Below are 141,487 nucleotides of genomic sequence, written 5' to 3' on the forward strand. Positions count from 1 at the left end.
AGCCTTGTGACGCTCGTCAAGATCTCCCGCCACCCCTCCACCTTGGGGTGTCTTGATGATTTTATGGACCTTAATTGGGGTGGGTCCCAAAGGGGAAATTACCCCCCGACCCCAACCACCTGTAATCCTTAGGGGACCTTCCTCACCCCCACTCATTTCCTAGGAGTCTGACCCAGGAGCCTGGGTGCACGTGTGGCTCATTCGAGTGAAGGGAAGAAGGATGCGTACTCCTCTCCCACCCTGGATCCTGAAAGGAGTGAGGCCCAGGGACCTCCTTGCAGCTCCAACCTCCAATAACCAGGGGAGAGTGGGCTGCCTGTGGTCCTCAGGCCTGGGGGCCTCATGGAGCCGCTCCAGAGTTCCCCAAAGACCTGCCTACTGGCAGGGGAAGAAAAGCATGGCTGCCCACCCCCAGCTGGCCAAGGACCTGCCAAGCCTCCCGGTCCAGTGACAGCCAGAGAGCTCCTCGGCCCTCTGCCTGGACTCAGGCCCACCATGTTCCTACCACGTTTATTTAATTGAAACTGTTTCTACAATGCTTTATCTGTGCCAGGCACCATTCTAAGTGCTTTAAGATATTTATCCTCTTTATGAAGTAGGTACTATTATGTCCCCATTTTACAGATGAGGAAACTGAGGCACAGAGAAGGCAAGGGACCAGCCCACTTCCCCCCAGGCTTTTGCTGCTGACTTTTGGAGATTTAATTCTCGACCTTCTTAGGTGTGTCCTGCCTTCCACTCAGCAGGCTCCATCCAGCCCCTGGGTCTTTGCCCACAAGGCTTCCCTCTGCCCAGACACCAGTGAGGTGGACGCTGCCTGGGTAGAAGCTGGCATGCAGATGGTGGCAAGGTAGATAGCGAGGACAAGGGCCCTGGGACCGGCCATGCCTGGGATCTGCTGCAGGCAGCTGTGGGATCCGGGACAAGTGGCTTCATGTCTCTGCAGCCGCCCTTCTTCTGGGAAGTGGAGGTAAACCTTTATTCAAAAGACTGTCACAGGAATTGAACACGTGAACCTGTATAAAGTGCCAGACACAGTGTCCGGCATGCAACTGTTCATTAATTAGTGTAAGAGTCTGCTCTTTAGAGCCAGATGTGGTGACCCACACCTGTAATCCAGGCTACTCAGAAGGCTGAGGCAGGAGGATCCATTGAGGCCTGGAGTTGGAGACCAGCTTGGGCAACATACACAGACCCTGTCTCTAAAAAAATAAAACTAAATTAAGATTCTCTTCTTTTTCTCCCCAGCCTGTCCTCTTGCCCGTCAAAGCCCAGCTCCTTCCAGAAGCCTTTGCCCCCTTTCCAGTGCAAAGTCCCCAGTTACAGGTGTCCCCGGAGCACCTTCTGTCTGTTTCACTCAGCTTGGTACCTGGTCGTATCCACACTGGCCCCCGGCCCCTGGGAGCCCAGGCAGATGGGAGCCCAGGCCAGAGGAAGACAGAAGCTGTGCTGGGGTTAGAGCCAGGGTTCTGGGCTCAGTAGCTTTGTTAGACAGATATTTATTGAGCACCTACTGTGTGCCAGGCAGTGTGAAGGAGGTGGCCCCAGGAAGCCTCTGTCGGGTAGGAGAGCCCAATGAGTGAGCTGGCCACCCTGCCTCAGTGGCTGTGCAGGGTGGATGGGTCCAGCTGGTGCGTGTGGGACGGAGTGGCCTCTCTGCTGAGGTTGGAGGTGGGAGCAGGAGCTGGCAGCTAAAGGGTGGCGTGATGAGCCTGGGTGCATCACTGACATTGGGACAGAGGGTGAGACGAGTGTGGTCTTCAGGAAAGAGCCGGCCAGGGGGTGTGGTCCTCGTGGGGAGTCTGAGAGAACAGCATCGAGGGACAAGCCTGAAGGGTGGGATCCACGTCCTCGCTCACTCCACAGGTGCAGAGAGTTCCAGCAAGGTGACAGATGCTGACAAGGGTGAGCAAAAGAGATCCACCAGGGCCAGGTTCAGTGGTTCATGCCTATAATCCCAGCACTTTGGGAGGCCAAGGTGGGAGGATCGCTTGAGCCCAGGAGTTCAAGACCAGCCTAGGCGACAGGGTGAGACCTCATCTCAAAAAAAAGAAAAAAAAATTTCTTTTTTTTGAGATGGAGTCTCGCCCTGTCGCCCAGGCTGGAGTGCAGTGGCCGGATCTCAGCTCACTGCAAGCTCCGCCTCCTGGGTTTATGCCATTCTCCTGCCTCAGCCTCCTGAGTGTCTAGGAATACAGGTGCCCGCCACCTCGCCCGGCTAGTTTTTTGTATTTTTTAGTAGAGACAGGGTTTCGCCATGCTAGCCAGGATGGTATCCATCTCCTGACCTCGTGATCTGCCCATCTCGGCCTCCCAAAGTGCTGGGATTACAGGCTTGAGCCACCACGCCCGGCCAGAAAAAATTTTTTGAGGCAGAGTCTCGCTCTGTCACCAAGGCTGGAGTGCAGTAGCACGATCTCTGTTCACTGCAACCTCTGTCTCCTGGGTTCATGTGATTCTCCTGCCTTAGCCTTCCAAGTATATGGAATTATGAGTGTGTACCACCACACCTGGCTAATTTTTTGTATTTTTAGTAGAGACGGAGTTTCACCATATTGATCAGGCTGGTTTTGAACTCCTGACCTCAGGTGATTTGCCCACCTTGGCCTCCCTCCAGATTTTTAAAAAAATTAGCCAGGCATGGTGTCACATAGCTGTAATCCCAGCTACTAAAGAGGCTGAGGTGGGAGGATCACTTGAGTCCAGGAGGGAGAGGCTGCAGTGAGCCATGATCACACCACTGCACTCCAGTCTGGGCAACAGAATGAGACCCTGTCTCAAAAAAACAAGAGATCTGTCCTTTCAAATGATGTTCTGGTGGGAGATGGAGGGGAGCTAACATCAACTAACTGACCAAATAAACAAACAAGATCATTGCCGAGTGTGAAGAATGAATGAAGCCAGTGACCCCAGTGTAGGTGGGAAGACAAAGCTGGAAGCTGCAGTCAGGTGCTGGGACTTTCTCCTGAGGTGGTTGGGAGTGGGAACCAAGGAGGACTCTGAAGCAGGGGTGTGGCAAGACTGGGGGGGTTTTAGATGACACCTCTACTGCGTGGGGAACTGGAGTAGGCGGAAAGGCTGGGAGCTGAGGAAGCATCTGGACAAGATGTGGTGGCTGGGGTCAGGCTGGGTGAGGGTGGTGGTCGTGGGGACCCGGAGGAGGGTGGGTTTGAAAACTGTCTTAGAGGTCAAGGGACAGGAGTTGATGATGGTGAAGGCTGTGAAAGGTGAGGAAGAGGAAGAGATGAAGCCAAAATCCAGCTTTCTGGACAGGGCTTTGGAGTGACAGTGGTGCCATTTGCCTGTGTGGGGAGGTTGATGAGCTCAGCTTTGAGCCTGCCCAGTGTCCGGCGCCTGGGATGGTCTTAGCGGGAAGGCCCTGCAGCCACCGGTGGCCACAGCATCTGCAACCCCTCGGAGAGGTTGAGCCTGCCTTCGGGGCAGAACGGAGACACAACCTACAACCAGGGGTGCCAGCTGCCTGAGGGCCTCACCTGATTCTGCATTTCCCAAAGCAGGGCTCAGGACATCCTTCCCTCTTAGCATTCTTGACTCATCCCAGAGCATCTGCAGTGCCGAACATTCTAGAATCTTGAGGACTTTTCCTGCAGCTTTGAGAAGCTCCTCAACGCCGCTGCCCTTGCCTCACACATTGCTCCTGTTGTGATCCGCAGATCAAAGGCTCTGATTGCGAAGGGGAGAGTCCATTCCTCAGGGGAGGAACGGACCCCCAGTTGGCCCAGGTCCGTGTCCTCAGCTTTGGAAATCACCATCGCTGTTGTCTCCTGCATGTTAACTTCTCGTGAACGCCCCCACTCCTGGTCCTGTTGGAAGTGATGCTTGGGGTTAAGACTGTGGGGTCTTGAGCTGTGATCCCCACGGGCAGAGCTCTGGGTGGGGAAGTCCCTGGGGCTCCCTTCTTCTCTTTGAGGACCCTTCCCCTCAGGGAGGGGAGCCTATGTCTATTTTGTTCCTACCACTGGGGACTCAGCAGAGACCCAGCTGGGCTCTGTTGCTGGGCCTTGCAGACTGATGGAGAAAGGGGTGTGTGTGTGTGTGTGTGTGTGTGTGTGTGTGTGTGAGAGAGAGAGACAGAGAGAGAGCGAGAGAGAGAGAGAGAGAGAGAGGGAGAGAGAGAAGAGGGAGAGGGAGAGCGCCTGCCTGAAACCTAATTGTCCGCTGTCTAATCCGTCAGCCGGAGGACAGCTTGCCGGCCCCTCCCCGGCGGGCTGATAAATGCCGTCCAAGGCCCCCTGCGCCAAAGCTGCGTTAATTGGTATCAGGACGTGCCTGGACTCCGTCCACCAGGCCCCTGCCTTCATCCCCTTCTGCCACCTCCTCCTCCACCCCATTGGCCTCTAGTCCCTGGCAGGGTTCACCTGCCGCCCACTGCTGGGCGGTGCGGGGGAAGGTGCAGCAGCTGAGACCACAGCCCCAGGGGGATGGTGTGACACCAACAGCGACAGCTCTGTTTACGTGGGACCTACTGCGTGCCTAGCACGCAGAAGCCCTCTACCCACCCTGCCCCGTCCTCACGAAGCCCTTCTTCACCATCCACCCATGCAGGAGGCAGCACCCGAGCCCTCCACCCTCCTGGCCCCAGGCTGTGTGCTGTGCATACACGGGGACTGGGACAGACTTGGCCCAGCTTCCGCAGAGTGCTCCTTGATGACTGGCAGGAAGGGGCTCATTTCTAAATGGCCTGCTAGGGTTTAAGGGTGAGTGAGTGTTGACCCCTTGGCCATTTGGGGAAGTTCAGAGAAGTTTGGAAACCTGCCTAAGGTCACACAGCTAGAAAAGAAGGGAGAGCAAGCTGGCCTCTGAAACAACCACAACTGCTTTTCAATGCCAGCTGTGTCCAAATCACTTGAGGTGTTAGTTAGAAACCCATAGGTCCCCTCTGGAATACTGTTTTTGGGTCTGAGTGCCCCAGGGACCTGTGCGGGAATCACGTTCTCTCCAGGTGAGCAGGCCACTCAGGAACCCTGTTGAGTCTCCACTGATGGATAGTGGAAAATCAGGAAGGGGCTGAGTGGAGAGGGAACGGGATGACCATTCATTCATTCATTCATTCATTCATCCATCCAGCAACTGCCTTGTGCTGGGCTTTGCTCTGGATGCTGGCAGGACTGGCTACGTGATTTGCCAGGCCCTGTGTAAAAGGAAAATTCAGGGTGGTAAAATTACAAGTGTTGAGAATTTCAAGATGGTGACGACAGAACAGTCAGCCACGTATGGGGCCCTGGGTGACTATGGAAGTGGCTCTCCCACAGAGCCACCCCGCTGCTGGGGAGACCCTGCAGGGAGACAGCCAAGCCAATGTGCCTGAGAGCCCTGATCCTCATCTGGTCCCCATCCCCTAACTGGAATTCTGCAATTAACAAAAAGTCTGAAAAACCAAAGTCCTTTTGTTAAGATGGTGGTAAATTCATCTGGAGGTGAAACCTGACCTCAGTTGACAGGAAGTTATTTATAGTTTTATTTATTCCCCTTGATGTGAACATTTGTACATTTCACTGCAGAGCTATTAGCGTGTTTGATTATGGGGACTGCCCCAGCCCTGCTTAAGGTGTAACCTAATCTATACTATAGGCATCGTTTTACACTTCTACATGGAACAGCCTGAGTCCCTAACGCCTCTGGCTTAGGGGCTTAGGAGAAGGAATTTGGACCCACATAGGACCTATACCAATACCTTGTATGGAATCATCACTGTGTACCTTTTTTTTTTTTTTTCTGTATCATCCAAAAAATGCATGGGGCAGGGTGAGGGTCTGTCAGTGACCCCCCCATACCTGGTCTGCCTGCCCCTTGGGTGGTGGAGACCTGCTCTGTGCCAGCAAGGAGACCTCTGAGAGGGCAGCGGGGGTGTCTCTCTCAGGGTCCACTGGGATCTTTTATTTTGTATTAAGGAGATTGGGGGAGGTATGAGGCCAAGCAAGAGAGTAGCTTTCTTAAAAAGAGAAAAGAAGATGGCTTTATTGATTACAAATACACATATGTTCATTGCACAAAAATTAACATGAAAGGGGACAGTAACAATAACCTGAAATCCACCCTTTCCAAAGTACCTACTGATGTTGTTGTGGCTACCCTTCCAGATTTTTCTAGCTATATGACTGGTTTTTCGAAGATGGGCAGACAGTTCCCAGTGTTTTGCAACCTGCTTTGTTTCTCCTTTGAGGAACAATACATTGCAACCATCTTCCCACGTCTAGGTCGCCATTTCTCAGGAGGACCTGGAAGTCCATGGTAAACACATCCCATAACCAGCTCGAACGACCCGCCTTGCTGGACACTGATTCAGCTTTTTATTAATACGCAGTCCCCGAGGTGGCATCCTTGTGCACACACCCGCATATTTCCTTAGGTCAGGTCTATAGATGTGGAGCCCTGGGTCCTATGCAGCAGGTACGGCTGTCACCCCGAAGATCCCGCAGATCACTGACATCACATTCCCCATCCCGAGCCCCAGCAGTACCAGTGGGCCCCTCTCACCCAAACAGCCATTCTGTATCCTTAGGAAGAGGGGCCTATCCCAGCCAGGCAGGGGATCCTGCCAGAGCAGCCCCTCTGCAGCTGTGGGGGAGGCGGGGAGGCCAGCCAGAGTACCACGTGGACAGCGCAGTCATCAGGGACCCTTCCCTCCGCCTCCACTTGCTCCCAGCCCACAGTTCCCAGCCCCATGACAGCCCCTTGGCTGCCGCCCCCAGCTGGGCCTGAGCCACCTTGCCTGGCTCTCTAGCTGTCTCTTCTCAGATGGGGATACAGGCTGGACTGCAGGCCCCATCACACCCTAATCACTTGAGCTTTCTCCTGATTTGCATGTCCTTAAAGCGCCTTGATTAATACCCTTCCTCGGCTCTCCCTGCTCCAGCCATGAAGGCTCTGATTGCAAAGTGGCCTCAACTCCTTTAAAAATAAAATAAATCCTCCCTAATGCAACCAGAGCCCATGCTTCCCTGAACGTTACAAGATCCGGAGGCGTCTCCCAGGAGCCTCATCGGCTTGGAAACATTGGAAACTTCTGGAAGGAATCAGGTCATTTCTCTACCTGGCAGGCCAGAGGCCTTTCTCGGCACTGTTTATTGGCTGCTCACCCTTCAGGCTGAACCTGAAACATCATGGCGGTTGTTGGAAGTAGGCACCGTCTTCCGCCTTCCAGAAAATAAACTGAGCCTCGGAGAGGGCAGGCTGCTTGCTCAAGGTCACCCAGCCAGGCCGTTTTCAGCTCAGCTGGTGTTTGAATTCAGCACTGTCTGATGCCAGCCAGACCTTTAACTGCCACTCTTCACTGTCTTGTTAAAAGCAGCCTGGGCCTGGAGCTGGGGCTAGGGATGAGGATGAGGCTGGCAGAAGCAGACACATTTAATGAGGTGGTTGTGACATCCAGCCCTAGACATCCCTGAAGTTGATGAAGCTGGCCTCACCCTGAAGAAGAGCACCCAGGAGCCCCTCTGCTATTCCCCGGCTGCGTGATCTAGATATCCGGGCGTGGGGTGAGGCAGGGGTACTGGGTCCTGCTGTAACCGCTACAGGATATTTTCGGCATGATGCGAGGTACGGTGGCCGCACCCCACAGTGGTACCCCGCATTTCCAGCTCATGGCTCTCACCCTTAGATGCATTCCAGTCTGTGTCACCAGAGCCCAAAATGCAGGCTATGAATTCTGGTTGCTCTCCCCTGCTTGGAAACCCTCTGTGGGGAGTCTCCATGGGGCAGGATGGCTCCCAGGCTGGCAGGGCACAAGACTTAGTTAAGCTCTCTGCCCTCCCATCCTCCTCGCCTCCGAGCAGCTCCCTTCCCTGTCTGTCGCGGCTCTTCCTGCTTCTCATTAGGGCAGAGTTGCTGGGAGCTGCAAGGTTTAAAATGCTGTGAGTGTAGCACAGTGTTCACCTTTTATCTCCCCGGTTGAGCGGTTTCCCAAGTGCTGCTTCTGCCATCCCTCGCTCCAGGTTCCTCCTCCCCATCACTGGGTCTTCGGGGCCTGTTGCAAGGCCCCTGGAGTGGCCTGGACTCTCCTGTGAGTTCCTGTTGTCCCTGGCCATCTCTGAGCCTGCTGGGCTGACTTTCCAGCTGAGCCGAGTGTGGCTGTTCCTGGCAGGGACCTGCCAAGCCACTGGGCCTTGGAGCAGGTGTGCACCCACGGTCCACTGGCCAGAGCCTGGCACACCTTCGCTGGCCTCCAGAACACAGCGTGCTCAGGGACCATACTTCCTGGGGAGCTGTAACACACTGTTCCAGCTCCTCTGGGGACACCTCAGCAGGTGGGGCAGAGACAGCAGGAGGCACAGACAGCCTGGGAACACTCTCCCAGTGCCAGGCCTTTGGGACCCAAAGTGCAGGCATCTGGAACCATGCTCACCTGCCCCTGGGCCATCCACCCCCACTACTGTTGCTGCTGGCTCCTGGCAGGGGCTGCCTCTCCTCCCTGTTTTCTGGGCTCCCAGCTGGGCCTGCGTGCATGGGATCTGAAGGATTCTTGGGCACACTCCCAGAGACCTTTGCAATTTCCAGAGAAAATTGGGGGACTGATAACGACCATGCCAAGTTTTTATGACAAAAACAAAACGAAAACCACACACATTAAAACTCTCACCATCCAGGCAGATCATTTGAGTTCAAGAGTTTGAGACCAACCTGACCAATGTGGTGAAACCCTGTCTCTACTAAAAATACAAAAATTAGCCAGGTATGGTAGCGGGCGCCTGTAATCCCAGCTACTCAGGAGGCTGAGGCAGGAGAATCACCTGAACCCGAGAGGCAGAGGCTGCAGTGAGCCAAGACTGGGCCACTGCATTCCAGCCTGGGTGACAGAATGAGACCCTGTCTTGGAAAAAAAAAAAAAAAAACCTCACCATCACCAGGTACAGTGGCTCATGCCTATAAACCCAACACTTTGAGAGGCTGAGGGCAGGGAACCACTTGAGCCCAGGAGTTTGAGAACCACCAGGGTAACATAGTGAGACTCATGTTTACAAAAAATAAGATTAGTTGGGCATGAGGCACACGTCTATAGTCCCAGCTACTCAGGAGGCTGAAGTGGGAGGATCGCTTGAGCCCAGGAAGTCGAGGCTGCAGTAAGCAGTGATCACACCACTGAACTGTAGCCTGGTCAACAGAGCAAGACCCTGTCTCAAAAAAGGAAAGAAAAAAAAAAATCTCACCATCAACTGTCACATCATTTCATGAAATAAATTTCATTTTAAAGCCCAAAAAGTATGGAGAACATAATCTTAGAATAAAGGAACATCCTCTCCCAAAAAGCACATCTGGTGACCACCACACACCGTGTCGCATGCTGGAGGCCTGAGAAAGGCTTGCCACAGCCAAGCACCAGGCACTAAAGTCCTAATGGAGCACTTGGGATCATCTGTCCCAGGGTCACTGTAGCCATCCGTGCCTGGCAAACACTTTATACAAAACAATGAATTTTCACCCATGTCCAAACTGTGGTCTGTAGGGTCTGGGATCCTCCCTCAGGCCCCAGTATTAATGAATCTCCCAGGACGTGCATTAGGCTACAGACAACAGAAAACTCCACCAAGCATGGTTTAAACAAATGAAGTTTCTTTCTGTGTGTGCAACGTGTCGAGGGAGGTGGTCTGGGGCTGTAACAGCCTTGATACAAGAGTTCCCAAAGATCCAGGTATCCCTGGCTTCCTCGTGGCAGCCTTGGTGTCTGGCTATTGTCCTCACAGTCATAAGATGGCTGCTTCACCTCTAGCCATCACGTCCACATTCCAGGCAAGTATATTTTTCTTGGAATCTTTGCCTTTTTTTTTTTTTTTTTTTTTTTTTGAGACGGAGTCTTGCTCTGTAGCCCGGGCTGGACTGCAGTGGCCGGATCTCGGCTCACTGCAAGCTCCGCCTCCCGGGTTTATGCCATTCTCCTGCCTCAGCCTCCCGAGTAGCTGGGACTACAGGCGCCCGCCACCTCGCCCGGCTAGTTTTTTGTATTTTTAGTAGAGACGGGGTTTCACCGTGTTAGCCAGGATGGTCTCGATCTCCTGACCTCGTGATCCGCCCGTCTCGGCCTCCCAAGGAATCTTTGCCTTTTTAATTCAGGAAGGGAAACTATCCTTGGGATCATCTGCCTTCACCTCATTGGCCAGAGCTGGGTCACATGCCCACCACCAACTGCAAAGGAAGCTGGGAAATTGAATCTTTTAATTTTCTGCATTCTATGATAGAGGAAGGCCAGAGGAAAGGGGGTTGGAATGCATGTTTGAGAGATGGCACAGAGAGTTTACTGGAAAGTCTCAGCTGTGTTCTAACGGTGGCAACCTTCAGAGTCAGTAGCATCTCTCACCCACCCTAGCATCTCCCAGCTGTCCATCATGGGCTGATTCGTTTCATCCCATCCTCAAGTCTGTGTGTGGAATCATGGGCTCCCATGACTTACTGTGGTCCTCAGTGCTCAGTTCCTGAAGCAGGAATAGGGGGAGGCCAGTTCAGCCTCCAAGCCTGGGCTCCATCTCTCGGGACTAGGCCTGATTTCAGTGTTGCTTCCCACCTATTGTTGGGTTTCTAGATCCAAAAGCACCCGGTTTCGAAGTCTGTCTTCAAAGGAAGACCCCCAGATAGAGTCACCGGATAAAACAGAGGACACCCAATTAAATGTGAGTTTCAGATACACCGTGAATAAGTTTGTACTGTAAATGTTTGCATGGGACATACCGTACTTCAACTAAAATGTCACTGGCTGTTTATTAGAAATGCACATTTAATTGAGTGTCCTGTTTTGTTGTTGTTGTTGTTTGGTTTTTGGGGGTTTCTTTTTTTGGGGAGGACATAGTCTTGCTCTGTCGCCCAGGCTGGAGTGCAGTGGCGCGATTTCAGCTCACTGCAACATCCGCCTCCCAGGTTCAAGTGATTCTCCTGCCTCAGCCTCCTGAGTAGTTGGGATCACAGGCACACACCACCACACCCAGATAATTTTTGTATTTTTTGTAGAGACGGGGTTTCACCATGTTGGCCAGGTTGGGTTCTATCTCTTGACTTCGTGATCCGCCCTCCGTGGGCTCCCAAAGTGCTGGGATTACAGGCATGGAGCCACCGAGCCCGGCCTGGGTGTCCTGTATTTTTATTTCTTCAATCTGGCAACGCGGCCGTCCAAGTCTCAGCCTCAGAACGGAAACTGCTGAACTGAACCCCTGTGCAGAGAGTGCTGCTCTTAGGTTAGGCTGCACAACACTGGCGTTCTGACAGACCAAAGTGGTTACATATCAGCACTTACATACACTCCAGCCTCATCATTTTCACATAAAGAACAAATGAGCCTCCTGCCACAGCTTAGCCTTTTGGAGACAGAATGGGGTAAATGGCGGGAGGGTTGAATCCTCACTCCTTCTCTTCCCAGCTAGGAGACCTTGGGCCAGTCACTTGCCCTCTCTGAGCCTCACTTTTTTCTCACCTGTAAAGTGGGTGTGGTCACAGTGAGGACTCCTTGAGGCCTGCGTGTCCACAGCAGAACCGAGCCTGGCAAACAGCCAGCGTCATCACTGTCCCTGTGGCTTTCTGCAAACTCCAGCCTACCCTGCCTGTCTCCTGCAGGTGGCTATCTCTGGACAGGTGCAGGCTTCAGGGTGCATGTGGAGGGGAAGTGATGGTGGGGGTACCCCGTGTTTGCAGAGCTGGCTGGAGACCACGGCATTCCTATGGCCTACATGCCCCCACCCCCACACCCCTGCCCCAGCGCTGCTGAACCTCGACGTGTGTGTCTGAAGGTCTCCATCCGTGCCTCTTCAGAGGTTGCCCAGGAAGGATGTGCCCACCTTCCCCTTTGCTGGGTAGTTTGTGTAACATAGCCAGCAGGCACCTCGAGGTCTTGCTTCCACACCTCTCGCCCGCTGTCGGAGCTCCATGCGTTGAGCTTTAACGGGAGTGGAGCCACCTCTAGCAGGTACCTGGGCGTACCTGTTATCACCCATCTGTCAGCTGCCGCTAGACAGCAGAGGGAGCCCAGCAGAGGGGAGAGAGGGGGCACTCAGAGGGTTGTCTGTGCAAAGGTGGTTCTTGCAGAATCAGAGAAAGGTTGTCAGTTCCTACTCCTTCCGCCCAGAGCCCCCAGAGCGAGGATCCTGACCCTCCCTCTTTCTAGCTGATTGACCCTGGTTGAGTGCGCTCCTCACAGGTGAGGTTCAAGGAGGGGCGGGGCATCCTGCCTGGAGGTCTTCCAGATGGGGAATCCAGGCCCTAAAAAGGCATAATAACTCTGAGCTGTGTGTTCCCCCAGCAGAGAGTACTGAGCCAGAAGGGAAGGAGGGAGACTGAGGCACCTCGGAATCACTATAGGGGGTGTGGGGACTGCACTGAGGCCTGTGGGGAGGAAGGAGGGAGGACACAGCTGCTGCTGCCTCAAAGATGCCCCCCACACTAGGCTGCCTGAAAGCAGCCCCTGCAAACTGTGAACTCAGAAGAGCCTCTCTCTTCCTGGCCCCCTCCTCTCCTTCCTCTTATCCCCCCAACTTTGCAGCCTTCCCTGACTTCCTCTTTTCATTGGATAACAGACAGACACTCACCAGGGCCGGGTGTTCACGTGTGTTCATATGTGTCAGTGTGCACACGTATGTGTGCGCCCATGCATGTTTTTGTGTGGGTGTGTGCACGCGTGCGTGTGTGCATTGTGCGGTGTGCGTTGGGTGCACACGTGCATGCGTGTGCCTTGTGTTGTGTGCGTGTGTGTGTGCGTGTGTGTGTGTGTATGTGTGTGTGTGCGTGCGCGCGTGCCTGACCGCGGCGTGCGTGCCGGCGGGAGGAGGGGGCGCCGAGGCCGGGCAGGGGATTTAAAGCTGCTTTCGCGGCTGCCGGCGTGAGCGCTCCTGATAAACAGCCCGGAGCCGAGCCGCCGCGCAGCCGGGCGGGAGGCTGCGTATCAGAGCTCCTGGCAGGCTCGCAAAAAGCTGTCCCCGGCCCGCCGCCGCTCTATCAGCCCACGGAGGGAGGGCGGCGGGGGAGGGAGGGAAAAAGTATTTGCTTCAGCCCTTAATCACGGAATTTGAAATCCCAGCGAGTCGGTGCCATTTATTTTCAGAGGCTGTCAAGGCTGGTTTCAGCATTTAAAAGAAAGGAGGATAAAAAGCATTTGCATTTCTCCCCCACTCTCGCTGCGCGCTCGCCGGCGCTCCCCCTCCTTCTCTGCGCAGCTCGCGGGTCGGGCTTTGGCGGGGGAGGCCGGAGGCTTTTCAAGGCGCTGGGGGCTCCGGCCCGCCCGGTGAGGGCCTGCCCCCGCCAGGGTCAGGGGTGTCGGGCGATTCCAGGGTGGAGGCCCGAGTCTGGTCCAGCGGGTCTCTGGGTGGCAGAGGGAGGAAGGTTAAAGCGGGGCTGCTGGCTTGGGGAAGTTGGGGGCCGTCCGCGGGGCTCTCCTCGAGCTCCAAGCTTTCACCCCAGAAAAGACCCCAAATTTGCTCCAGCCCCAGGGGGCCCTACCTGCCCTTCCTGGCTTCCCCAGTGGAAATCTAAGATACTGGGGGCTTCCAGGGGAGCCAGGGCACCCCTAGGACAACCCCCTCCCCCTGCAGATGGGGAAACTGAGGCCTGGAAACAGAGAACAGTGGGGCCAAGGTCACATGATGGCGGAAGGAGGACAAGGAGAGGCTGACTGTGTAGCCAGCACGTGTTCCATGCCAAGCCTGCGCGGGGGGCCAAGGACCGGGGTCTCTGGACAGCGCTGCTTGCTCGGTCCCACGCTGGGCGACAGGGCCTTTGCAGTCAGGCCGACAGGGTTTGAACCCTTGCCACGGCACTTTCCAGATGGCCTTGGCCACTGTCCCCTCTCTGACCTTCAGATGGAGCCCATGGCACCTGCGGAGAGGGTGTGTGCTTCAAGGACTAAATCCACTTGTGTGTGGTTTGGCAAGAGGTGGGGGGAGGCGGCTCAGCCACCCGGACCTTTCCTGCCTCCACCCTCTGTTTAACCCCTTTCCCTGCCTTTTGTCTCTGTTGCTTTTGGGGGGTGATTAGCTCAGCGGCTAGAGGATTCTCTCCCAGAAGAGGCTCTGGAGTCGAGGCCCAGACCCTCAGGGCAAGATGGAATCTACTTGCCAGGGCACTCTCTGAGACTGTTTCCCAACTGGGAAAATGAGAAAACTCACTTATGGTCAGAGGCCCCTGAGTTAATGCCAGTGAATTCCTTGGCAGAGCATCAAGCACTTGGAGAAGCCCCACCCCCGGGTCATTGTGATGATTTTTGTTATTTATGTGCCCACCTGCCACACTCCGTAGATTCCAGGCCCCTCGAGGCCAGGACTGCACCGTTCATCTTGGAATTCGCTTGTTTCTGACTTAGGGGAGTCGCGCTGAGACACTGCTTAGCGCCCATGCCAGGGAGGAAGCAAGACAGCAGGAGCGAGGAAAGAACCCCAGGCTGTGATGAGGAAGCCTCCTACTTTTGCCTGAAGTGAGGTTGGTTTTTTTCGTTTTTTTTTTTTTTGTTTGTTTCACATGCCTTATTCATCTGTGTAACCTCAGCCTCTAGTGCAGCATCCTATGTTTTGGCTTCTATGATTATTTTTAATTGACACATAATAATTGTACATATTTATGGGGTGCGATATATTTCAGTACACGTATACAATATATAGTGATCGAATCAGGGTAATTAGCATATTGGAGTTTTTCTGTCGATATAGATACTTATAGAAACTTTTTTGTGTGTGAGATAGGGTCTTGCTCTCTTGCCTATGCTGGAGTGCAGTGGCATGATCGGAGCTCAAGCCATCCTCCCACCTCAGCCTCCCAAGCAGCGGGACTACAGGCACAGGCCACCAAACCTGGTAAATTTTTAATTTCTTCTAGATACAGAATCTCACTATGTTGTCCACGCTGGTCTCAAACTCCTGGGTGGAAGTGGTTCTTCCACCTTGGCCTCCCAAAGTGCTGGGATTACAGGTGGAAGCCCCTACGCTTGCCTAAAAATGCCAGTCAATATTATATGTCCTGTTTGGCAATTTATTGCACCTTGTTATTTTTCCTGGCTACATAGTATTCCGTTGTACACATACCTGTATGTGGTTATCCAGTCCCCAGAGGATGGGCACATAGGTTGTGTCTAGTTTTGTCCTCTGACCTCAGGACTGCAGAGAACAGGCTGACCTCATACAGCAGGCATCATTATTGGTGTCAGAGGGCCCCCTGCTCTGATAGTCACAGAGAGGCACAGGTGGCTGTGGGAAGCTCTGTCCCCTTTGATAGGGAAAGGCAGTTTAGGGCTCTGAAAAGCCAAGTCTGGAAGGGAAATGGTGTCAGGGAAACCAGCATAGAAGTCCCTATCTGGCCATCTTGGGGGAACTCAAAGCCTCGAGTCCACAGTGGGCACCTGACTCAGCAGGGAGGAGGGGTGGGAGGCCTGGAGGTCTGTGGCAAAGCAGGCAGGGCTTTCCTTCTTGATTCTTTATTTCTTTTCTCTCTTCCTTCCTTCCTTCCTTCTTTTCTTTCTTTCTTTCTTTTTTTTTTTTGAGACGGAGTCTCGCTCTGTCACCCAGGCTGGAGTGCAGTGGCCGGATCTCAGCTCACTGCAAGCTCCGCCTCCCGGGTTTACACCATTCTCCTGCCTCAGCCTCCCAAGTAACTGGGACTATAGGCGCCCGCCACCTCGCCTAGCTAGGTTTTTGTATTTTTTTTAGTAGAGACGGGGTTTCACCATATTAGCCAGGATGGTCTCGATCTCCTGACCTCGTGATCCGCCCATCTCGGCCTCCCAAAGTACTGGGATTACAGGCTTGAGCCACCACGCCTGGCCTCTTTCTTTCTCTTTCTTTCTTTCTTTCTTTCTTTCTTTTTCTTTCTTTCTTTTTCTTTCTTTCTTTCTTTCCTTTCTTTCTCTTTTTCTTTCTTTCTTTCTTTCTTTTTCTTTCTTTCTTTCTTTCTTTTCTTCCTTCCTTCCTTCCTTCTTCCTCCTCCTCCTCCTTCTTCTTCTTCTTTTCTTTCTTTCTTTCTCTTTCTTTCTTTCTCTCTCTCTCTTCCTTTATTTTTTTTTTTGAGACAGACTCTTGCTTTGTCACCCAGGCTGATGTGTAGTGGTGTGATCTCCGCTCACTTCACCCTTTACCTCCCAGGTTCAAGCCATTCTCCTGCCTCAGCCTCCCAAGTAGCTGGGACTACAGGTGTGCACCAACACAGCCAGATAATTTTTGTATTTTTAGTGGAGATGGGATTGCGCCATATTGGCCAGGCTGGTCTCAAACTTCTGGCCTCAAATGATCCACCCACCTCGGCTCCCAAAGTGCTGGGATGACAGACATGAGCCTCCGCACCTGGCCACCTTCATGATTCTGTTGTTTGTGCCTCAGAGGGAACATTCATAGTGTGGCTTATGAAGTCTAGCCAACCTCCATCGGTTCCAAGCTCCAGCACCTCAGAGGCTCCGTTTCCCAATCTGTAATAAGAGGACAGTAATGGCACCCACCTCACAGGGTGGCTGTGAGGGCTCCGTGAGAGAGTCCAGGCAAAATTTTTCAGCGAGTTTCCTGAAATCCTGTGAGGTCTCGGGGAAGGCTTGCTATCATTGTTATTGTTTCTAATAATGGCATTTTCAGAAATCTGAATGTAAGAAGACCTTCTCTGAATTGGGTGTCAAAACCAGAAAAAGTCTGTGGTGGGATGTGTGTGTGTGTGTGTATCCTTCTCACACCGTCCCCAGCACGTGGGCCCGGGTCCCTGCCTGGTACTCTTTCTCACTATCTGGGACCCCCTAGATTAAATCCGTCTCTCCAAGAATCACTGTCTTGCCCTCTCTGTCCTTCCGTGAACTGGGCGGCCTGGGAGGAGCAGAAGTGTCCCCCACCCCACCCTGTCCGCACCACCACTTCCCCATCCGGCCCCACCCCCAGCCTCCTTAATACAGGCCCACCTGGGGCCTCAGTGCCCAGTCCTCCCAGCGCCCGCCCCAGCTGCGCTTGAGTCCTGGATCTATCGTCACCCCTTGCTGTGGGAAGTGGCTTTAACCTCCCTGGGCCTCAGTTTCTTCATCTGTAAAATGAGGAGCATAATAAAAAGAACATAAGATTTTTCTGCCCCCCTGCCCAGCCCTGCTGAAACAAACAAGCAGACAAGAAATTCACAACAAGAAATTCACTTAGAGCCTGGGAGATTTAGCAGCAAAGGAGCGATCAGAGGGTCACAAGGTCCTGGGATGCACAAGGCTCCTTCTCTCCCTTTCCTCCAGGAGGAGTTGGATTTACTTATGTAAACCCCCGCCCTCCCTTGGCCCTGTGCACTCTGGGGAATGGGCTAGATTCGCAGGCAGGGTGGAGGCAGAGCTGAGCTGAAAGGTGGGGTGTGGGCTCCCCCAGAGCAAGCTCTTCCAGCACCCTGGTGGGGTGTGCAGCTGCATTGCTGGCTCAAGACGCCCCCACACCCAACTAAGATCTTTTTTTCGAGACGGAGCTTCTCCCAGGCTGGAGTGCAATGGCGCGATCTCAACTCATTGCAACCTCCGCCTCCCAGGTTCAAGCGATTCTCCTGCCTCAGCTTCCCACGTCGCTGGGATTACAGACATGCACCACCATGCCTGGCTAATTTTTGTATTTTTAGTAAAGACAGGGTTTTGCCATGTTGGCCAGGCTGGTCTCGAACTCCTGACCTCAGGTGATCCACCTGCCTCGGCCTCCCAAAGTGTTGGGATTACGGGCGTGAGCCACCACGCCTGGCCTCAACTCAGATCTTTAACTCCGCTACCATTTGTGAGTGTTCGGCGTGGGCTACATCCTAGGCCAAGCATTTTCTCACCCTGGCCTCAAGAAGAAGGTGGAACAGGGGTAAGACCTGAGAAGCGTGTAGACCTACAGGGTTTTCTCAGTCTGTCAGTCAGTCTTGTTTATGATCGATGAACAAGTCTCTCCCTCTTCCCCCTCTCAAAGCCTCAGTTTTCTTACCTATAAAATGGGGCTACATGAGGAGCCAACAAGCTAAGGGTGTGAAGCTGCTGGCACAAAGCCCCACACGTGGTAAGCCTTAACCAGTGCCAACCGGATGATAGATGGTGCCGTTGTGCCCAGCAATTCCTTTCCCTGAGCAGGTTATACCACCCTGTCCCCAGAACGTCCTTCCACGCCCTCTGAAGAGGCTTGGCCATGTGACTTACTCTGGCCAATGAAATGTGAGCAGAAGTGACCACACATCAGTGGCCAACAGAAGCTTTAAAAACTATACCTGTAGTCCTAGCTACTTGGGAAACTGAGGTGGGAGGATTGCCTGAGTTCAGGAGTTCGAGGCTGCAGTGAGCTGATTGTGCCACTGCACTCCAGCCTAGGTGACAAGAGTAAGATCCTGTCTCAAAAAAAAAAAAAAAAAAAAAGGCTGGGCACGGTGGCTCACACCTGTAATCCCAGCACTTTGGGAAGCCAAGGTGGGTGGATCACCTGAGGTCAGGAGTTGGACACCAGCCTGGCCAACATGATGAAACTCCGTCTCTACTAAAAATAGAAAAAAGGCCAAGCACAGTAGCTCACGCCTATAATCCCAGCACTTTGGGAGGCTGAGACGGGTGGATCACGAGGTCAGGAGATCGAGACCATCCTGGCTAACACGGTGAAACCCTGTCTCTACTAAAAATACAAAAAATTAGCCGGGCGTGGTGGTGGGCACCTGTAGTCCCAGCTACTTGGGAGGCTAAGGCAGGAAAATGGCGTGAACCCAGGAGGCAGAGCTTGCAGTGAGCTGAGATCACACCGCTGCACTCCGGCCTAAGCAACAGAGCAAGACTCTGTCTCAAAAAAAAAAAAAAAAAAAAAAAAAAAATTAGCTGGGCGTGGCGGCACGCACCTGTAATTCCAGCCACTCAGGAGGTTGAAGCAAGAGAATCACTTGAACCCAGGAGGTGGAGGTTGCAGTGAGCCGAGATCGTGCCATTGCACTCCAGCCTGGGCAACAAGAGTGAAACTCCGTCTCAAAAAAATAAATAAATAAATAAAAATGGCGAGTTGACCCAGACATGTTCAGAGGGAAGATGACATGGAGTCCCTGGGGAGAAATCAACTATCCATAAACCAATGTGGGAGGCTTGGAACAGATCCTTCCCTATGGCCCTCATAAGGAACCAACCTGCTGACACCTTCATCTTGGATTCCCAGCCTCCCAAACCGTGAAACAATGTGGTTCTGGTGTTTCAGACAACCAGGACTTTGTGACCACAGCCCTAGCAAGCGAATACATAACGCCGCATTTCACAGGACCCTACGGACAGGAGACGCGCCCTAACGGAATTAGCCTACTTGCAAGCAGAAATGAAAGGGAAAGAGAAAATCCAGAAATGTTGGATTTGCAGGATTGAAAAAGGCAACTATTCCTCATCTCCATCCAATGAAAAAGCAACTGAGTGCTCCAAGCGCTGAGTGCCCAAAGGTCCACAGCCCGTGGGAGGATCCAGACACTGTCACATGCAGGAGGCCACCTGTGCTGCAGGAGGCTGAGCTTGGATGCTGTGCCCCCAGCTGGGAGAAGGTTGGGGTGGGCCAGGGAAGCTGTGCTTGGGCAGAAACCACTTATCCCTGAGTTGGAAAAAGGTGCGATCCAGTTCTCCACTCCATCCTGCCGGTTCGTCACCCAGACAACCTAGAGTGAGCACCCAGGGCCATTTTTGGAAAATCCTGCTCTTTTGCATAATAAGTGGGCAAAACAGACACAGTCCCTGCCCCTCTGGCAGTTCATCGCTTCTGCAAGACTCAAGTGCCAAATGACATTTTAGAAAAAATTTCTGACATATTTGCGCTTGGAACACACATATGATCTTGGAGCAGATAAGAGTTTTAAATTTAACTTTGTCTGTCCCCAGAAATGTATTGTTCGAGAAGTCTAATTGTGAATTTTAAACTTACTTTCTTCTTCTTCCTCTTCTCCTCCTCCTCCTTCTTCCTCTTCCTCTTCCTCTATTTCTTCTTCCTCTTCTCCTCCTTCTCCTTCTCCTCCTCCTCCTCCTCCTCCTCCTTCTCCTTCTCCTTCTCCTTCTCCTCCTCCTACTCCTCTTTTTTTTTGAAACAGGGTCTTACTCTGTCGCCCAACGCTGGAATGCAGTGACGTGATCCCAGCTCACTGCAGCCTTGACCTCCTGGGCTCAAGCAATCCTCCTTCCTCAGCCTCCTGAGTAGCTGGGATCACAGGCACGTGCCACCATGCCCAGCTGATTATGAATATTAAACTTTCTGTAAAGACTCTTTAAAATGAGCACTCTACAAATAGTCGGTAAAGACTATTCTAGGCTTAAGAAAATAATGATAAAACTAAGAAACACTCTGTGTGATAGAGCCCAGTTAAGACTCAGTCTCAGGGTGAAGATTACACCAAGGGTGTGGCCATCACACCCTTTGTTGAAACCTCAGAAAAGCTTGCAGGCCCACAGTTCCGTCTAGAAAGCCATGGCTAGAAGGAAATTAGGTGTGTCTTTTTTTTTTTTTGAGACAGAGTTTCACTCTGTTGCCCAGGCTGGAGTGCAATGGTACGATCTCGGCTCACTGCAACCTCTGCCTCCCGGGTTCAAGCGATTCTCCTTCCTCAGCCTCCCGAGTAGCTGGGATTACAGGCATGCGCCATCATGCCCGGCTAATTTTGGATTTTTAGTAGAGACAGGGTTTCTCCATGTTGGTCAGGCTGGTCCTGAACTCCCGACCTCAAGTGATCCGTCTGCCTCGGCCTCCCAAAGTGCTGGGATTACAGGCGTGAGCCACTGTGCCTGGCCTTGGGTGTATCTTTGGCATAAAGAGCTGAGTGACAGCCATTGAGCAAAAGTTACAAAGTTGTGAAGAGGGTGGCCCTGTCCGCAGAGCTGTCAGCTGGATTAAAAGAGGCTGTGACCATCCATGACACAAAACCACCTCTGGGCGCCAACGAGAAAGCTGCTCAGCCCGCAGGGAGACCCTCTTCTCCAGGGACCTCATCCCGTGTGGCCAAGGAGGTTATAGAAAAGGAGGCCTCCCAGAGGACGGCCCAAGGGCAGGAGAACAGGGGGGTCGGGAGTAATTTCCAGAGAGCACCATGGGGCCTGGTTAAGGGGTTTCTTTCCCCCGGGGCAGGTGGCACTTGCCGAATCCACCCAGCAGGACTCAGAACTGATGAGGATCAACACTTGCTACTCCTCCACTCCTCTCCTGTCTTTTTTTAAAATTTGTTGTTGTTGTTTGTTTGTGTGTTTGTTTTGACACGGAGTCTCACTCTGTCGCCCAGGCTGGAGGGCAGTGGCACAATCTCGGCTCACTGCAGCCTCCGCCTCCTGGGTTCAATTGATTCTCCTGCCTCAGCCTCCTGAGTAGCTGGGATTACAGGCGCCCGCCATCACGCCCGGCTAATTTTTGTATTTTTAGTACAGACAGGGTTTCACCATGTTAGCCAGGCTGGTCTGGAGCTCCTGACCTCAGGTGATCAGCCCACCTCAGCCTCCCAAAGTACTGGGATTACAGGCGTGAGCCACCATGCTCCGCCCTTTTTAAATTTTTAAGACAGAGTTTTGCTCTGTTACCCAGGCTGGAATGCAGTGGTGTGAGATGGTTCATTGCAGCCTCAACCTCCCAGCTCAAGTGATCCTCCTGCTTCAGCCTCCTGAGTAGCTGGGACTGCAGGCATGCACCACTATACCTGGCTAATTTTTGTACTGTTTTTTTTTTTTTTTTTTTTTGAGACGGAGTCTCGCTCTGTCGCCCAGGCTGGAGTGCAGTGGCCGGATCTCAGCTCACTGCAAGCTCCGCCTCCCAGGTTCACGCCATTCTCCTGCCTCAGCCTCCTGAGTAGCTGGGACTACAGGCACCCACCCGCCACCTCGCCCGGCTAGTTTTTTGTATTTTTTTAGTAGAGATAGGGTTTCACCATGTTAGCCAGGATGGTCTCGATCTCCTGACCTCGTGATCTGCCCGTCTCGGCCTCCCAAACTGCTGGGATTACGGGCTTGAGCCACCGCATCCGGCCCTTTTTTGTACTGTTTTGTAGAGATGGGGTCTCACTGTGTTGCCCAGGCTAGTCTTAAACTCCTGGGCTCAAGCGACCCTCCCACCTTGGCCTCCCCAAATGCTGGGATTACAGGTGTGAGTCACCACACCACCTCCATTCTTCTCTTTTATTTTCTTTCTTAGTTTCTCCCTCCCTCCCTCCCTCCCTCCCTCCCTCCCTCCCTCCCTCCCTCCCTTCCTTCCTTCCTTCCTTCCTTCCTTCCTTCCTTCCTTCCTTCCTTCTCTCTCTCTCTCTCTCTTTCTTTCTTTGTTTCTTTCTTTCTTTCCTTTTCTCTCTCTCTTTCTTTCTTTCTTTTTTTCTTTGCTCTCACTGTATCACCCAGGCTGGAGTGCAGTGGCGTAATCTTGGCTCACTGCAGCCTCCACTTCCTGGGTTCAAGCAATTCTCATGCCTCAGCCTCCCAAGTAGCTGGGATTACAGGTGCATGGAACCATGCCTGGCTAATTTTTGTATTTTTAGTAGAAATGGGTTTCGCCATGTTGTCCAGGCTGGTCTTGAACTCCTGGCCTCAAGTGATCCGCCTGCCTCAGCCTCCCAAAGTGCTGGGATCACAGACGTGAGCCATCACACCTGGCCTTGTTCTTCTCCTTTCTAACGGAGAGCGTTTGTGGGTCATTCTGTTCCTATTCCACCATTGTATGCTGAGTGTGTGTATTAGTTTGCTGGGGCCACCTTAACGAGATACTGGGTGGCTTCAACAATAAAAATGTATTTCCTCACAGCTCTGGAGGCTGGAAGTCCAAGATCAAGGTGCCAGTGGGGTTGGTTTCTTCCCTGTCTCCCTGGCTCGCCTGTGTCCTCACGTGGCCTCCTCCCTGTGCACACCTGCCTGCTGTCTCAGTCTGTGAGTCCACATTTCCTTCATATAAGGACACTAGACACATTGGATTAAGGCCCATCCTGACGATTTCATTTTAACTGAATTACCACTTTACAGATCTTATCTCCAGCCAGGCGCAGAGGCTCACGCCTGTAACCCCAGCACTTTGCGAGGCTGAGGAAGGCAGATCTTTTGAGGTTAGAAGTCCGAGACCAGCCTGGCCAACATGGGGAAACCCCCTCTCTACTAAAAATACAAAAAAACACAGCTCACGTTAAAAAATTACAAAAAAATTTGAGGCTCATTTGAGGTCAGAAGTTCAAGACCAACCTGGTCAACATAGTGAAACCAAGTCTCTACTAAAATCCAAAAAAAAAAAAAAAAGGCCAAACTAAAAAACTCAGCATGCATCCCAACTACACGGGAGGCAGAGACACAAGAATTGCTCGAACCTGGGAAACAGAGGTTGCAGCGAGCAGCCGAGATCATACCACCGTGCTCTAGCCTGAGCGACAGAGTGAGGCTGCATCTCAAAAAAAAAAAAAAAAAAAAAAAAAAAAATCTTATCTCCAAATACGTTACTTTGTAAAGTACTGGAGGTGGGGGCTTCAACATCTGAATTTGGGTGGGGAGACAATTGAACCCATAACAGTGTGTGAGACCAGAAAATTCCTCCCGCCACCCCATTTACAGGTCTCTTATGGGGAGACACATTGACGGGGGACACTCGCTGGGTTGTGTTTCACTGGTGGCTGGGCTGGAGGGTCCACAAAGGCTCACGTCATGTGAGTGGCACCTCAGGGCTCTTCCACAGGCCCTTCTCTCCATGCAGCTCTCTTGGGCTTCCTCACAGCATGGCGGGTTTTTTCACCGTGGCTGGCTTCCAAGAGGAAGCACTTCAAGCTGGGTGAGAGCAGATGCCTCAAATCTCTGCAGCCTCAGCCTCGGAAATCACACAGCGTTGCTTCTGCTGCATCCTGTTGATGAAAGCCAATTCTGGAGTCAGCCCAGATCCAAGGGGAGGAGGAAAAGACTCCATGCCTTGCTGGGAGGAATGACTAAGAATCTGCAACCATCTCCAATCCACCACGCCCATGCAAGAGACGGGAGTGATACTTGCAACCAAGATGGTGAACAGCAGCAGATTGGTCACTGTTTCCAGTTATTCACCATCCTCCCAGTGAAAGGATTATCCATCCTGCCCCATTGCTACGTGACATGCAGAATGTCCGGTGCTAGGTACACTTCCCCTCCCCACCAAATCATGTTTGGTCACGTGACTTGCTTTAGCCAGTGAATCCAGAGCCCAAGTCGTATCAGGCCATTCAAAGGAGAAGCTTCAAGAGCCGTCACGTGAGTTAGCCAACCTGCCTGCACTTTTCCCTTTAAACAGAGCTGTGTTTTCTAGAGAGGGGCCTCAGACAAGCCTCCCTGTTCCACAGAATACAAATCCAATTGGTAAGACTTCTATCCATCTTAAGAAACCTTTATATTTTTAAATCTCTCCATTCTCAAATATTCAAAGCCCTTAAATTCATTGATTTTTCTAGAAGTAACACCTGGCAAGTTTGGTATCTCAAGGCACCACCCATTCCTTCTTAATCCACAAGAACTCCCTGAGGGTGAGGAACCTGGGAGGTCACCACAGCCTGCAAATTCGAGCCTGGATATAGTGAGTGTCTGGAGTGGACGGACTTTCTGCAGGTGTGTGCACATTGTCGGCCAAATCTCAGCCTCGAACTGTGTCCTGAGCTTAGGACTCCTCCTGGCTCTCTTCTGGGAACATTGTGGCTCAGAGAGGTTAAGTGAGTTGCCCAAGGTCACTCAGGTAGAAAGTGGCAGGGCCAAGACTAGACCCCAGGGCCATCTTGCTCCAAAGTTCTTAACCACTAGACTTTCTGGCTCTCACCCTGTACGTGGGTTGCAGATATTTGGTTTTGTTATTTTATTTTATTTTTATTTTTATTTTATTTTATTTTATTTATTTTATTTTATTTTATTTTATTTTATTTTATTTTATTTTATTTTGAGACAGGGTCTCTGTCTGTCATCTAGGCTGGAGTGCAACAGCACAATCATGGCTCACTACAGCCTCGACCTCCCTGGGCTCAGGTGATCCTCCCACCTCAGCCTCCTGAGTAGCTGGGACCATAGGTGCATGCTACCACATCTGGCTAATTTTTGTTTTTTTTTTTTTTTAGATGGAGTTTTGCTCTTGTTGCCCAGGCTGGAGTGCAATGGCATGATCTCTGCTCACTGAAGCCTTCACCTCTGGGGTTCAAGCTATTCTCCTCCCTCAGCCTCCCTAGTAGCTGGGATTACAGGCATGCACCACCATGCCCAGCTAATTTTGTATTTTTAGTAGATACAGGGTTTCTCCATATTGGTCAGGCTGGTCTCGAACTTCTGACCTTGGATGATCCTCCCTCCTCGGCATCCCAAAATGCTGGGATTACAGGCGTGAGCCGCCATGCCCAGCCATTTTTGCTTTTTTTTTTTTTTTTGTAGTAATGAGCTTTTGCCATCTTGCCTAGGCTGGTCTCAAACTGCTAGGCTTAATCGACCTGCCCACCTCAACCTCCCAAAGTGCTGGGATTACAGGCGTGAGCCATGGTGCTGGCCCTAGATATTTGTTAAGTGGACGAATAAACTATCCAATGGTTCCTTTGGAAACCTGAAAGGTTTTGGATGCAGTGACAGAGGTGCTCTAATCTCAAGGATTGGCTAAAAGTCATAGGAACTTGGGGCGGGGTAGGGTACACTGAACGGGGTCCACTGTCTCCCCAACTCTACCTCCTCTGCCCTCAGAGGAGAATCTGGTGTTTGTAATGCAGAATATGGAGAATGTGTACAAATGATAGCGACACTGACATTTACTGAGAGATAGCAATGCCCAGCCCCCAGCCTCAGAGCCCCCCTCCAATTTTACTCCTTTACATCTTCTCAGGGATGTGATGAGGTTAGAGACCATCATTATTCCCATTTCACTAGTGAGAAAACTGAGGCACACAGTAGGCTGAGTCCATGCCTCCCAAACTATCTGTGATGAAGGAACTTCGAGAAAAAATGTTGCAATCTGTCAGGAATTATATTTTTAAAATACACACAGTCACAATGGGATGTAGGCAGTGTCAAATTGCTATGAAAGTTGCTAAATGCTTATTCTCAGTTCTATACTTAGCATGTCGTGTCCACAAACAGTGTGTGGTCCAGCACCGGTCCTCGGACCACGCCTTGGGTAGCACGGGGTCAAGTCACAGCGTGTGACTGGCGGGGCCAGGATTTGGACCCAGAGTGTCTCACTCCAGAGCGTGGGCTCTGAACCACTCACCAGAGGGGCATGGATCATGAGGACGAGCGGGGAAGGGTCTGCCCACTGAGCAGATTACATAACAAATATCCGAGGGAGAAGGGGGAGAACGCAGGCTGGTGTCAGGACTGCCGGAGCCTCCGGCAGGCACAAAACAACAGCCTGTCTATGGAGAGAACCGGAGCAAGGGAACAGGCGCTGGTAAGAACTATTGCTGTGGGGTTTGAACTCGGCCCCTTTGAGGTTCTTTGGGAGTCACAAGGACATTCAGAAAGTTCGTTTAAATGACTTACGACTGCTGGATTATCAGGTCCCAGGAGGCAGAGACTGAGCTACGTGGAAGCCCAGCTTTTATTTGGGTTACACCGGCACTAGTATGGGCTTCCGTGCATCTCTCTCCACTCCCACATAAGTTATTTATGCTTATTTTATTACTTCTTTTTTTTTCTTGAGACGGAGTCTTGCTCTGTCACCCAGGCTGGAGTGCAGCGGCGTGATCTCGGCTCACTCCAACCTCCGCCTCCCGAGTTCAAACGATTCTCCTGCCTCAGCCTCCTGAGTAGCTGGGATTACAGGCTTGCACCAGCAGGCCTGGCTAATTTTTGTATTTTTAGTAGAGACAGGGTTTCACCATGTTGGCCAGGATGGTCTCGAACTCCTGACCTCATGATCTGCCCACCTTGGCCTCCCAAAGGACTGAGATTATAGGTGTGAGCCACCGAGCCTGGCCTTTTCTTTTTGAGATAAGATCTCACTCTGTCGCCCAGGCTGGAGGGCAATGGCACCATCTCGGCTCACTGCAGCCTCGACTTCCCAAGCTCAGGCAATCCTCCCACCTCAGCCTCTTGAGTAGCTGTGACTATAGGCATACACCACCCCCCCCCCCCTTTTTTTTTTTTTTTGAGACGGAGTCTCACTGTGTCACCCAGGCCGGAGTGCAGTGGCCGGATCTCAGCTCACTGCAAGCTCCGCCTCCCGGGTTTATGCCATTCTCCTGCCTCAGCCTCCCGAGTAGCTGGGACTACAGGCACCAGCCACCTCGCCCGGCTAGTTTTTTTGTATTTTTTTAGTAGAGATGGGGTTTCACCGTGTTAGCCAGGAGGGTCTCGATCTCCTGACCTCCTGATCCGCCCGTCTCGGCCTCCCAAAGTGCTGGGATTACAGGCTTGAGCCACCGCGCCCGGCCTTTTTTTTTTTTTGTATTTTTAGTAGAGACAAGTTCGCCTTGTTGCCCAGGTTGGTCTCAAACTCCTGGGCTCAAGTGATCCACCCACCTCAGTCTCTCAAAGTGTTGGAATTACAGATGTGAGCCAACGTGCCCAGTCCACTCCCAAAGAATTTAAAACACCACTAAATTAGTACCTCCTGAGGGTTCAGTGAATACTCCCGGGGTTAGTGAAGAATGAATACACAGATAAGGGATCCGCCATAAAGTCATCTTTTCATGTCCACTGTGTGCAAGGCTCGAAGCAAATGCCAGATACAGAGGGCCAGGAGGAGACCCAACCCCTTCTACTATCAAAGGGGGTCAGCCAAAGAGGGTCATCGATGAGGGATGGGATTAAGAGTGGCTGTATTAGTCTGGATGCGGTGGCTCATGTCTGTAATCCCAGCACTTTGGGAGGCCGAGGTGGATGGATTGCCTGAGGCCCGGGGTTCGAGACCAGCCTGGCCAACATGGCAAAACCCTGTCTCTAATACATAAAAAAAAAAAAAAAAGAGTGAGTGGTTATATTTTCTTCATCGGATTCATCTGTATTTTCTACAATATCTACAATAGGCATGCATTACTTATGTAATAAGGATGAGATTATTTTGGCAAAAATGCCACAGTTCCCACTTTAAGCTTGCCCCTAGTTCAGCTGGAGAAAAGACGGTTGGCCCATTGAGGGTAAGGATACCACAGACAAAAGTGCTCAATACATGTCTGGGTTACATGTCAGTCACGCACCAGGAGCGGAAAAGGAGGAAGAGGCCTTTCTGAGAAGGGTTTCTTTTCTTTGTCTCTTTCTCTATCTCCTGCCCCTGCCGGTGCCGCCGCCCCTAGTGTGGAAGCTCACTGTGGACAAGGTCAGTCTGCGTGGGGCTGTTCCCTCCACTGGGGCAGGGTCTGTGACAGCCACAATCGCCCCAGCATGGCTGGCAGGGTCAGCTCCTTCCTGGATGGCTGACGTCTCCTTCCAGCTCTCTGTTCAGTTTCCAAGGGGACCAGGGACAGAGAAAGGCAGGCAGCACAGCCCCCGGACCTGCAGAGCCACAGCAGAGAGGTGCTGCTTCACGTCCCCCTGGGCCTCGGTGGCCCTGGCCCTGCCACAGCCACGGCTGCCTCCTCCCTCCCACTTACTTCCGGTCACCTGGCTGGCGGGTCCCTGGGGGCAGAACACAGGGTCCCCAGCTTTGCTCTTCGCTCTCCTCCCAGCTCCTGCCTCTGTTTCTGGCTGCCTCAGCGGCTGCTCAAGGTCAAGGAACAAACAGATAAACCCTTTCTCTGGAGCCGGCTCGGAGAGGACGCCTCCAGCTAGAATCCAATTCTGAGTCAGGGCCAGGGCTCTCTCTTTCCTGCAAATGTGAAGACAGGAAGGAAATTTTTGCAGCCATAAAATCGGTAAAAATGTTTTGTAGGCAGAGAAGAGGCCAAGCCGTTGGCTTTGGTTTAAGGCACAAACAGCAAATGGGAACGGTCAGACCCAGGGAGGGAGGGCCTGGGGAGTAAACTCTAATATTCGGGCAGCCAGAGCAAGACTTTTGTTGCCCCAGGGCCAATCGGGTGTTGGACATGGCGTGGAGGACACGGACTTGGTCCCCGGCTCACAGGGATGGGATGATATGGGGGTCTGACCAGGCACTTGAAGACTCGGGACTCTTCTAGGCTGTTAGCCAGGACGGCCCAGGGGCTGGAGCCAGGACCATGGATTCAGAGATGCAGTGTGGACAGCAATGAATTTGATGGCTCTCATGTCTTAGAGGGATGAACCTGGAGCCCAGAGGAGTGGATATGGGCCAGCCTGGGAAGGTTCATTTAGGCTGTGGCGGGGATTTAGGACTTTATCCAGAAGGCAGCAGGAGGAATGACAATGGAGAGAGGGGGACGTGGCCCAGCTTATGTATTAGAAACACTCCTCTGACTGGCTGGGAGCGGTGGCTCACGCCTGTAATCCTAGCACTTGGGGAGGCCAAGGCGGGTGGATCACTTGAGGTCAGGAGTTCGAGACCAGCCTGACCAACATGGAGAAACCCCGTCTTTACTAAAAATACAAAAATTAGCTGGGTGTGGTGGTACATGCTTGTCATGCCAGCTACTCGGGAGTCTGAGGCAGGAGAGTCACTTGAACCCGGGAGGCGGAGGTTGCAGTGAGCCGAGATCGTGCCACTGTACTCCAGCCTGGGCAATAAGAGTGAAACTCCATCTCAAAAAAAATAAAAATAAAAAATAAAGAAAGACTCCTGTGACTGCACTGTGTGTGTGGCCTGGAGACAGGAAGGGCAGCAAGAAGGCGGCTGCCATACCAACCCATGTTGGTGACCAGGCAGGGCGAGGATGGTGGAGAGTCTAGGTGTGCTGTGGGCAGAATCGTTAGATCCTGGTGACTGGATATGGTGGGGCGTTGGGGAGAGAGGAAGGGGATAAGGCCGACACCCAGGAGCCCCAAGAGGAAGAAGAGGAGGAGGAGGTTTTGGGGGAGGTTTCATATTTTTTGTGTGTTTTTGTTTGTTGGTTTGTTTCTGTAGAGAGACAGATTCTCACTTTGTTCCCCAGGCTGGTCTCAGACTCCTGGCCTCAAGCAATCCTCCCACCTTAGCCTCCCAAAGTGCTGAGATTACAGGCGAGAGTTACCGTGCCTGGCCACCTGTATTTTTTATCTCTTGAATATTTGGGGGGCTCTGGCCAAGTCCGTGGGGCAAGACACCAAGAAGGATAAGGCACAGCCCTGCCCAAAGAAGCTGGAATCCACACATGGCAACAAAAAGCCTGCAGGGGTGGAACTGCAGGCTTTAACTATGAGCATATGGGGAATTCAAAAGATTGGGGAGCCTGGAGGGACGTGGGGGACAGGCCTATTTGGAAGGGCCAGTGGTAAACAGTCAGACAACAAGGACCTGACCTTCTGTACCTTCCACGTTCCCTTCTCACCTGGCCCTGCTCTGTGCCACGCAGGTGGTCCCAGCTCCACGGCCTGGCCCTGTGGCCCAGCTCCAGCCTCAGTAGCCTCTCCTGTGCTCTGGTGGGCCACTCGCTCTGAAGTGACTGCCAGAATGCGACTGGATGGTCCTCAAGAAGCCTCTTGCCTCCTGTCCTCTGTTGGGAATACCTTCCCTTCTTCTCCAGTCCAGGAGCCTCCGACTCATTCTCCTGCCTCAGCGTAGGTTTCTTCCTCCTAAAAGCCTTTCCTAGCCCGGAAACTGGGCTGGGCGCACCTCTCCTGTGCTGAAGAAATGTTCTTCGGATGGAAGGATGAAGGGATGAAAGGATGGAAAGATGGAAAGATGGAGTGTGGAGGGATGGGGGATGAGGAGATGGGGGATGGGGGATGGAAGGATGGAGGGATGGGGGATGGAGGGATGGAGAGATGGGGGATAGAGGGATGGAGGGATGGGGGATGGAAGGATGGAGGGATGGGGATGGGAGATGGAGGGATGGGGGATGAGGAGATGGGGGATGGGGGATGGAAGGATGGAGGGATGGGGATGGAGGGATGGAGAGATGGGGGATAGAGGGATGGAGGGATGGGGGATGGAAGGATGGAGGGATGGGGGATGGAAGGATGGAGGGATGGGGGATGGAAGGATGGAGGAATGGGGATGGGAGATGGAGGGATGGGAGGATAGGGGATGGAGGGATGGAGGGATGGGGATGGGAGATGGAGGGATGGGAGAATGGGGGATGGAGGGATGGAGGATAGAGGGATAGAGGGATGGGGATGGAGAGATGGAGGGGTGGAGGGATGGAGGAGGGGGGATGGGGGATAGAGGGATGGAATGAAGGGATGGGGATGGAGGGATGGGAGATGAAGGGATGGAGGGATGGGGTATGGAAGGATGGGGATGGAGGATGAGGGATGGGGGATGGGAGATGGAGAGATGGTGGATGGAGGGATGGGGATGGGAAGATGAAGGGATGGGGAATGGAGGGATGGGGAATGGGAGGATGGAGGGATGGGGGATAGAGAGATGGGGATGGGAGGATAGGAGACAGAGGGATGGAAGGATCGGGGTATGAAAGGATGGGGGATGGAGATGGAGGGATGGGGATAGGAATGGGGGTGGGGAATGGAGATGGAGGGATGGGGATAGGAATAGGGGGTGGGGAATGGAGATGGAGGGATGGGGATAGGAATAGGGGGTGAGGGATGGAGATGGAGGGATGGGGATAGGAATAGGGGGTGGGGGATGGAGATGGAGGGATGGGGATAGGAATAGGGGGTGAGGGATGGAGATGGAGGGATGGGGATAGGAATAGGGGGTGAGGGATGGAGATGGAGGGATGGGGATAGGAATAGGGGGTGAGGGATGGAGATGGAGGGATGGGGATAGGAATAGGGGGTGGGGGATGGAGATGGAGGGATGGGGATAGGAATAGGGGGTGGGGGATGGAGATGGAGGGATGGGGATAGGAATAGGGGGTGGGGGATGGAGATGGAGGGATGGGGATAGGAATAGGGGGTGGGGGATGGAGATGGAGGGATGGGGATAGGAATAGGGGGTGGGGGATGGAGGTGGAGGGATGGGGATAGGAATAGGGGGTGAGGGATGGGGGTGGAGGGATGGGGATAGGAATAGGGGGTGAGGGATGGGGGTGGAGGGATGGGGATAGGAATAGGGGGTGGGGGATGGAGATGGAGGGATGGGGATAGGAATAGGGTGGTGGGGGATGGGGATGGAGGGATGGGGATAGGAATAGGTGGTGGGGGATGGAGATGGAGGGATGGGGATGTATGGTGAATGGATGGATGGACAGGGGGATGACTGGAGACCTAGATAGGCAGATGATGGACGGAAAGGCAGACAGGCAGTTTGGGCAGGTGGAAGGGCAGGGGAGGAGTGAACTGGACAGAGGAAAGGGCAGGTGGTGGGTGGTGGAGGTGGAGGGTGGTGGAGGCGGTGGTTGGTGGAGCTGGAGATGGTGGGTGGAGGTGGTGGGTGGCAGTGGTGGGTGGTGGAGACAGTGGTTGGTGGAGGTAGAGATGGTGGGTGGAGGTAGTGGGTGGCAGTGGTGGGTGGTGGAGACGGTGGGTGGCGGAGGTGGAGGTGGCGGAGGTGGAGGTGGTGGGTGGCAGGGTGGATGAATGGAAAGGAGACAAGGTTGGCTCAGCAGGCTGAGGTTTGCCCTCTCTCTCCATCCCCCCAACATGGATGGGTGGAATGAGTAGGAATCTTTCTCTCCTGACTCCTCCTCAGACCCCTCAGCTTCCTCAGAGCACACCCTACACTGGATGGGACCTGCTGGGCACTGCAGCCAGAGATGTAACTGGCACCAGGAACCTCCCTCCATCTTGTCCCTGTCCCACAGCTCTTCACCCGTGGGTGTCTTTTTGCCGACTGGTCTGATTACTGGCGAGAATCTGGTGATTGGGGATGAAAGAAGTTCGGGTCTCCTCTACACGTCTGTTTTCTTCCTGCTTCCTTTCTTGCCTTCTGCCTCCTCCTCCTCCTCCCATGTCTTTCCAGCAAAGCACAGGATACCCAGATGGCTTGGGCCAGGCTGAAGGCACAGCCGTAGCCAGCAACCAGTCACCCGAGCCCTGTTGCCTTCGGCCCCTGCCGGCCCAGCCAGTGCGGGTCCCTGCTGCCTGGTGCCCACCCCGCCCGCCCGGCAGCTCCGATTTTCAGCTTGGGTTTGATCGGCTGCCAGGATCTCCCAAATGTCAGCTGCAACGTTAGCATCTTTAAGAGAGCGCCCGAGGCGATCTTTAAGCTGGGAGGCTGGGCCCCATGCTGATGAGAGGAGTCTGCTCCGAGCTGACAGCTCTGCCTCCTGCCTCCCAGGCCTTGGTTCTGGGAGACTGTGGCCCCCATTCTTCGGGCTGGACAGCAGCAAGACACTTTTTTGAACCTGGGTGAAGCAGGGCTTTGCCAGGTGAGATCAGTCCCTACAGCAGCCCCCACCAGGGAGCCCCAAGAAGGAGGGGAGGGGCCTAACCCAGAGAGGGGGTGGATACCTATTTGTTAACTGAATGGCTGCATGAACCTCCAAAGCTGCCTTAGAGGCGAGTGCTGGTGGCGCTTTCTGCCCTGCCATCACCTTCAGGGGGAGATACTCAGGGTGGGGACATGGGCAAAGGTGCCCAACTCTGGCTAGGGGCCTGGGCCAGTGTCCCAGATCTAGCATGTGGGAGCTGTGTGACCTTGGAGAAGTTGCCAGCCCTCTCTGAGCCTCAGCTTTCCCATCAGTGAAAATGTGGGCTAGGGGATCGAATGCCAGAATGCCAGCTGCGTAGAGTTGTTGGGGAATCCAGGGAGATGAAGAGATGGGAACACCTGCTACCTTGCAGACACATAGTAGGTACTCAAGGAAGTCAGTCCTTTCCTCTTCCCCTCTCCCTTCCCTCTTCCCTCTCCTCCCCCAGGGCTTTCTTTTTTTTTTTTTTTTTGAGATGGAGTCTCACTCTGTCACCCAGGCTGGAGTGCAGTGGCCGGATCTCAGCTCACTGCAAGCTCCGCCTCCCGGGTTTACACCATTCTCCTGCCTCAGCCTCCCGAGTAGCTGGGACTACAGGCGCCCGCCACCTCGCCTGGCTAGTTTTTTGTATTTTTTTTAGTAGAGACGGGGTTTCACCGTGTTAGCCAGGATGGTCTCGATCTCCTGACCTCGTGATCAGCCCGTCTTGGCCTCCCAAAGTGCTGGGATTACAGGCTTGAGCCACCGCGCGCGGCCTCCCCCAGGGCTTTCTATTCCCTGTCACTGAAGGGCTGAAGGGCTGTCACTGTCTGAAGCCTCCATGTTTTCCCTTCCAACCCTCAGAAGGACAAGGGCGATGATTCTTACTCTCTGTTGTCCGGGGCCACACAGCAGGTCGGAAGCAGATGTGGAAGCTGCCCAGTTCCAGACCAGCTTGTCCTGCTAGTGCCTGGTCCCAGGACTGGCTCAAGTGCCCATGGCATGCTCCCCTGTGCCCTGCTAATCGATGTCCCTTTGCAGGGTGGTGAGGCTCTGGAAGTGAGGTAGTGGCTTGTTCTTTTTCCACATTTTTGAGGCCTCTCTCGGGACTGAAATACCCAGGTGGAGAAGTGAGTGACTCGGGAAAGGAAGGAAGGCAAAGAACCCAGAGTCTAATTCCCACCCAAGTGGAGGTGAGGCGGGAAGGGGGGGGCGCTTGAACCTCTTACGTGGGAGTTGCAGCCTTGGTGGGACCTGTCAGAACTGGTGTGCTAAGCCAGGGGTGGGAGTCGGTGACTTCCACAGGGACAGCATCAGCAGCCAGCTCACAGAAGCATATGTTTCAGAACCAAAAGGTGTAGGAGCAAGGCTCAGAATAAAAATAAAATGAATGGATGGTGGGCGGGTGGTAGGTGGATGGATGGAAACGTGTGGATTGAGACTGGGTGAATGGGTGATGGTTGGCTGGATGGATGGATGATGGATGTGTGGGTGGATGGAGGGTGGATGGCTATATGAGTGGGTGGTGAGTGGATGAGTGTGTGGGTGAGTGCACAGATAGGTGGATGGATGGGTAGATGGATGGATGGATGAGTAGATGGATGGAGGATGGATGGATGGATGGATGGATGGATGGACGAGTGGAGGGTAGATGACTATATGGGTGGGTGGTGAGTAGACGAATGTGTGAATGGGTGGGTACATAGACAGATGGTTGAATGGATGGATGGTGGATGAATGATGGATGGGTGGGTGGTGTGCGTGGATGCATGTCTGGATGGATGGGTGCATAGATAGGTGAATGGATGGGTGGATGTGTGGATGGATGAGTGGATGGATGGATGGATAGATGGGTAAGTGGAGGGTGGATGACTATATGGGTGGGTGGTGAGTGGATGAATGTGTGGATGGGTGGGTATATGGATGGATGGATGAATGGATGGATGAGTAGATGGGTGGATGGATGGATAGGTGAGTGGATGGATGGGTGGATGAATGGATGAGTAGATGGATGGATGGATGGATGGGTAGGTGGGTGGGTATATGGATGGATGGATGGATGAGTGGAGGGCAGATGACTATATGGGTGGGTGGTGAGTGGATGAATGTGTGGATGGGTGGGTATATGGATGGATGGATGGATGGATGAGTGGAGGGTGGATGACTATATGGGTGGATGGTGAGTGGATGAATGTGTGCATGGGTGGGTATATGGATGGATGGATGAGTAGATGGGTGGATGGATGGATGGGTGAGTGGATAGATGGGTGGATGAATGGATGAGTAGATGGATGGATGGATGGATGGATGGATGGGTAGGTGGGTGGGTATATGGATGGATGGATGGATGGATGAGTGGAGGGTGGATGACTATATGGGTGGATGGTGAGTGGATGAATGTGTGCATGGGTGGGTATATGGATGGATGGATGAGTAGATGGGTGGATGGATGGATGGGTGAGTGGATAGATGGGTGGATGAATGGATGAGTAGATGGATGGATGGATGGATGGATGGGTAGGTGGGTGGGTATATGGATGGATGGATGGATGAGTGGAGGGCGGATGACTATATGGGTGGGTGGTGAGTGGATGAATGTGTGGATGGGTGGGTATATGGATGGGTGGATGGATGGATGAGTAGATGGGTGGATGGATGGATGGGTGAGTGGATGGATGGGTGGATGAATGGATGAGTAGATGGATGGATGGATGGATGGGTAGGTGGGTGGATGGATGGATGGGTGAGTGGATGGATGGGTGGATGAATGGATGAGTAGATGGATGGATGGATGGATGGATGGGTAGGTGGGTGGGTATATGGATGGATGGATGGATGGATGAGTGGAGGGCAGATGACTATATGGGTGGGTGGTGAGTGGATGAATGTGTGGATGGGTGGGTATATGGATGGATGGATGGATGGATGAGTGGAGGGTGGATGACTATATGGGTGGGTGGTGAGTGGATGAATGTGTGCATGGGTGGGTATATGGATGGATGGATGAGTAGATGGGTGGATGGATGGATGGGTGAGTGGATGGATGGGTGGATGAATGGATGAGTAGATGGATGGATGGATGGATGGGTAGGTGGGTGGATGGATGGATGGGTGAGTGGATGGATGGGTGGATGAATGGATGAGTAGATGGATGGATGGATGGATGGATGGGTAGGTGGGTGGGTATATGGATGGATGGATGGATGAGTGGAGGGCAGATGACTATATGGGTGGGTGGTGAGTGGATGAATGTGTGGATGGGTGGGTATATGGATGGGTGGATGGATGGATGAGTAGATGGATGGATGGATGGATGGGTGAGTGGATGGATGGGTGTATGAATGGATGAGTAGATGGGTAGGTAGGTGGATGGATGGATGGGTGGATGGATGGATAAGTAGAGGGTCAAAGACTATATGGGTGGGTGGTGAGTGGATGAATGTATGGATGAGTGGGTATATGGATGGGTGGATGGATGGATGAGTAGATGGATGGATGGATGGATGGATGGATGGATGGATGTTGGATGAGTGGAAGGATGTGTAGCTGGGAAGATGGATTGGTGAGTGGGGTCTTGGATAGTTTGGTGGGTGAGTGGATAGGTGAATGGATGGATGGATAGAAGGGTGGGTGGATGAATCGATCAGCAGATAGATCAGCGGATGAGTGGGTGGAGGGACAGATACATGGATGGGAGGACAGGTGGATGAATAAGTAGGTAGGTGGAGGTAGTACTGGCATACAGCAAAGAGCACACTGTTTGAGGCTCAGAATTCTATTCACAGCAAAATCCAACATGGAAAACGTCCACACTCCTGAATCTGGTCAAACCTGGCTGATACAAGTCGGGTTAAGAGACCATCTCTAAGGTCAAGGAAAAGTGGATTCTAATCCTAGTTCTCACACTTGGTTCTGTGGGATCTAAAGCAAGTCACCACGCCTCCCTAAGTCTTATTTTTTTCTATCTGAAAACAGATATAACAGCAGCATTCACCTTCTAAGATAGCCAGGAGGCCCCATGATAAAATGCATGTGGGTCTGGCATGGTGGCTCATGCCTATAATCCCAATACTTTGGGAAGCCATAGCAGGAGGATCACTTGAACCCAGGAGTTTGAGACCAGCCTGGGCAACGTAGGAAGACCCCAACTCTACAAAAAATTAAAAAAAAAAAAAAATCCCGGCTACTGGGGAGGCTGAGGTGGGAGGGTCGTGTAAACCTGGGAGGTTGAAGCTGCAGTGAGCCGTGATCGCACCACTGCACTCCAGCCTGGGTGACAGAGCCAGACCCTGTTTCAAAACAAAACAAAGCAAAAACCACACATGTGAGGCCCAGAGCAGGGCTTTGCGGGTGCTCAGGGAGGCAGCGTGGCTCTTGCTATCACCTCGATCCCTTGATCCAAACCACTCCTGCTTGTAAAAATGAGTGTCACTTGTCCAAAAGCCTGGGTGCACAAAGATTTCCCACATAGGGAAGCTTCCAGAGAGTCAAGAACCCTGAGGAACAGGCAGGCTCACAGCCATGGCTGCCACCTCCAGTGCAGTCATTCTGTGGCCTGAGGGCATCATGGGCCCAGGATGAGGGCATCATGGGCTCCTCATCCTGGATGCACCGATCACCAGCTGGGTGACCCTGGACCAGTGGCTTCACCTTTCTGAGTCTTGGTGTCCTCACCTGTGAAACACGGGCCTGAGAGTTACCGAGGAGCTATGCAGTTTGTCTCCGTATCACCATCTGGCTTGCTCCCACCCCCCACCCCTAACCCCCCACTCCCCTGACAGGGGCGAGGTCAGCACCCTCTGCAGTTGGAGCTTTGCATGTGGAAGCCTGGGGAGGTTCTGGGGCTGACATGGGTGCTGAGCTGGGATGAAAGCACAGAATGCCTGGGGGGAGCCCCTCTACCTCTCCTAGACTTTGCTCCCAACCAGTCCTGAGCTCCCCTGCTGGAGCCTCAAGGCAGACCTAGCTTTGCAGCCCTGTCTGCCCAAGGTCCCTCCTGCTGCGACTCCCTGCAGCCTGCATTTCATAGTCAGTAGTAGGGGTGGGGGGGGTCCTTGCTGTGGGCTGGGAGAAGTCACGGGGCCGTCCTCACAGTGGAGCCTTAAGAGATTGCCCCGCGGCCGGGTGCGGTGGCTCAAGCCTGTAATCCCAGCACTTTGGGAGGCCAAGACGGGCGGATCACGAGGTCAGGAGATCGAGACCATCCTGGCTAACGCGGTGAAACCCCGTCTCTACTAAAAAATACAAAAAACTAGCCGGGCGAGGTGGTGGGCGCCTGTAGTCCCAGCTACTCGGGAGGCTGAGGCAGGAGAATGGCGTAAACCTGGGAGGCGGAGCTTGCAGTGAGCTGAGATCCGGCCACTGCACTCCAGCCCGGGCGACAGAGCCAGACTCCGTCTCAAAAAAAAAAAAAAAAAAAAAAAAAAAAAAAGAGATTGCCCCTATGTGGATCACGAGGTTAGGAGATCGAAACCATCCTGGCTAACATGGTGAAACTCCCTCTCTACTAAAAAAATACAAAAAAATCAACCGGGCGCGGTGGCGGGCGCCTGTAGTCCCAGCTACTCGGGAGGCTGAGGCAGGAGAATGGCGTGAACCCGGGAGGCGGAGCTTGCAGTGAACCGAGATCCCGCCACTGCACTCCAGCCTGGGCGACAGAGCGAGACTCCGTCTCAGAAAAAAAAAAAAAAAAAAGAGATCGCCCCTATAGCCTCTGCCCCCCGGGGACCTCCGACGCTTCGCTGATGCAAGGGGCACCGACAGAGTCCATGGGAGGTTAGGCAGCCCCAGTGATGAGGTTGTTGGATCTGTGCCCCTCAGACCTGAGCTCAGGAGAGTTGCCCCTGCGGAGGGGTAGGATGGAGGCGCCCCAGAGGCAGCAACAACAGAAGGTCCCAGCTCCCTCCAGCCCTGGGCTACTTCCTTTCCTTCCCCAACGGCTGCAGACTCTGGTTAAAATGGCACCTCCGCCATCTGTCGTCCCTCCCCCACCCCGTGGGCATGGCTGTGACTGGGGGCTGGCTGGCCTCGTAAACAGGCGGCTGGCGGGTCCCCAGGGCCGGCGGGTGATAGGGCTTGTGCTGGCACCGAGACCCAGCCAAGGGCTGGAGCCGGAGGGGCCCCAGGGCGGTCGAGCTGGGGGCGGGCGGGGGTGGGGGCGGAGGTAGGCAGACAGGATACCGGGTAGCAGGAAGGTTTCCGTGCCTAAGGGGGCCTGGGTGGTGCCCCAGCTACCTGGCCGCTCCGAGACCTGTGGGACCCCTTCTCCTAACAGTGCCCACCCCATTCCCAGCATCTCCAGTCCCGGCCCTCTCACATTCGCCCCACCGCGCTTCTGCTGCGCTTAGAGAATCTTAAATCAACATTGGGGTGTGAGAAGCTCCGTGGAGCCCCCACCACCACTTCCCCGCCACTGCTGCGTACACCATGCCATGGGGATCCTTGCTTTACAACCAAGGAAACTGAGGCCAGAGTTCAGGGAGGTGGGAAGGCTGGGCATGGAGCAGAACTTTCCTCCACCTGGTTGCCAGCTAGTGGCGGTTGTGGGGTGAGGGGCTGTCCCAGGGGCCAAGCTCGGGGCCTTGACACTGTAAACAAGCTTCCCAGCCTCAGTTTCCCATCTGGGGAATGGCGGAATCAAGGCTGCTGCGGAGGCAGGAGGGCTGTCCTGTGAGCCAGAGAGCACCGGGGACCTGCCATTCTCTCACAGTCCCCTCACCTCTCCACGAGGGAGGACTCGTGGGAGCATCCCGGGAGGGGCTAGGGGTGGGCGCCAGGGAATCTGTCCAGGTCAGTTCCCTGACTACCCCTCCCCGGGGTCAGCGGCTTTTCCCTCCCCCAACCACTGTGCTGCCGGCCGCTCCCTCCTCTCTCCCGCCTTCTGACTGCCAGCTCCTCCCCGCAAAGCCCCCAGACCCCAGCTGCAGGGATTTTACAGCTTTGACCAGCAGCTCAGCCTCCGCCTGCTCCTCCTCCCTCCTCCCCCGCTTGCATCTCCCCCCTCCAGCCTCCTTCCCTCCTCCTCTCCATCTTTCCCCTCCATTCTCCTCCCTCCCTCCTCCCTCCTCCTCCCCCCTCTCTCCTCCCCTCCCTTCCTGCCTCCGCCCTCCCGCTCCCTCCCTCCCGCTCTCCGGGGGAAGAAAGGTCACCGTGCAGCTGATTACTCAGAGCTCAGTTGCTGTAGCAACCGGCGGGGGAAGTGGGACAGGCTGGCTTTGAGGACGCGCGAGGTCGGCCGCGGGCGGCTGGAGCCGGCGCGGGCCTCTGTGCGCCGCGAGAGGGAGGCCGCCTGCAGCCCGGCTGCTCGGCCGCCGCGGGCCCGGCTCCGGGGGTTCAGTTTTAATGAAGAATCCCTGCTCCCTTCTCGCGCCCCTCCCGACTTCTGCCCACCTCCCTGGGGCCTGGAAGGAGAGGGTCGCCCCTCCCCGCTTTGGCTGCTAAACTCTCTGGCTCTCCCCACCGCCGCTGCCTGGGTTCTGGTGGCTTCCTCCTTGCCTGTCGGAGCTCAAGGGACAAGCCCTTTCCCTGGCGCGTGCCCGGTGAAACCCTCGCACCCTTCCCCACCCCCACAAGCTTTTGGCATTGGCCTGGGAGACCCCAGGCATCTTCAGCCCAGCCAGGGACAAGGGTCCGCGGAGGGTCTGGAGCCCCTCGTGGGCCTGGTGCCCATGGTGTGCCCACCCCTGCCCTCCAGGAGCCCCTGGGCCCTGGGAAGGCAGCGCTCTGTTGAAGGAGGAAGCCAGACCCAGCTACAGACAGGGAGGGGCCCCGGCTGATGCAGAGAGGCCGGAACCGCATCCCAGGCCCCGGCACTCTGCTGGTTCCTTCTCCAAGGCCGGTGGAGAGAGGATCCTTGAAGCTTGGCAGTGACAGTCACAGGTTCTGGAGTAGGCTGGGCCTGGGTTCAAATCCCACACCCCAGTGGGACCCTCCTCTACTGCTGGTAGGAATGAGAAGTGGTTCGACCACTTTTGGAAAACATTTGGTACCTTTTTAAAAAGTTGAACACACACTTACCACAGATCTGACCATGGCACTCCTAGGCATTTATCTCCGAGAAATGAAATCTCTGCCGGGCGCGGTGGCTCACGCCCGTAATCCCAGCACTGTGGGAGGCTGAGGCGGGCGGATCACGAGGTCAGGAGATTGAGACCATCCTGGCTAACACCGTGGAACCCCGTCTCTACTAAAAATACAAAAAATTAACCGGGCATGGTGGTGGGCACCTGTAGTCCCAGCTACTCGGGAGGCTGAGGCAGGAGAATGGTGTGAACCCGGGAGGCGGAGCTTGCAGTGAACCGAGATAGTTCACTGCACTCCAGCCTGGGTGACAGGCTGGGCGTGGTGGCTCACAGCCGTAACCTCAGCACTTTGGGAGGCCAAGGCAGGCAAATCACCTGAGGTCAGGAGTTCAAGACCAAGAGACGCTGAGACCCCATCTCTACAAAAAATACAAAAATTAGCCAGGCATGGTGGCATGTGTCTGTAATCCCAGCTACTTGGGAGGCTGAGACAGGAGAATCGCTTGAACCCAGGAGGTGGAGGTTGCAGTGAGCCGAGATCACGCCACTGCACTCCAGCCTGCACAGCAAGGGCAAAACTCCGTCTCAATTAAAAAAAAAAAAAAAAAAAGAATTAGCCAGGCATGGTGCACACCTGCAGTTCCAGCTACTCAGGTGGCCGAGGTAAGCGGATTGCTTGAGCCAGGGAGGTCGAGGCTGCAGTGAGCCATAATTGCGCCTCAGCACTCCAGCCTGGGTGACAGAGCGAGACCATGTCAAAAAAAAAAAAAGAAAGAAAGAAAGAAAGAAAGAAAGAAAAAGAAAACAATGAAACTCACGTCCACACAAAGACTTGCACATGTTCACAGCAGCTTTATTTGTAAAAGGCGGAAACCGGAGACAACACAGTGTTGCTCCGTCCTGCAGGCAAAGGGAGCAACAGGTTGTGGCACATCCGTCCCATGGAAGGCGACTCAGCCACAGGAACAACTGTGCACACAGCACCACAGCATCATGACCGGGAGAGGAGCTGGCAGCCACCAACACACACGTGGGGGATTCTGTTGGTGTGAGGTCCCAGAAGATGCATGCGAGTTGGTAATGACAGAAAGCAGCTCTGTGGTAGCCTGCGGATGCTGGGGGCCAGGAAAGACTGAAAATTGTCACCAGGAAACTTTTCCTTCCTTCCTTCCTTCCTTCCTTCCTTCCTTCCTTCCTTCCTTCCTTCCTTCCTTCCCTCCCTCCCTCCCTCCTTCCTTCCTTCCTTCCTTTCTTCCCTCCCTACCTCCCTCCCTCCTTCCTTCCTTCCTTTCTTCCCTCCCTCCCTCCCTCCCTCCCTCCCTCCTTCCTTCCTTCCTTCCCTCCCTCCCTCCCTCCTTCCTTCCTTTCTTCCCTCCCTCCCTCCCTCCCTCCCTCCTTCCTTCCTTCCTTCCTTCCTCCCTTCTTTTCTTTCTTTCCTTCCTTCCTTCCTTCCTTCCTTCCTTCCTTCCTTCCTTCTTTCCTTTCGAGACAGGGTCTCACTGTCACCCATGCTGGAGTGCAGTGGTGCAGTCATAGCTCACTGTGCACCCTCCATCTCTTGGCTTCAGGTCTCATCCTCCCAAGTAGCTGGGATCACAGACACATGCCACCATGCTAATTTTTGTTTGTATGTGTGTGTGTATGTGTGTATGTATGTATGTATGTATTGTAGAGACAGGGTCTCCCTATGTTGTCCGGGCTGGTCTCAAACTCCTGGCCTCGGATGATCCTCCTGCCTTGGCCTCCCAAAGCACTGAGATGACAGGTGTGAGCCACTGTGCCCAGCCAGCATGAGGAAACTTTTGCAGGGACAGGGGGCATTGGGGTGGCGTGGGGGTGGATGTGTTCACCATCTTGATGGTAGTGATGGTTTTAGGGGTATGCTACACCTATGCCAAAGCTCATCAAGCTGTGCGATTGAAATATGTGCAGTTATCTGGTGTCCATTATGCCTCAATACATTGAAAAAGCAAATTGCTGCTCTACCACGTTGATGTTGGGTGGGTCACTTCATTTCTCACTCAAGACAATGGAGGAAGGATGGTACTAGCCTCCTGGGTTGGCTCTGAGAATTCAACTACACAGTTTTGGTACATTGTTCGGCTCCACCCTGGGCAAATCATGGGTGCCTGATCCAGGGCAGAGAACAGGACTGTAGGGCTGCAAGACAAAGCCGCTTCAGCTCGGCCTCCACCACTCCTTCATGGCCTCCCATCAGAAGGGGAGCCCCTGCTCCGTGCCAGGCCTGGCCACTCCCTGGGCAAATAAGGGGGGAACAAGCCCTAGCTCCATCCTCATGGGCTGGCTGGAGTGACAGAGACAAACAGTGACAATTACAATATAGGGAAGAGTGTTCCAGGCATGTGCAAAGGGCCTGAGGCTGGTGGGACTATGGCACATCCCCGAATCCACGGGAAGGGCCTTCGTGGCTGAAGTGGGGGCAGCGCACAGGGCACAGACTGGCCCTGCCATGCAACTTCTTGTGGGCCTTGCTCAGGGGTGAGCACGGAGCTTGTGAGGGTGCCAAACCCCTGAACGGGGCTTGGAGGAGGCTGTGGCGTTGGCTTTGCATTGGTAGAAATTCCAGTGTCCGTCTTCACTGCCACTTACTTCCGGTAAGCCTCAGATTCCCTGTCTGGCGAATGGGGGTAAGGACTCCCGATGAGATCTGACACAGAGCTCGGTGCCTGGAGGTCTGGGTTGTGTCCAACTCCCTTGTGTTGGTCATGTTGTGTTATAGTTTTCAGCCTGTGGGTGTAGCTTTCCCAACCCAACTGTGGGTTCCTGGGGGCAGTGCCTGCAGCCCCTCCTCTCTGAGCCCCTGCACTTGGCACAGAGGCACAGCCCAGAGACCCAAGAACTGTCTCAGGAGGTGAACCAAGTCCCCTGTGCAGCAGGAACGAAGCCCCTCCCTCCACAGGGTTCCCTGTTTGCTTGGAAGACAAAGAGATGACTTCTTCCAGAAGCGTTGAGACCTTCATAACCTCCACCCTCAGCTCCTGGCTGGGGCCTCTCTCAAGTTTAGAGCCAGTGTGGGCTATTTTCTTGGTTTTCTGAGCTGTAATTATGAACAGCTTTGACCAGCCAGTTTTCACCGTTTGCTCATTTGAGAATGAAGCCTCAGTCTGGCATCGTAGCTCTCACCTGTAACCTCAGCACTTTGGAAGGCCAAGGCAGGAAGATCACCTGAGGCCAAGAGTTCGAAACCAGCCTGACCAACATGGTGAAACCCTGTTTCTACTAAAAAAAAAAAAAAAAAATTAGCGAGGTGTGGTGGCACATGCCTGTAATCCCAGCTACTTGGGAGGCTGAGGCAGGAGAATTGCTTGAACCCTAGAGGCAGAGGTTGCAGTGAGCAGAGATCACGCCACCACACTCCAGCCTGGGCAGCAGAGCAAGACTCCGTCTCAAAAAAAAAAAAAAAAAAAAAAAAAGAGGGAGAGAGAGAATGAAGCCTTGAAGAGGAGGGGATTTTCTGAAGCCCCAGAACCAGCTACCCTTATCGCCTTACAGACAATCCCATTCCCCCACCAGAGCCAGCAAGGTGGGATGGGGTTGAACTAAGATTCCCACGGAGACTAAGCCAGGAGGGGCTTGGCGAGCTCCTACCCCATGCCGGAGAGGGGCAAGACTGGGCCAGGTGACACAGCAGGACCAGCCCAGAGCCCACCTTGGGGTCACATCCCAGCGGTCGTCTCACAGGGCTGGGCCAGGCTGCGGACACTCTGGATTCCTTTCCTGCAGCTGAGGCTCATACCAGCGCCTCCCAGATTTGTGCCAGGGGAGGAGGATAAAGCACTAGGTTGAGACCCGGCAGCATTTGCCAAGAAGGAGAGCTCTGGCCTTGGAGTGGCTGGGGGTCTCCACGACCCCCTTCCGAGCTCCCTTCACCAGCAGAGTGGCCATGCACCCTCCCCTCCCGCCAAAGCCACAGCCCCGACACCACTGAGCCTCTCAGACTCTCTCCAGTGACATGGCTGAACCGGCCCACCCACGTGGCCAGCCCCACGCCTGTGATTTCAGAGAGAAGCTTAACGGAGATCTCACCAAATTCCACCCCTCAGAGGCTGAGCCAAATGCCCATGCCCTGTGCCCACGGCCATCTCGCTGCCCCTCTCTGAATCTCCTCTTCTGAAGACTGCCTTGCCATCACACCAACCTGCCAGGCACTTTTGAGCGGCTGATTTCACAAATCTTAATTATTATTAAGATGTCCGTTTCACAGAATAACAACTGAAGCCGGAGAGTCTAGGTGGAGCGCCCAAAGCCAGCCAGATGGTGACCAGTGACTTGGGCAGCCAGAGGCCTGGGCTAGTGCCTGGATTCCCATCCCAGCTGCACTGTGACCCAGGGGCCTGGGGCAAGTCACCCACCCGCACAGCCTCGGTTTTCTCCTCTGTAAGGTGGGGGTGATAAGGGCACAGAATGAGCTTGAGCAGGTGCAGCTCTCAGTACAGGGCGTGGGGTTCTGTGGGCAGTACCCTCCAGGCGCCTCCTCCCTTGGTGGTGATGGATGGAGATCTTTCATGGAACTGTGTTGGGAACATATAGATGAGGAATTCCATTTGCTATGACAATGATGATTCAATGGCTTCCCGAGTCTGAGGAATGTAAGTCCTGCCCACGCAGGAGCTCGGTCTCCAGTGTGAGCTCAAGGGCCCCTCCGTCTCTGCCCTCCACATGCAGCGGGGAGGTCTGAGCAGGGCTTGTTTTTCAGCAATCCCCCAACCCTTCCCTGGAGGCTTCTCCGATATCCACAACTCCTTGCTGAGCACCTACTGTGTGCCAGGCATGGAGAGGCACCAGAGGAGAAGATGGACCCAGTGTGGTCAGGGCTATAATGGGGGCACCAGGGTCTATGGGAGGCTGGAAGCAGCTCCTGACCTCGCCTATCGTTAGGGGGAGGGAGCACAAAAGGCTTCTAGAAGAGCAGGTCTAACCTGAGACCCAAAACTTCAATAGGAGTCAGCCAGTCTGAGGGTGTGGGATGCTGTGGCAAGGGGCACACAGTGTGCACAAAGGCCTGGGGCAAGAAGAACAGGACTCATTAGAACAGGGCTTGCAGGCATGTTAGTTTCAATATCCCACGGGGTGGGAAGGGTCATGGGGAGCCATGGAAAGTTTTAGGCAGGAAGTGACATATTCAGAAGCACCTTCCGGAAAGACTGCTCTGGCTCTCCTTAGGAAGAAGGATTGCAGGGCAAAGCAGAAGCAGCGAGACCACCAAGGTGGCTGCTGCAGACGTCAGGGTGATAATGGGAGTCTGGACCAGGGTGGCAAAAGATGAGGAAAGGAAGTGGTTAAAAAGATGTAGGCCAGGAGGCCGGGCGCGGTGGCTCAAGCCTGTAATCCCAGCACTTTGGGAGGCCGAGACAGGCGGATCACGAGGTCAGGAGATCGAGACCATCCTCGCTAACCCGGTGAAACCCTGTCTCTACTAAAAAATACAAAAAACTAGCCGGGCGAGGTAGTGGCGCCTGTAGTCCCAGCTACTCGGGAGGCTGAGGCAGGAGAATGGTGTGAACCTGGGAGGCGGAGCTTGCAGTGAGCCGAGATCCCGCCACTGCACTCCAGCCTGGGCGACAGAGCGAGACTCCGTCTCAATAAAAAAAAAAAAAAAAAAAAAAAAAAAAAGTTGTAGGCCAGGCACAGTGGCTTACAACTGTAATCTCAGCACTTTGGGAGGCCACGACAAGAGGATTGCTTGAGCCCAGGAGTTCAAGACCAGCCTGGGCAACGTAGCAAAACCCTGTCTCTACAAAAAATACAAAAATTAGCCAGGTGTGGTGGTGTGGTCCTGTAGTCCCAGCTACCTGGGAGGCTGAGATGGGAGCAATGCTTGAGCCCAGGGGGTTGAGGCTGTAGGGACCTGTGGTGGTGCCACTGCACTCACTCCAGCCTGGGTGACAGAGTGAAACCCTGTCTGAAAAAAAAAAAAAAAAAAAGAAGGTATAGAGGGTAGATTTGACAGGACAAGGGGGTGAGGGCCAAAGAGAGCAGGCCATGGGCTGGATGGTGAGGCCATCTCTGAGTCAGCCCACAGAAGAGAAGTGGGTGGGGGGATTCTCCATGGCCCTGAGTCCCTACAGCTCTCCTGGGTGCCTCAGTTCAGTCCTGCCCCTAGAAGTGCCCTTCTTAGGCTGCACGGGGGAGCTGCGCTGGGTGGAAACCCACAGGTCTGTAGCAAGCAGAGGCCTCGTGGGTAGATAGCTGGCAGTCCTGGGCCAAGTCCCAGGACACGGGATCCTGCCTGCAGCCAGCAGGAAGCCTCGGCCTGGACTTCCCACTTCCCAGATGAGGCATCTCAAGCTCCGCAGAGGAGGAGGGCCTGGCCCCGGGCAGTGGGGGGGTGGGGGTTTCTCTCTCTGCCCCGCCTCCCCATTCTTGTTCCTTAGGTTTCCTCGTCTCTGAGACGGGCAGATGCAGATGGACAGACTCGGCCAGAGGGCCTGGCAGCTGAGCAAACACTGCATGGGGCCTTGATCAGTCACAGGAGAATGAGGGCGTGGGGGGTGGCAGAGGTCAGAGCCCACAGGCCCCAGGGGAGTCTGTAGACCAGAAGCGGAACAGCAGTCCTGGGGGCGCCCAGTCTATGGCTGGTTCCTCACCCCAACCCCCTGCCCTGCTCACCTCCCCTGCTCCTTGGTTCCAAGTGCTGAAAAGTGAAGCTCCCAAAATGTGGGGTCCGCCATGACTCCGTCCCCCCACGCCCAGTCATAATCAAGTCCTGCTGCCTCTGCCACCAAATCTGTCCCCCTCTCTCCCCCCAGCCACCCCCAAGTACAGCTGGACCATTTCTCCCAGGACGCCAGCCTCCCTGGGCCTCCTGCCTCCTTCTTCCCTCCCACCTCCTCAGGGCAGCCCCAGGGAAGCCTACGGACCCTTTAAAGATGCACCGGGCTTGCATCAGGCACCGGCCCCACCCGATGCTTCCCGGAGGTCATCTCCCAGCACTGACCCGCTCTTCCCCACAGCCCCAGGCCTCCTTCTATTTCCACAGATCCGCCCCTTCCTCTCCTCCAGTCTTGCCCTTGCTGCTCCTGCCACTTGGGTGTCCCCAGCTCTTCCTAGGGCTGCCCCTACCTTCAGATCTCAGCTTGGATGTCACCTCCCCCAGGGAGGCCTTGGCCCAGGCCACGTGCTCTGCCTTTCCCGCTTCATTGCAGGATTCCAAACACTTCTGAAACTTGAACTACTTGGGGCTTCCCTTTAGGAAGCTCCCTGAGGGCAGGCGCTGGCCTCACTAGCTCGACTGTGCACGATGTTGCTGGGTGCCTGAGTGAGGGAGCACATAAATTGTTGGCCTCTGCCTTAGGAATGGAGAAGGCGGGCCGGGCGCGGTGGCTCAAGCTTGTAATCCCAGCACTTTGGGAAGCCGAGACGGGCGGATCACGAGGTCAGGAGATCGAGACCATCCTGGCTAACACGGTGAAACCCCGTGTCTACTAAAAATACACAAAAAACTAGCCGGGCGAAGTGGCGGCGCCTATAGTCCCAGCTACTTGGGAGGCTGAGGCAGGAGAATGGCGTAAACCCAGGAAGCGGAGCTTGCAGTGAGCTGAGATCCGGCCACTGCACTCCAGCCTGGGCGACACAGCGAGACTCCGTCTCAAAAAAAAAAAAAAAAGGAATGGAGAAGGCTCTGATTTTGCAGCCAGTGAGTAGTCACAGAATGCAAGACCAGTGGCACATGTGCGGGTGTGGGTGTGTGTACGTGTGAACATATGTGTGCATGTGTGTGTGCAGTGTGCACCACGTGTGCAGACGAGGAGTGCATGTGTGCGAGTGGGCCTGTGTGTCTCATGTAGGTGTGTGCACGGACAGTGTGCAACTGTGTGCGTGTGTGCGCAGTGTCTCTGCATGTGCACAGTGTACCTGTGTGTGTGCGTGTGGACCGTGTGCACTGGCGTGACACTGTGTCGTGTGTGTGTGCACACGTGCACACATGTCTAGACTACCTGAGTGCAGCCATGCGTCCTTTCCTGTGGGTAAAGGGGAGGAACCGGGGGACAGATCCTGGCATGGGGACAGAGTCACTGGCTGGTGAGATGTGCCAAGTCCTCCAGTGTGGAGGCCAAGGTCCTAGCCCCGGCCCTTCCCTGCTGTGGGACCCTGGTCCTGGCCCTTGCTTCTCTGCGCCTCCATGGACCACAGGTTACATGAAACTCCCGTGAGCAGCGCACCTGATGAAAACTGCAGCTTCCCAGACAGCCCAGAGGCTCATTCTGCTGATGGAGAGGGGCCCAGGAATGCCAGGAATGGGCGTTTAGCAACCCCTCCCCCTTCCCCATGCGATTGTGATATGCTCCTGGGAGCTGTGACACTTGATGACCTGGCCCCTCTGAGCCTGTTTTCCCACCCACCAAGTGGGGATGAAAACGGGACTGCCCCAGGAGGTCACTGTGAGGGTCAGTGAGCTGGGGATCCAGGAAGGCCCGATACACAGTAGGTGCTTCATCCCTGGGCAGTGGCGTTGCTCCTGCTGTGCCCAGGGTTGGCGAGGCTGCCAAAGATGCTGGAACGGTCTGCAACCAGAGTAGGGTTGACTGGGCTCTGGGGCCTCTGGATGGCAGGGACACTTTTCCAGCACAAGCTGCACCCCGGCAGGGATGCATAGCTTGGTACCTGCAGGGAGGGTGTGAGGTCGAGAGACCCAGAGCCACTCTCCTCCCCTGAAAACGTGGTCTCAGCCTCGCCACAGGGTGTGTGAAGCACCCCTGCTCCTCCAGGACCTGGAGGTCCTCCCATCCCACAGCTTGCTCCTGGGTCTGGGCGTCGCAAGAGAGACGTGGTGTGGTTTGGGCAGGCACTCCTGCACAGAAGAAAAGAGACCCAGAGATGGTGCTCCCTCTGACCAAGGTCACACAGCGAGTCCAGGCTGAGGTGAGGCAGGGCGTCTGGTGTCTGCCATTTGGTGGGACCCGAATCCGTTGGGGGATGTGTGGGGAAAGGGGAGCAGTGGGGCTGCATGGTCTGGGGCGGGACAAGTCAGCCACAAGCACCTTGGAGAAAATGGACTCTTCGTTCATTTATTCATTCAACAGTTATTCATTGGGAGGCTGAGGCGGGTGGATCACCTGAGGTCAGGAGCTTGAGACCAGTCTGGCCAACGTGGTGAAACCCCATCTCTACTAAAAATACAAAAATAAGCCGGGTGTCGTGGTGCACCTGTAGTCCCAGCTACTTGGGAGGCTGAGGCAGGAGAATCGCTTGCACCCGGGAGGCAGAGGTTGCAGTGAGGTGAGATCGCGCCACTGCACTCCAGCCTGGGCGACAGAGCGAGACTCCATCTCAAACCAAACCAAACCAAACAAAAACAAAAACAATTGTTCCTAAAGGGCCTGTTGTGAGGCAGTAAAGCCCAGGGGGCCAGAAGGTAGACACTAAGGATAGGGCTAGAAATCCAGGCAGGCAGGACAAGCACTCCCTGCAGGTGGTCCCTGGGTCACGGTTTTGTATTTTGGTTTGTTTTGTTTTTTTGAGATGGGATCTCACTCTGTCTCCCAGGCGGGAGTGCAGTGACGCAATCACAGTTCACGGCAGCCTTGACCTCCCCAGGCTTAGGTGATCCTCCTACCTCAGCCTCCTTAGGAGCTGGGACTACAGGCATGTGCCACCACGCCCAGCTAATTTTTGTATTTTTCTTAGAGATGGGATTTCGCCATGTTGCCCAGGCTGGTTTTAAACTCCTAGGCGAAAGCAGTCGGCCCTTGTCAGCCTCCCAAAGTGCTGGGATTACAGGTGTGAGCCACGGTGCTTGGCCTCCCTGGATCACTGGATAAGACACTTAAGTGCTTTTGTGCCTTGACTTGCTTATCTGTAAAGTGGGGGTAAGAACAGTCCCAGGTGCTGATGAGGGGTGTCACACACATGGCATGAGGCCTGGCATAGACAAAATGCTGGCTGGAAGAGGCTGGTATTGCTGTACTATCAACAACGAGCACACATTTGCAGGTTTCCGCAGTACGAGTCGCAGTGTGTGCAGGAAGGGGCATCAGATGCAGAGGAGGGCACTGACAGAGAAGGGATCAAGTCCTCCTAGGGAGGTTGAGGGGCACCTGAGCAGGGTGTTGAGGGCTCTATAGAAGTCCATCACACCAAGAACTGGGAGACACTCAGTCACTTGCAGTTCCCAAAAGGGCTTGAGGGAGCTGGTGCCAGCCTTGCTGAGACTCCAGGAGCCCTGGAGGGTGGGTGGAGAAGCCAATCTAGAAGTCCCTACTGCTGTCCTCTGAAGGACTTCCTGCGGCAGGTGGGCCTCCTGCTGTTTTCTCTGTTTTCCACCCTCTGGAGGAAAGGAGATGAACCACCCAGCCACCCAGCTGGAACTACTGAGGCAGACCCCAGAAAGGGCAAGTCTGCTACTTTGTGTAGCCCAGCATCCTGAGGCCTGGAGGTCCCCCCATTCAGTCACCAGGGACAGAACAGTGTGGGGGCTGAAGCCAGGCAAACAGGGTTCAAAACCCAGCTGTGGCATCTGCAAGCTGTGGCACTCTGGGCAATCTTCATCTCTCCTTGCCTCCCTGTTCTCATCTGTGAAATGGGAAGAACGATTGCACCTGCTTCACAGGACCAAAGTGGGGATTCCATGAATTCATGCCTGACATGAAGAGCTCAGCCCAGCATCCCTAGCACATAGTAAATGCTCAATAAATGCTACCTCCTTCCCAGCATCGGCTGAACTCCTGTCCTGAGCCAGCTGTGGAGGTCCCATACAAGATAAAGAGAAGAGGCTTGTTGTATTTGGGGCTAAGGCTGTACTCACTTTCTGATCAACAATGTGTATTCTTTTTTTTTTTTTTTTTTTGAGACAGAGTCTCGCTTTGTCGCCCAGGCTGGAGCGCAGTGGCCGGATCTCAGCTCACTGCAAGCTCCACCTCCCGGGTTCACACCATTCTCCTACATCAGCCTCCTGAGTAGCTGGGACTACAGGCGCCCGCCAACTCGCCCGGCTAGTTTTTTTGTATTTTTTAGTAGAGACGGGGTTTCACTGTGTTAGCCAGGGTGGTCTCGATCTCCTGACCTTGTGATCCGCCCGTCTTGGCCTCCCAAAGTACTGGGATTACAGGCTTGAGCCACCGCGCCCAGCCAACGATGTGTATTCTTACTGCTGCATCAACAGTATTAAATAAAAAAGAAAAAAATTAAAATGACAATGTGTATTCCATCTCCCATTAAACTGGGCCCCCTACACTTCTGGCCTCACCCTGCCTCTCTGCTGGGCTCAGAACCCCCTTCCTGCATCCAGGAAGCTCACTCTAGCAGTGTCCTGGCCACACCGCATCTTCTCACAGTCTTTGAGCTTGGAAGGCATTAGGGAATGTGGGATCCAGCCCCTCCGCAAGTACCCAGTATGGAACTGGGGCTTGGGAGTAAAGATACTCGCCTAAGGCTGGGATGTGAAGTCCAGTGCCCCTGCCCAGGTCCTTAGATCGCTACTGCTGTGGGAATTTTGAGAGGAGCCCTTTGGCATGGGATAAGCTGCTGTCCCTTGGGCTGGAGCTCCATGAGGGCAGGGACCATGGCTGTCTTGCTTACTTTGTGGCCCCCGGGCCCAGCACAGAGCCTGGAACCTGTGAATGAATAATTGAATGAGCGAATGAACAAATGTGGTCAGCATCCATCTGCCTCCCAGAGCAGGATCCCAAGTGAAGCGCACTTTGGGTACAGCTCCTGTGGGGTCACCAGCCCCAGCCCAGCAGACGGGGTTGCCAATGGCTCCAGAGGCTTCCAAGAGTCTTCTGACAAAAGGATCAAAGGAAGCAGATGACAGAAGGGCAGGAAATGGTTGCAGGTGGGGTGGGGGTGCTGAGCCCCCTGCCCAAGCCAAGATGAAAGAGGTTCAGGAAAAGGACACAGATGGACCAGCCAGTGGGGGGATGGGGGTGACAGGATGCGGGCAGAGGGCTCAGTCACTTCCCTTTGCACAGAGGATACACTGATGGCTTCCCCTCAGCCCAGGACCCTCCTTTCTGCCTCCAACACCAGCACCTACTCCTGGGCTGGGCCCCTGAGGGGCAATGTGGATTCACTGTGTGCATGAATGAATGAATGATTCAGGGGCTCCTGAATCCCAGCACTTTGGGAGGATTGCCTGAGGCCAGGATTTCAAGGCCGGCCTGGGCAACATAGCAAGATCCCTGCCTCTACAAAACATTAAAAAATATATATTAGCTTGTCTGGGCACAGTGGCTCACATCTGTAATCCCAGCATTTTCAAAGGCCAAGGCACGTGAATCGCCTGAGGTCAAGAGTTCAAGACCAGCCTGACCAACATGGTGAAACTCCGTCTCTACTAAATACAAAAAATTAGCTGGGTGTGGTGGCGAATGCCTCTAATCCCAGTTACTCGGGAAGCTGAGGCAGGAGAATTGCTTGAACCTGAGAGGTGGAGGTTGCAAGGAGCCAGATCACACCATTGCACTCCAGCCTGGGTGACAGAGTGAAACTCCATCTCAAAAAAAAAAAAGGGAGGAAGGGAGGAAGGCAATAGAAATAACTGTTATCAGCCATTCCTGGCCTTTCCAATAGTCAGGCAGTGTGGGTTAGTCCAGTGGATTTTGACATGAAAGGGCGGGCCAAATTCCTGTTGTTGTTTCAGGGAGAACAATAACAGTAACAATTGCCCAAATAAGACTCTTACTACAGCCAGAACAACTGCTAGATGCCAGGTGCTCAAAATATCTCTGTGTCGTAGCCCCAATATCTCAATGACTTCTTGCCATTCTCTATGAGGGCAGCGCTAGCCCCATTTTACAGATGAGGCAACTGAGGCTAAGAGAAGAAGGATGCTGCTCTAGGTCACCCAGAAAGTAAATGACAGAGCTGGAGAGTCAAATTAATCTAGCCCTGAGTAAATGAATGAATGGCTAGGTGAACGAAGGACCCATTCCACAGCATTCACCGTGAATCCTTGCCACACCACGCCCTTCACTGGGCACGAGTTCTATGGCAACAAATGAAATAATCACAGTCCCTACTGTCACAAGATTCCTTGCCTGGAGGGCAGCACTCCACCCAAATAATGAATTCATCATGATTTTGGAAAGTGTTGGGAAGAAGAGAGCCAGAGTGCATAGGGCATGCAGGGGACCTGCCCAGTCTTAGGGGCTCAGAAAAGGCCTAGAGTAAACTGCCGGACGGGAGGGCGTTGCCTGCTGGGAGGTGTACGCAGGAGGCAGAACGTCAAGGTCTGTGGCATGGATTAGAAAAGCAAGTCACAGTCGTGATTGGAGCAGGCACCGCCCTTTGAGCCATTTCTTCCCACAAGCACCATGCATGGGTTATTTTATAAATCTTTACAATAAGATGGAGACGTGGTTCCCCATATCATTCCCACTATAACTGGAGAGACGGAGACTCACACAGCTGCTAAGAGGAAGAGCCGGGGTCTAAGTCTATCTGATCTGGTGTCTCAGCTCCTGATCCTGAACCCAGTGTCCACAGGGCAGAGAGATCCTCCCTCTCAGCTCCCGGGTGAGCTGGCCCTGCTGGGACACTGTGCGTGTTGGAGGTCATGCTTCCCCTTCCTGTCACCCACCAGTTCTCCTTCCGCTGGGGGAGCTTCAGATGCAGAGGGGAAAATTTAGAGAGGAGCCATTTCTGAGCCCAAATTGGCTGGCACTGCTCTAGGAAGAGGCGGAACACAGACGCCTGCCTCCAGGCAGAACCCCACCGCTCCCCGCTGGAGGCAGAAGTTGCCATGGTCCCTGGAAGCAGCCCTGGGGTGGGGGTGCTAGGCCCCCAATGTCACTCTTGTCTCTTCCTGGGCCACAAGTCCTGAAGACAAGGCTGCTTTCCCGTTTTTTCTTTGAAAGGAGGGCAGAGCTCTGAGGTCTTTGCTAGATCGGGTTGTGAGGTCCCGAGGGGTTGGACTGGGAGTTGCTCTTTCTTGGTGCTTCTCCTCATCACCTAGAGGGTGTGGGGCACAGGGTGGAGACCCCCACAAAGCAGCCAGAGGAGTCCCAGGGCTTGGTTTGCAGCCTCCCTTGGGAAAGGGCAGGCACTGGCCTGCAACATCAACAGCAGCTCCTGTTCCCTGAGCATCCTCCATGCATCTGGCCTGTGCTAGGTGCTTCCCAAAAGATCCCCATGAATCCTGTGGGACACATGCTGTGCTGCTTGGCTCTTGCCCAGTACCTATTTTGCCACCTCCCCTTTGGTAACAGAATGGCCCTCTCCCAGGTTGTAATGAGGCACGTGACTGCCAGGCTAAGTACTACCTTTCCCAGCCTCCCTTGCAGCTAGGTGTGGTCATGTGATCAGCTCTGGCCAATGAAACACAAGCAATGAGCTATGCACTTTCCCACCAGCCAGTAAAAGAAATTGGTAGCTTCTACCCCTTTGGTTCCCCAAACACACACACAGAGAATGGGGAGAAAGAGGGGCAGCCATCTTCAAGCTTGGGGACAGAAGCAATCCTCCAGGGATGAGAGAGAGAGAAGGAGCCTGGGCCCTGGACCGGCTCCTGGGGCAGCCTCCCATCCCCTAGACTGAAAGGAGGAAAATCTCTGAAATGAGAGAAATCAGCTCCTCTCTCCTGTAGCCACTGTTACTCAGGTTCTGCTACAGCAGCTGGGCCAGCATCCTCACCCAGACCCCAAGCCTTCAAGAGGGAAGACTGTGGTTAGCTGGGAAGTAGTAAAGCCAAGACTTGAACCCAACTCTGAGAGGGCTCGGTCCAGAACCTACAATCAAAGCTGCAGGGCTGAGCCGCTGCACATAGCAGATGCTGTAAGCAGGATTTTCAGGTGGACCATGAGCAAATGAGTAAACGGCCCTATGTGCTTTCCCAGGGAAGATCTAACCCTGGAAGAACTGATTGTTTCTGGGTCCTAAATGCCACTTGGTTTCCCTGGTAGAAGCTTACTTCTAGTTTCTAGGCCCAGGATTCAAAGCTAACCACGGGGCTGGGCAAGGTGGCTCATGCCTGTAATCCTAACACTTTGGGAGGTGAAGCCAGACTGCTCGAGTTCAAGACCAGCCTGGGCAACATAGTTGAGATCCTGTCTTTTTTTTTTCTTTTCTTTTCTTTTTCGAGACAGAGTTTCTCTCTTGTTGCCTAGGCTGTAGTGCAGAGGCGCGATCTCAGCTGCAACATCCGCCTCCAGGGTTCAAGCAATTATCCTGCCTCAGCCTCTCAAGTAGCTGGGATTACAGGCCCCTGCCACCATGCCCAGCTAATTTTTGTATTTTTAGTAGAGACGGGGTTTCACCATGTTGATCAGGCTGACTTGAACTCCTGATGTCAGGTGATCCACCTGCCTCAGCCTCCCAGAGTGCTGGGATTACAGGCATGAGCCACCATGCCCTGCCAAGACTGTCTTTACAACAAATTTTTTTCAGTTAGTCAGGTAATTTATTTATTTAATTATTTATTTTATTTATTTTTTGTTTTGGAGACAGGGTCTCACTCTGTCCACCCAGGCTGGAGTACAGTGGGGCAATCTCGACTCACTGCAACCTCTGCCTCCCAAGTTCAAGCGATTCTTGTGCCTCAGCCTCTCTACTAGCAGAGATTACAGGGATGCACCACCACACCCAGCTAATTTTTGTATTTTCAGTAGAAACGGGGTTTTGCCATGTTGGCCAGGCTGGTCTTGAACTCCTGACCTCAAGTGATCCACCCGCCTCAGCCTCCCAAAGTGCTGTGATTACAGGTGTGAGCCACCGTGCCCAACCACAGCCAGGTAATTTAAAAGCAAGGTGGCACACACCTATAGTCCCACCTACTCAGGAGGCTGAGACAGGAAGATTGCTTGAGTCCAGGATTTGAGCCTGCAGACAGCCATGATTGTACCACTGCACTGCAGCCTGGGTAACAGAGTGAGACCCTGTTCTCAAAAAATAAAAATTAAAAATAAAATAAAATAAATAATAAAACCCAAAGATAGCCATGCTGACAATGTCTCGTGGTTTATAAAATGCTGATTCATGTCCACTGTCACCTTTGATCTTAACCCCTTCTCATGAGTCAGCAGGGGAGGCCCTGCTCTCATCTCCGTTTTACAGGAGAGAAAATTGCGGGTCACACTGCCTGGTGCACAGTGACCGTTCCACACATGGCGGGTCTTCTTGTTCCTTTGAATAATGCTTTCTTAGTATTATGCTACTACTAACAATTTAAAAAAAAAATTGGAGGAATGAGATGTGGGAACACAGAAGGAGAAGTCCACATGGAGGACTCAGGACAGCAGCAGCTGCTGGACTTGGCGTTGACGTCGAGGTATCTCTTCCCTTCTCCGACGCCCGTTTTCCTGGTATAGAATGAGGAAGTTGAACAAGATGGTCCTCTCTCCCTATCCCCATTCTGGGCTCTTCTGCTTTGTGTCCCTGGGATTGGGAGGGGCCGGGGTCCCTGGCCATCGGCCCTCGAGGTCAGCAGCAGCTCCTAGATGGAGGGCAGCGTGCCTCTCCTGGGCCCTCTGCCAGTATCTCCCAGCTCCCTTCCTGAGGCTGCCTCTGAGATGATACCTGGCATAAGGATGGGGACAGCGTTAAGGACCCTCCGTCTTTGCTGAGGGATGAGCTGCAGAGACAGGTGATGAGCGACCTCAGGACCTCCACAGGCTGCAGTTTCCAGAGGCACTGGGGGATGTAAGGTGGAAGCAGAGGCCTGCCTTCCTGTGCCCGGGGGCTTGGCATGTCGGCCCTCTGAGCCTCAGTGTCCTCATCTCTAAAACAGGAGTGAAAGCACAAATAAACACCTTTCTCATAGGACTGCCATGTCCACTATACACATTTATACACATAAGCATTTAGAATACAGCCTTTCTTTCCCTTTTCCTCTCCCTGTACCTCTCCCTCTATCTTTTGTTTTTGTTTTTTTGTTTGTTTGTTTGTTGTTGTTGTTGTTTCTGAGATAGGGTCTGGCTCTGTCGCACAGGCTATAGTGCAGTGGCATGATCTCAGCTCACTGAAACCTCTGCCTCTCAGGTTCAAGCGATTCTCATGCCTCATCCTCCCAAGTAGCTGGGATTATAGACACGCGCCACCGCACTTGGCTAATTTTTATATTTTTAGTAGCGATGGGGTTTCACCACGTTGGCCAGGATGGTCTCAAAACTCCTGACCTCAAGTGATCCACCCGCCTCGGCCTCCCAAAGTGCTGGAATGACAGGAGTGAGCTACCACGCCTGGCCTAGAATACATCCTTTCTCAGTAAGCATGCAGTTAATGCTATGGAGAGTACAGTTATTGATTGCTGGTTATTAGAAATATTATTATTAATAACATTATGAAAGGTTACCAGACATTTACAAATGACTGCAAAAGAAAGGAGCGTATTGGAATTTCAAGAAACAATAGTGTGCCGGGCATGGTGGCTCAGGTCTGCAATTCCAACACTTAAGGAGGCCGAGTCGGGAGGATCGCTTGTGTTCAGGAGTTCAAGACCTGCCTGGGTAACATGGCAAGACCCCATGAGGGGTCATGAGAGTGAGGCCAGCTGTGCTGGATCATACCTGTAATCCTGGCACTTTGGGAGGCCAAGGTGGAAAGATCATTTGAGCCCAGGAGTTTGAGACCAGCCTGGGCAACATGGCAAAACCCCGTCTCTACAAAAAATACAAAAATTAGCCAGTCATGGTGGAGTACACCCGTAGTCTCACTACAGCTACTCAGGAGGCTGAGGTGGGAGGACTGCTTGAGCCTGAGTGATTGAGGCTGCAGTGAGCTGTGACTACACAGCTGCACTCCAGCCTGGGTGACAGAGCAAGACCCTACAGAAGGAAAGGAAAGAGAGAGAGAGGGAGGGAGTGGGGGAGGGAGGGAGAGAGGGAAGGAGGGAAAGAGAGGGAGATGAGAGAGATGAGAGAAGGAAGGAAGAAAGGAGGGAGGGAGGGAGGGACGAAGGGAAGGAAGGAAAGAAGGGAGGAAGGGAGGGAGGGAGAGAGAGAAGCAGCAGTTTCGTTGGAAGACCAAGGGCTACCAGCCTGCTTCAGTCTCCCTGGGGGTATGTGGTTCCCAGTCTGGCCATCATAACCTGCCCCTTCCCTTTCTTAATTTATCCCCTCCGTCCCATGTGGGCTGGTCAATAATGTTAGAAATGGAAATTCCCAGAGTTTCAAAAGACCTCAAAGTGTCTTCAGCCACTTCTTCTCCTGAGGCATGGCTCTGTACTCCTAGACACACCACTCTCTATCCCTGCCTGTCCTTGATTACCTCCCCAGGCAGGGCACTCACTACCTACACGGCTGCCCTGACTATTGGATAGTTCATCTTGTGAGGCAAAACCAACCTCTCTTGGTAGCCTTCCGTGGTTCTGCCTTCTGGGTCCTCCCAGAACAAGTCCACACCCTCTGCCTCAGGCAGGTCCCCCAGCCTCAGAAGCAGTGGCCACTAAATCACTTTCTCTCCACCTGAAACCTCCCCTGTGCGTTGCTCATCCTGGAGCAGGAAAGAGGCTACGTTTGCACAGAGCACTGGACCTGGGGAAGCGCCTTAACACAGCCCTACGGAGAAGCCCAGGGAGCCACGCTGGCCTGCAGCACCAGCCACCAGCTGTGGAGTTTTCTTGCTGTCTAGTACAGAACTGCAGGCAGAGAAAAAGGCAAAGATTTGCCTGAAGCAAATACGTCAAATCCTTCCGCAAACACACATTCCCCCGAACACCGACTCCAAAGATACGGAGGAGAAGAGGCCTACTTGATTAGATTTCTTTGGGGCCTGTCGCCTAATTTTGTTGCGCGTCTTAGCGTGAGTAGTGACTCTGTAGCGTGTTTAATTTCTCAAAGCCGCTCACAGGCTGGTGTGTAAACTCTCATCTCTGGATGTTACCGAAGGACCCTTGCGAATTACAGCCTTCAAATCGGTGGCCTTGTGGGCAGTTAAGGAAGGAAGGAGTTAAGGGTGAGTTCAGCTCCCATCCCAGCCTCCTCATTCCCCCGGACCATGTTCCTTCCACAAGTCACTTTGCTTCTCCAGACCTCAGATTCCCATTTGTGAAATGGGGACAATAATTCTCCCTACTTCTCCGAGCTTTTGTGAGTATCCTACGAGGTCAACTCTCTAAGGCCTCAGACCCAGTCCTGGGCAGGCACTAGGTCTTTGATAAATGAAGTAATTTTTGTCGTTGTTTTTGAGTCTCGCTCTGTTGCCCAGGCTGGAGTGCAGTGGCACCATCTTGGTTCAGTGCAACCTCCACCTCCCGGATTCAAGAGATTCTCATGCCTCAGCCTCCAGAGTAGCTGGGATTACAGGCGCCCGCCACCACACCCAGCTAATTTTTGTGTTTTCAGCAGAGACGGGGTTTTGCCATGTTGGCCAGGCTAGTCTTGAACTCCTGACCTCAAGTGACCCACCCACCTCAGCCTCCCAAAGTGCTAGGATTGCAGGCGAGAGCCACCGCGCCCGGCCTGATAAGTGAAATAATTTGATCTCAGCCGGAAGAGCTTGGGGAACTGGTGAAATCAGTCCGATTTAGGGGAGACACTTCCCTCTGGTGAGAGGGCCTTAGTCTAGACACAACCATTTGATCCTTTCTGGCCGTAGATCCGTGGTCTCGAACTTCACTATGCTTGAAATGCACCCAAGAGAGCTTGTAAAATGCCAAGTCCCCAGCGCTGTGCAGCACAGAGTCTGATTCAGTAGACTCTGAGGGGGCCCGGGAATCTGCATTTTAACAACATCCTGTTCCACAAGGTTGGGAATAAACGTTACTGCTACAGTCACTGTCGGCTCTACGCCTGTACTGCGTCAAGAGCTGGGAATACTGAGCCAAATAAAACAGATCCCGCCCCGAAAGCCAGGGAGCCCACCGTGGAACAGGGGCACGCTCCCTCCAGGTTGGCGGGGCAGCTGGAGTTTTGAAGTGAGCAGGTTACCATTGCTGGAATCAAAAGTTTAGAAGAGACCTGCTTCCTAGAGCTGTGAGTGTTGTCACAAGACAGAGTCTCTGAGGCTTGAGCCTTGGGACATGGAGGCCTCAGGAGGGAGGGACACAGACTGTTCTGGAAGCAAAGGCTATTCTGACTGACCCTGCCTGGGCTGGGCACTGGTGGGGACGGGTGAGATGTGGCATGGGGCAGATGACATGGAAGGTGGCATTCGTACTGAGGCAGCTAGTTCAGGGTGCTTGCTGCCTGTGGGGTAGGACCTGGGTGTGATCCCAGCTTGTCCTTTCTACCTGTGTGACCTTGGGCCAGCCTAAGCTTTGTTTCCACCTCTGCAAAGGAATGACAGTTGTGTTGTCCATCTACAGAGGTGAGTTACCAAGAGGCTAATGAAGCTTTAGCTCCTAGGATTGTCATTTACCAAGGCCCTGGGCTTAACCGCCTATTCATAACCCTGCACTAGCCTTCTTAAAGTGGGTCCCCAAGATTGTAAAACCTTCAGGCCCCAAAAAACCTGGATCTGCCCCATTCACCTAACAGAGTGATTGCAAGTTTTGGTGAAAGAAGACAGGCACACCGCTAGGCAATCCTGGGTCGCAGATGGAAGCCTCTTTCACTTCTGAGTCTTGGAAGTAGAAGGCCTTGACACCCCAGACAAGGGGGACATTTGTCCAGGGAGGGCCAGCTGAGCCCCCACCCCTGTTCTGACTGTCCTGTAGCCCCCATGGCCTCAGGGCTCCAATCTCAGCCCAGACTAGAAGCAGGTTGGAAGGAGAATGGAGATGGGGATGTGAAGGGCAGAGAGTGGGGAGAGGCAGCGGAAGGTGGGGAGTAAAAGGACTAGATTGAGCCCCTCTGGCTGCCATATGCACGACCTTCTGCAGGGCCAGGCTGGTGAGACGCCAGCTAGGAGTGAGCACCCTGAGCAGTGGCCTTGGGGTTGGCACTGGTTTTAATAACGACCTTCAAATGTGTGGGTCCCGGGGAGAGGCAGATTATGCGGGACCCAAAGTCGGGGCTACAAGCTGGGGAATACTGGGGAACTGGGCACGTTCCCCTCTATGTAAAGCTTCCCAAGGACAGGACTTCCCTTCAACTGCACCCTCACAACACACTCTGCCCAAGCGCCCCATCTCCCACGTCCTGAAGACCGCTGGCAGATGAGGAAATGGAGGCTCCAAGAGCCCAAGCCGTTACCTAAGGCCACACAGCAGGGGAGAAAAGGATACAAATCCGGATTTGGACCCAGTTGTACCTCGAAATTCCTTCCTGCGCCTAACCCCTCCCTAATACCGCCCTCTGCTGTGGGCGCAGTGGCACGTAGTGGGCTCGCAGTCAGGCTGGGGATGAAGGAAGGAAGGAAGGGAAGAAATGCCTAGGCCAGACTCTTCCCACGCCCCCGTCTCCGCGGCCGGCTCTTCCCAGCCCCGCTGCCCGCCCCCATCTCCCCTCCCAATCTAATTGGGAGGTCTCCGAGTCGTCTCTCCCGCTTCCTCAGGTTCCCCTGCGCTCCTCCCGGAGCCCACCCCGAGGCAGCTTTCTCACAACCGGACCCTCCCCGGTCGGCGTGGGGACGCCTCCCGACCCGACCCCGAGGCCCGGCGGGAGAGCCGCCACTGCGGCCGGGTGGTCTCCGCGTCGCACCGCCCCTCCCGGCCTCCCCCGCCCCCGCCCCCGCCCCGGGCGGCTACATAATTGATTCGCCCATAAATAATTGATCGGGGTCGCGCGCGCGCCCTGTGTCCCTAGGACGGGGATCCGCGTTAGGGTTAGGGGCGCGGGGGGTCGGGCGCCGCGGGGCTGTGCGTGCCGGGGCGCACGGTTTTGCTCCGCGGGCCTCTCTCGCTCCCTCGCGCCGGCTTTTTCCCTTTTTCTCTTTCCTTTTTTTCTTTCCTGGAGCGGAGCCCGGCGCCAGGAGTCTGGAACCAGCTTGACAGGCTTTTGAGTTATGGAGGGGGGAGGGGGAGAGGCGGGCGGCGGGGAGGGGGAGGGGAGGGCGCCGCCGCGGCGTGAGGGCGGGGCTGGCTCCCCGGTTTGGAGACTCGCCCCGACTTTGGGGTCCGCCGGCGGCGATCGGGGGTGGGGAGTGGGGGACCGCAATCGTTGGGGGAGTCACCCTGCGGGACCGGGCGGGTGAAACAAGCCGGGCTTCAGAGCCGCAGTAAATGAGGCCCAGGGCAGGCAGGGGTGGACACGGCCTCGGGGCCACGGCCTCCCCCGCCGAGCGAGGCATTCCTTTCCGCTGAACTGGGCGCCCTGGCCCGCGCCGCGCCCTGCACGCCTTGCGCCCGGCGATTGGGGCCAGGGCGGGGGAGCAAGGAGGTGGCCCCCGCCGGTCGCCGGCGCCCCCAGGCGCTGCTTCCCAGGAGCTCGGCTCCCCGGGATGGAAGGGACTGACACCGAGTTAATGGGCGTGGAGCCTGAGCCCCTGAGGGTCGTCGCTGCCGGGGGTCGCTCAGCAGGGCCGGCCTCCGCTGCCTGCCCGGGGTGTCTAATCCCCTCTCCGATCCTTTGCCCGGATCTGAGACTCGTCATTCACGCCCCTCCTCCCTGGCGACTTTGGGTCTGGTGACAGCCCCCCAACCCTCGCAGAGCCAGGAGCACAGTAGGCGCCTTAGCCATTGGCAGAATTTCACCGGCACTCTGCCCAACGCCCCCAGCCCCGGGGCCGGGCGTGGGTGGAAGTGTCTGGAAGAGTGGGTTCACCAGGGCTAGCACGTCAGCGGCCCCGTAGAGAGAATCCGGAGCCTGGGGTCTCTTGAGGGGGGACTCAGAGTATCCGAGGAGGAGACTCCTGGATGCTAACAGAGACCCCAGTCAGGAGCAGTCCGCGAGACGGTTAGTAACAGTGCTGGCCTTGGCCGGGCGCCGGAAGGTTCCGTGAGGCCCAGCAAGTCCTGACTTGGCCCAGGGCCCAGCACATGGTAAGCGCTCGGTACTTCGTCACTGTTGTTTGATTTTATCATTTCGGAGGGGCTCACCTAGGCCTAGCAAACCCCCCCTCCCGGTGACCCAAGGGAAGTTCCAGAATGTTGAGCGGCTGAGTGGCCTGGCTCCTCCTCTCGACCCCATCGAGCCAAGTGTCGAAATCATCCCAGACGAAGCTGCTGAGCAGAAATTTCCAGTCTCCCTGGCAAAGCTGGGAAGATTTTGGGTGCGGCTCAGAGACGCAGCTGGGTCGGCTCTGTGGGGCCAGGGCGGGGGGGGACCCCCAGATGTTCTATGAGACCCAAGCAGCACCCCCAACTTGGGTTGGGGGCGTTGGGGGTGGAGCCTGGTCTCCTGCTGAGTCCCAGCGCTGATACAGCACAGGCTAAAGCCCATTGTCGTCGGTGGTCCACAGAGGCTCAGGGCAGGAGCGAGATCAGGGTTCAGGTGCTGGCGCCACGCCTCCTTTAGCCCCTACGAGGCATCTCAGTGAGCACCCACCCTTGGAATGCAGGATAGCAGGGTTGCTGTGAGGATGGAAGGAAGCTGTGCCCATGAACACTTAACACAGCTCCCTGCCTGGGGAAAGCACCCAGGAAATGCTGGCTGTTCGTCTTAGTGATGTCCACTTAGAGCACTTGTGGTGACTCCCTGGCCCCTGAAGAGCCCACCTTGCCAGTTCTTGGCCACAGGAATACGAGCCCCTCCGCAAGGATGGTGGGTCTCACTGAGGTTTTCCCTATCCTGAGCAACCTAAAGAATTCACCGGGAACTTAGCAAACAAACAAACCCTTGCTTTGTTCTCAGGGCCGTGTGACCCTAGGTGAGCAACTCAACCTCTCTGAACCTGGTTCTCCTTCTCTGTAAAACAGAGACAATGGCCTGGAACCCTCTCCCGCTACAGGGAAGTAGCATTGAAGGGGGAAGAGACAGTAGGAGCGTCCCAGCATTGCCCCAAACTGGACAGGTGACTTTGGACAAGTCTGAATGAGACTAAGACAAAACTGAGTAACATCAGAGCTTGCTGGCTACTCTCTGCCCCGGGCCAGTGCTAGATGTTTTACATGCACTGTTATCACTGTTACTTACGAAGGGAGATTTTATTATTAACTTTCTTTTCCAGATGAGGTAACTGAGGCTCAGAGAGGTTGATTCACTTTCTCAAGGACACACAGCTAGGAAATGATAGTCACGATTCAACCCTCATTTGCTGGCTTCAAGTCTGAATCGCTAAAGAAAAAGTAGGCAGGGTGTAGTGGCTCATGCCTGTAATCCCAGCACTTTGGTAGGCTGAGGCTGGAGGCTTACTTGAGCCCAGGAGTTTGAGACCAGCCAGGACAACGTGGCAAAACCTCATCTCTACAAAAATACGAAAATGCTCCACCACGCCTGGTGGAGCGTGCCTGTAGTCCCAGCTACTCAGGAGGCTGAGGTGGGAGGATCACCTGAGCCTAGGGAGGTTGAGGCTGCAGTGAACCATGATTGTGCCCCGCACTCCATACAGCCTGGGCAACAGAATAAGACTCTGCAAAAAAAAAAAAAAAAAAAAAAAAAAAAAAAAAAAAAAAAGAAGGAAGGAGGGAAGGAAGGGCAACTTTAATTTTTTTTTAATATAACATTTTAAAGTGCCTACTATGTGCAGGGCATCAAGTTAGGTGGCAACAAAAATGAAGATGCCAGGACCCCAGCCTTTGAGATGCTCATAGCTGAGTGGGGACACAAGATTGGAGGAGGCGCTCCTGAGAGTTAGATGTGAAAAGCAGCACCCTAGAGACGTCCACCAGTCCTGAGGGCACCGGGAGAGGGAGAGGTGGGTTTTGGTGTTAAGGGATGGGGAGGGAAGAGATCTGGGGGAGGAGGCACAGAGGCTGAGGGACAGCAAAGGCTAGAATCTCAGTGGAAGGCACCGGGCCATTCCCAGAGGTCTGCACAGCAAAGCCAAAGGCATGGTGGCAGGAGAGGAGGCCACGCTCTAAGGAAGGGCCCGCAGCCCAGCGTCAGGGAGGGTAATGGGGAGAGGAAGGAGAATGGTGTTGCCAAACCTGGGCCAGGCTGCAAAGTCTGGAGGAAGCTACCTTGCTTTATAAAAACGGGGAGCCATTGAAGGCCTTTGAGCAGAGGTGGATGTCATCCTATGGAAGTTTTACAAAGACAGCTCTGTAGGGAGAGAAATATCCTGGAAATGTACACGAAACCTGGAATGACAGCGTCAGGATGTATTGCATGAACTTTTACAGTGCTTCCTTTTAAAAAAAAAAAAAGGTTTCGTGTTTGTGTGTGTGTGTGTGTGTGTGTGTGTATTTGCCATGTACAGGTATGACTATTCTAACAAAAGAAGGGAGGACATTTTCAAAAGACAGAGGGGAGCCAGGAGGCAAAGAGACACAGGCAGCAGAAGGGAGCCAGGAGCTGGCGGGCCAGGCTGCCCCTCTCACTGTGGCTCTGGCTGTTTGGGTGATGGGCCATCTGGCAGGTCTACACGGAGCCCAGCAGGCAGGGCCGTGGGGCCTCTGAGATCCCTCTCTTACCTAGAGCCTGAGCCTTGCCTGACCCATGACAGTTTCAGGCTGTTCCCCCTCCTCCCAGTAGTCTGTCCCTACCAAACTCCTCCCCATGGGTTAGACTGTGGGACACAGACTGATCCTTAAATCCCATTCTGGGCCAAATGGGGACAGTGATTCCAGAGGCCTCCCTATGTCCTTGAGGACAGATCACCCTATGAAAGAGCCCCAGCCACTGTGCTAGGTGCTGTATGGGCAGTGTCTCTTGATCTGAATATAAACCTGGAAAAAAAAAAAAAAAGTTATTCTCCCAGTTTTGCAGATCAGGAAATAGAGGCCCTCACAGTGAGGAGGGAGGGGGATTCTCACCCAGGATGGACCCACCCAGGGGTGCGGGCCGGACCACTAGGCTGTACTGCCTCAGGCCCTTTAGGAGAAAATCCATCCTCCCAGTCTCCCCAGGTCTCTTGCCTTTGGCCTGCTCTGGTTCCTGTTATAGAATGGGGGCTGCAGGTAGGCACGCCTCTGAGCTAGTCCCCCGTCCTTGGGCCGCCTCTCCTAGGCAAACTCCTATTTAACCGGTGAATGTAATTAAATTATCGCTTCCTCTCCCGAGTCCTCTGGCTGCACCCCTGTCCTCTTCTCTGTGTTCCTGTGGAGCTCCCAAAGGGAGGGGAGAAAAGTCTCAGGGGACATGGCTGGGACACGACTTCCAGCCTAGCCCTGTGTGGGCAGAGACCAGGGAACAGTCCGCCTATTCTCGGCTGGACGTGAAAGGGAGGATGGCCTTGGCTCAACCCAGGGCAAGGCAGGCTGACTAGCCTCTGGGGTTATTTAGATTGGCGGTCAGAGGAGGAGAAGTGGCAGGAGAGAGAAGCAAAGATTCAGGCTGCCTAGTGTGGCCACTGCCCCGTCAACCCTAAGATGATCGCAGCCCCTTTCTGGCCACCGAATGTGGGCACCCCAGACCTCTGCGGCAAGGCTGGGTGAGAGCTGTCTTTTGTGCACAGGTGCCCCTAGTCCCCCACCCCTAGTAAGCATTCACACACAGAGGTGAACAGCCCCCTTGTGGGCCTGGAGGCGCCTAGGCCAGGTAGAGATGACCAGAGTGGGAAGCAGAGAATCCCCAGTGCCTAGCACAGTGACTGGCACTGAAGGATTTGTTGGATGAATGAATGAATGATTGCCTGACCTCAGGCCCAGGGAGCAAGGTGTGGTGTGCAGGGTGGCTCCTGGGAGGCTTCAGGGATGGGGAGGGGACGGAGGGGGACTGGGAAAGCCACAAGAAGGCAGCCCCATCCGATGACTCACTTGGGAGGGAAACAGAAGGTGGGCTGTTCTGGGGAAACATCCCCGCTGATGCCCGGGCACCCAGGAGCTTCCAGGTACCCCCAGATCACCCCAGTGAAGACACTCCACAATTTCCCAGGAGGCACCACAGTGGGGCCGTGAAACCCAGGGACTTAGGATTCAGACACTTCTGGGTACCAGTTCACCCCTCATTGGCTGGACCAGTTGCCTCAGTTTCCCTGTCTGCACGGCCCATGGATAGGACCACATGCTGCACAGGTTTGCCGGGAAGGACATATAAGAGGTGCCCGCTCAGCACATCCTGTCTGCCATTGTTACAAACAACAGCAGGGGAGAGCGGGGAGCAGAGCCTGCCAAACGTAAGGCCCTGGTCTCCCGCTCCCCTGTGCTGCTGACCTATGGGGTGGCTTTGGACAAGGCCCAGCCTCTCTCCAGGCCTTAGTTTCCCCATTTGTACAGTCAGGCCCTGCTAACTTGGACAGGCTTTGGCCCTTCTCCAAGCCCCACAGAGACATCAGAGAGCACACACGGCCCTGGGACTGCCGACAGACACACAGGCACGCATAGGCACGTACGCACAGGCACACAGACGTAGGCACAGACTCACACTCGGCCCCCACCCTGCGCCCTCCCCACTCACACTCGCTCACACTCATGCTCACACACCACCCCGCTCCCCCAAATCTGCTGAGCACCAACGGTTGGTGCGAGCGGGGTTGGGAACGGGAAGAAAAAAGCCCAAGACTCAGCCCAGGAAGAGGGGTGCGGTGGGGGGAGGGCTGGCGAGGGAAATGACAGCCCGCGGTCCCCCTCGAGTCCTGGCTCATGAATATTAATGCGGCGGTAATTAAAATGCAGGCACGCAGCAGGATGGATGCGGCTGCCTCCGGAGCGCGGGGGAGCGCGGCGTCTTTGCAGGCGGGTGGAGCCCGCTCCTTGCCGGCGAAAAGCGGGGCCGGGCTCCGGGGCCTGGGTCCGGGGCGGGCGGGAAGGGGGACATTTTTCGTGGTTCCCAGCGTCCCGTCCCGGTGTTCCCGCCCCCGCCCCGCGGCCGCCCCTACGCGCCCTATCCCTTGCCGGGCCGCCCGCCAGGCCGCCGTTTCCCGGAGCCGGCCCCCTCCCGCCCTCGCGGCCGGCTGATGTCATCTGCACACAACTTTCCGCTTCCCGGCCCGTCTCGGGGCCCTGAGTCATCGCCGCCCCCGGCCCCGACGCTGGCCTGCGGCGTCTGTTTGTGCAGAGCGAGGCCCCGCCGGCCGGGCCTGACGTCAGGCTGGCAGGGCCTGGAACGGCCCCGCGCCGCTGCCCCCTGGGGGCAGGACAACACCGCTGGGGGCCGAGGGCAGGGCTAGCCCTCGGAATCCGGCTTCGAAGCCGGCGCCACCTTGTGCCGGCCGCCTGACCTGAGGCAACTCTGTGCTTTCAACTCTGACCTTCGGTTTCCTCATCTGCCAGTTGGCAGACACTCAGCGAATCTTCCTAGACTCACGGGGCGAATTGTACAGTTGGGTAAATCGAGGCCCAGAGATGGGAAAAGGACCGTCCAAGGTCGTACAGCCACCCGGAATTACAATCCTTTCTGCCGGGTCGCACGCTGCCTTCCACGTGTTACCTAAGAGAGCTTTCCAGCCTGTGCTGAGAAAACTGCCCCACATCATCTGCCGCAGGACTGGGGCGCTGGAGCCCTGGTCAGGCCACTCTGCTTCTGGCCACAGTTTTCTCATCTCTAAAAAGGCGCAGTAACAATATAATAACCGTGTGGAGTCCCCCAGGATACAGGGTCAAAGGAGAGCACAACCATCGCAGTTTCAAGTCCATGGGGCAGGTGAGTCACTATTGTCACTACTGGGGTCACTGTTGAAGCCGCTAAGGTCACTGTTGAAGTCAGGTGAGGGGGCCCTCTTGGAGTCAGACCACCTGGGTTCAAATTCTGGCTCCTGCGTCCGGCTCCTTTCCTCTGACCCCCCCGTGGGACCCGGACCCGGACCCCTTCCACGGTCACCACCGTCACGGTCCCACCTTTCAAGGTCTCAAACACCCCTCCCCTGTTTCTGGCAGGGGCTGTCCTCACTCCCTCTATGGCCTCTCCAGGCCCAGACTTCACCCTCAGGTCACCCTCACCCCTCGGTGCCCTCCAACCAGTGGGCCTGGGAAGACGTGTTCATGCTGGAAATGCCTGCCCAGCCCTTGCCCAGTTATACAGAACAAGTGCTCCAGAAATCTCCTGAGTCCCAGTTTACTGAGGGGAAACTAAGAACCTTCTGGCTACAGCTCTTGGGCTGAGCAGGAATCAGGCTCAGGTCTGGGATCCCAGGCCCTGCAGCCTCCCTGAGGCTTGGTTGAAAGCTCTGGCTCTCACTCCCCCACCTCCACCCAGCACCTGCCCGGTCCAGGCTCACCCCCACCCCTCCACCTGGTCAGTGGTGGCTTGGCCTCCTCTCAGCCCCTCCATCCCTCTTGGCTGTACACACCCTCAAGCTAATGGAACTCAAACTGGTGGGGGAAGGCCTGCCCTGTCCCTCCCAGGCCCTGCCTCTCCCTCCCTGTCCCCAGCCTCACTGGACCACTTTCAAGTCCTCTAGTGCTGCAGGCTCCCTCTTCATGCCTCCAGGCCTTTGCACGTGCTGGTTCCTCTCCCGTTTTCCTGGTTAACTCCTCCACCTCTATCCGAGCTAGGCTCTTCCCCTGAAGAGTGTCCCAGTTAGCACCACCCCACAACACACACACACACCAGCATACACGCTCCACATCACAGGGACCACATCCCACACAGGCACGGACACACTGCATGACACAGATCACAGGCACAAAAGTGCATGCTCTAGCGGGTGTGCATGCACACACAGACACACACTCACACTCCATATGCTGATACACTTATCCCCCCACCACAACATCACACAGACCATTTGACACACTCCTCACGTCTTCTGGCCACACAGTAAACACACGCACACCACAAAGCTCATGTCTGGGTTGGCCTGGTGCCCTCCTCTGGGCTCCTGCCTCCACCCTTGGCATTTACCCCCCATTGAGGGCAGGGACCAGTCCATCTCCATTTTCCTCCATTTCAGCTCAGGGCCCTGCACCAAGTCTCTCCCAGTTATTGCTTGGACCTGGACCCCTCCCACGGTCACCACGGTCACAGTCCCACCTCCTTCAAGGTCTCAAACACCCCTCCCCTGTTTCTGGCAGGAGCCGTCCTCACTCCCTCTATTGCCTCTCCAGGCCCAGACTTCCACCCTCAGGTCACCCTCACCTGGGCTTTGGGGTGCCACATACCCCGCCCCAGGCCCTGGCCTCTGGAATGGTTGGTGACTTGAACTGGGCCAGGGGCTTAAGCTCATGTCTGTCTGGAGCCTCAACTTTCTTCTCTGTAAAATGGGCTAACACTAAAAGCACCTTGCAGAATCCCAGCAGCGTCACAGTGGACATTGTTAGAGCGGCCGGCAGACTCCTGCTGGGCTGAGTTTGTGGGTAACCCAAGTCTGAGCAGGTACAGTTCCTCCCTCAGGTGAGTGTTCCGCCCCCAAGTGAGCATCCTGCTGCCCTTCCTGCAAACCAGGCCCCTGGAACACTTAGTGTCGAGCCTTGGGGGTGGGGTATTTGGTCCGGGTTCCTGACAAGTGGCTGGGTTGTCTGTTCCCTCTCTTCAGGGGGAGCCTCCATGGGTGGCCTGGGCTCACATCGGCTCCTCCAGTCCAGCCGAGCACCCCCCTGGCTGCCCAGCCTGTTAAGGGAACTCGCTGAGCAGGACATTGAGCCCCTCCTGGTGGGTGACCAGAATCAGGAGAAAACAGAGGGGAGGTGGCAGGCCCCGGGAAGGAGGGAGGGCAGCTGAGCCGCCTGCCCTCATCCTCCCTGCCCTTTGGGTGTTGGAACCCTTCCCATGGCCCAGCAGGAACCCAGCGGCTCACCTGAGCCTGGACTAAGGATGAGGCACTTTACCGCATATGCAGAGATGAGAAACAGAGGCCCGAGGAGGGAAGGGACTGGACACGGTGGAACAGCCACGGGCTGCGCTTGTGTTTCCATCCGCCTTCCTCCTGCCTGTGCTTGAGTCACGTGCTAGTGTGCAGGGAACAGGAAGACAGCCGCTGCCCTCACAGGCTCAGGGTCTAGCAGAGTCCACAGTGACCACAGGCGAATAAACAAAGGCAGTGAGACAGAGGTGGGCAAGGAGAGGTGCTGGGATGGGGAGCAAGGGAGTACCCATGCTCATGGGTATAAACACATGGACCCATATGCATGTCCCAGAGTATCTTCCAGAACTTTTTTTTTTTTTTTTTCCCCCAAGACGGAGTCTTGTTCTATAGCCCAGGCTGGAGCGCAGTGGCGCAACCTCGGCTCATGGTAACCTCCACCTCCTGGGTTCAAGCAATTCTCCTGCCTCAGTCTCCCAAGTAGCTGGGATTACAGGCAAACACCACCATGCCTGGCTAATTTTTATATTTTTAGTAGAGACGGGGTTTCACCATGTTGGCCAGGCTGGTGTCGAACTCCCGACCTCAGGTGATCTGCCCACCTGGGCCTCCCACTGTGCTGGGATTACAGGTGTGAGCCACTGCGCCTGACCCCTTCTAGAACTTCTCTGTTTACTCTCCCATCTACACTGAACACCTTTGCCCAAGGCTGGGGGCAGAGTGGTTAAGAACCAAATCCAGACTCCTTGCTGTGTGACCTTGGCCAGGTCACTATCCCCCCCATGCCTCCCTGTCATGTCCTCTTCTAAAAAATGGACAGCCCTCAGGACTGTCGCTGAAGGGTCTGTGAGATGACTGTGAAGCTCTTGGTGTGGGGACCCAAGCTCAACCCTGCCCCAAGTACTGTCCCCCAACCCAACTGCAGTACTCGGCCTCCTAAACTTCCAGCCTCCAGTCTCTTCCTGAACCCCAGCACCGGGCAGTTCAGCTCAGTTCATTTACATAGCCCAGCCTGGGTTCCTACAAGAAGAAGGCGGGTCACGATGACAAGACTGCTGGGGACGACTGGGTCCCTGGCCAGGTACTCAGGTCTGCAGCCTAAATCACGGCAAGCTGTTTCCCAGCCACCCAACTCTCGGGCATCCCTGCAGGACCTCCACAGGGAGTCCTTGGCTCCCTGAAGGATGGATCATCAGAGGAGCTGCCAGGCTGTCAGAGCTGGAAGGGACCTCAGGGATCACCACTGTGGCCAACCCCCCACTGCACACAGAAAAGCTGCAGCTCAGAGCCAGACACAGTGGCTCACGCCTGTAATCCCAGCACTTTGGGAGGCCAAGGCAGGCAGATCACCTGAGGTCTGGAGTTCGAGACCAGCCTGGCCAACATGGAGAAACCCCGTCTCTACTAAAAAAATACAAAATTAGCCAGGTGTGGTGGCACATGCCTGTAATCCCAGCTACTCAGGAGGCTGAGGCAGGAGAATTACTTGAACCCGGGAGGCAGAGGTTGCAGTGAGCCAAGATCACGCCATTGCACTCCAGCCTTAGCAAAAAGAGCGAAACTCCGTCTATAAAAAAAAAAAAAGAGCCGGGCGCGGTGGCTCAAGCCTGTAATCCCAGCACTTTGGGAGGCCGAGACGGGTGGATCACGAGGTCAGGAGATTGAGACCATCCTGCCTAACACGGTGAAACCCCGTCTCTACTAAAAACTACAAAAAACTAGCCGGGCGAGGTGGCAGGCGCCTGTAGTCCCAGCTACTCGGGAGGCTGAGGCAGGAGAATGGCGTGAACCCGGGAGGCGGAGCTTGCAGTGAGCTGAGATCCGGCCACTGCACTCCAGCCTGGGCGACAGAGCAAGACTCCGTCTCAAAAAAAAAAAAAAAAAAAAAGAAAGAAAAGAAAAGCTGCAGCTGAGAGAAGTGGAGACACTGGTGCCCAGGGACCCACAGCAAGGCCTTGGCCCAGCTGGGGCTAGACGGGAAGACGTGGTTCAGCATTGGAACTCCACGGCCTGGGTTCAAATCGGGGTCTGTCACTGGGCAGCTGTGAGTCTAAGTCTCTGAACTTCTCTGTGCCTTAGTGTCCTCATTCTGTAGAGTGGAGATAGTAATCATTCCTATTTCTAAGTCTGTTGTGAGAAATAAGCGAACTAATACATATAATATGCTTAAAAGCAGAGCCCGGGACACAGTGAGCATACAATAGACATTAGCTGCCATGGTCTCTTGATTTCAAGCCCAGTGCAGGTGCATGTGACTCATGAAACTTCAGTGACATCTGCTCTGTGCCAGACACCGAAGATGGAGCAGCGAACAGCACTGACCCAACCTGCCCTCCTGTTGCCTACAGGCCAGGTAGGAAACACACTGGAAACTGACAACTCCATGTGCTCATCGCCATGTGGTTTCTGCTGGTCTGGGGAGCCAGGGACAAAGAGCAGAAAACATGGTTCCAGGTAGAGGGGGTAGTGCGCATGAAGACCATGAGGCAGAAATGACACAAAACTGAACTGGAGAGAAGGCCCAAATGGCTACAGCTCAGAACCCAAGGAGAGGAGAAGGGAAGAGAGGAGGGACATCCAGAGCCTGGGGAATGATATGTAGACAGCCCGGGAACCAGCGCTGGTTAGAGAGGGAAGGAAGCCCAAAGCCTGCATCTTTGCATTTTAGAAAGATCTAACTGGCTGACCTGAGGAGGGCAGATAGGAGGTTAGGGTGGCAGAGGGGGGTGGGTGGGTAGGCAGATAGTTGGGGCTAGGAGCCCAGGGAGCAGGTAGGGCGTGGAGCAGCCGGATAAGGGGGATAAGGGTGGGGGGCAGTGGGGGCAGGGTAAAGGGAACTGACTCATTGAAGTGGGAAGCTCCCCAGGGTTGGCATTTGGCTGGGGCATGGGGGATGGGGCTGGGGCGGGGGTACATGACTGGAGGTGATGGTCAAGAGCAAGCTCAAGGAGGGAGGGAGACCCCATGTCCAGCTCTGACCACCCCAGCTGCTGCAGCACCCTGGGGCCCTCGGCCCACAGACTTGAGCCCTGTGCTTTCGAGAGCAGCACTCCTGGACCAGGGAGGCATTTCCAGCTGAAGCCATGGGCCCAGATCCGGCATCTGGGGCCCTGGAATTCCCTGTTCAATGACCTCAGCCTGCGTCCCGGGTGCATTCTCCTGAGGGTTGTCTGAGCCACCCGTTTGGGCACCCCTAAGCCCCAGGAGTGTCCAGGAGGTGGCTGTTGGCAGGGGGTGTGGACAGAACATGTGCTTACGGCCTGGAGTGCCTACACCTGAGCATGCACAACCCCTCAGGGAAAATAACAATACCTGGGGCAAAAAGAAAAGAAGAGTGTGAAGCTGGAGAGGCCAGAGGCTGAGGCTGGCTTCCCACCTGCTATAGCTCCTCCTGCGGTCTCCGGTCTCCGAGGAGCCTGAGAATTCTAAACACAAACCCAGCCTTCCAGGTGTGTTTGTCCTTATGAAGGTGTATTTGTCAAGGAAGGAGGACAGAACCTTTTTTTTTTTTTTCAAGACAGAGTTTCGCTTTTGTTGCCCAGGCTGGAGTGAAGTGGTGCAATCTTGGCTCACTGCAACCTCCACCTCCCTGGTTCAAGCGATTCTCCTGCCTCAGCCTCCCGAGTAGCTGGGATTACAGGCATGCACCACCATGCCCAGCTAATTTTGTATTTTTAGTAGAGACGGGGGTTTCTCCATGTTGGTCAGGCTGGTCTCGAACTCCCAACCTCAGGTGATTTGCCCACCTCGGCCTCCCAAAGTGATGGGATTACAGGCGTGAGCCGCCGTACCGGGCAACAGAACGTATTTTATTTAGCAGTTTGTTAGCTTGATTTATAACGTGTAAATACCTAGACATGTGGTATGTGGGCCTCAGCTTGCACTCCTGCCCCAGGCTGACCCCTGGTGCTGCCCAGAGAGAAGCCGCCTCCCTGGGCTGACCCCTAACCAGCAGGCTGACTCCCAGGGGATCCTGCAGGCTTCTTCAGAGCTTCCTACTCCATGCACCCTCACAGGACTCAGTCCAGCCCCCTGCCTTTATCTGAGGGTCCTCCTGCCTCCCCGTTAGAGGGTTCAACTCCAGCCCCTCCCTGCCCTCACCCTTCTTCCTGTCCCTTGTCCCTGGAGGTCCTGGGCTTTCCAGCTTGTCACTGGTTTTATTTGGCCACAGTGGCATGTGTCACGAGCTGACCAGCTGGGTATGAGTCCTGTCCCTCCTTCGGGAGAGATGGAGAGCTCCTAGAAGCAGCGCCTCCCAGCAGAAGCAGAATCTTGCCCTGGGGAGGAGTACAGCTCAGAACTCGAAACTCGGGATCAAATCCCAGCTCTGTGACTTTCTTGATGGGTGACCTTGGGAGGCAGCTTTGCTGCTCTGAGCCCTGTTTCCTCCTCGGAAAACCCATAATAATAACTGTACCTCTTGCAGTGAGGAGACAAGGTGGAATGGAACGCAGAGCCCACGTGTGCCTGGCACTTGGCAAGTACACCGGGAAGGATTGGGAAGGGCAGGAGTTACATCATTCACCTCTGTTTACAGCTAAGCAAACTAGCGGAGGCTCAGCGAGGTGAAGCCAGTCCCCAAGGTCACACAGCCGGCGGCGGGGCAGGGGCCCAAGACGTAGTTGTCTGACCTGTGCTCTAACCACTGTACTCTCTGGCCTCGAGACGGCTCCCACATTACCTTTCCCTGTTCTCCGTGGCCCTCCAGCACCTGAAAGCCGCTTGGGGGCCGCGGAGGCAGGTGGCATGGCCAGGGCAGAGTCCGCAGGGCGGAAAGGGTTAAGGGGCTCCGCCGCATTGGGCCGTCCTTCAAGGGGGGAACTAGCCAATGAGAGCGCGCCGCGATGAGGTAATGCCGAGACCACGCGGAGTGGGCGGGACTGGCGGGGACCCAGCAGAGCTCCGCGCTTCTTCTCTCCCCACCTACTTCTCACCTTTGACCTTGATGTACCCCGCCCCTCCCACAACCTTACCCCTGCAGAAACGCCCGAACTGAAAGGCTCCAGGGCCGCGGGCATCCCTTAGTCTGGGACAGGAACCGAGAGACGTCCCGGCCTCAGTCACACCTTCTGGACCTCAGTTTCCCTTTCTGCAAGGAGAGTGGGTGATCGCTAAAGGCCCTACCAGCTGTGGACGTCCTTGGATCCCAGGACAGTTTTCAGCCCTTCCTTGCCCTTGGCCCGAACTTTAACGGTCCCAGCCCCGGTTCCCCTCAGGCAGTGCCCAGTGCCAGGGACCTAGAAGTCCCCCGGGCCACAGGGAGGGAGCCTCACCGGCCCAGCCGCGCCCTCCATGTGGCCCGGACCCATCCCCTGGGTATCGCACCTGGCGCGCCCACCGATGCCACCAAGCTCTGCCAGCTGCACCAGCAGCAGGACCTGCCGGCGTGGCGGTCAGAGGTCAACATTCATCCCACCGCCAGTAAGAATCGAGGGCCTACCGCGTGCCGCTCAGGGCTTCGTCCTGAGCTGTGTCCCGGGGCCGCCTCTCCCGCCACCCCTCCCCGCGGGCCTGCAGAGAGCCCGTCCGCCCCGTTCGCGCGGTCCGGGCACGAAGCGGTTAACGCCTTTCCAGCCGAGCTGGCACCGCGCGGCCGGGCTTATTAGTCAGCTCGCGGGGAGGCGGCGAGGGGAGGGGAGGGGCTCGAGTGGAGAACCGCAGAAAGCTATTCTCAGGGGCTCCCGAGTGTGGGGAGGGCGGCTCAGCAGGAGCTGCTGCTTCCCAGAAAGTTGATTATTTTTAACCCAGGAAGAAGAAAGGAAGGAGGCGAGGGAGAAGGACTCAGAGAAAAGAGGAGAGGAAAAGAGAGGAGAGGAGAGGAGAGAAGTGGGGGCGGGGGAGGTCCGGGAAGGGGAATGGGGAGAGGGGAGGGAACGGGAAAGAGAGCAGGAGAGGAGGGGAGAAGGAGGGGAGCCAGCGGGGTGATGGAGGGAGAGAGAAAGGCAGAGCCCAGTTGGAGCTGGAGAAGCCAGCTGGCAGGGCTTGGGGAGGAGGAATGGATGCCGAGCGGGCACTGCCACCTTTCCCGTACCCCTGGGGCTCTGTGGGGCTCCATCCTGGCCTCCTGGTGCCCCAGCTGAGAGCAGCCCTCCAGCCTCATCAACCAGGCCCCAGGGGCACTGGGCTTGGGGGAGTGGAAGGCACAAGGCAGCTGCAGCCCTGTCCTGGGGGCTCTCCAGCCAATATGTCCTTGCCCTTGGGGTGACCACTGGGACACAGGGCTTGGGAGCCCTAGGGGAGGGGCAAGGAGGCCTCCCCTGATACCCCAGGGTCTCTTCAGGGAGGGTTTCCTGGAGGAGAGGGTGGGAGGGACTGGGGCTCCCTTTTTCCTGCCTCTGGGTGGAGCCAGGCTGAAAACCAAACCCACAGAGGGCCCCACAAGGGTGCTGGGGGCACAGTCACAAACAAGACAGCCACAGCCAGGCCCCCACAGAGCAGTCCTGCAGGAGAGATGGTAGCTGCACAAATCGTGATGAATAAGGCATTAAAGAATGACAAGGGGGTAGCGGGCAGGGAGCGCTGGTCCCCTGGGCCTGGCCTCCGCAGAGGTCACAGAAGACCTCCCGGAAGAGGGTGCCTGAGGACCAGGGTGGCTGATGAGGGGAGGAGAGACTGGTGGAGGCGAAAGGGACAGGGGTGGTCTGGATGGGGACCCCCAGGCCACAGACCTAAGAGCTTGAGAGGGGATCAGTATGACCAGAGGCAGGGAGGGGGACATTTGGCCTGAGACCAGCCCTTGTCTTATGGTGGCCGGAAGCTTGGGAAGGGTTTTATAGAGAAAAGAGACTAGATTGCCAAAGCTTACTCAGAATAGTAGAGACAAGAGTGGACACAGAAGCCAGTTGGGAGTGTCGCACTGAGATCCAGGGGAGATGGTGGCAGCCGGCTGAGACAGTGTGGGAGGTACAGGGGACAGGGCATGGTGTGGCATGGCTAGAGGGTGAAGGAGGCCAAGGAGGGGTTGGGGAGGCTCCTTGTGCCCTGGCATGTGCAGTGGGTGGTTGCTGGTGCTGTCCCCGAGGCAGAGGACAGCATGGGGGAGCAGGTTCATGGGAGACCAGGCATTTGTTTTGGGACATGGTGGGGGCAGCCAGGAACAGTGTGCCAGAGGGAGGAACAGCTTGAGCAAAGGCACAGAGAGGAGACAGGCAAAGAGAACCACATGTGGTATGGTGGGACATGCCGGAATCTTCCAGAGAGGTGGCCCTCTGATGCAAACAGACAAGCCTGCCCTGGATCTGCAGGCAGTGGACGGCTACGGGTGTGTGGGAGTGGGGGAGGGGAAGGGAGCTTCCAGCTCTAGACACAATCATGGTGCCCAGCAGCCGGGGACCCAGGCTGGTGGGGGGAGTGTCACTGGGACAGGTGGCAGGACCCTAGCTCTAGGACAGCATGTGTGTGTGAGAGTGAGTGTAAGAGTATGAGAGTGAGTGTGAGAGTGTGTGTGTATGAGTGTGTATATGAATGTGTGTGTGAGTGTATGAGTGTGTGTGTGAGAGTGTGTATGTGTGTATATGAATGTGTGTGTGAGTGTATGAGAGTGTGTATGTGTGTGTGAGTGTATATGTGAGTGTGCATGAGTGTATAAGTGTGAGTGAGTGTGTGTGAGACTGAGTGAGTGTCCTTTGCACTAAGTGCCCTGCGCTCCACTTGAGGCACAACCGTAGGACACCTCCAACCTCTCCAGGACCAGGGAATGGCCCAGCCAGGCCAGACCCGGAAATGATGGATGGAGGAGGGCCTAGGCTGCTGCTCTGAAAATCCACCCCCAACCCTGGTCACTCTGGAACCCTGGAGCAGCATCTGAGCCCCTTCCCAAGGAGCCCAGTGACTGGAAGGCAGCGTCCAGGGCCACCCGTGCAGCATCCAGGACCTGTCTGTCCTCTCACAGGATGGAGCTTGGGGTTCCTGAGCTTGGAGCTGCCTGTAATACCAGGATTAGTGGCTCAGCCGAGGTCAGTTTCAGACAGTGGCTAGGGTAGTGGCCTGGGCTGTGGGAGGAGGATGAAGGTCTAGACAGTCACAGAGACCCTGGGAGGCCCAGAGAAAGTGGACGCCAGAGAGGAACCCAAAGTCCCAGAAATTGCAAAAAATGCCAGGGAGAGGAGGAGAGAGAAAAAGGCCACGCAGAGCCCTGAGCCTGAGAGCGTGTGCCACAGTTTGTCTGTGGGTCTGTTGAGTTTGGCCCAATGGCTCTAAGCTGACTCTGCAGCCACAAAAACTTAGGACCTGGAAGGTCCCATCCAGCACAGGAAGGACTCTCCCTGGGATGGAAGCAAAGAGGAAAAAAGGAAGTACTGAATCCACACATAGAGGACAAGGGGCTCCGATCCTCCGTGGCTCCGAACCTACCTGCGACTCCCGGACCACACAAGACGATGGCATTCCCACCCCCAGCAGTGCAACAGAAAGTCACAGTTAAGGGACAAAGCTGAATCCAAACCCGTTGCTGACTGGCAAGTGTCTTTGGCCTCTGTCTGCCTCAGTTTCTTCACCTGCAAAATGGGGATGATAATAATGGTTCCTCTGTCCTCAGGGGCAGAGAAACAATGGAAGTAAGCCCCTTAGTTAAGGAAGTAGCCTGTCCTGGGTCCCTTGGGGCCCCGAAATGTCCCCAACAGTATAAGGGCATGAGTTCGCCAAGATGGAAGATAATTAGACTTACCACGATCTAACCGTGGGCCAGTGCTTTTATTTATTTATTTATTTATTTATTTATTTATTTATTTGAGACAGAGTCTTGCTCCGTCACCCAGGCTGGAGTGCAATGACGCAATCTCAGCTCACTGCAACCTCTGCCTCCCAGGTTCAAGCCATTCTAATACCTCAACCTCCCAAGTGACTGGGATTACAGGTGCACGCCACCATGCCCAGCTAATTTTTTTTCTTTTTCTGAGATGGAGTTTCACTCTTGTTGCCCAGGGTAGAGTGTAATGGCGCCATCTCAACTCACCGTAACCTCTGCCTTCCAGGTTCAAGCAATTCTCCTGCCTCAGCCTCCTGAGTAGCTGGAATTACAGGCATGTGCCACCACGCCCGGCTAATTCTGTATTTTTAGTAGAGATGTGGTTTCTCCATGTTGGTCAGGCTGGTCTCGAACTCCCGACTTCAGGTGATTTGCCTGACTCAGTCACCCAAAGTGCTGGGATTACAGGCGTGAGTCACCGTGCCCAGCCGATTTTTTGTATTTTTATTAGAGATAGGGTTTCACTGTGTTGTCCAGGCTGGTCTCAAACTCCTGACGTCAAGTGATCCGCCTGTCTCAGCCTCCCAAAGTACTAGGATTACAGGCGTGAGCCACCGCGCCTGGCCCAGGCAGTGTTCTTTTTCCTGTTTTGCAGACGAGAAGACCAAGGCTCAGAGAAATCTGTAGTCAGCCCAGAGCTATATATACAGCAGGAAGGTGGGGGAATCGCAATTCAAACTCTCGGGCCTGCTGTCTCCCTGGGAATTCGGTTCTCACTGCCTCCATATAAAGAAATACACGTGCAGGAAGCAGCCCAGAGCACCCTCCTCTCCCTCCCAAAAACCCACACAGTGATCCTGGCCAAGCCCCCTGGGTCCAGGAGGAGCCATGTCCCCATTAGGCATCTCTGAGCTGTGCTTTCACATTGGGGTCCCCCCCGCAGGGCTGGTGGAACACAAAGAGGGGTGGCCAAGGCAGAGAAAGAACCCGACAGGCCAGGAGCCGGCTTTTCTCCCTGCTTTCTTCCTCCCTTGCTTCTTTGTTAAGCTCCCTTTCAGCTGAACCGGCAGAGCCTGGGTGTTCCGAGCTGACAATAATTGCTGCGTCTAGACAGTGTCTGGTATGAGGCCTCCCTCTCCGCGCCTCGCCGGCCTCCCCGAGGCTCCTATTCCCAGCCCTGCTGGCCCCTGCTCTGCGCCCTCCATTTCCCACACCCCTGCCCCTCTCTGGCTGCCCAGGGTGCCCTGTCCTGCCTCCCTCCTGCTCTAGGCCTCCCTCGAATTTTCAATCCTTGCATCTCTTCCTCCCTCCCCAGCCTCACCCCAGGCACTGGCCCCATTCCCTCCCACAGCCTGAAATTCAGGGAACAAAGGTGGTTTTGCATCTGTCTGTGGCTGGGAGACCTTCGAAGGAGACTGAGCCTGGCAAACCCTCCCCTCCCAGCTCTTGGCCCCCCCAGGAGCCAGAGACTCACATTGCTGGCTTCCGGCCTGATCTGGGAAGTTCTGGGATCGATAGTTGAAACAGCCTTAAGGCTCCTTCCCTCATCTTCCTATCTGACCTGGAAGGGAACCCAGAGAAATCAACGCAGAAAAGACTTCGGACAGATACAAGGAAGCACTTCCTGGTGACACTGACCAGCAGACATGAATGGAATGGTTTTAAGAGCTTCAGGGGACAGGAATTCAGGCTTCACAAGGTCTAAGAGTTCCTCCTGCCCGGCTCAGATCTGCAGCTCTGGAAGATTCCCCAGAAGCCAGAGTCTCTTCACTGGTATCAGATGCTCAGGGTGACCCCGATATAATAACAACAACAGCCAGCATTTGCCCGGCCCTTTCCTTGCATCAAGCGCTGTGCAAACTCTGCATGCATATCAATTGATGTCATCCTCTCCAGGACCCTGAGAGACAGAATAAGTTTATGATTAGTTCCGTTTTACAGATGAGGAAACTGAGACACAGAGGGGTTAAGTAACTTGCCCAAAGTCACCCAGCCAGGAGAGGAGAAGCCAAGATTTGAAGCCACAGAGGTTGACTCCAGAGCTCCAATAACGACTGATGATAGGAACACGAAATACTTAAAATCATCTACCCGGGACTGGGATGAGCCCTTGGCATCTAGTGTTTACTTGCATCTCACAAGGCTGTTAAGATCCAGGGTTATCCCCATTATATAGATGAAAAGAGAAGAGCCTGGGGCTGCAGGCTGTGACCAGATGGTGACGTAACTCCATGTCCGAAAGGCCGAGCAATCCAGGCTACTGGACTGGACTCACCATGGAGTGGGAGCTTAATACACGTGTGGGACCATTTCCCACTCCTTCCTTCTGGGCTTGCTTGGGCACCTCCTGCCCCGATCAAGCTGGGGGAGATGGAGGCCAATGTGGGTGCGGCTCTGTCCTCAGGAGACCATGGCCTAGAGGAGACTGGCAAAGCAGCCAGCTTCAATCTGGAGGAGAAACTGTGATGATGCAAGGAATATGGGACCTCTGGGAGCCAACAGGAGGGACCCTAAATCCAAGAGGGCTTCCTAGAGGAGGTGGAATCAACATGGCTTCCTGACAGATGAGTAAAAGTTAGGCGGGCCAAGAGGGGAGAGAAAAGTGTTCCAGGAAGAGGAAATCCGCACATAAGAAGGTCTCGAAGTGAGAGAATGGGATAATCTAGAAGAACTAGAGAAACTGAAGCAGCTGTGTCAGGTCAAACAGTGGGTGGGAATCACAGGGCTGGAGCCCAGCTGATCAGGAAGGCCGTTGAGTGCCAGGTTGAGAGCTGGGACTTATCCCCAGGCAGGGAGGCCTATTGGGAGACCGCTCTGAGAGTCCAGGCAAGTGGGGCTGTGTTGACTGAGAGGGTGTGGAATGGAGTGGGGCCGGAGGACTGGAGAGGCCCTCAAGAGTTGTAAAAAGAGTCTCCTCTGATGTGGATGTGGCCTGCAAGTGTGATGCTGTTCCAGACACAGAGAACAGCATGGACAAAGGCTTTCTTTTCTTTTTTTTTCCAGACGGAATCTTGCTCTGTCGCCAGGCTGGAGTGCAGTGGCATGATCTCGGCTCACTGCAACCTCCTCCTCCCAGGTTCAAGCGATTCTCCTGCCTCAGCCTCCCAAATAGCTGGGATTACAGACGTGTGTGCCACCAGGCCCTGTTAGGTTTTTTTTTAGGTTTTTTTTTTTGAGACGGAGTCTTGCTCTGTCGCCCAGGCTGGAGTGCAGTGGCGCGATCTTGGCTCACTGCAAGCTCCGCCTCCCATGTTCACGCCATTGTCCTGCCTCAGTCTCCCAAGTAGCTGGAACTATAGGCGCCCGCCACCACACTCGGCTAATTTTTTGTATTTTTTTTAGTGGAGACGGGGTTTCACTGTGTTAGCCAGGATGGTCTCGATTTCCTGACCTCGTGATCTGCCTGCCTCGGCCTCCCAAAGTGCTGGGATTATAGGCGTGAGCCACCACGCCCGGCCAATTTTTGTATTTTTAGTAGAGACAGAGTTTCACCATGTTGGCCAGGTTGGTGTCAAACTCCTGACCTCAGGTGATTGTCAGCCTTGGCATCCCAAAGTGCTGGGATTATAGGCGTGAGCCACTGCACCCGGCCAGACAAAGGCTTTCAACCGGTGGGCAGCCTGGTGTGCTCCGGAAGGAGGAGGACACCCAGGAAAGACACTGGGGCCAGGGACTGAACTACCTTTGGAAGCAAGTAGGAGCAACATGGAAGGTTTGCTGGCTCAGGAAGGAGGATTAATTGGAACGATTAAGCTGGAAGCTCCGTAAGATGGATTAGATGGGCAAACTTGGAGGCAGGAAGGCTGGGAGGAGGCTGCTGCTCCGTAATTTTTCTTCCCCAACAGGATCCCAGTCCCTGATTTCTGGCCACCCTGCCCTTACAGTGAGTCATTTTGTTTTTGTATTTTAGAAGCGAGGTCTCACTGTGTTACCCGGGCTGGAGTGCAGTGGCTACTTACAGGCATGATCATAGCACACTGCAGCCTCGAACTCCTGGACTAAAGCAGTTCTCCTGCCTCAGCCTCCAGAGCAGCTGAGACTGCAGACACGCACCACAGACAGAGCCCAGCCTGAGTCATTCTGATTCTGTAACTGGTTTCCTCTCGGTGAGCTGGCTCACACCCTCCACCCCCAGCTGAAAAAGGAAAGAGGATGTTCACCGTTCATTCCTCATGCAGGCCATCGATGGAAATGTCAGATAGTGCGAGTCCACGCCTGAACACCTCTAGGGTCCGCTCTGGGACCGACACTGGCAGATTCATCGATGAGCTCCCGCCTGCCACCTCTGGGCCTGCATTGCGGTGATATGGCCAAGGGCCTGGGTCTTCAATTCTCCAGACTTGCCGAATGCACAGCACAGGCCTTGTCGGCAACTGCAGACAAGCAGAGGCAGCACCTGGGCTCTGCCTGTGCCTGGTACAGTGAGGCGAGGGTGGGGATAGGAATGAGGGTCCTCTCCGTGCAAGGGGGGAAGATAGAAGAACAAAATTTCACCCTAACGTAGTGTCTTTAGACCATGAAATGCTGTGCTCCTGTTAGTCTGATATCAGGGGCTTGCAGCCTGGCAAAGGAAAAGAAAAACAGGCTGAGGCACGTGATAGAAGACAGGCAGGGATGCCACAATCATAACCATGGCAAAGACTAGGATCAGACAGGCCCACCATCCCTGACCCCAAATCCCTGGGCAGATGGTTCCAGAACTCAGAATTTTCCCAGTTTTACAAAGATGGGGCCAGGTGCAGTGGCTCACGCCTGTAATCCCAGCACTTTGGGAGGACGAGGTGGGTGGATCACCTGAGGTCAGGAGTTCGAGACCAGTCTGGCCAAGATGGTGAAACCCTGTCTCTACTAAAAATACAAAAAACTACAAAAAAAAAAACTTAGCTGGGTGTGGTGGTGCATGCCTGTAATCCCAGCTACTTGGGAGGCTGAGGCAGGAGAATTCCTTGAACCGGGGAGGCTGAGGTTGCAGTGAGCCAAGATCGAGCCACTGCACTCCAGTCCGGGCGACAAAGCAAGAGTTCATTCTCCCTCCCCAAAAAAAGAAAGATGATGTGATACACATCACATATTTCCTGACACCCACAACCAAACACATTTATGCGACTGTTGCAAAGCAGACGAGGAAAGATTCTAAATAGGCTCTGAATCTCAGTTTTCTCATCCCTACAATGGGGCAATGGTGGTATGCACCTCCCACGGCTGTTCGGAGAATCTGATGCCTCCCATTGCACTGGTGAGCCTGGCACAGGCACAGGTCCCACCCCAGGCCCTTTGGACTGGCTGTTCCTTTGGTCTGGAACATTCGTCCCGATACCTCCTGAGAGGGCTTCCTCACCTCCTTCAGGGCACTGCCCAAATGCTACCTCCTCACAGAGGCTTTCCCTGACCACCCCGTCTCATTCCTCTTCCTGCGTAGCCTCTGTCACCTGACATTTTATGGCATCAATTACTCATTTATTAATTTCCTGCTCTCCGACAGTAGCACCTGAGCTCTGTGAGGGGAAGACTTTGTTCTGTTGTGGGCTGTGCCCCCAACACCTCGACAGTGCCTGCACAGGCGGGCGTTTATGTTGGATGAAGGATTTTCTGTTAAAGGTGTCTGGTGCGCGCACACACACACACACACACCCCCACACACCCCAGCAGGTACGATGGTGATTATTATTGTTATTGGTGGTGCTCTATTATTGTTATTAGTATCTGTTGAAAAAGACCCTGAGCGATACCAACCCTTGGTTCTCCAGCCTGTGAAATGGGCATCCTGGGCACTGAGGCACCAGCCTTGGGAAGCTGGTAGGGGGTCCCTGCAGGAGAGACAAAGAACACTGCCCGCCCCCCCGGGGAGCCTGCGCCCCTCACAGGAGAGAGAAGCGTGGGGGGGGGGGCGGGGAGCAGAGGGAGCTTGCAGCCCCACACGCAGGGCTGCCAGAAGGCCATACATAATTCATTGCCAAATGGGGCTGCGGGCGGCTCTCCGCGGCGGCGTGTGCTGGGGGCTCACTCTGCGCCTGGCACTTTGCTGACTGCGCCTCGCACATCGCCTCATTGCATCTTCATGGGTTTGCAGGGTGTGACCCTTCCCCCTGTTTTACCCAAGGGGATCCTGAGGCTCAGAGGATGGGGCCACCGTGCTAGTCACACAGCCTCTCTGTGGCAAAGCTGGGCCTCGGATCAGCAGATTCGGCCCCCGGCGGCCCCCATTCACGGCCTCTCTGTTGAGGGAAGAGACGGGCCTGGGGAGTGGTGGGAGGCACAAAGGAGACCCCACTCCGAGACAGGCTGCAGAAGAGGGAGCTGGGTCTCAGCAGGGCTGGGGAAGGCTCCAGCCCCAGCCCTCCACCCAACCCCCTGCCCTCCTCTCCCGGAGGAGATGCTTCCCAAGTCAGCCATCATGAGCACTGGCTCTGGGGGGTGGGGGTGGGAGCAGTTTGCTCAGCTATGAAATGGGAATAACAGAAGCCGTCCCTGGGACTATGAGATCAAGGTGCTCAAGAAAAGTGGTGTCTGCTGAGGGGAAGAGCCAATCCCAAAAGGTTGCATTCTCTCATTCTGTTTACTTGTTTGTTTTTGTTTTTGAGACAGGGTCTCACCCTGTCACCCAGGCTGCAGTGCAGTGGTACAATCTCGACTTACTGCAACCTCCACCTCCTGGGCTCAAGTGAGCCTCCCATCTCAGACCCCAAGAAGCTGGGGCTACAGGCATGTGCCACCGTGCCTGGCTAATTTTTGTGGTTTTTGTAGAGACAGGGTTCCACCATGTTGCCCAGGCTGGTCCCAAACTCCTGAGCTCAGGTGATCCGAGTGCCTCAGCCTGCGATAAAATTGCACAGAAGTAAATACACACGCACGAGTATAAGGAAAACCGGGGAAACCTGAGCAAGAGCAGTCACACCCCAGTTGTGATGGCGTCCAGTAGTTCTGTGAGATGTTACCTTTGGGGAAACTGAGTGAAGGCAGGTACCTGGGATCTTCCTCCCTCCCTCCCTCCCTCTTTCTTTCTTTCTTTTTCTTTCTTTCTTTCTCTTTCCTTCTTTCTTTCTTTCTTTCTTTCTCTTTCTTTCTTTCTTTCTTTTCTTTCTTTCTCTTTCTTTTCTTTCTTTCTTTCTTTTCTTTTCTTTCTTTCTTTCTTTTCTTTCTTTTTCTTTCTTTCTTTCCTTCTTTCCTCCTTCCTTCCTTCCTTCCTTCCTTCCTTCCTTCCTTCCTTCCTTCCTTCCTTTCCTTTCTTTCTTTTCTTTCAGAGTTTCCCTCTTATTGCCCAGGCTGGAGTGCAATAGCACAATCTCAGCTTCCCTCAACCTCTATCTCCCGGATTCAAGTGATTCTCTTGCCTCAGGCATGAGCCACCATGCCTGGCTAATTTTGAATTTTTAGTAGAGACGGGGTTTCTCCATGTTGGGCAGGCTGGTCTCGAACTCCCGACCTTGGGTGATCCACCTGCCTCGGCCTCCCAAAGTGCTGGGATTACAGGCGTGAGCCACCGCGCCCAGCCTCTCTGTTTTATTTCTTATAACTGTACAGGAATCTACAATGATCATAACAAAAATTTCAATTAAGGCCACTCTAAGCAAACGGCCTGTGGGGTAGCCCTGCTTCACAAGGAGCCGTCAAAAAAATGTTTTTTAATTTAAATTTTTTTTTTTTTTTTTTTTTTTTGAGATGAAGTCTCGCTCTGTCGCCCAGGCTGGAGTGTAGTGGCCGGATCTCAGCTCACTGCAAGCTCCGCCTCCCGGATTTACACCATTCTCCTGCCTCAGCCTCCCAAGTAGCTGGGACTACAGGCGCCCACCACCTCGCCGGCTAGTTTTTTTTTGTATTTTTTTTTTTTAGTAGAGACGGGGTTTCACCGTGTTAGCCAGGATGGTCTCGATCTCCTGACATCGTGATCCACCCGTCTCAGCCTCCCAAAGTGCTGGGATTACAGGCTTGAGCCACCACGCCCAGCCAATTAAAAAATTTTTTCAATTAAAAAATGTTATCTTTCTCTGCCCAGAAAGGGTTAAGTGAGTCACTGTAGTTAGCTCCCCTTCCCCCACAACCACCTAGACCAGGTCAGGGACCAGCGGGCAATTGCCTGGCTGCTGGAGTTTTCCTCTGCTGTGAACTGTACTTCTTGCATCACTCTGAATGTCTCCAGTCTTTATTCCAGAATGTTCTCGTCCTCTCCCACTTTTCCAAGGACAGGAATTCCCTAGTGGGGCTCCAGAAGAGGGTCTGGAGGAGAATAAGGAAGGCCCTTGTCATCCATTGGCCACAGGCTGGGAAATCTCGGTTCCAGTCCCAGCCCAGCCTCAATATTAGTCTGTCAGTCTGGAGTCTGAGAGCCACGCCCCCACCCCCTTGGTCCTTCACCTCCAGGAGAGTTGGGGATACTGGAAAGAATGTTGAGTGAGGCCGGGCGCGGTGGCTCACGCCTGTAATCCCAACACTTTGGGAGGCTGAGACGGGCGGATGACGAGGTCAGGAGATCGAGACCATTCTGGCTAACGCGGTGAAACCCCGTCTCTACTAAAAATACCAAAAGTTAGGCGGGCGTGGTGGCGGGCCCCTGTGGTCCCAGCTACTCGGGAAGGCAGGAGAATGGCGTGAACCCGGGAAGCAGAGCTTGCAGTGAGCTGAGATTGTGCCACTGCACTCCAGCCTGGGCAACAGAGCGAGACTCCGTCTCAAAAAAAAAGAAAAGAATGTTGAGTGTCAGAGCCCTTCCCAGTGGCTCATGCCTGAAATCCCAGCCCTTTGGGAGACTGACGCAGGTGAATTGCTTGAGGCCAAGAGTTCAAGACCAGCCTGGCCAATGTGGTGAAACCCCGACTCTACTAAAAATATAAAAATTAGCTGGGTGTGGTGGCACACACCTGTAGTCCCAGCTACTCGGGAGGCTGAGGCAGGAGAATTGCTTGAACATGAGAGGTGGAAGTTTCAGTGAGCTGAGATCATACCATTGCACTCAAAAAATAATTAATTAATTTAGTTTAATTAAAAAAGAATGTTGAGTGTCCAGCAATCTGGGTAGAACCCATTGTGTTTCTACAGGATAGAATCTGTTGTGTTCTCTAGCGGAACTTCCAGGTCACCTTCACAGTGTGACTCTAGACAATCCCTGTCCCCTCTTCAGTTCTTAGATGCCCCATTTGAAGAATGAAAGAATTGGCCTAGATGATCCTTTAGGGTCTTCCAGGATGATGACAAGGGGGACCTGGCTCCTCTGCTGCTGGCCAAAGAGGACTTTACTTCCTATTCCATGTGGTTGAACAAGAATTGCTGGGCTCCAGTCCTGCCTTTGGCCCTTCCCTACATGTGACCTTGGGCCCTCTCTGCCTTTCAGCATCAAGACAGTGAGAGAGTTACACAAGCTCAGGTTAGTAAGTCATTCAACAAACATTTACTGACCACTTAGCAAATACTGCATGCTGGAGTGGACACTGGAGAAAAAGGTGAGGAGAAGGCTGGGCGCAGTGGCTCATGCCTGTAATTCCAGCACTTTGAGTGGCTGAGGCGGGTGGAATACCAGTGGTCAGGAGTTCGAGACCAGCCTGGCCAGCGTGGCAAAACTCCGTCTCTACTAAAAATACAAAAATTAGTCTGGCGTGATGGTGCATATCTGTAGTCCCAGCTACTCAGGAGGCTGAGCAGGCGAATGGCTTGAACCTGGGAGGTGGAGGCTGCAGTGGACCGAGACTGCACCTCTGCACTCTGGCCTAGGCAACAGAGTGAGACTCTGTCTCAAATAAATAAATAAATAAGGTGAGGAGAAAAAAATACTATCTCTGTCTTCACAGAACTTATTGTTTGGGAGGGGAGGATCCCACAAATAAATTAAAAATCTCAGCTGAGATGATGCAAAGAAGCAAAGTGCCCAGCTGGGCTGGTGGTTTCAGAGGCCATAGTGGGAGCTTCCCAGAGAAGGGATGATGGAGCTAAGTCTAAGCAAAAGGGGTGGTCGGAGCAGCAGCTGCTCCAAAACAGGAGCTGAGGGCTTACGTGGAGAGAGAAGACATGGAGAGACCATGCCCAGAAAGAGGCGGCAGCTTCAGTGAACAGCGCAGGGGAGCAGATCTGACGAGGCCAGCTGCCAGGGGAAGGAATCTCGTCTCCATCCTAGGCAAAAAAAAAGGGATCGTTTGAGATGCGTGAAGCAGGGGAGTCACAGATTGAATTTGTGTTTTGAGAATCTCCTCCTACTTACCAAGAGAAGAAGGGCATCTCATGGGCCCTCACTGTTGCCTTAAATGATTTTTATTGTGTGTTACTTAAACATGTGCAAGCATAAAATGAGTTATAAACTCCTTGTAGTTCATATACAAGCATAAAACCAAGACAAATTGACCCATCACGTACAAAATCAATTCAAATCAGATTAATTTTATGTGACATGTTATTATGCCTTTTGTTTGAAACCCTGCCACCACCCACAGTGCAATTATGGCCCAACCACTGTGGTGTTCTGAATTTGTGGGACAGAGAAGATTGGCCTTTTAAACACGTGCATGCATGCATTTGCGTGTGCGCGCACACACACACATCCCAAATGATTTTTTCCCACTATATATAAAGAACTCCTACAAATCAAAAAGAAAAAGGCAGATAATTCAAGAGAAAAATGGGGGAGGGTTTGCATTGAAGTACTTCATAACAAGAATACTTAGGAGGCCAACAAATACACAAAAAGCTGCTAGCTTCATGACTCATGGGGGTGTCTTGGTCAGTTCAGGATACTGTCACAAAATACCTTAGACTGGGAAATTTATAAACAGCAGAATTTATTGCTCACAGTTCTGGAGGCTGGGAAGTAAGTTCAAGATCAAGGCAGCAGTAGATCCGGTGCCTGGGCCCATTCCCTGCTTCAAACATGGCACCTTCCTGCTGTATCCTCACATGGTGGAAGGGGGAAGACAGTTCCCTGGAACCTCTTTTATAAGGGCTGTAATCCAATTCACAAGGATAAAGCCCTCATGACCTAATCACCTTTCAAAGATCCCCACCTTCTAACACCATCACTTAGGTCTTTTTTTTTTTTTTTTTTTTTGAGATGGACTCTCGCTCTGTCACCCAGGCTGGAGTGCAGTGGTGTGATCTTGGCTCACTGCTACCTCTGCCTCCTAGGTTCAAGTGATTATCCTGTCTCAGCCTCCCGAGTAGCTGGGCACCACCACACCCTGCTAATTTTCGTATTTTTAGTAGAGACAGGGTTTCACCATGTTGGTCAGGCTGGTCTCGAACTCCTGACCTCGTGATCCGCCCGCCTCGGCCTCCCAAAGTGCTGGGATTAGAGACGCGAGCCGCCGCACCCAGCCAATTAGGTCTTTTTTTTTTTTTTTTTTTTTTTTGGAGACGGAGTCTTGCTCTGTCGCCCGGGCTGGAGTGCAATGGCCGGATCTCAGCTCACTGCAAGCTCCGCCTCCCGGGTTTACGCCATTCTCCTGCCTCAGCCTCCCGAGTAGCTGGGACTACAGGCGCCCGCCACTTCGCCCGGCTAGTTTTTTGTGTTTTTAGTAGAGACGGGGTTTCACCGTGTTAGCCAGGATGGTCTCGATCTCCTGACCTCGTGATCCGCCCATCTCGGCCTCCCAAAGTGCTGGGATTACAGGCTTGAGCCACCGCGCCCGGCCCCAATTAGGTCTTAACATATGAACTTTGGGAGGCGGAGCTTGCAGTGAGCTGAGATCCGGCCACTGCACTCCAGCCTGGGCAACAGAGCGAGACTCCATCTCAAAAAAACAAAAAAAAACAAAAAAAAAATAAAGTCTCAACCAAATAGAAGGCAATAAAGGAGGAACAAAAGAGAGGAGACAAATAGATAACAAATAGTAAGAGGATAAGACTTAAACCCACCCCTAACAAAATGTATATTATGTGTGAAAGGACTAGGCACTGCCATTGAAAGGCAGATACTGCCAGACTAGATTGAAAAGGATCTTGGCTGAATTCTTGTCTGTAAATGGTGAGAATTAAATGAGACTGGGCATCAAAGCACTGAGCACAGTGCCTGGCCCACACTGGAGGCTTCTTCAGCGAAAACTCTGGCATGTTCTAAGAGTCCTGCTTTCCCTCACACCTGTGAGCTCTGTGGGGAGGCCCCAGTTAGCCACCCACACAGTGTACAGCCCAGAGCTGGGCATGCATCTAATCAGCCTTTGTGGACCACCGACGTCATGCCAGACAGATGGGGCCCTTATCACCTGGCAGTTGCATGTAGGTTATATGTCTACTTTTCAGAAAACAGTGAAATGACTCCTCCTCCTTTGCATCCTCCAAAGAGGAGTTGGAGAAGGAGCCAGGGCACAGAGAGATTGTCAAAACCATGCCTAGGCCGGGCGTGGTGGCTCAAGCCTGTAATCCCTGCAATTGGGAGGCTGAGGCAGGCAGATCACTTGAGGTCAGGAGTTCGAGACCAGCCTGGCTAATATGGTGAAACCCTGTCTCTACTAAAAATACAAAAATTAGCTGGGCATGGTGGCGCACACCTGTACTCTCAGCTACTCAGGAGGCTGAGGCAGGAGAATAGCTTGAACCCAGGAGGTGGAGATTGCAGGGAGCCATGATCGTGCCACTTCACTCCAGCCTGGGTGACAGAGTGAGGTGCCATCTCAAAAACAAAACAAGAGGCCAGGCGCGGTGGCTCAAACCTGTAATCCCAGCACTTTGGGAGGCTGAGACGGGCGGATCACGAGGTCAGGAGATCAAGACCATCCTGGCTAACTCGGTGAAACCCCATCTCTACTAAAAAATACAAAAAAATAGCCGGGCGAGGTGGCGAGCGTCTGTAGTCCCAGCTACTCGGGAGGCTGAGGCAGGAGAATGGTGTAAACCCGGGAGGCGGAGCTTGCAGTGAGCTGAGATCCAGCCACTGCACTCCAGCCTGGGCGACAGAGCAAGACTCCGTCTCAAAAAAAAAAAAAAAACGAAACAAGACAAAACAAAACGAAAAACCATGCCTAGAGCTGAGACATCCTGAGGCTGGCTGGGGTCATCAGCTTGTGGCCAGTGTAGCCACCTCGTGTTGGCCCACATCCTCCCCTTCCCTGGAAGCTGAGGCCAGAGGTCTGCCCATTAAATCTCCCAGTGCCCCAGAGCTTCAGAGGAAGCCCCTTGTCCCGGAGAAGCTCTTGTTCTCTAGCATGGAAGCCCAGCTCCTTATTTATTCCTGGAGCCTAGCTCCCTCTAGTCAAGCCAGAGCACCAGGCTTTTGGTCAGGGGACTGTATGCGTGGGGCAAAGCAGTGTCCAGGACCTGGAACAGGAGAAGCTTGCATTATGCTGTATGTCAGCCCAGTGGGGGCTACAGGTCCTGGGTTACCACTTGCCAGTTGGTGGTTGTGTGGGCAAGGAAAGGGGGTCATGGGACCCTGAGGGGCACTTCTCATTCCCCTGTGAGAGGCCCCACATCTGGCCACTCCAGACAGACTCCATGCTGGACAACAGTCGGGTTCAGAACTTTGAGGAACAAATTGCTGTTTCCAGCTCAGGTGTTCAGTCCATTGGGCTTCTCCTCTTCCAAATCCCCTATCACTAACCCTCCTCCCGCATGAGGGTAACCTCTACCCCTATTTCTAACACCATGGAGTAGTTTCACCTGTTTTTACCCTTTATATAAGTGAACTATTTTGCACATTATGGTTGTAGATTCATCTATATTGTTGTGTATGGTTTGTTTATTCTTAAAGCTCATCAGTCATCCACTGTACAAATGAATAGTCTATAATTTCTCTATCTGTTCTAAAGCTGGAGGATATTCAGATTCTTTCCAGTTTAGGGCTATCATGAATAATGTCGATGTGAATATTCCAGGTTATGTCTTTCTTTCTTTTTTTTTTTTTTTTTTTTGAGACGGAGTCTCGCTCTGTCGCCCAGGCTGGAGTGCAGTGGCGTGATCTCAGCTCACTGCAAGCTCCGCCTCCCGGGTTCACACCATTCTCCTGCCTCAGCCTGCTGAGCAGCTGGGACTACAGGCGCCCGCCACCTCGTCCGGCTAGTTTTTTTGTATTTTTTAGTAGAGACGGGGTTTCACCGGGTTAGCAAGGATGGTTTCGATCTCCTGACCTCGTGATCCACCCGTCTCGGCCTCCCAAAGTGCTGGGATTACAGGCTTGAGCCACTGCGCCCAGCCAGAGACTTTATAAAACATTTTATTCCATCTTCTCTACTTACTTTTTAGCTACGCCTCTTTATATTTTTGTTTGCTGTAGTGGAGGTTACAATGTGCATTCTTCAATATCTAGTCTACTGTCCAATAATAGTACATCACTTCATGTATAATGCAAGAACTTCACAAAAATATAATGCCAGGGCTGGATGTGGTGGCTCACGCCCATAACCCCAGAACTTTGGGAGGCCAAGGCTGGTGGATCACCTGAGGTTGGGAGTTTGAGACCAGCCTGACCAACATGGAGAAACCCCGTCTCTACTAAAAATACAAAATTAGCCAGGTGTGGTGGCTCTTGCCTGTAAACCCAGCTACTTGGGAGGCTGAGGCAGGAGAGTTGCTTGAACCCAGGAGGCAGAGATTGTGGTGAGCCGAGATCATGCCCTTGCACCCCAACCTGGGCAACAAGAGTGAAACTCTGTCTCAATCAATCAATAAAATTTCATATGTATATATATGTGTGTGTGCGTATATATGTGTGTGTGTGTGTGTGTATGTGTATATATATATGGAATGCAATCACATTTTTTCCAGCCTTTTGTGTTATTGTGGTCATATACTTTATTTCTATATGTCTTATAGATCCCAGAATGCATTGTTATTTTTGCTTTAAATGGTGGATTAATTTTTAGAGAATTTAAGAAAAGAAAAACAGTCTTTTGGACTGCTGGCCACAAATCCTCCGTTTTATTTATCCCCAAATGGTTTTATTTTTCCATTTTGAGAGATATTTTCACTGATACCATTCAGAGTTAACAGATTTATTCTTTCATCACTTTTCAGATGCTGTTCCATTGTTTGCTGACTTGCATTGTTTTGGTGAGAAGTCTGTAGTCTTTTCCAGCATTGTTTTCCTATGTATAATTGTCTCCTCCCACCCCACTCATGCCAGCTGCTTTCCACATTCTCTCTCTTTGATTTTCAGTAGTCTGCCCATGATGTGTCTAAATAGGACTTTCTTTGCATTTATTCTGGCTGGGACTCACTGAACTTTCTGAATCTGTAGATTAATTTTTCTCTTTTCAATCAACCTTGGAATATTTTCAGTATAATTTTTTTTCTGTCTTGTTCTCTCTCTTTTCTCCTTGGAAATGCCAATTAAATGTATGTTAGACTGCTTTATCCTGCCCCACACCTTACTGAGGCTGCATTTGTCAATCACTTTTCTCTTTGTGCTTCTGATGGCACTGGGGGCCCATCCGGAGTGGCCACTGCCATCACACTGGCTGCAGTGGGGAGGTGCAGCCAGGGCTGCCATTCCGTGGAGCCAGTGGGAACTGGAGACAGGTGGGAGACACACCTCGTCGGAGCTGGTGGGGCAGGAGCTCCCTGGATGCAGCCACAGCCACCCAAGTTATGCCTGTGGACCCGGGCCTCCCACGGCATGATGCAAGCAGAAGCCTCACCCCACTAGGCACAGCTGCCACCCAAGTTGTGGCTGCAGACCCAGGTCTCCCTGGGCTCCTGGTAGGGGCAGGAACAGGCAGAAGCCCTGCCCTTCCAGGCGCAGCTGCCGCCACCCACATTGCAGCTGCAGCCCCAAGCCTCCCAATCCATGGAGCGGGCAGAAGCCTTGTGCACCCCACCCTGCCCCATGCAGCTGCAGGGCCCAAACATGCTCAGGTCAGTGCTGACACACCAGCCCAAGCCACTTCGGTCCCCTCCAGACTTTGGACACCAACGAGCATAGGAGGGAAGCTAAAGGGGGCTGAGAGCAGCAGGGCACTGGCCTGCAGATGCCCCTTGGCACCTACAGCCTGGGTGCCATGAATGGCAGCAGGAGGCAGACAGGTTCCTGGGCAGAAGGGGGTGGGTCTCTGGTGAGGTCCGACCTTCAGGACAGGGAAGGCCTGAGGGCTGGGGGCTGGGCTGCCAGTCCTACAGGCTGAAGTGGGAAACTTGTGGTACCTTTTCTGGGCCTGCCCATGGCCACCCATGGACCAATCCACATGTACTTCCTACCCTCTGAGGCCCATAAAAGCCCTGGGCTCACTCAGAGCTGAGCAGAGGTCAGGAAAGCCAGCTGCAGAGAGGAGCTACCCACTCCAGGGCCTCCTCTGAGCTATGCTGTTGGCAAAGCTCCTTTACACCTTGCTCTCCCTCCACTTTGTTCTTCCTAGACACAGGACAAGAACTTGGGACCAGCTGAATGGTAAGGCTGAAAGATCTGTAACACAAACAAGGCTGAAATACACCCATTTTGAGTGAAGAGAAGTAGAGAAGAGCCACAGCCCTTCAGGAAGCCCAGACCTGAGAACTCCCCAAGCCAGGGCTGTGACCCCCTCTTTGGGGCCCTGCAGTTCCTGGAGTCTCCAAGCTTCTGGGCACCACTATGTTTCCCAGTGGCAGCTTTGAAAGATGCTTGCAGAGTGTCTGATCCAGTCACTGCCTCACAGAGAGCCAGCACCGATGCTGGCACCTGGAGCTGCCCACCTCACTGCAGCAGCCAGCATGCCTGACTGTGTGCAGTGGCCAGACCCCATGCTTGTTTGCTCACATACCCCTGGCCACTCCACGCCTGGCTCGCCTTTGGCAGACATGAGATCCAGGCTGGTAGTGTGAGCTGAGTGCAACCTGCCAGGTCAAGTGGATGGAACGAGCCTAGTGGGCCTGAGCAAATCTCAGGCAAAGGTGACACAGTCCACAGAGGTTTCCAGCTAGAAAAGTGACACCCCAAGGATCTTGCAACACTTTCATGTAGATAATTTCTACTGACCTGTCTTTACATGTATTGGCCTTCTTAAAATTGGATCTAATATGTTATTGTTTTTTTTAGACAAGCTCTCACTTGGTCACCCACACTAGAGTATAGCAACATGATCACAACTCACTGCAGCCTCAAACTCCTGAGCTTAAGCGATCCTCCTGCCTCAACCTCCCAGGTAGCTGGGACTGTGGACACATGCCATCGTGCTGGCTAATTTTTGCATTTTTTGTAGAGATGGGGTTTTGCTATGTTGCCCAGGCTGGTCTTGAACTCCTGGTCTCAAGTAATCCTCCTGCCTTAGCTTAGTGCCGAGATTACAGATATAAACCATTGTGCTCAGACAAGTCCAACATGCTTTAGTCTCATCGAATGAATATTCAATTTTAGACATTGTATTTTTTAGTTTAAATTTTAATCTGATTCTCTCTTTTTAAAAAATAGTTGCTATGTCTCCCCACCACACACACCTTTTTTTCTGAGATAGTCTCATTCTGTTGCCCAGGGTGTGCAGTGGCATGATCCTGGCTCACTGCAACATCTGTCTCCTAGGTTCAAGCGATTCTGTTGCCTTAGACTCCCTCCTGCAACTACAGGTGCATACCACCACTCCTGACTACTTTTTTGTATTTTTAATAGAGACAGGGCATGTTGGCCAGGCTGGTCTCGAACTCCTGGCCTCAAGTGATCCATCTGCCTCAGCCTCCCAATGTGTCGAGATTACAGGCATGAGTCACCATGCCCAGCCTTGTTATGGGTTTAATTATATTCACCCCCTTCTAACGATATGTTGTATTCCTAACCCCCAATATCTCAGAATGTGACCGCATTTAGAAATGGAGTCATTGCTGATGTAATTACTTAAGATGAGGTCATAGTGGAGGAAGGTAGGCCCTTGGCCCTTAATGAAATATGACAGGTGTCTTTTTTTTTTTTTTTTTTTTTTTTTTTTTTGAGACAAGGTCTCACTGTTGCCTAGGCTGGACTGCAATGGTGCAATCTTGGCTCACTGCAGCCTCTGCCTCCCAGGCTCAAGCAATCCTCCCACCTCAGCCTCCTGAGTAGCTGGGACTACAGGCGTGCATCACTGTACCCGGCTATTTTTTGTATTTTTAGTAGAGACAGGGTTTCGCCATGGTGCCTGGGCTGGTCTTGAACTCCTGGGCTCAAGTAATCCACCTGCCTCATCATCCCTAAGTGCTGGGATTACAGGCATGAGCCACCATGTCTGGCCGGACTGGTGTCCTTACAAGAAAAGAGAGGAGGCCAGGCACAGTGGCTCATGTCTATAATCCCAACACTTTGGAAGGCCAAGACAGACAAAGCACTTGAGGCCAGGAGTTCAAAACCAGCCTGGGCAACATGGCAAAACCCTGTCTGTACTAAAAATACAAAAATTATCTGGGTGTGGTGATGCATGCCTATAATCCCAGCTAGTCCAGCTACTCCAGAGGCTGGAGCAGGAGAATAGCTTGAACCCAGGAGAGGAAGGTTGCAGTGAGCTGAGATCATGCCACTGTACTACAGCCTGGGCAACAAAGTGAGACTCTGTCTCAAAAAAAAAAAAAAAAAAAAAACAAGACAGAAAAGAAGACAGAAGCTGGGAGTGGTGGCTTACCTGTAATCTTAGCACTTTGGGAGGCTGAGGCAGGTGGATCACTTGAGCCCAGGAGTTCAAGACCAGCCTTGGCAACATGGTGAAATCCTGTCTCTACCAAAATACAAAAATCAAGCCAGTCTCATAACCCAGCCTCAAAATAAATAAACAAACACATAGATCAAAATTTTAAAAGAAATAAGAAGAGAGAGACCAGGAACAATGCCTTGTTATGAGGAAGGAAGAGATTGTAGTGATGCATCTATACGCCAAGGAATGCCAACAACTGCTGGCTGTCACTAGAAGCTACAGAGAGGCATGGAACAGATTCTTCCTGAGAGCCGTCAGGAGAAATCCACCCTGCTCATACCTGAATTTCATACTTTTAGCCTCTGTAACTATGAAAGAGAAAATTTCTTTTGTTTTATACCACTCAATTTGTGCTACTTTGTTCTAGTGGCCCTAGGAAACTAATACACTCCTGAAATTTCTCTTGTCTTTATCGACAATAATTGCCTTTGCTTTTCCTTATAGATTCATTTTACTTTGTTACTTTTTTCTTTTCTCTTCTTTCTTTCCTTCTTTCTTTCTCCTTCCTTTCTTTTCTTTCCTTTCCTTTTTCCTTTCCTTTCCTTCCCTCTCTTCCTTCCTTCCTTTCTCTCTTTCTTTCTCTTTCTTTCTTTCTTTCTTTCTTTCTTTCTTTCTTTCTTTCTTTCTTTCTTTCTTTTCCTCTTTCTTTCTTTTCCTCTTTCTTTCTTTCTCTCTTTCTTCTCTTTCTTCTCTTTCTTTCTCTTTCTCTCTCATGTACGCTTTCTCTTTTCTTCATCCAAGCTGGAGTGCAGTGATGCAATTATAGCCCACTGCAGCCTCAAACTCCTGGGCTCAAGCAATCTTCCTGCCCCAGCCCCCAAGTAGCTAGAACAACAGGCATATGTCACCACATTCAGCTAATTTTTTTAACATTTATTTTTATTTTTTAAAAATTTTTTTGAGATGGAGTCTCACTCTGTTGCCCAGGCTGGATTGCAGTGGTGTGATCTCATCTCACTGCAACCTCTGCCTCCCAGGTTCAAGCGATTCTTCTGCCTCAGTCTCCCGAGTAGCTGGGACTACAGACACCCACCACTGCACCTGGCTAATTTTTGTATTTTTAGTAGAGACAGGGTTTCACCGTATTGGCCAGGCTGGTCTTGAACCCCTGACCTCATGATCTGCCCGCCTCAGCCTCCCAAAGTGCTGGGATTACAGCACTTTGGGAGCCACCGCACCTGGTCTCAGCTATTTTTTAAATTTGTTTGCAGAGATCGGGTCTCACTATGTTGCCCAGGTTTGTCTTGAACTCCTGGCTTCAAGCAATCTTTCCACCTTGCCCTCCCAAAGTGCTGGGATTATAGGCATGACCCACTGTGCCCAGCCTTCTTGTAGATTATAATAAAGAAGTATATTACAATGATTTAAAGTCTGCCTATGAATTCCAACATCTACACTTATTTCTATTTTTTTATCTTAATTATGTGTCGCATTTTTCTGTTTCTCTACATATCTAGTAATTTTTTATTTTATGCTGGACATTGTAAATAATACAGTATAGAGATTCTGGATTGTGTTGTCTTTCTCTGAAGAATTTTGCATATTGCTCTGTTTAGTTGCTGACCATTCACCTTGATTTGGTGGAGGCTTGATTTTAAACTTTGTTGGAGTAGGTTTGTTTTAGTGCTTCTTCCTACGTTTATCATGATCTCCCAGGATCTCAGTGAAAAAGCCTGGTGTGTTTACCAAGTCCCACTAACTTGATGAGCTTTGAACTGGAAAATCTATCTCCGAAATATCAAACAGCTATAGGAACCTATGCTCCCCTCTTTTAGTCTTCCATCTGTGTCTTCCCCTAGGCTTCTTGGAGTCATGCCCCACGCCAGAGTCAGCCGAGGATTTAAGGGGAGTTTTCTCCTTCTGTGCCTCTCTTTTCTGGGATAATTTTTTCTCTCTCTCAATTTCCAGTTGCTCTGGAAGCCCTGAACTCCAACTATGTAGTCTTGAGCCAATAAGACTTCTGTTTTCTGCTTAATTTCTGTTTGTTTGTTTGTTTCTTTTGTTTTGTTTTGTTCTGTTTTGAGACGGAGTCTCGCTCTGTTGCCCAGGCTGGAGGGCAGTGGTGTGATCTCAGCTCACCGCAACCTCCGCCTCTTAGGTTCAAGCGATTCTCCTGCCTCAGCCTCCTGAGTAGCTGGGATTACAGGCATGCACCACCATGCCCAGCTAATTTTGTATTTTTAGTAGAGATGGGGTTTCTCCATGTTGGTCACGCTGATCTCGAACTCCCAACCTCAGGTGATCCGCCCGCCTCAGCCTCCCAAAGTGCTGGGATTACAGGCATGAGCCACCACACCCGGCTAAACAAATTATTGTATTTATTTATTTATTTATTTTATTTTATTTTATTTTTTGAGGCGGAGTCTCGCTCTGTCCCCCAGGCTGGAGTGCAGTGGCCGGATCTCGGCTCACTGCAAGCTCCGCCTCCCAGGTTCACGCCATTCTCCTGCCTCAGCCTCCTGAGTAGCTGGGACTACAGGCGCCCGCCCCCTCGCCCGGCTAGTTTTTTGTATTTTTTAGTAGAGACGGGGTTTCACCGGGTTAGCCAGGATGGTCTCCATCTCCTGACCTTGTGATCCGCCCGTCTCGGCCTCCCAAAGTGCTGGGATTACAGGCTTGAGCCACCGCGCCCGGCCAACAAATTATTTTATATATTTTTTCAGACTTTATAATTGTTAGCAGAAAGTTTATCCGACACAAGCTACTCCTCCACTGCTAGCAAGTCTGCTTCGTAAATCCCTACGCCATACTACCTAAGACTTAGAACTTAGGGCTCGTGTTCAGTCTGGTTTTAGACTTGTCATTGGAAGTGACATGACTTAGTGGAAAGTACAGGCCCTTTTTTTTGGGGTCTGGAACCAGCCAACCGTGATATTGAGGCTTCCCCCTGACCCTTCACTGTGTGACCTGAGCAAGCCTCTTTGCCTCACTGAGCCTCGGTGGCCTCATCCATGTAATGGGAATCACCCTGTCTCGCAGGATGAGGAATGGAAGGAACCCCAGTGAAAACCCAGCACATCGTTAAGAGTGAATTACAGACCGGGCGCGGTGGCTCAAGCCTGTAATCCCAGCACTTTGGGAGGCCGAGACGGGCGGATCACAAGGTCAGGAGATCGAGACCATCCTGGCTAACACAGTGAAACCCCGTCTCTACTAAAAAATACAAAAAACTAGCCGGGCGAGGGGGCGGGCGCCTGTAGTCCCAGCTGCTCAGGAGGCTGAGGCAGGAGAATGGCGTAAAACCCGGGAGGTGGAGCTTGCAGTAAGCTGAGAGATCCGGCCACTGCACTCCAGCCTGGGCGACAGAGGGAGGCTCTGTCTCAAAAAAAAAAAAAAAAAAAAAAAAAAAAAGAGTGAATTACAGACTGGCCGCAGTGGCTCATGCCTGTAATTCTGGCACTTTGGGAGGCCAAGGCAGTAGACCATTTGAGGTCAGGAGTTTGAGATCATCCTGGCCAACATGGTGAAACCCCGTCTCTACTAAATATACAAAACTTAGCCAGGCATGGTGGCGGGCACCTGTAATCCCAGCTACTAGGGAGGCTGAAGCAGGAGAATTGCCTGAACCCAGGAGGTGGAGGTTGCAGTGAGCCAAGATTGCACGATTACACTCCAGCCTGGACCACAAGAATGAAACTCTGTCTCAAAAGAGAAAAAAAAAAAAGTGAATTACACAGTTGTTTTCTCAAGCAAAGATCCCCAAATGATATGACAGTAGGCTAGACCCAATGCTGGCTTTGAGTAAGATCCCACCCTACTCCAGTGACAATGCTTTGACATACAAGCTGATGTCCACAAGTCTGGTTTTAGTTTTCACTGTCATGTCAGGGGTGCACCTGCTGAGTGCAGGGACCTGCACTCCCTGGGATGGCCCAGACTGTGCCTCCTGGGCAGCAGAATGTCACCAGTTAGAGCGTTCGTGTCTGGGAGAAATCAATTCCTGATTAATCGGAAGGGGTTAGCTTGGGTGACACTCACTCAACACGCTTTCAACAACAACCCAAATAGGAAGAAATCAAAGCACCTGGTATTGATGGGGACAGTCCCCCTCTGAAGCGGCAGAGGTCACTGACACAGCGGCCAAAACAAGCACCTTGGTAGAGGGGAATGTTGTCCTCAGGCAGAGCTGTAGGAGCCAGTGCTACGTCCTGGACTAGCTTGTGTGGCCTTGGGCAAATTCCCGCACCTCTCTGGGGCTCCTCCCATCACTTGCACAGAGATGATTTGATTTGTTTTGTTCTGTTTTGTATTTGTTTTTGTTTTTGTTTTGTTTTGAGACAGAGTCTCGTTCTGTCGCCCAGGCTGGAGTGCAATGGCACAATCTCCGATCACTGCAACTTCTGCCTCCTGGGTTCAAGCAATTCTCCTGCCTCAGCCTCCAGAGTAGCTGGGATTACATGCTCCTGCAACCATGCCCAGCTAATTTTTGTATTTTTAGTATAAACGGGGTTTCATTATGTCGGCCAGGCTGACCTCAAGTGATCTGCCCGCCTCAGCCTCCCAAAGTGCTGGGATTACAGAAGTGAGCTACCGTGCCCAGTGGAGAGATTATTTCTAAGGGCTCTCCCAGCATGGGATCAGAAATCAGGAGCCCTGACCCCGACCATAGTCCTGCCTCCCACATGGTAAGTGGCATTGGGCGCCTCAGTGAGTCTCTGCATCAGTGTCTCCATCTGTAACACAGGGGCACATGCCGTACCTCAGAAATAATATGGTGCTCTGAAACCCAGAATAACAAACACACAGTGCACCCAGTGATCCACGGCCTTCAACCTCACTGGGCAAACTCGACAGTCTTAAGGCAACTAGGGGAAATGGAGCCAGCTCCCCTTGGGGAAAAAAATGAGAGCTTTCAAAGAGAGACAAATAACTTGCAATTTAAATGCATAAGAGACCAGGCTGTGCCACCACATATGCAGATAGATGCAAATGATATGCAAATAGCTCAAGTAAGCCTGAGTTTGCCAATGTCCTTTGCCAAGCAGCCAGTTATGGGGTTCAGCCAGGTCTGATCTGTGCCAGAAGCTCACATCTGGGGCCCAGAGGCCTTGGGTGAATGTTCAACGGCACCTCTTCCAGGAAGCCTTCCAAGACCCAGCAGTTCTCGACCCCCTCTCTACTCTCCCCAGGACTTGGAGTCTGCCTCTGAATCATTTTCAGGGGTGGTTCCTTCTCCGCCTCTGTGAGCTCCCAAGGGTAGGGACTCCCTCTTGTTCACCACCACACCTACAACTGGTACAAAGCCTGGCAGTGAGTAGGCACCAGGGCTGTAGGCCAAGTGGACACGGGAAGGCGGGATGAGTGGATGAGTTCATTTCTCTTTTTCTTGCTTATGGCTTCTTCTTCTTCTTTTTTTTTGAAACAGAGTCTTACTCTGTTGCCCAGGCTGGAGTGCAGTGGTGCGATCCCGGCTCACTGCAACCTCCACCTCCCAGGTGCAAGCGATTCTCCTGCCTCAGCCTCCTGAGTAGCTGGGATTACAGGAGCGCCCCACCACGCCCGGCTAATTTTTTTATTTTTAGTAAAGACGGGGTTTCACTGTGTTGGCCAGGCTGGTCTCAAACTCCTGACCTCAAGTGATCCACCTGCCTCGGCCTCCCAAAGTGCTGGGATTACAGGGGTGAACCACCGTACCCAGCTAGGTGGATGAATTCATCTTTAAGTCCTCCATTCAGGACAAGGCTAAGCCCTCTTCAGGGCCTTCAGCTGTCCTGTCACCCAACAATGAGTGACTTTCAGCATCAGTCCCTCGTTACCAATGAAGATGCAAGGACTGAAGTTTGCAAGTGACTTATGTAATTAATACATGAAGTAGGAAAGGCTCCCTTCGGTTGATATCATGACTTCCTTACCCTTTTCTTCATTCTCCCATCCTTTCTGGGGTGGGCCAGGGCCTGATGCAGACAAGGTGTACGGTAAATATTGGTTGACAAACGAATGAACAGATGAACCCATGAATGAATGAGCGCATGAATGAACAAATAAGCAAGATTTCTGCTAGCTTGCCAGAAATTGCTCATATCGCCGGAAACTGCCAGCATCGTCAGAAGCCGCAGCCCATTCTATCTACACCACATCCCTTAAGTTCTGCCACTGATTTTTTTTTTTTTTTTTTTGAGACAAAGTCTTGCTCTGTCATCCAGGCTGGAGTGCAGTGGCATGATTTCAGCTCACTGCAGGCTCTGCCTCCTGGGTTCCAGCGATTCTCCTGTCTCAGCCTCCCAAATAGCTGGGATTACAGGCATACGCCACCACGCCCGGCTATTTTTTGCGTTTTTAGTAGAGACAGGGTTTCACCATGTTGGCCGGGCTGGTCTCGAACTCCTGACCTCAGGTGATCCGCCCACCTTGGCCGGCTGCTACTGGTCTTTATTTGTTGTAGCCATTATGAGTGCTTTTTGGTGTCTGTGAACTTCAAGACTGTGGCAGACACTGTTTGTGCCACATCGCATCCCCTCGGCCCCCTCTGATCGGGGCTGCAGCACCGATTCCACCTCCTGCTGGCCAGGGGGCCACCTCCCACAGGTCCCTCCTGCCTTGGGGTGAAGGCTCCTGGAGCAAACTTCTGCAGTGGAGGGCAGGAACCAGCGGATAGATACCCCCACTTGGAATCTTCCAGAATTCCCAGAGGCATCCAGCCTCCTCTCCCAGACAGCAGCCGTCTCAGACACACACACCTCCATCTCTCCTCCTCCCCTGCCACGCTCTCCTGCCTCCTGGCGTCACCCCCAAGTCCTTAATGCAGGCTCTGCTTTCAAGGGACCCCAAATTAGGACAGAGGTACAAGGAAATGTCACATGGCTGTGCTGCTCACGAATATGGTATAAATGCAAAGGTGGAAAATAGATTGAGAATGGCTCATGTTCACAGCCAAAGTGAACCATTTCATTCGGAAGCCAGTGCTGAGTGGTGCTGAACAAGAGCTCATTCATTCATTCATTCATTCATTCATTCATTCTTGGCCACCTGCTCCGTGCTGGGTACTGAGGACATCACACAAGGCCCTACCCTCACGGCCTCCCAGCCTGGTGGTGAAGACAGAGACTGGGCGAATCATCACTCGGGGAATCGTTTCATTACGGACGAGTGATTGGCGGAGCACCCTGCATGTCGGTTGTTTCTTTGAACCTCAGACTACTTGGCTCCTCTGGGGGCCCAGCTGTGCCCATTTATGAGTGAGAAAACTGGGGCCCGGAGTGCAGGGGCCTGTTGTCGTAGGAAGGTCAGACAGGTCAAAAGTGGTGGAGCTGAGGCCTGAACCCACAGCATCTAATTTGGAGCCGGCAGAGGCCCCTTGGCCCTCGGATCTGCCGAGGAGTCACCTGACCTGAGCGCTAGACAAATGCAAGACACGTAAGCCACCTTAAATGTTCTGGTAGCTACATTAAAACCAAATAAAAAGAAACTGGGGCCGGGCGCGGTGGCTCACGCCTGTGATCTCAGCACTTTGGGAGGCTGAAGCGGGCGGATCACAAGGTCAGGAGATCGAGACCATCCTGGCTAACTCAGTGAAACCCTGTCTCTACTAAAAATACAAAAAATTAGCCGGGCGTGGTGGCGGACACCTGTAATCCCAGCTACTCGGGAGGCTGAGGCAGGAGAATGGCGTGAACCTGGGAGGCAGAGCTTGCAGTGAGCCGAGATCGGGTCACTGCACTCCAGCCTGGGTGACAGAGCGAGACTCCGTCTCAAAAAACAAAAAACAAAAAACACCAAATAAAAAGAAACTGGGGCCAGGCGTGGTGGCTCACGCCTATAATCCCAGCACTTTGGGAGGCCAAGACGGGCAGATCACTTGAGGTCAGGAGTTCGAGACCAGCCTGGCCAACATGGAGAAACCCCGTCTCTATTAAAAATATATAAAAATTAGCCAGGCGTGGTGGTGCGTGCCTATAGCCCCAGTTACTTGGAAGACTGAGGCAAGAGAATCACTTGAACCCGGGAGGTGGAGGTTGCAGTGAGCAGAGGTTGCAGTGAGCCGAGATCTTGCCACTTCACTCCAGCCTGAACAACAGAGTGAGACTGTCTCAAAAAAAAAAAAAAAGAAAAGAAACTGGTAGAATTCCTTCTCATAATATTTGTATTTAACCCAAAAGATCCAAAATATTATCACTTTGACAGGTAATTAATATTTAAGATTATTAATGAGATATTTAGTTTTTTTCCCCATACGAAGTCTTTGCATCTTTGTGCACTTCACATTCAGGGCGCATAGCAATTCAGGCTAGCCACATTTCGAGTGCCCTGTGTGCAGGACAGTGCAGCCCTGGCCACCGCTGTGTCATCACCGCTTGCCTTGTGACCTTGAGCAAGTCCTTTCTCATCTCTCAGTCTCCGTGAGCAACTCCCGGTGTGTCGTGATCAGACAGCTATCACGGAAGGAAAGTGCTTTGTAACCTCACTGTGAACCGGTCACTGTTAACCTTCCTTCCAGTCATGTGCCCTGGCCGCCAAGGGACCCACACAGACAGAGCTGCTGAACTTGCATCTCTTGCTTTTGAAGGGGCACAGGTTTGGGGAGACAGACATCTGGTTCCCATTGTGGAAACAGATCTCTCTTCCCAAGCCTGGGCTCTGGAACCCCACCCCGAAGAGGGAGAGGGGTGGGGCAGGGGAGGAGCCAGTGACCAAGTCTTTCCCTGCCCTTTTTTTTTTAGGCTTAACTTTTTTTTTTAGAGCAGTTTTAGGCTCACAGCAAAATTGAGAAGAAGGTGTTGAGACATTCCATATGTCCCTTGCCCCCACAATGCATAGCCTCCCATTATCAATGTCCCCACCAGATGTGTTACAATTGAGAACGCACACTGACACATCATTATCACCCGACATTCTCTGCCCTTTTTTTAGTGTGTCAAAACAGGTGAGGCTCTCTCACCTCGTCAAAGGCCTGCTCCTTCTCACCCTCCCCCAGGCTGAGCTCTTACGAGGGCTAATTAGAGTCCATTTTAACCCAAATGACTCGTCACCTCCCTATTAAAATGCCAGAGGACAGTTCTGCTCCTGCAGTATCTGGGACCATCTGGGACAGGGGAGTGAGGTTAAGGCTGGGTTTAGTGAGGGCCTGAAACGGCTGCTTTAACGTTGTAAAGTGCAAAGTTGGTGCTTGGAGCTGGTGCAGTGGGAACGCGGCTTGCTCGTTTGCGCATTAGAGACACATCTCTCCAGCGCCTCGGATGTTTATGCAGCTCCTGTGAGGATGCTGGAGATACAGAAAGGAGAGGAGGCCGGCCTCGCCCCCAGGGAGTGCAAGTCTGGTGCAGGAGAGAAGACAGCAAGCAAACAGCCACAGTGAAGTGCCAGGGCCTGCAGGGGATGCGTGGGCGATGTGTGTGGGTGGGCGTTCAGCCTGGGCCAGAGGGTGGAAGCAGGAAGTTCAAAGCAGGGTGGCATGGAGCCTCTGATCAGATGTGTGGCTGGAGGGCAGAATGCCAGGGAGACTGGCCAGCCGTGAGATGGGACCCGAGGCAGGTTGGGTCCAGGCCAGGGTGGGCCTTGAATACCAGGTTCAAGAGCATGAACATGGTCCTTTGTTCTCCAAGACTCCTGTTCCAAACAGCAGGACTGCTTGGCACAATTGCCAATTAGGTAGAAATGGGGCAATTCCATTCCATTTCCCCAGTATTCATGGACTACTATTGATGGTCTGCTGTGGGGAATACAGAGATGCAAAAAGCATTTTTATTTTTATTTTTTATTTTTTGAGACAGTCTTGCTCTGTTGCTCAGGCTGGAGTACAGTGGTGCGATCTCAGCTCACAGCAACCACTGCTTCCCGGGTTCAAGTGATTCTCCTGCCTCGGCCTCCTGAGTAACTGGGACTACAAGCACATGCCATTACGACCTTTTGTAACAAAAAGCATTTTTAAGGAAACCAAAAAATAGCCAAACAAAACCCTGGACTTCCATTTCCAGCCATATTGCAGACTAGACAGCAAAAAACCCTCTTGCTACAACATACTACTTGGAAATGGTGGCCAAAATGTAACAACTATCCTTTTAAATGCATGGCTGAGCTTGCAAGAATGGAAAAGAACTCCCTGGAGACAAAAACACAGAAGCAGCTGAAAAGTAGAGCAGGAATCAGGCAGCCCGTGTTGGTGTGGTGTGGGCAGCATGGGCGAGGTGGAGGGTGTTGGTCTCTGCAGTCTGGGGACTGGAGTTTACAGCCCCTCTGGGGACAATAAATGAGGCTTTGGGCTCTACAAAACGGGGGGGGATTGTAAATGAGACCCACCCCCAAGCCAGACTCTCCAGAGTTACATTCTCAGTGAAAAGGTAGACAAGGGTAAAAACCAGTCTCCACTCAGGCAGATCACCTGCCACATCCGGGGCTTGGAGTGGGGAAAGCAGGCTGCTCTGGGAATTTGTAACCATAGACTTAGCCTCAGGGGCTTTGAGATTTAAATTTAGACTGCTACTTATATGCTCTGGGGACTCCCAAAGCAAAAACTTAACACAAAAATAGGTCCCTTGGCATGGGGCAGAAACAAATGTAAACATGCACTAGAGGGCTATGACCTCAACCCAGGCTGCCCAGGGTTCCCACCAACAGATGCCCCTACAGATGAATTCACAAAGGTAAATTACAAAACAAAAGTAGCCATAAGTGAGATCCAGCTGCAAAACCAACAGTACAAGTGGATACTCCAAGAATCTCAGATGATAGATCCAGGAGATAGAGACCATAAAATAGCTGTGACTAAAATTACTAATGACAGGCCAGGTGGAGTGGCTCATGCCTGTAATCCCAGTACTTCGGGAGGTTGAGGTCGGTAGATCACTCGGGCCCAGGAGTTCAAGACCAGCCTGGGAAACATGGCAAAACCCCATCTCTATGAAAAATACAAAAATTAACATGGCATGGTGATGCATGCCTGTGGTCCCAGCTACTCAGGAGGCTGAGGTTGGAGGATCACTTGAGCCTGGGAGGTCAAGTCTACAGTGAGCCATGATCGTTCCACTGCACTCCAGCCTGGGTGACAGAGTAAGACCTTGTCTAAAAAGAAAAAGAAAAAAAGACACCCAGTACTTTGGGAGGCAGAGGCGGGTGGATCACTTGAGGTCAGGAATTCGAGATCAGCCTGGCCAACATGGCAAAACTCCATCTCTACTAAAAGTACAAAAATTCGCTGGGCATAGTAGTGTGCACCTGTAGTCCCAGCTACTCGGGAGGCTGAGGCAAGAGAATCACTTGAACCTGGGAGGCGGAGGTTGCAGCAAGCCGAGATGGCACCACTGCACTCCAGCCTGGGTGACAGAGCAAGACTCCATCTCAAAAAAAAAAAAAAAAAAGACATAAGAAGTTTTGGGAAATATCAAAATGAATTAGATATTATGGGGGAAAAAAAAAAGCAGAGTTTCTGGTTAGAGACAGCAGAATAAACGCAGGTATTTATCCCTGCTACCTCCCGAAACTCCTTTAAAATGGCAGAAAAGGCATTTTCAAAATATCACAATGACAAAGAAAATGGGATGTGAGGCAACAGAAACAAAATTTTGAAATTGGAGAGCAGACGAATGAGTGAGAACCACCTCAGTGGATGAAAAAAACTGAATCCTAAACTGGCAGTGAGGAAAGCCTAGACACAAAAGAAACCCCCAAAGGCTAGGAATTGAGTACCGGGTGCTTCTGGCAGCAGAGGCAAAGAGCATATTGAACCACAGGGGATTTCCACCCCAGCAGAAGATAGATGGTTTATTCTGCAGAGTGGCTAAAGCCAAGGGTCTTTGGATTGAGGAAAAGTAAGTCCAGCTGGGGACAGGGGCATCTCATTGAAAACAGAGGAATACAGTGAGGGTCTTTGTACTGAATATGAACACTCCAAGTTGGCATCAGGGCTTAGTATGAATCTGTAGGCAGGAGATTCAAAGATAATTCCCTGGGGATCTGAGAAGCCCATGAGCAAAGACCTAAAGACACTGACATTGTGAGCTCACTGATGAAAGAACCCAGCCAGATCACCCAACAGTGAAGTTCTTGGTGGGCGGTAAACTCAGCTCTCAGCTCCCCAGCAGCCTCTATGCACAGAAGCCAATGGTCACCAAGGCACTTGGGGGAGCCTTCCAACAGAGACAAACAATAACAAATAGATCTTTTTTAAAAGAGAAAAATGTAGGGAAAGAGATAGGGAGAAGAAAATATTTTTAAAAAATTATCATTCGTAGTACTAAAGATGAGCTATAGCACACATTACACAAGAACAGGATGTTATGAAAAAGGAACATTCTGGGCTGGGCACGGTGGCTCATGCCTGTAATCCCAGCACTTTGGGAGGCCAAGGCGGGCGGATCACGAGGTCAGGAGATCGAGATCTGGCTTACATGGTGAAACCCCGTCTCTACCAAAAATAAAAAATATTAGCCGGCGTAGTGGCGGGCGCCTGTAGTCCCAGCTACTCAGGAGGCTGAGGCAGGAGAACGGCGTGAACCCAGGTGGCAGAGCTTGCAGTGAGCCGAGATCGTGCCAGTGCACTCCAGCCTGGGTGACAGAGCGAGACTCTGTCTCAAAAAAAAAAAAAGGAACATTCTGGCCAGGTGTGGTGGCTCATGTCTGTAATCCCAGCACTTTCGGAGGCCGAGGCAAGCAGATCACTTGAAGTCAAGAGTTCTAAACCAGCCTGGCCAACATGGTGAAACCCTATCTCTACTTAAAAAAATAATAAAATAAAAATTAGCCAGGCATGGTGGCACACACCTGTAATCCCAGCTACTTGGGAGGCTGAAGCAGGAGAATCGTTTGAGCTTGGGAGGTGGAGGTTGCAGTGAGCAGAGATCGTGCCACTGCAGTCCAGCTTGGGTGACAAAGCAAGATCATGTCTCAAAAAAAAAAAAAAAAAAGAAAGTAGCATTCTGAGAACAAAAAATATCTCTTGGATAGCACAAATTCAAAGCTTAGTGGAAGGGTTAGAAGATAAGGATAAAGATGAAGAAATAACCCAAACAGCAGAGCAAAAGGACAAAGCATAGGAGAGAAAAGACATGAAAGTTAGAGAGTCGTCCTGGGAGGATCTAATATCCGAGTATGAGGAATCTCAGAAAGAATATAGAAAATAAAAGGAGAGGGATCATCAAACAAGTTACTAAATTTCTTTTTGAAAATTTATTTTATGTATTTGTTGTTGTTATTGTTGTTGAGACAGAGTCACAGTGGTGGTGGTGGTGGTTGTTGTTGAGACAGAGTATTGCGCTGTCTCCCAGGCTGGAGTGCAGTGGCACAATTTCAGCTCATGGCAACCTCCGCCTCCTAGGTTCAAATGATTCTCCTGCCTCAGCCTCCTGAGTAGCTGGGATTACAGGCACACGCCACCACGACTGGCTCATTTTTTTATATTTTTAGTACAGATGCGGTTTTGTCATGTTGGCCAAGCTGGTCTCGAACTCCTGACCTCAAGTGATCTACTTGCCTCCGCCTCTCAAAGTGCTGGAATTACAGGCGTGAGCCACCATGTCTGGCCAATTTCTTTAAATTAAATGTGGGGCTGGGCCCAGTGGCTCAAGTTTATAATCCCAGCCCTCTGTGAGGCCGAGGAGGGAGGATTGCTTGAGCCCAGGAGTTGGAGACCACAATGGGTAACATAGTGAGACCCAGCTCTATAAAAAAAATTTAAAAATTAGCCAGGCATGGTGGCAGGTGCCTGGGGTCCCAGCTACTTGGGAGGCTGAGATGGGAAGTTCACTTGAGCCCAGGAGGTCAAGGCTGCAGTGAGCCTGATCGTGCCACTACACTCCAGCCTGGGCAACAGAGCAAGACACTGTCTCAAGAAAACAAAACAAAACAAAAAGATATGAGTTTCCAGATTGATAATGTGTAACAAGTATCTAACAAAATGGATGAAGATATTTGCCCACTAAAACACATTAATGTACCTTCTTTTTTTTTTTTTTTTGAGACAGATTCTCACTGTTGCCCAGGCTGGAGTGCAGTGGAATGACCTTGGCTCACCGCAAACTCTGCCTCCCGGGTTCAAGTGATCCTCCCACTTCAGCCTCCCAAGTAGCTGGGATTACAGGCATGAGCCACCACACCCAGCTAATTTTTGTATTTTTAGTAGAGACGGGGTTTCACCATGTTGGCCAGGCTGGTCTTGAACTCCTGACCTCAGGTGATCCACCCAACCTTGGCCTCTCAAAGTGCTGGGATTACATGCTTGAGCCACGACACCCGGCCTAATGTACTATTTTTAAAAAATACACTAATGGAAATTTCAGATCACTGGGAACAAATGAAAAGTCATACAAGATTTCATATAGGAAAAAACAGGTTATAGATAAAGCACAAATAATCAGAATGACATCAGACTTTTCAATGGCACTCCTGAAGCTAAACCACAATGGAGCAAATGCCTTCAAAATCCCAAGGAAAAAATATTTCAAAATACAGAATTCTATATGCAACCACATTATCAATCAGTTGTGAGAATAGAATAAAGACATTTTCAGAAATGAACACAAAAAGTTCAGCTCCCATGCATGCTTTCTCGAGAATTTACTAGAGGACAAGCTCCACCAAAACAAGAGAATAAACCAAGAAAGAGGTGAAAGTGGGAAACAAAGGCAGGAGAGAGACAGTGAGAATTCCCAAGATGGTGGTGAAAGGAGATCTCAGCAGGCCTAGAAAGCAGCCAGAGAGATTGAAACAAACCAGAAGGATCTGCAAAAAAATGTTTCCAAGAAGATGCAACTGAAAGATTAACTGATGTGCTTGGATGTACCAAGAAGCAGTTTGTGCTGCTGAAAAAGAGTTTGGGATGAAGTGAGATAGAAACCCAGGAAGTCAAATAAATAAAAATAAGACAATATTATTACAAGGAAAACAAAAGACTATGGAAGAAAAAAAAAATAACTGTAGTGTTTTACTTAGCACAGGAGATGAAGAGGATTTATAAAATCACAATATTGTAAACTTTCAATATCGAGTTAGCCCAAATTACGATTGAAGTATGTTGGAAGAATGATGAAACAGGAAGTAGGGTGAGGGTAGCTGGTGAAAGTCAGACAGTTTATTTATTTATTTATTTATTTATTTATTTATTTATTTATTTATTTATTTTTTGAGACGGGGTTTCACTCTTGCTGCCCAGGCTGGAGTGCAATGATGCAATCTCAGCTCACTACAACCTCCACCTCCCGGGTTCAAGCGATTCTCCTGCCTCAGCCTCCTGAGTAGCTGGGATTACAGGCATGCACCACCATGCCTGGCCAATTTTTGTATTTTTAGTAGAGATGGGGTTTCTCCATGTTGTTCAGGCTGGTCTCGAATTCCCGACCTCAGGTGATCTGCCCGCCTCAGCCTCCAAAAGTGCTGGGATTACAGGCGTGAGCCACTGCGCCCGGCACAGTTTTTTTTTCTTTTGTGGAAAGTTGATACCCAATGCTTAAGACTAAGCACACATACACACACACACACACACACACACACAGTTATTTAGTGATATAGAGGTAAATTTTTAAAGCAACAGCTAAAAGAGTTCAAAGAGTTTGCATCTAGGAGCAAAAAACTGAGGAATTCAGGGATGGGAGGCAGGAGACTGTAGTTTCTCATAATAAACTTTGTGGACCTACTTGATGCTTTAAACTGCATACATGTATACAAATGAAAACTGAAAAGCAGTTGAGAAAGATTTAAATTTGGATAATAAGTTTCCCATATAATCATACGTGCCATCTTGAATTCTCTCAGCTCCATCAGTTTATAAGGGTCTTGGCTACTTGTTCTGTCCCAACCAGTTCCACATGGGCAGAGCTCCGTGCTGGCGCAACCCGACAGCATTCTCACCTCCGGCCCCCACGGCTGCTCCGTGCTTGCTTGTGCTCGGAATGCTATGGGATCCACTCAATGCCCATGCATGTGCCAGATGGTTCCCCAAGACCAAGAAATCAATTGTGATGAACATCAAGCAGTGGCCAGATCAATAATATACTTTCATATGGGCTCTCCCTTTTTTCAAGCTTTCCTCTAGCTGTCCTGTGGTTGCGCTCCCTACCACATTACTAGCCCTTTACTTCTACCTCAATTCTCAAGCCCTAGACAGTAGCCCTAGAAAGCAACCTTCGGGCCGGGCGTGGTGGCTCAAGCCTGTAATCCCAGCACTTTGGGAGGCCGAGACGGGTGGATCACGAGGTCAGGAGATCGAGACCATCCTGGCTAACACGGTGAAACCCCGTCTCTACTAAAAATACAAAAAACTAGCCGGGCGAGGTGGCGGGCACCTGTAGTCCCAGCTACTCCGGAGGCTGAGGCAGGAGAATGGCGTGAACTCGGGAGGCGGAGCTTGCAGTGAGCTGAGATCCGGCCACTGCAGTCCAGCCCGGGCGAATGCTTTCTCCCTTAAAATGAGGAACAAGGCAAGGACGTTTTCTGTTGCTACTGCTAGTCAACACCATAAAGGAATTCCTAGCCTTAAGCCAAGGAGAAAAGATATACAGCTTGTTAAGAAAGACGGAAATCTGCCTCTCTTCACACACAACAAGACTGTATACGTTGGCTGGGTGAGGTGGCTCAAGCCTGTAATCCCAACACTTTGGGAGGCTGAGGCGAGCAGATCACTTGAGCTTAGGAGTTCAAGACCAGACTGGTCAACATGGTGAAACCCCATCTCTATTAAAAAGACAAAAATCAGCCAGGTGTGGTGGCACATGCCTGCAGTCCCAGTTACTTGGGAGGCTGATGCACGAGAATCACTTGAACCCGGGAGGTGGAGGTTACAGTGAACTGGGAGCACGCCGCTGCACTCCAGTCTGGGTGACATAGTGAGACTCTGTCTCAAAAAAAAAAAAAAAAAGACTGTATAAGTTTAAAAATCCCATAGAACTAAAAAGTTTAGCAAAGTCACAGAATGTAAATCAATACACAAATATAAAAAATAAATACTATATTCCTATATACTCCCAATCAATGACTAGAAATGAAAACTAAGAGGTAGTGCTAAAAAAATAAATATTTGAGTGTAAATCTGTATTCTGAAGGCTACGGAACATTAATGAAATAAATCAAAGAATAACTAAATAAATGGAGACATATACCATGTTCATGGATTAGAAGACTCAATATTGTTAAGCTGTCAGTTGTGGTCAAGTTGATCTACAGATTCAATCCAATCCCAAAGAAAATCTAAGGATAATTTTTAGTAGAAGTGAACAAGCTAATTCTAAAAGTTATACAAAAGAGAAAAGGAATTGGACAAAAAGAATTTTTAAAAAGAACAAAGTTAGGAGACCGACATCATCTGATTTCAAGACTTAGTATTAATATAAAGCCACAGTAAGCAGACAGTGTGGGAATGGTAAAGGGACAGACATACAGGTCAATGGAGCAGAGAATTCATAAATGGAACCACACAAATGTGGCCAAGTGATATTTGTTTATTTATTTATTTATTTATTTATTTATTTATTTATTTTGGAGACAGAGTCTCGCTCTGTCACCCAGGTAGGAGTGCAGTGGTGTGATCTCAGCTTACTGCAACCTCCCAGGCAGGAGAATCACTTGAACCCAGGAGGCAGAGGTTGCAGTGAGCCGAGATCCTGCCACTGCACTCTAGCCTGGGTAACAGAGTGAGACGCCGTCTCAAAAAAAAAAAAAAAAAAAAAAATAGAAAGAAAGAAAAGAAAAGAAAACAGATTAATGAGAAGAACATAACAGAGGGCCAGGCACGGTGGCTCACACCTGTAATCCCAGCACTTTTGGAGGCTGAGGTGGGCGGATCACGAGGTCAGGGGATCGAGACCATCCTGGCCAACATGGTGAAACCCCGTCTCTACTAAAAATACAAAACTTAGCTGGGCGTGGTGGCACATGCCTGTAGTCCCAGCAACTCCAGAGGCTGAGGCAGGAGAATTGCTTGAACCAGGGAGTTGGAGGTTGCAGTGAGCAGAGATCGCACCACTGCACTCCAGCCTGGTGACAGAGCGAGACCCCGTCTCAAAAAAAAAAAAAAAAAGCCAGGTGCAGTGGCTCACACCTGTAATCCCAGCACTTTGGGATTACATCACGACATCTGGAGATCGAGACGAGCCTGGCCAACATGGTGAAACCCCGTCTCTACTAAAACTACAAAAAATTAACTGGGCGTCCTGGCAGGTGCCTGTAATCACAGCTACTAGAGAGGCTGAGGAGGAGAATCTCTTGAACCCGGTAGGTGGAGGTTGCAGTGAGCTGAGACCGTGCCACTGCACTCCAGTCTGGGCAACAGAGTGAGACTCTGCCTCAAAAAAAAAAGTATAAAAATTAGCCGGGCATGGTGGTGCATGCCTGTAATCCCAGCTACCTGGGAGGCTGAGGCAGGAGAATTGCTGGAACCCAGAAGGTAGAGGCTGCAGTGAGCCAAGATTGTGCCACTTCACTCCAGCCCGGGCAACAGAGCAAAACTCCGTCTCAAAAAAAAGAACAATTGTACTTCAGAATATCACATGTACCCCATAAATATATACACCTATTATGTACCCACACAAATTAAAAATTAGGCCAGGTGCAGTGGCTCATGCCTGGAATTCCAGCACTTTGGGAGGTCAAGGTAGACGAATTGCTCAAGCCCAGGAGTTCGAGGCCAGCCTGGGCAACATAGTGAAACCCTGTCTGTACCAAAACTACAAAAAATTATCTGAGTGTGGTGGCATACGTCTATAGTTCCAGGTACTCAAGAGGCTGAGGTGGGAGGATTGCTGGAGCCCAGGAGACGGAGATTGCAGTGAGCTGAGACTGTGCCACTGTACTCCAACCTAGGCAACCCTGTCTCAAAAAAAAAAAAAAATTTAAAAATGTAAAAAGAGAATGATTGAACTATTGTTACACAGTTGCACTTCACAAACATATAATGAATAAGATAAGTCAAATACAAATGAATATACTGAATGATTTCATTTATAAAAATTCCAAAACTTATCTATGATGATAAAAGTTGAATCAATGGTAATCTTCTGAGGAGTTCATGACTTGGAGGGTATGGGGAATGCTTCTAGGACGCTGACCATGCTCTAATCTTGATGGTAATTACATAGGTGTGTTCACTTTGTAAAAATTTATCAAACTGAACATTTAAGATTTCTGCCATTTTCTGTATTAATATTATTATTCATTAATAAAATGTTTGCTTGGCTGGGCACAGTGGCTCACGCCTATAATCCCGGCAGTTTGGGAGGCTGAGGCAGGCAGATCACAAGGTCAGGGATTTGAGACCAGCCTGAACAACATGGAGAAACCCCATCTCTATGAAAAACACAAAATTAGCCGGGCAGAGTGGCGCATGCCTATAATCCCAGTTACTCAGGAGGCTCAGGCAGGAGAATCACTTGAACCCAGGAGGCAGAGGTTGCAGTGAGCCGAGATCATGCCATTGCACTCCAGCTTGGGCAACAAGAGTGAAACTTGTTTCAACAAGAGTGAAAACATAAATAAATAAAAATAAAATGTTTAAGCAAACAGCTTTGGCTTCTTTTATATAGATATCATTCAAAAATACTTGATAAATACTAAAAGGTGTAGAAGAGAATAAAAATGACCCATGTTCTCCCACTCCTGTTCACACTTTCGTGGACCACCCTATTCAGTGTATATACATCCTAAAAGCCTCACTCACTGAAGACAAAATTTCACAAGCCATAGATCAAATGCTAAGGCTAGAAGGACACTGATATAAAAGCTGAAGGCACCAGGCACAGTGGTTCACACATGTAATACCCAGCACTTTGGTAGACTGAGGCAGGAGGATCACTTGAGCTCAGGAGTTCAAGACCAGTCTGAGCAACATAGTGAGACATGTCTCTACAAAAATATTAATTTTTTTTTGAGACAGACAGTCTCACTCTATCGTCCCAGGTGAATTGCAGTGGTGCAATCGTGGCTCACTGCAACCTCTACCTCCCAGGTTCAAGCAATTCTCATGCCTCAGCCTCCTAAGTAGCTGAGATTCAAGGCATGCACCACCATGCCCAGCTAATTTTTGTATTTTTAGTAGAGATAGGGTTTCACCATGTTGGCCAGGCTGGTCTCGAACTCCTGGCCTCAAGTGTTCTACCCGCCTCAGCCTCCCATAGTGCTGGGATTACAGGTTGCACCGCCATGCCTGGCTTTTTTTTATTTTCATTTTTTTTTTTTGACAAAATTTTTTTTTCAATTACCTGGGCTACTCAGGAGGCTGAGGTGAGAGGATTGCTTGATCCTAGGAGGCTGAGGGTTCAGTGAGCCATGATTGCACCACTGCACTCCAGCCTGGGCAACACAACAAGACCTTGTCTCAATAAATAAATAAATAAATAAATAAATAAATAAATAAAAGCTCAAGAGATGGAATAAACTCTTGACTAGACATAAAGAGAGAAGTGGATAATAGAAAGCTAACACCGAAGAATTCACATAGAAGGCAATACAGCAAAAGTGATGAAAAATATCAAAGAGAAATTAGGAGGAAAGAGAGGATAATATTAGAAGGTCAGACATCCATATGATAGGAATTTCCAGAAGTACCATATAGAGGGAATGCCAAGAGAGGCATATTGAACATAAAAGCTGAGAATTCTCAAAAAGTGAGTAAGTTCTCAGAATAAAGAGACGTGAGTTCTCAGAATAAAGAAGCCCAACGAAAGACAGGCTAAATAAGTAAAAATGCACATTTCGCCTAGATATACTGCAATTCAGAATGCCAAAAATAAGGATAAAATCTTAAAAGCAACTCTGAGGGAGAAAAACAATTACCTACAAAGAAATGACAAATAAACCAATAGCAGAATTCTCCTGAGCCACAAAAGGAGCAAGAAAACAATGGAATTACACCTTTAGGGCGCTGAGGAAAATTAACTACCAACTCAGAATAACATACCTAGCTAAACTATCAGTAAAGAGTGTGAGCTGGGCACGGTGGCTCACGCCTGTAATCCCAGCACTTTGGGAGGCCAAGGCAGGCAGATCACGAGGTCAGGAGATCAAGACCATCCTGGCTAACACAGTGAAACCCCGTCTCTACTAAAAAATACATAAAACTAGCTGGGCGAGGTGGCGGGCGCCTGTAGTCCCAGCTACTCGGGAGGCTGAGGCAGGAGAATGGCGTGAACCCGGGAGGCGGAGCTTGCAGTGAGCCGAGGTTGCGCTGCTGTACTCCAGCCTGGGCGACAGAGCGAGACTCTGCCTCAAAAAAAAAAAAAAAAAAGAGTGTGAGCACTCTGGGTGTGGAGGCTCACACCTGTAATCCCAGCAGTTTGGGAGGCCAAGGTGGAAGGATCGCTTGAGCCCAGGAGTTGAGACTAGCCCTGGTAACTTAGTGAGATCCTGTTTCTACAAAAAATTTAAAAATTAACTGGGTGAGGTGGCACATGCCTATAATGTCAGCTACTTGGGAGGCTGAGGTGAGACAATCACTTCAGGCAGAGAGATCAAGGCTGCAGTGATCGTGATCATGCCATTGCAGTCCAGCCCGAGTGACAGAGCAAACAAACAAACAAACAAAAAAAAACCCCAAAAAACAAAAAAGGAGTAAGAGCAAAAGGAAAGGAAAATGTTTTCTTCTCCTTCTCCTTCTTCTTCTTCATTTTTTTTTTTTTTTTTTTTGAGATGGAGTCTCGCTTTCTTGTCCAGGCTGGAGTATAGTAGCACCATCTCAGCTCACTGCAACCCTCTGCCTCCCAGGTTCAAATGATTCTCCTGTCTCAGCCTCCTGAGTAACTGGGATTACAGGTACCTGCCACCACACCCGGCTAATTTTTGTATTTTTAATAGAGACGGAGTTTCACCATGTTGGTCAGGCTGGTCTCATACTCCTGACCTCATGATCCGCCCACCTTGGCCTCCCAAAGTGCTGGGATTACAGGAGTGAGCCACCGCACCTGGCCCAATGTTTTATTCTTCTTCTTTATTCTGACACTATCCACTTGGAGAGGAAAGCGTTTTCAAAAATACAAATCTCAAGATTTTTCACCCCCAAACTTTTGCTGCAAAAACTCATGAAAGATTCTCTGCCAAGAAGAAATATAAATTAAAAGGGAAGGAGTATCAAAGAGCGGTAGTGAACAAATAATTTAGTAAATGGTATTGGTAAATCTAGTTATTATACTAGGATAGAAGTTCAGCTGCTCTGACAGAGATCTAAAATACTAGCAGCTCACAAAGATAGAATTTTATTTCTCCCTAAGTAACAGTCTGGGCATAAATAGTCACACAGCAGCTCCGAGTTGTTGGAGACTCAGGTTCCTTATGTTTTGTTTTCTTTTCTTTCTTTCTTCATTTCCTTCCTTCCTTCCTCCCTCCCTCCCTCCCTTCCTTCCTTCCTTTTCTTTCTTTTTTTTTTCTTTTGAGATGGAGTCTCACTCTGTCACCCAGGCTGGAGTGCAATGGCATGATCTTGGCTCACTGCAACCTCCCCACCTCCCGGGTTCAAGTGATTCTCCTGCCTCAGCCTCCTGAGTATCTTGGATTACAGGTGCCCACCACTATACCAGCTAATTTTTGTATTTTTAGTAGAAATGGGGTTTCACCATGCTGGCCAGGCTGGTCTCGAACTCCTGACCTCGTGATCGACCTGCCTTGGCCTCCCAAAGTGCTGGGATTACAGGCATGAGGCACTGCACCCAGCCTGGGGCCTTTTTTTTTTTTTTTTTTCTGAGGCAGATGGTTGCTCTTGTTGCCCAGGCTGGAGTGCAGTGGCACGATCCCAGTTCACTGCAACCTCCGCCGTTGGGTTCAACTGATTCTCCTGCCTCAGCCTCTCAAGTAGCTAAGATTACAGGTGCACATCACCATCCCCGGCCAATCTTTGTGTTTTTAGAAGAGACGGGGTTTCATCATGTTGGCCGGGCTGGTCTCGAACTCCCGACCTCAAGTGATCCAACCGCCTCATCCTCCCAAAGTGCTGGGATTATAGGCATGAGCCACCGCACATGGCCCCTTATGTTTTCTTGCTTCTTGATCCCTGTAGTGTTGCTATGAGCCCCCTTGTTCAAGATGGCTCACCACCGCACCCTCCTTCCCATCAGCAGAAACAGGGCAAGGGCAGGGTGTGCTGTTTCTTTTCAAGAGTAGAATCTGTAAGTCACACACACTGTATCACTCCTACTTACATCCCATAATCCATAGCTAGCTCCAAGGAAGGCTGGGAAATATAGTTCTTATCGGGTCTACCACATGTCCAGATAAAAAATTCTATTACCTTGCAAGATAGGAAGAGTGGATATTGGGGGACAACCAGCAACTCTGCCACAACTATTGTCTGTAAAAACTATATAATCCTAACGAAATTTTTGACATTAAATAATATAATTAAATCAAGAAGGAAATGTATCTAGGCAAGAAAGCCTGGAGTAGGGATATGTATTGAATGATCACTTGTGCAGTTTGCAAAATGACACTCATTCAGTGTCAAGTGTCTGCAAAAGAATGAAATTTCCCTTTAAAATCAAGAAGTTCCATCTAAAATATAAGAAAAGACTAAGACTTTCACAAAGATGGAAGATCACACAAGTGACAACATTAAGAATTAGATTGAGGGCCAGGCATGGTGGCTCACACCTGTAATCTCAACACTTTGGGAGGCCGAGGCAGGTGGATCACGAGGTCAGGAGTTTGAGACCAGCCTGGCTAACATAGTGAAACCCCATCTCTACTAAAAATACAAAAAATTAGCCGGGCGTGGTGGCAGGTGCCTGTAGTCCCAGCCACTCGGGAGCCTGAGGCAGGAGAATCACTTGAACCTGGAAGGCAGAGGCTGAGATCGCACCATTGCACTCCAGCCTGGGCAACAAGAGTGAAACTCCGTCACAAAAAAAAAAAAAAAAAAGATTTAGATTGGTGTACTAAGATAGGTCAAATCACATTCAGAAGATGGGCAGTAAATTTATACATTATCTACCTCTTAAAAACAAAAAGGTGGAATTAAAATTTCAGACAAAAGTAACAAGGGTTATTTTTCAAGGTTTACGATATTTCCAGGCTTACTATAATGCTACAGTAATCAGGACAATGGGATATTGTCCTCAGGACAAAGAAATAGATCAATGGAGCAAAGAATCTAGAAATTGACCCATACATATATATTTTTTAAAGGCAACTTAAAATAACTATATCTTCTTTTTTGGTTTTTTGAGACAGGGTCTTGCTTTGTAGCCCAGGCAGGAGTGCAGTGGCATGATCACGGCTCAGTGCAGCCTCTCAACCTCCCAGACTCAAGCAATCCTCCCACCTCAGCCTCTCGAGTAGCTGGGACTACAGGTGTGTGCCACCACACCTGGCTAATTTTTAAATTTTTATTTTATAGAGATGGGGTCTCACGTTGTTGCCCAGGCTGGTCTGGAACTCCTGTGCTCAAGCAATCCTTACCTGTCAGTCTCCTAAAGTGCTGGGATCACAGGCACGCACTACCACACCCAGCCAACAACTCTGTCTTTGAAAACTAAGAAGCACACTTCTATTTCATAGGTTTAAGAGGAAATTGTTGTAGGAACATTTATTTCCTAATCCTGATGCTTCCTTCCATGTAGCGGGAGCTAAATCTGTGTGACACGCCCAGCCTCTCCCTTCTCCTTTCCACCCTCAGGCCCAGAGAAAGAGTGACTTACCTGATTGGTGAATATGAGAACCATAAAATGGGCCCACTTGACTCACCCACTCCCTTTCTCTTCCAGGGAGTCAATGAGCTCCTGCACCTGCCACCTCCAGCATCACAGTGACCAGGGGTTATGGCAGCGAAATCCCCCTTTTCAGAAGCCCATTTGGCTGTTTTACCTACCCTCATCCTCCAATCTTATTTCTATCAGTTTTTTTAAAAACGATTTTTTAAGGCCGGGTGTGGTGGCTCACATCTGTAATCCCAGCACTCTGGGAGGCCAAGGCAGGAGGACCCCTTGAAGCCAGGAGTTCGAGACCAACCTGGGCAACAAAGCAAGACCCCCCATCTCTACAAAAAAAAAAAAAAAATGTTTTAACGCCCCCATCCCCCCGCCAAAAAAAAAATTGCCCTCCTCTGCTGACTCTTGTCCTACCTCTCAGTTAGTTCAGAATCCAGGAAGGAAAAGGGAGGTTATTCACTGAGCCCACTCAAAGACAACAGAAATCCCAGTGGGAATTATGAAATATTTGCTCAATATGAAATATTTGCTCAATACAAAACAAAATTTGCAGAATGCAACTAAAAGGACATTTATGGAGAAATATATAATCTTAAGTGCATTTACTTTAAAACAAAAATGATTGAAACCATACATGTGTAAAGCTTTCAACTAACTAAAGAAGCTTCAAAAACAAAAAAAGGAAACAACAGTGGAAGGAAATAAACAATAAAGATAAGAGCATCAATGAAAAGGAAATCAATTACAAAACGTTCAATAAAGCCCAAAGCTGGTTCTTTGAAATGACAAATAAAATAGAAGAACATCTAGCAAGATTAATCAAGGAAGAGTAAAGACACAAATATTAGAAATTTTAAAAAAGTATGAAACTACAGATAGAGTGGAAGTTTTAAGAATCATAAATGAAATAGAGAATTTACAGGAAAGTATAAATGATCAAAGTTTATTCAAAAACAAGAGAAACCCTAAATAAATCAATGGCCATTAAAGAAAAGAAATCGGTATTTTAAAAAATCACCCCTTGGCTAGGCGTGGTGGCTCACGCCTGTAATCCCAGCACTTTGGGAGGCCAACATGGGCGGATCACAAGATCAGGAGTTCAAGACCAGCCCGAGCAACATGGTGAAACCCCTGTCTCTACTAAAAATACAAAAATTAGTCAGGCGTGGTGGTGCACACCTGTAATCCCAGCTACTCAGGAGGCTGAGGCAGGAGAATCGCTTGAACCCGGGAGGCAGAGGTTGCAGTGAGCCAAGATCGTACCACTGCACTCCAGGCTGGGCAACAGAGTGAGACTCCATCTCAAAAAAAAAAAAAAAAAAAAAATAAGCCAAGTGTGGTGGCACGCACCTGTAAGCCCAGCTACTTGGGAGGCTGGGTCAGGAGAATCGCTTGAACCCGGAAGGCAGAGGTTGCAGTGAGCCAAGATCACGCCACTGCACTCCAGCCTGGGCAACAGTGAGACGCCATCTCAAAAATAAATAAATAAAACTATAAAAAATCACCCCTCCCAGTCTCCACCTCCCCAGAGAAACCCCAAATGCAGTGGACAGAAATGAGACCGAGATGTTTCTCAGAGGCAGAAGGAAGACAGGAACAGCTGGAGGTCTAGAAGAATTTGAGTCTCATGATCTCATCCTTACTCAGGGCTGCTCCATTCCTGTCCTTATCCCCGTTTTGCTTCATGTGGACTCCGAAGTTCTCCTTTTCCTTAGGCACATGCGGTTTGGTGTCTGTCATTGTATGGAACCCGAAAATACAAGCGGGGGTACCAAATGTCCCAGCCATTTTCAAAAAATGATGGAGTGGCACAATGTCTCACACAGTCCCAGGGTTCCCCTTTATATAAATACCCTCAAAATTCCACATCGGCGGCCACTGCTGAAAACAAACTTTCCTTCTCTGTCTGCTTCTGAAACACCTCCCTAGCAGCTGATCCTATGTGCATCCTTCCTTTGTGCCACATCAGCCCGGTCTTGGGTGAGGGGCTTCTGGTCCCACCTGCTGTTCTGCTCTCGGAGGGCCAGAAAATCCTAGATCTCCATGCCAGCCACGCAGGCCCCATCCTCCCCAGTCCCTGGGGAACTCTTGGTGAGGAATTTCAGGTAACTAAGGTTTGCCTCCCTGTTGTGCTGGAACCCCTTCTCTACCTCTCAGAGCTCTTAAGAGGAATCAGTGCAAGTGTTGAGCCCCTGTCTGACACAGGGTTGAGCCTTAAGGATTCAGCATGTGATGTATCTCCTTCATCCTCCACCCCAATGCCAACACAGAGCCTGGCCAGGCAGCACTTCCTCCAGGGCGAGGTTTCCTCTAGCAGGAGGCAGAGAAAGGAAGGAGCTCTAGACTGCTGGGTAAGAGACTTCGGGGGCTACCGAATGACAGAGATAAAAGGGACTTCAGGGTTGGGCGCAGTGGCTCACGCCTGTAATCCCAGCACTTTGGGAGGCCAAGGGTGGCGGATCACTGGAGGTCAGGACTTCAAGACCAGCCTGACCAATATGGTGAAACCCCGTCTCTACTAAAAATACAAAAATTAGTTGGGCGTGGTGGCACGTGCCTGTAGTTCCAGCTACTCGGGAGGTTGAGGCAGGAGAATCGCTTGAATCTGGGAGGCGGAGGTTGCAGTGAGCCGAGATCGTGCCACTGCACTCCAGCCTGGGTGAGAGAGCAAGACTCCATCTCAAAAAAAAAAAAAAAAAAAAAAAAAAAAGGAAAGGGAAGGACCCACACTTCAGGCTTGAGCAACCAGGTTATTGCTCGACCTTGAATTTTTCTTCTGGAAGACTCTGGCATACATGGTCCCTTGTAGTAAGCTCCCAGCATGGAAGAAAGCACCAAGACAGAGACTGGATAAGAACCGAGGGTCCATTCAAAGTCTTTAGAATCGATGCTCTTGAGCAGGCAGACTCCCCAGCAGCCCGACTCCCCAGCAGCCCTGCAGGCATTGTCAGAGGATAACCCAATGTTCTAACCCCCTCCTGTCAGGCCACCATCATTCAAGCACAACTACACATGTGGAGGCCCAGTCGGGAAACCAGTAGCTAGTCAAATGCGTTGCAATAAATGTATTTTCAGCCAATGATAACTATTTAATTGGGTCCTAATTAATGAATGTTCATGGAGCATTTGTGACGCTTGAGTGAATGGTCCCCTGAAAGACACAAGTGCTATGAGTCTATTAGTGGTGGCATTTTAAGGTACTCAAAGTCGTAGGTGTGCTAGATCCCAGAAGATTAAATTCACTGAAAGTGAACATTAAAATTAGTGCCCTTGTGTGACCCCACCTTTCTCCACTGCTTCTTTCCTCCTTCCTGCTTCCAGAAACATCACGGGTCTGATAGAGCCATGTAATGTGAATAAGGCTCTTGTAGACTGACAACATTTGACTCTCAGGCTGAGAACTAGACCTTCTCACCAAGCACTCCCCGGGGACAGGTGTGGCTCTCCTTCACGGCTGCACCCCAGCCCCTAGTGTAGGGCTGGCCTGGCACCAACAAGGGGCCTCAACTCTCAGTAGGATGAATACACGAAATGTTAGCCTCACTTTATCAGAGCGCTGGGCTCCCAGCCTCTCCATGGCGGAATCAGAGCGCTGGGCTCCCAGCACCCTAGACTGAGAGACTGAGCACCCTAGACTGAGGAGCGGGGCAGCATCTCCATTCCGCAGATGCAAAACCAAGAAGCTTCAGGGCTTCCGCCTCGCACTTCTGGTTGTCGGAGCAGAAGGAGAGGAATGGAGAGAAGGAAGGAAAGAGGGGTAAAGGAAAAGTCTTCTCTCCTGGTTATCAAAGGACACCCCGTGAGCTGGGACAGCAACAGAAATCCCCTCTCCCCGAAGGGCCCCAGGACCCTTCCACTCTCCCAGCTCTGCCCTCACCCTCGCCTCCACAGGGCCAGGGAAGGCAAGGCAGCTCTGGGAGCTGGGAGGACGCTGAAGGAAGAGTGTAGGCTGTGACCTGCCCCCATGGGCTGCACTCTCTCCTACCCTGGCGAATTCCACCAGGGCTCAGGGAGTTCTTTCATTGGCCCCTGGATGAAACTTGGACTATGTTTCTGAGATGGAGTTTCATTTTTGTTGCCCAGGCTGGAGTGCAATGGCACAGTCTCGACTCACTGCAACCTCTACCTCCCGGGTTCAAGCGATTCTCCTGCCTCAGCGTCCCAACTAGCTGAGATTACAGGTGCCCACCACTACGCCTGGTTAATTTTTGTGTGCGTATATTTTTAGTAGAGATGGGGCTTCATCACGTTGGCCAGGCTGGTCTCAAACTCCTTGAACTCCTAACCTCAGCTGATCCACCTGCCTTGGCCTCCCAAAGTGCTGGGTTTACAGGTGTGAGCCACCGCGCCTGGCCAAAACTTGCACTCTTTTATTGAGTTGTTCTCCCCAGTCCACCTTCCATTTCCGCTTAGTGGGACTCACTAGTTAGCAGGCTATCAATCCACTGGGGAGGGTTGGGTGGCCCAAGATGATAGAGAAAGAGCTCCAGTCGGTCCCAGGAGGCCTCGGCCTTTTTTGGACCACAGTTTCCCTGACTGGAAAATTAGCTTTGATTGGAAGAGCTCTGAGCCCCCTTGCAGCTCCAATCTGCTCAGATTTTATTTTTTTTGTGGACTCCATTATTGAGCAGTGCGGCCTTGGGCAAGTCACCAAAGCTAGACCCTGGTAGCTCATCTGTATAATGGGCACATTACTGGAGGAAGCCTGGCAGCGGGAGGGGCTTCTCACCACCGCCCACTCCTTGCTGCACGTCTCTTGGGTCCACCTTGGAGGGGGTTCCCAGCTCACAGTTAAGAGCTCAGACCTGGGTGTCTGGCAAGGCTGGCTTTGAGTCCCAGCTTCACCGGTGACTGACTGCGTGTCAGCAGCTCAGGCCCGGCCTCTCAGTCTCCTCACCCCATCCGTAGAAAGGAATGTAATAAGTACCAACTCCCTAGGATTGCTGGGAGACAATACCTTTGAGCTCATGGCAGGCCCTAAGTGCCAACTCAGTGCCAACTCTCACTTTGTGATTGGCTGAGGCTTCCAGGGCTCAAGGCCTGGAGAGAGCCACTGGCTCAGAGACAGAGCCAGAACCAGATCTTGAGGTCCCAGGGAGTGACGCACATGCGGCAGTGAGCATAGGCTGTTCCTGGCTGCCCTGTCCCCTCCCCACTTGCTACAAACCTTTCTCTGAGAAGCCCAGGATCTCATGGGGGCTCTAAGATCTGCAAGGGCCTGACTCAACTCTGGAAGAGCCCTAGGTGACAGGCCTCCCTCCCTCGTCTGCCCCTTCCCAGACTCTGCAAGGCCAACTCTCCCAGGAGGCAGCAGCGTGTCCTGCCTGTTGCTTTGCTGGGCTCAGAGGAAACCCTGTCCCAGCTCGCCGGAAGGTGGTGACTTCCCAGGCTGCTGTCTCCAGAGGCAAGCGGCCAGGCTCCACCAGGACCCATGAAAGGAGAACTGGAGCCTTGACCCTGGTTGGTCTGAGTGTGTGTGTGTCCTTGTGGAAGTCATGCTTTGGACCTCTGCCTTTGCCTCCGTGTTTGTTCCTGGAGTGCCACGATACACCCACCAGGCCCGGCCCAAATCTGCCTGCCTCCTGGACAGTCAGCTCAGGCGTCTCAGCTGCGGCTCCCTCTCTATTCATGCCCTGGGCTCCAGTTATTTGCGGGCTTCTTTTAGAGCCTTGATGCAAACTTTCCCCACTGGGGCTCACACCTATGGTTGCGTTTGAATGACGGTGGTCTGACATGAGGGCATTAGAAAACCGGTTATTCTCTGACGATGCCTGCAGGGCTGCTAGGGGGTCTGTCTGCGCAAAGGCATCGATTCTAAGGACTCCAAATGGACCCTCGGTTCTTGTCCAATCTCTGTCCTGGTGCTTCCTTCCATGCTGGAAGCTTACTGAAAGGGACTGTGTATGCCAAGAGCTACTGGTGTTATCTCCTTAAACCCTCCCAACCAAGCCCCATGATGTCGTCCTGACTGCTATTCTATCCCCATTTGACAGCTGCGCAAGCTGAGGTTCCAAGTGTAACTTGCCCAAGGACACACCCAGCCAGGAAGTGGAAGGGTGGAATTTAAACCCAAAGCTACTGACTGGACTCCAGAATTCAGCTCTTACCCTCCTCCCTGGGCAGCCTCCACTCTGCCTGCCAGGGCCTGAGTTCCCAGAGGGCAGGGGCTGTTTCAGGCTCATCCCAGGTGCCGTCCAGGGCCCAGTGCAAGGCCCAGGACCTGGTTGGTATCTAGGTGGCACCAAATGTATACGATCTATTGACAGAAGCAACACAGTGTCTCAGTGTGAGAGACAGGCTGTCAGAGAGACACAGAGGAACAGAGGGAAAGGAGACAGAAAAAGAGAAAGAAAGAAAAATGGGGGAAGGAGGCTCACGGGGTAGGCCCGTGTCTGGTCCAGAGCCGCTCAACCCCCAGCCCAACCAGACAGGAGGACCCCCGGTGCTGGACAGTTGGACACCTAGCCTACCTGCAGTGCTGGGTCCGACTCAAGGGTGTAAACTGGAATGTAGAGGTGGCAATAGGGAGCCGCAGATGGTCCGGGAGCAGGGGAGTGACGCAGTGCGGTGCCCACACCGCCTGATTGGGTGCAAGAGACACCAGCCCAATCCCACGAGAGCTGGGCGGACCCGGCGGACCTCTAGGGAAGGAGGGGGTGGGCGCAAGTGGCAGCCCTCCTGCCCATGTCAGAGCGAACGCGACCGCTCCAGGCGGGCTCCGTCCATACCCGGGCGTTCTGGGGAGAGAGGCGGACGGCCTGCGGGAGGCACTGGGCTCTGGGATTTGAGGAGGCCGTGGGAGAACGGTTCACTCGCCTTCTGGGGCGGAAAGCGAGCGAGGCGACCCCCAAGAGAGCCCCGGCCGGCACGCGCGGATCCCAGAAGCTAGGGCGGGGGCGCCCCTCGGAGGAATGTTTCCAGGGCTCGGGCAGCGCCGCCGCCGCAGCCTTTCCACCCTCTCCCCGCCCGGCTCCCTGGCCGCTCTCGCGCCCCCTCCAGGGCTCCCCATCTTCCCTCACCCGAACCCCACATCGCTGCCCTCCGGGCCGGCTGCGCCCAGGCACTTGGTGCAGAGTAACCTCTCCGCGGGCCCCGCCTCCGCCGGGAAGCCGCGCGCGGTTGCCGGGAACGCGGCAGGCGCTCGAAGCTGGACGGCGGCCCGGGCATCTCGGCACTGGCGGCGCTCGGCCCTCCTGGGCGGCCCCGGCCCGGCCCTCTCCCCACCGGCGCCACTGGGCTAGCTCCGGTTCCCTCCGCGGGGCTGAGCCGCCCCACCGCGCCCCTGCCCTCCGATTCCTGTCTCTTCCGCTGCCGCGGATTCTTTCCCTCCTGTGTTCCCGCTCCTCGCGGATCACCTTCTACTCGCCCCCTTTCCATCTGCAGCAGAGAGTACAAGAAAAGGGCTTCATCCACCCCACTCTTCGCCAGCCCGCTGTGGGGTGGTTGGGCTCCCCATGTCCCCCTTGGTAACACCCACCGTCTCCCCAGGATCTCAGGAGCCCCCTTTCCCTCAGACAAACAGATCTTAAGCTGGGCTTTGTGAATAACCTCGGGTGAGGGGTGTCCCTGAAATTCTGTGTCACATTTGGGGTGCATTTGCCTGGGGAGAATCCAAACGTTTCGTGGTTACTCAAAGACACCAGTGGTTGAGAAAGGTTAAAAACAAACAAACAAACAAAAAAACAAAAACAAAAAAAAACAGCCCCAGGCGGGGCGCGGTGGCTCATGCCTGTAATCCCAGCTCTTTGGGAGGCCGAGGTAGGCAGATCACTTGAGGCCAGGAGTTCAAGACAAGCCTTGCCAACATGGCAAAAATGCCGTCTCTACTAAAATACAAAAATTAGCTGGATGTGGTGACGCGCACCTGTAATCCCAGCTACTCCGGGAGGCTGAAGCGTAAGAATCACTTGAGCCTGGGAGGCCGAGGTTGCAGTGAGCTGAAATCTCATCACTGCACGCCAGCCTGGGCGTCAGGGGGAAACTGTGTCTAAAAAATGAAAACAGGCCAGGTGCTGTGCGTGACTTACACCTCTAATCCCAGCACTTTGGGAGGCTGAGGCAGGCGGATCACTTGAGGTCAAGAGTTCAAGACCAGCCTAGCCAACATGGTGAAACTCCATCTCTACTAAAAATACAAAATTTAGCTGCACATGGTGGTGCACACCTGTAATCCCAGCTACTTGGGAGGCTGAGGCAGGAGAATTGCTTGAGCCTCGGAGGAGGTTGCAGTGAGCTGAAATCGAGCCACTGCACTCCAGCCTGGACAACAGAGTAAGACTCTGTTTCAAACAAACAAACAAACAAAAAACCACAGCCCCAGTGATGCCTCCCATGCACCTTACTAATCTTTGCAACACTTATTTATTGAGAACTACTGTGTTCCAGGTGCATACTAAGCCCTAGGGCTGCAATCAGGAACGCTAGACAAGGACCTCACAGGAGACGAAGGGGTCCTGACGGGGCTCTGGGGCTGGGAAGGAACCAGGGAGAGGCATGAGAATGAATGACAGGTGGGCTTCACCCAGGGCTGAGGTGTGGGGTCTCTCTGAGGGCTTCTCAGGTGCACTGGCACCTACCCGGCCTGCCTCTAGCCTCCCCACTTCCAGAACTTACCTTAGGAGTGCAGCGCTTGTTCACTCTGTTTCCATGGCTGTGGTAAACAGGACTCAAAACATACCTGGGCTGTGGGGGTGGGGGTCCCCGAATCTACCCCACGCTCTGCTCTCAGTGAGCTGAGATCAAGTCACTGCACTCCAGCCTGGAATAGAGCCCAGAGTGGCCCGAAGGTCTGTTATATGGAGACAGGCTCCAATTTTGAGTCTGTGTCTGTTTTGTCGTAAGAACAATAGCTAACTTGTATTGAGCACTTTCTATGCAGCAAACACTGCATTAAGCATTTTTTGTGCCTTTATTCACTACTTGAGCAAGTTTTTTACGGAACCCCTCCCCTTTTCAGGCACTATGCCAGATGCTGGGGCTATACGGTGGGGAGGCAGACAGGCCCTTGCCCTCATGGAGCTTACAGCCTGGTAGAAGAGACAACAAATGAATTCAGAACTAAGTGCAGCCTGTGATAAGGACCAGAAAGGAAATCAGCGAGGTAGTGAGATGGATGGCAAGCAGCCAGGGAGGCAGGAGGGGGCGGCTGCTTTGGATAGGGGTGGTGTCTTGGGCTATAACAAAATGCCTTAGACTGGGTCATTTATAAACAGTAGAAATTTATTTCTCATGGTTCTGGAGGCTGGGAATTCCAAAGTCAAGGCACCGACAGATTTGGTGTCTGGTTAAGGGCTTGCTTTCCGCTTCCAAGATGGTACCTTTTAGCTGTAACCTCACATGGAGGAAAGGCAAAAAGGTCCAAGCAGACTGCTTCAAGCCCTTTTTTTTTTTTTTTTTTTTTTTTTTTTTTTTTGAGACAGAGCCTCTGTTGCCCAGGCTGGAGTGCAGTCGCAATCACAGCTCAGTGCAACCTCTGTCTCCCAGGTGCAAGCAATTCTCGTGCCTCAGCCTCCCGAGTAGCTGGGATTACAGGCGCCTACCATCATGCCCAGCTAATTTTCATATTTTTCGTAGAGGTGGGGTTTTACCATGTTGGCCAAGCTGGCCTCAAACTCCTGACCTCAAGTGATCCTCCTGCCTCGGCCTCCCAAAGTGCTGGGATTACAGGTGTGAGCCACCACGCCTGGCCCTCAAGCTCTTTTTTAAAGGGACTAATTTGCTTTGTGAAGGCAGAGCCCTCACCACCTAATCAACCCCTAAATGTCCTACCTCTAGTGCATTGGGGATTAAGTTTCAATGTGAATTTTGGAGGAACACAAACATTCAACCCATAGCAGGTGGGCAGGGGGTACCTGAGACCTGAGGGTGAGAATGAGTTGGTCTCTCCAACCCATAGCAGGTGGGCAGGGGGCACTGGAGCTGAGACCTGAGGGTGAGAATGAGCTGGTCTCTCCAACCCATAGCAGGTGGGCAGGGGGCACTGGAGCTGAGACCTGAGGGTGAGAATGAGCTGGTCTCTCCAAAAGCCAGGAAGAACTTCAGAGGCAGAGGAACAGCCTATGTAAAGGCGCTTGTCATTTTCACAAAAATCTTGTCGGGTGGACACCAGTACTGTGCCTATTTTACCGATTAGGAAATTGAAGCTTGAAAAACTGAAACTCCTTCTTAGCTGGAGTCATCCCTCTGGGATGAGGTGGAGCAACCCCTGGAACCCAGAGCTCCCCTGCCCTTTTCCCTGCCCCCTTTCCCCTACCTCGATCCTAAGAACTGGCCAGCAGGCCCTCTGCAGGCAGCAGTGTGTGGCAGTGTGCAGAGGAACGTGCTCAAGTCTGGATCAGGAGGCCCGAGTTCTAATCCTGTTTCTGCCTCTCCCAAGCAGGGTGATGTTGGGTGATGCACCTACCCTCCCTGGGCCCCACTTTCCCCTTCTGTGTCATCACCCTGGCTAGCTTAAGCAATAAGGATATCCTTATCCTAAGAATAATATACAGCATGCTTCTCACAAGGTCATAGTCCAGCAAAGTCAAGGACATAGAGCGTTTAACAGAGGATGCACACCCAGAAAGTGCTTGATGTAATCTGATCACAACTGTCATCAGATTACATCAAGTGTGGTTATAGAAGTGTTTCTTTGTTTTGTTTTGTTTTGAGACGGAGTCTCGCTCTGTTGCCCAGGCTGGAGTGCAGTGGCGCGATCTCCACTCACTGCAAGCTCTGCCTCCCAGGTTCACCCCATTCTCCTGCCTCAGCCTCCCCCCGAGTAGCTGGGACTACAGGCACTCGCCACCACGCCCGGCTAATTTTTTGTATTTTTAGTAGAGACGAGGTTTCACCGTGTTAGCCAGGATGGTCTCTATCTCCTGACCTCGTGATCTGCCTGCCTCAGCCTCCCACAGTGCTGGGATTACAGGTGTGAGCCACCATGCCCGGCGGAAGTGGTTTTTAACCTGGCCAAAATGAGACAGGATTTTTTGTTGCTGCAGGGCATCAACAGAAACGGCATGAGGGATTGCCTTCAGGGTCTAGCTCTGTCACCCAGGCTGGAGTGCTGTGGTACAATCATGGCTCACTGCAGCCTCGACTTCCTGGGCTCAAGCAATCCTCCCTCCTCAGCCTCCTGAGGAGATGGGACTACAGACACACACCACCATGCCCAGCTGGTTGTATTTTTTGTAGAGTTAGGGTTTTGCCATTGCCTCAAACTTTTGCTAAAAGTTCTCTGGCAGCATGGCCCGATGCGTCCTTTCGTGCTCTTCCCCAAGCACCTGACCCCTGTGTGTCTCTTAAGGACACAGCTCTAGCAGGTGCCATCTGCGCCTTTGCCCATCAGGTACAAGGAGGAGATTCTGCTCACTTGGTCCTTTCCTCGGTAGGAACTGACTCAAACCCTACTGTGCTCCCCCGCTGAGGTGCAAGAGATGGGGCCAGAAACGCTGAGCTGAGAGAATGGAGAATCTCACAGCTGGTGGTAAATTAGCAGTGAGGGCCAGGCGGATGGCTCACACCTGTAATCCCAGCACTTTGGGAGGCCGAGGCGTTTGGATCACTTGAGGCCAGGAGTTTGAGGCCAGCCTGGCCAACACAGTGAAACCCCTTTTCTACTAAAAATAGAAAAAATTAGCCGGGCATGGTGGCGCACACCTGTAATCCCAGCTACTCGGGAGGCTGAGGCAAGAGAATCACTTGAACCTGGGAGATGGAGGTTGCAGTGAGCTGAGATCAAACCACTGCACTCCAGCCCAGGTGACACAGCGAGACCCCATCTCAAAAAAAAATAAATAAATAAAGAGAAAAGAAAAAGAGGGTGGGACCAGGGTCTTCGAAGCCTGAGGGCCACACAGGGGAGTCTGGTTGGATGGCATGGCTTCCTTTTCCGCATGCTGCGTCAGAGGGGATGCTTTTGGCTGTTAGTAACAGGAAATTTGACCCCAGTTAGCTTGAGCAATAAGGATATCACATGACACAACACAACAGGAAGCCCAGAGGCGGGCAGTCCTCTGGAGTCCCTTCTTCAATGTGAGTTTATTCCTCAGGTAGCAGTGGAGGCCACCTGCTTCCTTCCTTGAGTCCAGCAGGACTGGGAGAGAGGGCCTCCTGGGTCCAACCTAGGTCAACCTAGAGCCTCAGAAGATGCTGCTGTGTGCTGATTGGCTTAGACCAGAGCTCCTGAACCAATCAACTGTCAAGGAATTGGCCAAGCTAAAACAAGGCCGGCACCTAGAGCTGGCTCATTCCCCAATCCAGTGCCTGCTACACACTCATAAAAAAGAAGGGCAGGACTCCCAGGTTCGTGCCTGGGAGGCTGAGGTGGGACGATCACTTGAGCCCAGTAGTTCAAGACTATCTGGGCAACATGGCAAAACCCTATCTGTACAAAAAATACATAAATTAGCCAGGCGTGGTGGCACATGCCTGTAGTCCCAGCTACTGAGGAGGCTTAGGTGAGAGAATCCCTTGAGCCTGGGAAGTCGAGGCTGCAGTGAGTTATGACTGCACCACTGCGATCCAGCCTGGGCAACAGAGCAAGACCTCATCTCGAAAAAAAAAAAAAAAAAAAAAAAAAAAAGGAGGATGTTTGGTTCTTGTTTGAAAAAGACCATTCACTGCAGGGACAGGGACAGGGGCTTGGAGACTGAGCCCTCCCTCAGCCGGGCTTGGAGTGTGAGGGGCTGTGTCCACCTCTTCCTGGTGTCTGCCGCATCTAGCAAGCACAGGGCCAGGCACAGCCCAGCATAGTCTGCACCTCCCAATGCCTACAGATCTGCAGATGCCTCCACAGATTGCTCATCCCATGCCAAGTTCTGTGCTGGGCACTGGGATGCAAAACCTCTGGTAGGGGCCACAGAAAAGAAATAGCACAGGGATAAGATGGCAGCAAATGGCAATAAGGGCCCCATTGTCAGAGGCACGTGAACCAGAGCTACTCCATCTTGAATGGGGCTGGGTAAAATGAGGCTGAAACCTACTGCGCTGTGTTCCCAGATGGTGAAGGCATTCTAAGTCACAGGATGAGATAGGAGGTCAGCACAAGGCACAGGTCATAAAGACCTTGCTGATAAAACAGGTTGCTATAAAGAAGCTGGTTAAAACCCAAAAAACTAAGATAGTGACGAGAGTAACCTCTAGTCGTCCTCACTGCTACACTCCCACCAGCGCCATGACAGTTTACAGATGCCATGGCAACGCCAGGAAGTTGCCCTATATGACCTATAAAAAGGGAGGCGTGAATAATCCACCCTTGTTTAGTATATCATCAAGAAACAACCATTAAAGTGGGCAACAAGCAGCCCTGGGCGGCTCTATGTATAGAGTAGCCACCCTTTTTTATTTGACAGAGTCTCACTCTGTCGCCAGGTTGGAGTGTAGTGGGGAGATCTTGGCTCATTGCAACCTCTGCCTCCCGGGTTCAAGTGATTCTCCTGCCTCAGTCTCCCAAGTAGCTGGGACTACAGGCACCCACCACCACACCCAGCTAATTTTTTGTATTTCTAGTAGAGACGGGGTTTTACCAGACTGGTCTCGAACTCCTGACCCCAGGTGATCCGCTCGCCTGGGCCTTTTGCCTAAAATCCAAGAACCCTCTCTTGGGGTCTGGATTGGGATCCCTTTTTTCCTGTAACACCATGACAACAGAACCAAAGAACAAGATCTGGGGTGAAGGGGTGGGAGATGCCGTGAGACCAGGTGGTCAGGGAGGGCATCTCTGAGAAGGTGACAATTAGGCTGAGACCTGAAAGCTGAGAAGGAGCCAGTCACTCCAAGGACGGGGGCAGAGTGGCTCCCGGCTGAGGGAACAGCATATGCCAGGGCCCTGTGTCAATGCCTGCTCCTGGTGGGGTATTGGGGAATAAAAAGTCACATCAGTCCCTGCTTCTCCTCAAAGACAGGTGACCCACAGCAGCTTCACCCATCATTGCCCAGGACCAGCAACAATGGGCCTGGCCATTAGCAAGGGGATGAACAGACAGGGAGATACTACCGAACAATGGCAGGGGAGGGCTCTGGAGACACACGTGGACAGGGACAGGTCCCAAATAGTACGCTGGACAGAAGCCAGGCGTGGCAGAGTGCATGCTCTGATTCCAGTTGGGTGAAAAGGCAAAACTGTCGGTGGTGATGGAGGTCAGGCTGGTGGTTCCCTCTGGGGTGTGTGACTGGGAGGGGCACGAGGGAACGGTCTGGAGGGATGGGGGCCATCGGCTGTCTTGCCGACAAACAGGTAAGAAATCGTGGGCTATACACTGAAGATCAGGGCATTTTAACAAATGTTAAATATACATCAAGAAAGTACTAAAAAGAAAAAGTACTAAAAATCAGAGAAGATACTGTGTGGCCTACAAGGAAAGAAAGAATCCCCCTCTCCACAGTCCACCCCCTTCAAACCAGGAATCTCCTTACAAGCTTTGGTCTGAGGTCAGATTCGGGGCAGAAAATAACAGTCCCCGCCGCCTTCCAGAAAAACAACCCCAACCCCATCCCCCATCATCTACAGAGGATGGGGCTGGGGCCTTCCCCCTTCTCTTCTCCTCCCGGCTCCTTCCTCCTCCCTCCTAAAGCCCAAGGTCCAAGAGGGGGTCCCAGGGTGGGGACAGGGTGGACCGGGAGCAGGGCCGGCAGCTGAGAAAGTCCGGGCGGCCCTCGGTGTCAGGCTGGGAAGGTCCGGGCCTCGCCCACAGCTGGGCTGTAATCCGAGCCTTTGGCTAAGCGGATTTCTCCCAGGGCAGGACCCCCTCCGGTTCTGGAATGCAGCCTGGGGCGGGAGGTGGAGCTGAAGAGGGGGTAACAAAGGGTGAAACCGCTTTGAAACTCCGCTTCCTGCCCCCCACCAGCCCCCAGCCTGAACAAACACGCCCTCTCCTCGCTGGGCCTTTGTTGGGAGAGGTGGGGCTGGCCCAGGGCTGCGGTGGCAGCTTCCGCCCCTGCCAGGGCAACCCCAGCCAGGCTGGGGTCAGCGCTTCCACCCTCACCACCACCAGCCATCCTCCAGGCCCAGCAGCCTGAAGCCCACCTCCCACTCCCCTCTCCCCTCGGCTTCTCGAGGGTTCCGACTGGAGTGGGGGCGCCAGTGCTAGGCCCACCCAGTTAGGATCCAGATTGGCCCCCTACACTGGGGACCTGGCTGTCATGGGATCGCACCACCTTCCCAAGAGACACCCTGTCCCCACACCACCACCATGGTGGTCCCGGCCTCACCCCCTGTCCGCTGAGGCTCAGTCTAGCTTTTTCCCTGTCTCCTTCTTACCGTGCACACCCTGAAAACTCATCTCCATCCAACTCCTCCCCACTCTCCCCTCCCAACCCACCATTCCCACGTGCACCCCGGGGCCCCAGCACACAAGCCCAGGCTGTCCCATCCAAGTGCCAGGACAAGACCACCAGCCCTGGTCCTCAGAGCCTCCCCGTCCCCGACCCCCTCTGGGACCCTCCCCTCGGCTGCTCACACACGCAGGGACTGTCCTCTGGCCATCCTGCTCCAGCCTCCACTGCAGGGACCCTCAGTCCCCTCCTCAGCCACCAGGCCACAAACCCTGCAGGACAGCCAGGCGCAGCGGATGGGATGGTCCAGCGGCCAGGTCACTGGAGGCAGTCCCAGGGAGCCCCAGCGAAAGGGAAGCAAGGATAGAAGTCATCTTGACGGTAACAGCCCTGAGAAGTAGGGGTGCCACCGAAGGTGAGCCGAGCTGGAGTGGGCTGGGAGCCTGCCAAGGACCCCAACGGCACCAAACCAGTGGGATATGGGCCAGTTGCGCGGGCCCTGCAGTGTTCCTCAGGACGTCTCCCCTCCACCAGCTGTGCTGATTTTACCCACACTGCCCAGGGGTCTCCCCTGGCCTCCGTAGCACTCCTGTGCCATCCCTGCCATGCCCTGACCACTTTGAGCTGTCCTTGTCTCCATTGCCCCGCTCCCCTCTCCTGCCCATATGGACTCCAGGGCCCTGCTAAATGCCAGGCACAGGGTGAGAAAAGAAGGAAGGGAGGGAGGGAGGGAGGGAGGGAGGAAAGAAGGAAGGAAGGGAAGGAAGGGAGGGAGGGAGGGAGGGAGGGAGGAAAGAAGGAAGGAAGGGAAGGAAGGAAGGGAGGGAGGGAGGGAGGGAGGGGAAGAGAAGGAAGGAAGGGCTGCTCCACCAACTACTCAGGTACAGGCTGCCCTGCCCTTGCAGGTCACGCCAACCCTCTGGGGAGGAACTGGCCCCAGCCTGGTGCTGGTCATTAACTCAATGCCCGGACTCGCCTGGTTAATGAATAATTAAGCTGGACAGAGTCTGACCTCGGGATGACCTTGAGCTCTCCGCTGCAATGTCCTCCGCCAGTTGGATATGTGACCCATTGAGAGCAACCCTGCTCTTCTTCCTCCCTATTAGTAGGTTCTGAATCCTGGGGAAGGACCAGACAGGAGAAGTCCTGACCCCAACCCCCGAGGGCCCTGGCCAGCCCAAGAGGCCACCACTCCAGCACACAGGGCGTGGGGGACTCCTTTCTCTCCACACTTGCATGTGGGCCTCCGGTGCTGAGCGACCCTGGGTCCAGCTCTTCCCCTACCCACCCCACCCCTGAGTTTCAGTTTCTCCATCAGTCACCCAAGGAGGATGGGCTCAGCATGACTGTGATTCCCTCCATGTGGCTGTGGAAATGGGTGAGCGTGTGGCAGCTGGAGCCAGAGGCCTTGGAGACCACCTTGTCATACATAAAACAGACCTTCAGAGCCGTAACCAGCTAGGAAGAAGCCCACAGCAAGCTGGGGGGACGGGGAGGAGGATAGGGTCTGCTGACCCACAGTCCTGGCCTCTTTCACCTTTATGCTAACCTTCCCTGTTGGGCTTTGTCCATTATTCAATTCATTCATTCATTCATTCATTCAGCAGTTACGTTAGGCAGGCCTCCGCATGAGCGGCCAGGGTGAACCACGCAGGGTCTTGCCCTTGGGGAGGCCCAATCCAAGGGACAGAACCATCCAGAGCACTCAGCGCAGGTTTGCAGAGGACAGAGGCCCTTTCCCCTACCTGAGAGGTGAGAGGGCACCTGCAGCAGGGCCTCTCCCGTGCTGAGCCTCAAGGAAGGGAAGAGAAGAGGGAGGCGGGAGCTCCTGGAGGAGCAACTGCAGGAGCAAAGGCCTTGCAGAGAGAATGTTCCATTGGGAAAATTCCTAGCGGTTCGGTTTGCTTGGCTGTGTTGAGACCCAATGAGCCACTGATAAGATAAGAATTTTTCAAAAAAGACTATAAGAAGCAAAAGGTTTGAAGCCGGGGTTTGAACCTGGGGAGAGTCTTAGTCAGACATATTAAGTAATTGCGGTTTTTGCAATTACTTTTTTTTTGAGACAGAGTCACTTTGTCGCCTAGGCTGGAGTGTAGTGGCGCAATCTCAGCTCACTGCAACTGTCGCCTCCTGGGTTCAAGTGACTCTCCTGCCTCAGCCCTGCCCCTCCTCGCCACCAGTAGCTGGGATTACAGGCATGCGCCACCATGCCCAGCTAATGTTTGTATTTTTAGTAGAGACAGGGTTTCACTATGTTGGCCAGGTGGGTCTCGAACTCCTGACCTCAAGTGATCCACCTGTCTCAGCCTCTCAAAGTTGGGATTACAGGCGTGAGCCACTGTGCCTGGCCTACGATTACTTTTAATTGCAAAAGCCACAATTACTTTTGCACCAACCTGATACACTCTGGAAAGACGGCTCTGGCTGCTGCTGCATGAAAAATGACTTGAATGGAACAAAGCCGTAGCCCTGGGTAGCTATAGGGATCACCCAGGCAGAGGGAATGGGGTCTGGATCAGTGGCAGGAGGTAGAAGAAAAGTTGACATATTCCAGCATTATTGGTGATTGACTTTCTTTTTCTTTTTCTTTTTTGAGACGGATTTTGTTGAGACTCTTGTTGCCCAGGCTGGAGTGCAATGGCACAATTTCGGCTCACTGCAACTTCTGCCTTCCAGGCTCAAGTGATTTTCCTGCCTCAGCCTCCCAAGTAGCTGGGATTACAGGCATGCGCCACCACGCCCAGCTAATTTTGTATTTCTAGTAGAGACGGCATTTCTCCATGTTGGTCA

General features: G+C 52.6%; 1 protein-coding gene and 3 long non-coding RNA genes across 6 annotated transcripts in view; all 4 read left to right on the forward strand.

Annotated features, from left to right (window-relative positions):
- The window catches only part of LOC103239767 (uncharacterized), a 19,267-nt gene extending 2,473 nt beyond the window's left edge, over positions 1-16,794 (forward strand). The window contains exons 1-4 of one of the 2 annotated variants that reach the window (XR_012094888.1): positions 12,730-13,216; positions 14,291-14,406; positions 14,667-14,777; positions 16,059-16,794. This is a non-coding gene — a long non-coding RNA (uncharacterized lncRNA). Of the gene's footprint in view, positions 1-12,729; positions 13,217-14,290; positions 14,407-14,666; positions 14,778-16,058 lie in introns of those variants that run through there. The other variant, XR_005239323.2, reaches the window with a different exon arrangement.
- A 51,177-nt stretch (positions 16,795-67,971) lies between these two features.
- LOC119622760 (uncharacterized) lies at positions 67,972-95,626 on the forward strand. Of its 2 annotated transcripts, none has more exons than XR_012094889.1 (3): positions 67,972-69,580; positions 73,914-74,031; positions 83,368-87,371. It is a non-coding gene; the product is annotated as an uncharacterized lncRNA (long non-coding RNA). The 2 variants fall into 2 exon arrangements; XR_005239326.2 differs by lacking the exon at positions 83,368-87,371 and adding an exon at positions 95,290-95,626 and having other exon boundaries at positions 67,979-69,580.
- On the forward strand, positions 70,539-71,679 carry LOC119622759 (uncharacterized). Its single transcript, XM_073022006.1, is given in 2 exon segments — positions 70,539-70,995; positions 70,997-71,679. Coding segments are annotated over 2 exon segments (603 nt in total). The 5' UTR covers positions 70,539-70,620; the 3' UTR covers positions 71,225-71,679.
- LOC140712993 (uncharacterized) lies at positions 90,450-92,107 on the forward strand. The gene is made up of 2 exons (XR_012094890.1): positions 90,450-91,664; positions 91,982-92,107. It is a non-coding gene; the product is annotated as an uncharacterized lncRNA (long non-coding RNA).
- Positions 95,627-141,487: the final 45,861 nt, after the last annotated feature.

This window comes from Chlorocebus sabaeus, chromosome 12 (assembly GCF_047675955.1).
Source record: "Chlorocebus sabaeus isolate Y175 chromosome 12, mChlSab1.0.hap1, whole genome shotgun sequence".
In the NCBI taxonomy this organism is placed as follows: Eukaryota; Metazoa; Chordata; class Mammalia; order Primates; family Cercopithecidae; genus Chlorocebus; species Chlorocebus sabaeus.